At 43.4% G+C, this 121566-nt stretch overlaps 1 protein-coding gene across 5 annotated transcripts; it reads right to left on the bottom strand.

The window, feature by feature from the left end:
• Positions 1-4435: 4435 nt before the first annotated feature.
• On the bottom strand, positions 4436-119571 carry rpap2 (RNA polymerase II associated protein 2). 5 transcript variants are annotated; one of them, XR_005460292.1, is made up of 13 exons: positions 119391-119571; positions 109097-109211; positions 105500-105598; positions 103195-103260; positions 96439-96527; positions 96020-96052; positions 88872-89898; positions 87207-87301; positions 81352-81432; positions 62066-62134; positions 51997-52218; positions 18334-18491; positions 4436-4627 (listed from the first exon to the last, which is right to left on the bottom strand). XR_005460292.1 is itself a non-coding variant. In XM_038793822.1 (12 exons), exons 1-11 carry the CDS (start codon positions 119525-119527, stop codon positions 18344-18346), a joined length of 1959 nt encoding a protein of 652 aa, XP_038649750.1. In that variant the 5' UTR covers positions 119528-119566; the 3' UTR covers positions 4436-4627; positions 18334-18343. The 5 variants fall into 5 exon arrangements, 3 of the variants coding, with proteins under 3 accessions (XP_038649750.1, XP_038649751.1, XP_038649752.1); XR_005460293.1 differs by lacking the exon at positions 51997-52218 and having other exon boundaries at positions 18334-18463; positions 119391-119568; XM_038793822.1 differs by lacking the exon at positions 51997-52218 and having other exon boundaries at positions 119391-119566.
• Between the last annotated feature and the right edge of the window lie 1995 nt (positions 119572-121566).

The raw sequence follows: 121566 nt of genomic DNA, 5'->3' as shown, positions 1-121566 counted from the left end.
AGAATTGGCAAGTCATGTTATGTTCAATTCTGGTCGCCACACTACCAGAAGGATGTAGAGGCTTTAGAGAGGGTGCAGAAGAGATTTACCAGGATGTTTCCTGGTATGGAGGGCATTAGCTATGAGGAGCGGTTGAATAAACTTGGTTTGTTCTCACTGGAACGACGGAGGTTGAGGGGCGACCTGATAGAGGTCTACAAAATTATGAGTGGCATAGACAGAGTGGATAGTCAGAGACTTTTCCCCAGGGTAGAGGGGTCAATTACTAGGGGGCATAGATTTAAGGTGCGAGGGGCAAGGTTTAGAGGAGATGTACGAGGCAAGTATTTTTTACACAGAGGTTAGTGGGCGCCTGGAACTCGTTGCCGGAGGAGGTGGTGGAAGCAGGGACGATAGTGACATTTAAGGGACATCTTGACAAATACATGAATAGGATGGGAATAGAGGGATACGGACCCAGGAAGTGTAGAAGATTTTAGTTTAGACGGGCAGCATGGTTGGCACGGGCTTGGAGGGCCGAAGGGCCTGTTCCTGTGCTGTACATTTCTTTGTTATTTGAGGCTCTTAGTGCAATTGCCAACGGCTCTATAGCTAAAGCGAACAACAGTGGGGAGAGGGGCATTCCTGTCTCATCCCCCGATGTAGCCTAAAATAGTCCGATGTTGTCCTATTCGTCCGTACGCGCGCCACAGGAGCCTGATACGGCAACCTGAGTCAATAAAGCATCGCCCAAATCCGAACCATCCCATTACCTCCCACAGATATTCCTATTCTACTCGATCAAAAGCCTTCTCTGCGTCCATTGCGACCACTACCTCCACCTCCCTACCGTCTGGAGGCATCATGATCGCATTTAGCAACCTTCTTACATTGGCCACCAACTGCCTTCCCTTAACGAACCCCATCTGGTCCTCCCCGGAACACAGTCTTCCATCCTAGAGGACAAAATTTTGGCCAGCAGTTTGGCGTCCACATTCAATAGGGATACCGGCCTGTAGGACCCACACAGCTCTGGATCCTTGTCTCGCTTCAGGATCAGTGAGATCATGGCCTGTGACATCGTCGGGGCCTTAAACGCCTTATTCAACTGTGATGAATGGTATCAGTAGCTGCTGTAACGGTACCTTACCGTTAATGCGTTGGCCCTTTGAGACCGGGCTTGGAACCCTCGGGGACTCCGCCTCTGGCTCCGCCCCCAGGAAACAGTGTATAAGATGAGGCTCACTCGGCAGCATGTGATGGGCAGACTTCTCGGCTGCTGTTCAGTTCTCAGATGATTAAAGCCTTTGAATTACCTATCTTCTCTCCTGTGTCGTAATTGAGGGTATCTCATCAATTCTGCTGAGTCTCCCACCAGGTTCCCGTCTCCATCCTTTACTTTCCCTATCTCCCTGGCTGTCTCCCTCTTTCTAAGCTGCTGTGCAAGCATTCTGCTGGCCTTCTCTCCATGCTCATAAATCGCCCCCCGCGCCTTTCTCAGCTGCTCTACCGCCGTTCCTGTGGTTAACAAGCCCAACTCCGCCTGTAGCCTCCGCCGTTCCCTTAAAAGCCCTGCCTCTGGCGTCTCCGTATACCTCCTGTCGACCTGTAGTATCTCCTTTACCAGTCGGTCCGTCTCTGCCCTGTCTACCTTCTCCCTGTGGGCCCATATCGAGATCAGCTCCCCTCTAGCGCCTTAAACGCCTCCCAGACCACCACTGCCGAAATTTCCCCTGTGTCACTGACCTCCAGGTAGTTCTGAATACATTTCCTCAACCACCGGCACACCTCTTCGTCCGCTAAAAGTCCCACGTCGAATCTCCAGTTCGGGCGCTGGTTACTGTCTTTACTAACCTGTAGGTCAACCCAGTGTGGGGCATGGTCTGAGATTGTGATCGGCAAGTACCCCTGTCCACCAGCCCTGTCGGTGGAGCCCTGCTCAGAATAAAGAAATCAATCCTGGAGTACATTTTATGCATGTGTGAGTAGAAGGAGAACTCCTTCACTCTTGGCTGCACAAATCTCCATGGGTCCACCCCTCCGCCCCCCACCCATGTGCTCCATGAACCCTTTTAGCTCCTTAGCCATTGCTGGCACCCTGCCCGTATTTGAGCTTGACCGGTCTAAACCAGGGTCAATAACTGTGTTGAAGTCCCCTCCCATGACCAACTTATGCGAATCCAGCATTTTCCCCAGCAACCTCTTTATAAACTCCACATTGTCCCAGTTTGGCGCATATACATTTACTAGTACCACCTGCACACCACCCAATTTCCCACTGACCATAATGTACCCGCCTCCCACATCCGAAACTATTCCTCCCGCCGCCTCAAACACCACTCGCTTGTTGATCAGGATCCCGACCCCTCTAGTCTTCGAGTCCAGTCTCGAGAAAAACCTGTCCGACCCAACCTTTCCTTAATTTAATCTCGTCAGCTATTCTAAGGTTCGTCTCCTGCAGCATTACCATGTCTGCCTTCAGTTCTCTCAAATGCGCGAACACGCGTGTCCTCTTGACCGGCCCATTGAGCCCTCTTACATTCCAGGTGATCAGTCTAGTTGGGGGGGGCTCATCGCCCCCCCCCCCTTCGCCGATCAGCCATCCCCTCTCTTGGGCCAGTCACCAGCCCGCGTCCCATGCGTCCACCGGCCCGACCTCAGGCAGCCTCCGCCCACGACCTCCTTTCTGTCCCTAAGCAAAAGTCCCTCCCTCGTCAGCAGAACATTCCCCCCCTCCCCCCAGTAACAGCACAAAATAAATCAACCCCTTTGATAAGCCTAACATCTGCTCACCCCCCACTACGCTTCCGTCAGCTAGCTCTCCCAGCTAGCTTGGTGGCCCTCAGCCCTGGCGCCAGACATTCTCCCACCTACTGTTCCCTCCCCACCCAGCTCATACGTACATATTCAAATGAAAAACAATCCCAACACAATTGCCCAACAGAGGAAAAAAAAAACCCAAGTTGAACAAAGAAACGGTCAAGCAAAAGATCCAGCATCTGAACAAACACACCTCCATGAAATTTGTAATGTTTTATAATCACACATAATTAATACTTGATTTTAAGATTCTCTTAAGGTTAACATGCAGGTTCAGTCGGCAGTTCGGAAGGCAAATGCAATGTTAGCATTCATGTCAAGAGGGCTAGAATACAAGATCAGGGCTGAACTTCTGAGGCTGTATAAGGCTCTGGTCAGACCCCATTTGGAGTATTGAGAGCTGTTTTGGGCCCCGTATCTAAGGAAAGATGTGCCGGCCTTGGAAAGACCCCTGGAATGAACAGCTTGTCGTATGAGGAATGGTTGAGGACTCTGGGTCTGTACTCGTTTAGAAGGATGAGGGGGGATCTTATTGAAATTTACAGGATACTGCGAGGCCTGGATAGAGTGGACCTGGAGGGGATGTTTCTACTAGTTGGAAAAACTAGAACCAGAGGACACAATCTCAGACTAAAGGGACAATCCTTTAAAACAGAGATGAGGAGGAATTTCTTCAGCTAGAGGGTGACGAATCTGTTGAACTCTTTGCCGCAGAAGGTTGTGGAGGCCAAATCACTGCGTGTCTTTAAGACAGAGATAGATAGGTTCTTGATTGATAAGGGGATCAGGGGTTATGGGAAGAAGGCAGGAGAATGGGGATGAGAAAAATATCAGCCATGATTGGATGGCGGAGCAGACGCGATGGGCCAAGTGGCCTAATTCTGCTTCTATATCTTATGGTCTTATTGATTTTAAGTACACTAGTCATAAATCATGAGAATTCCCAGGCAGTTTCGATGGATTCCTGAGATTTGTTTTGGCCTTGACTGAATGAATGGGGCTTTATTCAGGCTGTCCCAATTATTAATCGACAGACAATTAAGTTAACCAACTATGTTCAACACTTAAGCGATCGCTCTCACATTGAGTTTGCCTAAGAGACGCTATTGTCTTAAGGTCAGAACACAAATGGAGCTAGCTCTTATTTCATTATGAGCACTGTTGGGAAGGCCAGCAATTGAAATTGTTGCCTATCCCTAATTGCCCTCGAGAAAGTAGTGGGTGAGCTGCCGCCTTGAACCTCTGCAGTCCATCTGGAGTTAGGGAGTCCCAGGTTTTCCGAGATATGAGGGAAAGTATTGTGATTTACAAATGGGGAGAAAACTTTACATTGCTGAGACATTCAATACATGCATTCTCATGACTGCTAATGTAGCTGGTAACCTTCACTTTACCAGTTGAGATGTGTCTGGTTGGCATTTTGCTCCTTTGAGGTTGAAAACCTATACCAATCCAGAGCTGACAACCCGCATCACAACTGAGACTTGAAGATGGTTGTGTGTTAAGTGGTATAAAATCTTAAAATTTCTGAACTGTCAGATGTTTACCTTACCTACTAGCCTCTTACATTACTGTTGTTACTTTTCCCATCAATAAACAAATTAAATTGGTTAAAATAATCACAAAAAGCAGGTAGTGTGTTCCAACATGATTTAGATTTATGTTGAAAAATGTATCTTAATCATAGCCAGTTTGGTGAAGTTAATCTCTGCATCATAGAAATACATCATATGTTGTTGATTCTTTGCAAGAGACAATTCTTGCTGGTCTATTACAGTGATGGAATCTGGGATCCACTGGATCAAATAGGATCAATCTTCTTGTAAATCTAGGATAAAACCAAGGAGCACAATTAAACTTGAATCACCTGACCAAACATGCTACGAAAATAGCAATTGCCAGTCAAATAATTCTAAACAACATCCAACATTAATGTATTGTATTGCCACAGGAATATTCCAATACTATAACATATATTAGTGTCTTGAATGTAGGGATATAAGGTATTATAGCCAAATTTACAGATGACACCAAAAAAGGTGGGATAGTAAATTACAATGAGGAAATAAAAAATTTACAAATGGATATGGAGTTAGGTGAATGGGCCAAAACTTAGTAGTTAAAGTTCAAGGTGGATAAGTGTGAGGTTATCCATTTTGGTCGGAAAAATGGAAATTCAGCTCATTAGCTAAATGGAGGGAAACTTCAGAATACATCAGTGCAGAGGGATCTGGGTGTCCTGGTTCAAGAATCGCAGAAAACTAGCATGCAGGTACAACAGGTAATAAGGAAGGCAAATGGAATTTTGGCCTTTATAGGAATAAAGAAAGTAGGGAAGTTTTGCTACAACTGTACAAGACATTGGTGAGACCGCCCCTTTCATAGAATCCCTACCATGCAGAAGGAGGCCATTTTGTCCATCGAGTCTGCACCGACCTCCCAAGCTCACACCCTCAACCTATCTCCATAACCCCACCTAACCTTTTTTGGACACTAAGGGGCAATTTATCATGGCTGATTGACCTAACCTGTACATCTTTGGACAGATCGAAACCAGAGCACCCGGAGGAAACCCATGCAGACACGGAGAGAACATACAAACTTCACACAGTCACCCAAGGTCAGGATTGAACCCAGGTCCCTGGCTCCGAGGCAACAGGGCTAACCACTGCACCATCCAAATACTAGGAGTGCTACCTGGAGTACAGTGTACAGTTTTGGTTCCCTTATTTGAGGAGGTATGTAGTTGCATTAGAGGCAGTTCAGTAAAGTTCCTAGATTGATTTCAGAGATGAGGGGTTTGTCTTATTAAGAGAGATTGAGGAGTTTAGACCTATACTCTCGGGTTTAGAAGAATGAGAGGAGATCTATTGAGGTATGCAAAATGATTTAAAAGTATTGACAAAGTAGATGTAGAGCAGATGCTTCCCCTTGTGGGGAAATCTGCAATGAGAGGTCACAGTTTTATGATAAGGGGTGGCAGATGTAAAACAGAGATGAGAAGAAATTACTTCTCTCAAAGGGTTGTGAATCTGTGAAATTCACTACCTGGGATGCAGGGTCATTCAGTAAGTTTAAAGAGGAGATTGACAGAATTTGAATTAGTAATGGGTTGAAGGGTTATGGAGAATGGGCAGGAAAGTGGAGTTGAGGCTGAGAGAGATCAACCGTGATTGTATTGAATGGCAGAGCAGGTTCGAGGGGCTAAATTGCCTATTCCTAGTTCTTACCTTCCGGGAGCAGATGTGGCAGGCTGGGGACATTTCCGGTCCCCAGGGTCAGCATGTGTGCAGGAAGTGTCTCCAGTTACAGCTCCTGGAAGCTCGAGTTTCAGAGCTGGAGCGGCGGCTGGAGACACTGTAGATCATCCGCGAGTCGGAGAGCATTGTGAATAGCACGTATAGAGAGGTGGTCACATTGCAGGCTCAGACTCTACAGGCAGGAAGGGAATGGGTGACCACCAGACAGAGCAAGAGAGTGAGGCAGATAGTGCAGGAATCTCCTGCGGCCATTCCCTGCAGAATAGATATACCACTTTGGACAGTGTTGAGGGGAATGGCCTCTGAGGGGAAAACAGGAACAGCCAAACTCGTGGCACCACGGTTGGTTCTGCTGCAGAGTAGAGGGGTGATAATTGTGACAGTGCAATAGTAAGGGGAATAGACACGCGTTTTTGTGGCTTCAAACGAGACTCCAGGATGGTATGTTGCCTCCCTGGTGCTAGGGCCAAGGATGTCTTGGAGCAGGTATAGGACATTCTGGAGGGGGAGGGTGAACAGCCAGTGGTCGTGGTACACATCAGTACAAACGACATAGGACCTCATCCCTTTTTTTTTTAAACCTAAAAGCAGAATACAGGGAGCGAGGAAGGAAGTTAAGAAATCGGACCTCGAAGGTCGTGAACTCAGGATTACGACCGGTGCCACATGCTAGTCAGAGTAGAAATGACAGGATATATAGGATGAATACGTGGCTGATGGGATGGTGTCAGGGGCAGGGTTTCAGATTCCTGGGGCATTGGGACCGGTTCTGGGGGGGGGGGGGGGGGGGGGGGGGGGGAGGTGGGACCTGTACAAACTGGATGGGTTACACCTGGGCAGGACTGGAACTGATGTCCTAGGTGGGCTATTTGGCAGAGCGGTTGGGGAGTGTTTAAATTAATGTGGCAGGGGGATGGGAACCGATGCAGGAAGTCGGAAGGTAGTAAAACAGAGGCAGAAACAAAAGGCAGTAAGGGGGAACGTGTAAGGCAGAGAAGCCATAATCAAAAATCAAAAAGGGCGACAGTACAAGGTACAGTGACTGAGGGGACCTCAGTGAATAGGCCCAGTAATACTAAAAGGAATAAAACGGGAAGTAAAAACATAAATGGAAAGCGACACGGCAGGTTGTTACATGAAGATTTGGGTTCAACGGCAAGGAAAATTAGGAGAAAAGTTAAGAGGAAAAATAACTTAGGAGAGGTTACTGATCAAGGTGTTAAGATTCAGCACGGTAGCATTGTGGATAGCACAATCGCTTCACAGCTCCAGGGTCCCAGGTTCGATTCCGGCTTGGGTCACTGTCTGTGCGGAGTCTGCACGTTCTCCCCGTGCGTGCGTGGGTTTCCTCCGGGTGCTCCGGTTTCCTCCCACAGTCCGAAGATGTGCAGGTTAGGTGGATTGGCCATGATAAATTGCCCTTAGTGTTGGGTGGGGTTACTGGGTTATGGGGATGGGGTGGAGGTGTTGACCTTGGATAGGGTGCTCTTTCCAAGAGCCGGTGCAGACTCGATGGGCCGAATGGCCTCCTTCTGCACTGTAAAATCTATGAAAAAACAGAGGCTAACATAAGTGTACTTTACCTGAATGTTCGTAGAATTCGGAAAAAGGTAAATGAGTTGATGGATCAAATTATTGTGAATGACTGATTTAGTGGCCATGATAGTGAAACATGGCTAAAGGATAGTCACGACTGGGAGTTAAATATCCAAGGGTATCAAACTATTCGGAAGGACAGAGTGGATGGTAAAAGAGGTGGTGTCGCTCTGTTATTTAAGGATGACATCCGGGCAATAGTAAGGGATGACATTGGTGCTATGGAGGATAAGGTTGAATCCATTTGGGTGGAAACCAGGAATAGTAAGGCGAAAAAGTCACTGATAGGAGTAGTCTATAGGCCACCAAATAGTAACATTGTGGTGGGGCAGGCAATAAACAAAGTAATAACTGATGCATGTAGAAATGGTACAGCAGTTATCATGGGGGATTTTAATCTACATGTCGATTGGTTTAACCAGGTCGGTCAAGGCAGCCTCAAGGAAGAGTTTATAGAATGTATCCGCGCTAGTTTCCAAGAACAGTATGTAATGGAACCTACAAGGGAACAAGCGGTCCTAGATCTGGTTCTGTGTAATGAGACAGGATTGATTAATGATCTCATAGTTAGGGATCCTCTCGGAAGGAGTGATCATAATATGGTGTAATTTAAAATACAGATGGAGGGTGAGAAAGTAAAATCAAACACTAGTGTTTTGTGCTTAAACAAAGGAGATTACAATGGGATGAGAGGAGAGCTAGCTAAGATAGACTGGGAGCAAAGACTTTATGGTGAAACAGTTGAGGAAAAGTGGAGAACCTTCCAAGCGATTTTTCACAGTGCTCAGCAAAGTTTTATACCAACAAAAAGGAAGGACGGTAGAAAGAGGGAAAATCGACTGTGGATATCTAAGGAAATAAGGGAGAGTATCAAATTGAAGGAAAAAGCATACAAAGTGGCAAAGATTAGTGGGATACTAGAGGACTGGGAAATCTTTAGGGGGCAACAGAAAGCTACTAAATAAGCTATAAAGAAGAGTAAGATAGATTATGAGAGTAAACTTGCTCAGAATATAAAACAGATAGTAAAAATTTCTACAAATATATGAAACAAAAAAAAGAGTGGCTAAGGTAAGTATTGGTCCTCTAGAGGATGAGAAGGGAGATTTAATAATGGGAGACGAGGAAATGGCTGAGGTTTTTTGGGTCGTTCTTCACAATGGAAGACACAAATAACATGCCAGTGACTGATGGAAATGAGGCTATGACGGGTGAGGACCTTGAGATGATTGTTATCACTAAGGAAGTAGTGATGGGCAAGCTAATGGGGCTAAAGGTAGACAAGTCTCCTGGCCCTGATGGAATGCCTCCCAGAGTGCTAAAAGAGATGGCTAGGGAAATTGCAAATGCATTAGTGAGAATTTACCAAAATTCACTAGACTCTGTGGTGATCCTGGCGGATTGGAAATTAGCAAACGTGACACCACTGTTAAAAAAGGAGGTAGGCAGAAAGCATGTAATTATAGGCCAGTTAGCTTAACTTCGGTAGTAGGGAAGATGCTGGAATATATCATCAAGGAAGAAATAGAGAGGCATCTGGATGGAAATTGTCCCATTGGGCAGATGCAGCATGGGTTCATAAAGGCAGGTTGTGTCAAACTAATTTAGTGGAATTTTTTGAGGACATTACCAGTGCAGTAGATAACGGGGAGCCAATGGATGTGGTATATCTGGATTTCCAGAACGCTTTTGATAAGGTGCCACACAAAAGGTTGCTGCATCAGATAAAGATGCATGTCATTAAGGGTAAAGTAGTAGCATGGATAGAGGATTGGTTAATTAATAGAAAGCAGAGTGGGGATTGATGGGTGTTTCTCTGGTTGGCAATCAGTAGCTGGTGGTGTCCCTCAGGGATCAGTGTTGGTCCCACAATTGTTCACAATTTACATAGATGATTTGGAGTTGGGGACCAAGTGCAATGTGTCCAAGTTTGCAGACGACACTAAGATGAGTGGTAAAGCAAAAAGTGCAGAGAATACCAGAAGTCTGTAGAGGGATTTGGATAGGTTAAGTGAATGGGCTAGGATCTGGTAGATGGAATACAATGTTGACAAATGTGAGGTTATCCATTTTGGTAGGAATAATAGCAAAAGGGATTATTATTTAAATGATAAAATATTAAAACATGCCACTGTGCAGAGACCTGGGTGTGCTAGTGCATGAGTCGCAAAAAATGGGTTTATAGGTGCAATAGTGATTAAGAAGGCAAATGGAGTTTTGTCCTTCATTGCTAGAGGAATGGAGTTTAAGACTAGGGAGGTTATGCTGCAATTGTATATGGTGTTAGTGAGGCCACACCTGGAGTATTGTGTTCAGTTTTGGTCTCCTTACTTGAGAAAGGACGTACTGGCATTGGAGGTGTGCAGAGGAGATTCACTAGGTTAATCCCAGAGCTGAAGGGGTTGGATTACAAGGACAGGTTGAGTAGACTGGGACTGTACTCGTTGAAATTTAGAAGGATGCGGGGGGATCTTATAGAAACATATAAAATTATGAAGGGAATAGATAGGATAGATGTGGGCAGGTTGTTTTCACTGGCGGGTGAAAGCAGAACTGGGGGGCATAGCCTCAAAATAAGGGCAAGTAGGTTTAGGACTGAGTTTAGGAGGAACTTTTTCACCCAAAGGGTTGTGAATCTATGGAATTCCTTGCCCAGTGAAGCAGTTGAGGCTCCTTCATTAAATGTTTTAAAGATAAAAATAGATAGTTTTTTGAAGAATAAAGGGATTAAGGGTTATGTGTTCGGGCCGGAAAGTGGAGCTGAGTCCAAAAAAGATCAGCCATGATCTCATTGAATGGCGGAGCAGGCTTGAGGGGCCAGATGGCCTACTCCTGCTCCTAGTTCTTATGTTTGCTATATGAAAACATAATAAAATGCAAATTAAATATTATACATAAAGTAACAAGTGAATGAGATAAAGTGTGGTATGCAGACAATCCATTTAACTGAAGAATGATAAATGCTTTATAATAATTTATACCTCGTCCAGAGAATTGTAAGTACAAGATCCTACCTCAAAAGGACAAAAAGTAGGCTGACATCAGTTCATAGCAAATAATTAATTTTCAGTTGAAACAATTCTATCAGTGCCAATTGTACAAAACTCTCCCTCAGATTAAATGAGCATAGCAGTAAATTATACAGTAGCCAGGGGAGAATGCAACAAAAGTTGCACCACAAAGTAGCGCTGTTGATATTAGCTTTACCTAAATGGTGATCGTCCTCACAGTATAAACAAAAGCACCTTAAGAGCTGACCATTACCCATCAATGTAACAGAAAATCTGCCATTTAACTCACAAAACTGGTGAAGTTTTTTCATTGTGCATTCCTCTTGATGAAATTTTGAACTATTCCAGGTAGGAATCTTAAATGAGAACTATCCAAACTAAGTGTGGCTACTGCAAGTAAGGCATGGCTGACCAACCACAGCAGCTGGGGTTCACCAACTCTTCTGGCTCTATCACGTTTCATGCATTTGGCAGTCAAAGATAGGGAGGAATTGTGCAGAATTCCATCCCTTGTTACAACTGAGATCCTATTCCCATATAAAACAATGACTTGTACATGGGAAAACCACAATTGCTATATTCTGGCCAGGATTCTCCGTTTGGGAGACTAAGTATACCCGCTGGGACTGAATAGCAGTGATTTGTGTTTTGTAACCGCTGGAGCTGGAATGACATAGAAACATATGTGGAAAATAGAAGCAGAAGGCCATTTGGCCCTTCGAGCCTGCTCCGCCATTCATTATCCTCCTGGCTGATCATCATGTTCAATACCGAGCCCGCTTTCCCCCCATATCCCTCATCCCTTTAGCCCCAAGAGTTATATCTAATTCCTTCTTGAAATTACACAACGTTTTGGCCTCAACTTTCTGTGGTAGTGAACTCCACAGATTCACCTCTCTCTGGGTGAAGACATTTATCCTCTGCTCAATCCTAAAAGGTTTGCCCCTCATTCCCAAACTACGACCCCTAGTTCTGGACTCCCCCATCATCAGGAACATTCTTTTTGAATCTATCCTGCCCAATCCTGTTTGAATTTTATCAGTTTCTATGAGAACCCCTCTCATTCTTCTAAACGCCTATGAATATTTTAATAATCTTTATTAGTGTCACAAGCAGGCTTACATTAACGCTGTAATGAAGTTACTACGACGCCCGTTTGGGTACACGGAGGGAGAATTCAGAACATCCAGGGAAAATGCTGAAATGCTGGAAGGTCTCAGCAAGTCTGCAGCATCTGTAGGGAGAGAAAAGAGCTAACGTTTTGAGTCAGATGACTCTTTGTCACAGCTTTGACAAAGAGTCATCGGACTCGAAACGTTAGCTCTTTTCTCTCCCTACAGATGCTGCCAGACTTGCTGAGATTTTCCAGCATTTTCCCTTTCGTTTCAGATTCCAGCATCTGCAGTAATTTGCTTTTATTCAGAATGTCCAATTCACCCAACAAGCATGTTTTTGGGGACTTGTGGGAGGAAACCGGAGGAGACCCACATAGACACTGGGAAAACATGCAGACTCCGTACAGACAGTGATCCAAGCCGAAATCAAATCTGGGTCCCTGGTGCTGTGAGGCAACAGTGCAAACCACTGTGCTACCGTGTCACCCATATAATCCTAACCGATTTAGAATCTCCTCATAGGACAGTCCTGCCATCGCAGGAATCAGTCCGGTAATCATAGAATCCCTACAATGCAGAAGGAGACCATTCGACCCATCAGGTCTGCACCGACCCTTCGAAAGACCACCCTACCTAGGCCCAATCCCCCACCCTATTCTTGAAATTTCACCCTAAGGGGCAATTTAGCATGGCCAATCCACCTGACATGCACATTTCTGGACTGTGCATGTGTCCAAATCCATGGGGAAAGTGTAAACGCCACACAGACCCGAGATCGGAATCGAACCAAAGTCCCTGGCGCTCAGAGGCAGCAGTGCTAACCACTGTGCCACCGTCCCTCCCTTTGCTGCACTCCCTCCATAGCAAGAACATCCTTCCTCAGATAAGGACACCAAAACTGCACACAATCCTCCAGATGTGGCTTCACCAATTCCCTATACAATTGCAGTAACACATCCCTATTCCTACACTCAAATCCTTTCACTGTTAAGGCCATCATTTGCCTTCTTTACTGCCTGCTGTACTTGCACACCTACCTTCAGCGATTGATGTCCAAAGACACCAAGGTCTCACTGAGTATCCGCCTCTCTCAATTTGCACCCATTCAAATAATAATCTGCCGTCCTATTTTTGCTACCAATGTGGATAACCTCACATTTATCCACATTATACTGCATCTGCCATGCATATGCCCACTCACTCATCCCGTCCAAATCCTGCTGTAGTTTCTTTGCATCCTCCTCACAGCTCACCCTCCCACCCAACATTGTATAATCTACAAATTTGGAGATAATACATTTAGTTCTCTCGTCCAAATCATTATATATAATGTGAACAGTTGGGGTCCTAGCACAGATCCCTGCGGTATCCCACTGGCTGCCAATCGGAAAAAGATCCATATATTCCAACGTTTTGCTTCCTGTCTGCTAACCAACTTTCATTCCATCAAGACATACCCGCAATCCCATGCACTTTAACTTTACATAGTAATCTGCGGTGTGAAACTTTATCAAAAGCCTTCTGAAAGTCTAAATAAACCACATCCGCCAGTTCTCCCTGGTCAACTCTACTAGTTACATCTTTAAAGAATTTTAGTAGATTTGTCAAGCATGATTTATCTTTCATAAATGCATGCTGACTCTGTCTAATTATACCACTGCTTTCCAATTGCTGTGCTATGAAATCCTTGACAAACTCTTGCAATTTCCCTGCTACCAACGTCAGGCTCACTGGTCGAAAGTTCCCTGTTTTCTCTCTACCTCCCTTTTTGAATAGTGGAGTTATATTAGGTACCCTCTAATCTGGAGGAACCATTCCAGAGGCCAAAGAATTTGGAAAAATGACCAATGGATCTACTATTTCTAGGGCCACTTCCTTAAATACTCTGGGATGAAGATTATTAGGCCCAGGCAATTTGTCTGCCTTCAATCCCATTAATTTCTTCAAAACCATTTCTTTACTAATACTAATTTCTTTCGGCTCCTCACTGAAACTTGTGTTTCTTAGAACTTCCGGTACATTATTCGTGTCTTCCTTTGAAGACGAAAGCAAAGTATGAATTTCGTTCCTCAGCCATTTCTTTATTCCCCGTTATGAATTCCCCTATTTCTGACTGTAAGGGGCCTACATTAGTTTTTAATCAATCTTTTTCTCTTTACATATCTATAGAAACTTTTACATTCAGATTTCTTTTCCCTGTTAGCTTACTTTCATATTATATTTTCCCCTTCTTAATCAATCCTTTGGTTTGCCTTTATTGAATTTTAAACTGTGCTAAACTTTAAACTGCAAGTTAGTGCTAAAGAGCTGGGCAGCTGGAGATGTTTTTAAGTGCTCCACTTACCACATACTCACTGCAGCCACGTAGATGGTTCAGAGAAGACCTGCCCCCCCAAGGTTGCGAGTCAGAGGTGGATCCACTGTTCGATGCCAACAAGGATAGGAAGGATACTCTCTGCCCCAGGGTGGGCCGCAGACTCAAGCCCGCCATCCTGAACTATCCTGGGAGGTGGTGGCAGAGGACGTCAGTGTTGCCAGCATCACCAGGAGGATCACTGGTGATCCTGAGGGGTGGGGATCACTGAGCGGGGCAGAGAAACAGACAGGGATCAAAAGGCCAAGGCCCTTTGGCTGGGGTGAACTCTGCTAATCCTCTGCTGCCTCTGCAGTGGGTCTTTGATTGGGAGGGGTGCCAACACTGGTGCACCACTGACTGAGCTTTGCCATGCCCACCCCTTGATGATAGATCTGGGGTATGAAGGTGCCATACGCTGGGTGAGCTCCCTGATGACCGGAGGCTCTGAGCATTCACAGGACACAATGAGCAGCCAGCAGTGTGAATAGCCAATGGTCTGTAAGTAGCACCAAAGGGATGCGTTTAAATCACATTCTGCAGCAATGTTGGTCTTAGCCAGGCCACCCTGATTCTGAAGGGGACACCCAGTCCACGGACTTGGCACCAATAATTCTTCGCTATTGCCCCTGATTCGGGCAGCCAACCCACCAGAGGGCCAAACAATTTTAGAGGCTTTTTGAGAGTTTTTTTTAGCCTCCTGCTCCCCCTCAGCAGACTTGGCGCCCAGTTCCCCGCTTGTAAATACTTGCGCCAGTTTGCGCCCGTGAGACCTCTGCCTAAGAGAGGCGGAGCATCACAGAGTGGTGGAGCATAAAGTGGAACATGCAAATGGTGGTTTTTTCATGGACTTGGCAGTGCAGGGCACAAACTTTGACAACGCCACCAGCGAGTGATCAGAGCATGGGGTCGGAATCAACACCCGGTGCAAAATGCATTTTTTCCATGCCGCGCGATTCTCTGCGTGATCGGGATTCTCTCTAGCTGGTGTCGCAAAGCGGAGAATTCAGCCCTATATATTCTGTTACAAGTGTTGAGGACTTTTTGGACCACAGCAAATTTTATTAAATAAAGTACTGTCGATGTTGTCATCGAACATCATGGCAACAACTTACTGGTTATGTGCTGTGTGATTGGTTTCCATTGCAAAAAGGAAGCTGTTCTCCTATTAGTGCCCATTCCTTCAATAAGCTGGCTGGCTGACAGAAACCTCAAGATCTTGATAAATAATTTGATTCTATCAACTCAACTGTTAGCTTTATTGATGTACATAATTAGGTATGGACTCAAATTAAACTAGTGACCAATGGTGTCCCACAAAGAACTGTGCTGGACTATGGGACTTTCTGAGAAGGCACGTTCCGACCTTCCCGCTCCTGCCATCATGGGGGATACAGGACAGGGTAGTTTCCAGAACATGGGTGGGAGAGGGGAAAGTATCAGATATCTACAAAGAACTTATGGAGTTGGAGGAAACTCAGATAGAGGAACTAAAGGGCAAGTGGGAAGATGAGCTAGGGGGAGAGATAGAGACGGGCCTGTGGGCGGATATCTTAAGCAGGGTTAACACGTCCTCATCATGTGCCAGGCTTAGCCTGATACAACTTAAGGTAGTTAACCGGGCACACATGACGGTGGCCCGGACGAGCAAGTTCTTTGGGGTAGAGGGCAGGTGTGCGAGGTGAGCGGGGGCCTCAGCAAACTATGTCCATATATTTTGGGCATGTCCGAAGCTTAGAGAGTTTTGGCAGGGTTTTGCTAAGGCAATGTCCACAATACTTGAAACACGGGTGGTGCTGAGTCCAGAGGTAGCGATCTTTGGAGTGCCAGAAGAGCCAGGAGTCCAGGGGTGAGAGAGGCTGGCGTTTTGGCCGTTGCCTCTCTGGTAGCCCAGAGACGGATACTGTTACGGATCCGGTTCCGGGGCTGGTTTAGCACAGCGGGCTAAACAGCTGGCTTGTAATGCAGAACAAGGCAGCAGCGCGGGTTCAATTCCCCTACCGGCCTCCCCGAACAGGCGCCGGAATATGGCGACTAGGTTCTTTTCACAGTAACTTCATTGGAGCCTACTTGAGGCAATAAGCGATTATTGTTATTAATATGGAGGAACTCGAAGCCCTCGAAATTAGAGACCTGGGTTAGTGACATGTCTGGGTTTTTCATTCTCGAGAAAATAAAGTTTGCCCTAAGAGGGTCAACGTTAGGGTTCGTCTGGAGGTGGCAGCCATTCGCCGACTTTCTTGGAGAAAAAGCAGAGGCAGAAATCTGGGGGGGGGGGGGGGGGGCGGTTAGGCTATTGCTTCATTGATTGGGGGTGCGAAGAACGCGATAGGGATGGAAATGTTTTATGTACCATGTTTATGTTGCTGTTATTGTTATTAGTATAAAAACTACAAATACCCTAATAAAATGTTTTTAACAAAAAGATCTGTGCTGGACTTTAATATTCACTATATTATGATTCGTTAACACAATAGCAAGCCATTGATCCAGGTTTGCTGATGATACAAAGATTGTTGGCATAAAAAGTGATGTAGATGGGAGCATAAAATTAGAGATATTGACAGATTGAGTGATCAAAACTGTAGCAGATGGATTTCCACACAAGTGTGTGGCCATATATTTTGGACAAAAACAAAGGATACATCTGAATATCCTTCAAAATGGTGAAAAGCTCACAAAGGTTGAAGTCCAAAGAGATTTAGTGGTCCATGTACATAATCACTAAAATGGAGTGGTTAGGTGCAAAATAGTACCAAGAAGGTGAAATGAATGATCTCGGAAGGAGTGCAGCAAATTGATCAGAATGCAACTAGGTCTCCAAGTTGAGAAACAGTTACCTAAATTAGGTCAAGGGGCTATTTGATTGTGTTTTTGAAAAGAATTTTTGAAGGAATTAAGAAGATAGAAAATTAATAGAAAACCTTTTCAGTTGATGGAGAAGTCCAGGACAAGGAGACATAGCCATTAAATGAGAGCCAAGGGGCTGTTTAGCACAGAGCTAAACCGCTGGCTTTGAAAGCAGACCAAGCAGGCCAGCAGCACGGTTCAATTCCTTTAACAGCCTCCGGAATGTGGCGACTAGGGGCTTTTCACAGTAACTTCATTTGAACCCTACTCGTGACAATAAGCAATTTTCATTTTCAAGTCCTTCCAGAGAATAGTTAGAGACACTTCTTCACAAAAAAGGTGGTAACTGTGCCTGGGCAGCACGGTAGCACAGTGATTAGCACTGTTGCTTCGCAGTGCCAGGGCCCCAGGTTCAAATTCGGCTTGGGCCACTGTCTGTGTGGAGTCTGCACATTCCCTGCGTGTCTGCATGGGTTTCCTCCAGGTGCTCCGGTTTCCTCCCACAAGTCACGAAAGACATGCTATTAGGCAAATTGGACATTCTGAATTCTCCCACTGTGTACCCGAACTGGCGCCGGAGTGTGGCGACTAGTAGATTTTCCACAGTAACTTCATTGCAGTGTTAATGTAAGCCTACTTGTGACACTAATAAAGATTATTCTAAAAGTGTCTAATTCTCCTGTAAAACAGTGGATGCCAGCTCAATTAATACCTTTAAATTTGAGATTGAGCAATTTTTGTTAGTCCAAAGGCATTAAAGGATATGGAGCCAAGGCAAATGAATGGAGCTAGGTGCAAGAAAGAAGCAAGTACCCTTCCAACTATTCAGGTGTTAAAAACTGAATCAAATTTCCCAAAGGAGGACAGTTAATGTAAGTCTACTTGTGACAATAAAATTATTATTATTAACAAAAAAATGAACAGAAAAAGATGCACCATCCCTAGGAAAGGAACTTTTTATTGCACTGGTAAAGAGTCAAATGAGTACTATCCTGATATCAGAAACATGTTGGTGGAACTACATGCATGTTGATTATCTACATTGGTATTTTACACTTACTCCAAAATGAGGATACTAAACCAGGAAAAATAAAGTGTCCTAGAGCTCTTGAAGTGACAAACAGTAAATGCTCATGGTCAAGCAGAAATAGAGTACTCAGAATAGAAATCTCCCTCCTGGTCTTCAAAGTTTAAAATTAAGAACACACTCAAAAGTAACTGCCAGAAATATGAATTTGCATAGTCCAACAATAACCAAAATGACTATGCCATTGCTCATAAGCAATGATTAAACTCTTATTCAAATTATGATGGTCTCATATTTATATTTTAAAACATTAGTTCCTGACCTCATCATTCTCAATTGTTGTCAGGACATTTGAAAATGTTCGTCAAGTTCTCCAGGTCTTCACTCTGGATATTAACTTCTTTCATAATTGTCGATATGAACAGTTCGGAGGTGAGCCTCTGCACAGATTCCTGTAGTAGTGAAATCTTCACAGTTAGCCTGCATTAAAACAGATATTCTGATTGTAAGAAAACATTTAAAAACAGGTTTGAATTTGCTCAATATTCAAACAGTCTCCTTCAAAAAGATTTTACAGAGATTTTTTTAAAATATCAATTTTTACACATCTGATAATAGGTACATAAAATATGAAAAAGTAAAAGCTCTCAACAAAGTAGTTGCTAGCTAATCAGATCAGAACATTTAGGCTATCTATGAATCTGGGACACAAAATTAAGCAATTTCAATCGACAAAGAAGCTTATTCTATACATTATTTTCCAACAGAAATACACCCTCCGTGGTTGCTTGCCTTTTTGTTAAAAAACATATTTTTATTCGACAAATTTTCAACATTTTCACATTACAAAAACCCCAACAATCCCAAACAAACAAACAACCCCCCCCCCACCGAAAGCCTTGCTTCCTCAGCAGTCAACGGTAACCAACTATCGAAAGTGAATGGTGAACAAACCCCAATAATTGTAGAACCCCTCCTTCACCCCCTCAGATCAAACCTCACCTTCTCCAGGGTCAAAAACCCCAGCAGGTCCCGCCACGTCGAGGCACAGAGTGGAGAAGCTGTCCTCCACCCCAACAAGAGCTGCCTATGAGAGATCAGAGAGGCGAAGGCTAAAACACCTGCCCAGGTTTCCCCGTCCGCAGCTCAGGCTGGTCCGACACTCCAAATATGGCTTCCAGGAGACTGGGCTCCACATCCACATGTAAAACCCCTGAGATTGTACTGAACATCGCCCTCCAAAACCTCTCCAGCTTTGGACAGGACCAAAATATATGAACATGGTTCTCGGGGGGGCCCCTCCCACATCACTTACAGACATCCTCCACTCCCTCGAACAGCCGGCTCATCCTTGATTGTGTGACCCTATACGTTACCTTCAGCTGTAACAGCCCCAACCTCGCACATGAGGCCGAGGCGCTCACCTGACGCAGCACCTCACACCACTGTCCCTCTTCCAGCGCCACCCCCAGCTCTTCCTCCCACTTTGCCTTAATTCCCTCTCTCCCAGCTCCTCATCACCCCCCCCCCCCCCCCCCCCCCCCCCCCCCCCCCGGAGCAATTCCTTCATTTCCTTTATCTCTCTCTCGTCGCATCCCTGAAACCTTCATCCATCCTCCTTAGATCAAACCCATGATGCCCCCTAATCGGCATCCCCCCTGACCCACCCTCCAGCTTAAGTGTCTCGAAATCTTCAACGTGATCATCACCACGTGACTCACCAAGTACTTTCTTGGGGCCTTCGGGATCACCACATTTGCCGCTCAATACGAAAACAGCACATTTGGGGTACCGCAGAGATCAGTGCTGGGACCCCAGTTATTCACAATCTATTAATGATTTATCTGAGGGAACTAAATGTGATATCTCTAAATTTGCAGATGACACCAAACTGGATTGGAGGGTGAGCTGTGAGGAGGATGCAGAGATGCTTCAGTGATTTGGACAAGTTGAGCGAATGGGCAAATGCATGGTAGATGCAGTATAATGCGGATAAATATGAGGTTACCCATTTTGGTAGAGTAAACAGGAAGGCAGATTGTCTGAATGGCGATAGATTGAGAGAGGGAAATGTGCATCGAGACCTGGGTGTCCTTGTACACCAGTCACCGAAAGTAAGCATGAAGGGCGCAGACAGTAAAGAAAACAAATGGTATGCTGGCCTTCACAGCAAGGGGATTCGAGTACAGTACAGCAGCAGGGATATCTTACTGCAATCATACATGGTCTTGCAGCAGGGATATCTTACTGCAATCATACAAGGCCTTGGTGAGGCCTCACCTGAATAGTGTGTGCAATTTTAGTCTCCGTATCTGAGGAAGGATGTTCTTGTTCTAGAGGGAGTGCACAAAGGTTTACCACACTGATTTCTGCGATGGCAAGACCGAGGTATGAGGAGAGATTGCGTCGGTGATGATTTTTTTGTTCAGAAGAATGGTTTTGGGAGGAGGGGGGGGGGGGGGGGGGGGGGAGGGAGGAGAGAGAGAAAGAGAGAGACTGATACTCACAGAAACCTATAAAATTTGAACAGGAGTAGATAGGATAACTGCAGGAAGGATGTTCCTGATGGCAGGAAAGTCCAGAACTAGGGGTCACAGTCCAAGGATACGGATTAAACCATTTAGGATTGACATGAGGAGAATTTCTCCACCCAGAGAGTGGTGAGCATGTGGAATTTACCACCACAGGAAGCAGAGGAGGCCAAAACATTGTATGTTTTCAAGAAGCAGTTACATATAGCTGGAGGGGGAAGGGATAAATAGTGGGCAGCACGGTAGCATAGTGGTTTAGCATTATGTCTTCACAGTGCCAGGATCCCAGGTTCGATTCCCGGCTTGGGCCACTGTCTGTGCAGAATCTTCACGTTCTCCCCGTGTCTGCGTGCGTTTCCTCCGGGTGCTCCGGTTTCCTCCCACAAGTTCTGAAAGATGTGCTATTAGGTAATTTGGACATACTGAATTCTCCCACCGTGTACCTGAACAGGCGCCGGAATGTGGCGACTAGGGGCTTTCCACAGTAACTTCATTGCAGTGTTAATGTAAGCCTACATGTGACAATAAAGATTATTATATAGCACTTTTAACACAGTAAAATGTCTTGTGGTGCTTCGCAGAAGTTTCAAACAAAATTTGACAGTGCCATGTGAGGAAATGTTAGGACAAGTTTCAAAAACTTGGTGAAGGAGGCAGGTTTTAAACAGTGACTTAAAGGAGGAGCTATAGAGATGCAAAGAAGTTTTGGGAGAACATTCTAGAATTTAGGGCCTATATAGTTGAAGGCATTTGAAGTTGGAGAGATCAGTCAAGGATCCACAAAAAAACAAACTGGTGGAGTTCACAGCTTATAGGAAGGAGGTAGGAACAGAGCGAGAAGTTTAAGAGATTGGGTGAGGCAAGGCCATGGATGAGTTTGTAAACAAGGAAGGACATTTTAAAATCAAAGCATAGCCAGATTCTTAGCTAACATAGGCCAGCAAGGACAGAGTGGTGAACCAGGACTTGGTGGGAGTTAGGATACAAACACGAGTGCTTTGGATGAGTTTATCGAGGATGGAAAATGGGACAAAATGACCACTATGTTAACTGCCAGTAAACTATTGGGCAGCTACAGAACTGTGAAGCAGACATGCCACTTTTTGTGATACTTTTTTCCAGTTTTAATTTTCTTCATCTTTCATTTCTAGTTTGTATAGTGGAGATAGTCAGTCTTATAAACAGAACAGAGGACTTTTAGCTACACAACCTTAAATTTCTGATATAAACCAACACTGCATTGTGAAAAATGATTTCCATCATTCACTTTATAGATGCATATAAATTTCACAGCAGATGACTTCAGCAAGTTTTGGCTTGATACAATGAACTTTAGAAATCTTGTGCTTCAAACATCCACGCTTGCAAGATGTCACGTTAAACACTATTTACTGACAATCAGTGTTATTATCTGAAATAGTTTGCAACATATGGGGAATGCAGATTTTTTAATCTACCTGCAATTTTCTGTAAACAAGCTGAGGTTATATAAACAGCCATAAATGCACACCTTTTAATAAAAAATTTAACAGGGAGGGTAACCAGAACAGGTAATCAAGTTCCCTCATCTAAATGGAGGGGGGCACGGCTTCACAGCTCCAGGGTCCCAGGTTCGATTCCCGGCTTGGGTCACTGCCTGTAGAGTTTACACTTTCTCCCCGTGTCTGCGTGGGTTTCCTCCGGGTGCTCCGGTTTCCTCCCACAGTTCAAAGACGTGCATGTTAGGTGGATTGGCCTTGCTAAATTGCCCTTAGTGTCCTAAAAGGTTGGTTGGTTTAAGGGGATAGGGTGGGGGTGTGGGCTTAGGTAGGGTGCTCTTTCCAATGGCCTTTGCAGACTCGATGGGCCAAATGGCCTCCTTGTGTACTGTAAATTATATGAAATCATTAAATGTAAACGTCGCCCATTTGCAGAGGATCATAGGCTGCTCTCCCCTTTGAGAGAGAGGTGATTGGTGATGATTTAACCTGAGGGTCATCACACCTCAGGTGAGGGGCGAGGTTGAGAAAGCAATGCCTTCATGAATAACCTCAGCTGGTACAGAAATTGAACACGGACTGTTGCCGTCACTCCGCATCACGAACCAATTGAGCTAACCAACTAATAGTTTGGGTCCTAGATAAAGAGATTCAGAGCTGCAAACACTAGATACAATTCAAGGAATCATGCTATCAAAAATCTACATAAATACTTAATTTTCTCAGAGCAAGCTGAATCAAGCAATACTAAAGATTACATTTTCCAGTCACAAAGGAGTTTATTTTTTTAATAACAAAGCCTTGAACAGGATTTCCCAGCTGTGCATCGTATCAAAGACTACCTGCAACCAATCAACATGTTTTCTTCTTCCAAATTAAAAACCACAGACTTTTCTGAGACAGTATTTGTCTAAACCTTTTAACCAAAACACCTCTGCAACTGCATGATTTCTCCGATTTGCTCCTACAAATTAAAAACTCATATAGAAGACCAATGATTATAGAAACATTTAGTCACCTGATGCTGAGAGAATAGGACTCATTTGACATCTGTTTACAACCAGTGCAACTTAATGGAAAACTTTGAATTATTTAAGCTTAAAAAGAGACAGGAGCTGCAATTATAGACATGAAAATATTATAAACAGCTTTTACTGACTAACTTAAAGACAAAATTGTCAAAGCTTTTTAGTACAAATATGTAAATGCTTCATGTTCCAGAAAAGCTAAAAGCACATAAATGCTTTGGTAGCTTACATAAGAACAAAGAAAAGTACAGCACAGGAACAAGCCTGTGCCGACCATGCTGCCCGTCTAAACTAAAATCTTCTACACTTCCTGGGTCCATCCCTCTATCCCCATCCTATTCATGTATTTGTCAAGATGCCACTTAAACATCACTATCGTCCCTGCTTCCACCACCTCCTCTGCAGCGAGTTCCAGGCCCCCGCTACCCTCTGTGTAAAAAACTTGCCTCGAAAATCTCCTCTAAACCTTGCCCATCGCACCTTAAACATATGCCCCCTAGTAATTGACCCCTCTACCCTGGGGAAAAGCCTCTGACTATCCACTCTGTCTATGCCCATCATAATTTTGTAGATAGAACATTAAAGCGCAGTGCAGGCCCTTCGGCCCTCGATGTTGCGCCGACCTGATGAACCACTCTAAAGCCCATCTCACTATTCCCTTATCGTCCATATGTCTATCCAATGACCATTTGAATGCCCTTAGTGTTGGCGAGTCTACTACTGTTGCAGGCAGGGCATTCCACGCCCTTACTACTCTCTGAGTAAAGAACCTACCTCTGACATCTGTCCTATATCTATCTCCCCTCAATTTAAAGCAATGCCCCGCTCCTCATAGTTAATGCCCTCCTCGTGCCAGACATCACCATCCGAGGAAAAAGGCTCTCGCTGTCCGCCCTATCTAATCCTCTGATCATCTTGTATGCCTCAATTAAGTCACCTCTTAACCTTCTTCTCTCTCATGAAAACAGTCTCAAGTCCCTCAGTCTTCCCTCAAAAGATCTTCCCTCCATACCAGGCAACATTCTGGTAAATCTCCTCTGCACCCTTTCCAATGCTTCCACATCCTTCCTATAATGCGGCGACCAGAATTGCACGCAATACTCCAAATGCGGCCGCACCAGAGTTTTGTACAGGTGCAACATGACCTCATGGCTCCGAAACTCAATCCCTCTACCAATAAAAGCTAACACACCGTGCGCCTTCTTAACAACCCTCTCAACCTGGGTGGCAACTTTCAGGGAATCTATGTACATGGACACCGAGATCTCTCTGCTCATCCACACTACCAAGAATCTTCCCATTAGCCCAGTACTCTGTCTTCCTCAAGTCGCCTCTCAACCTCCGTCGTTCCAGTGAGAACAAACCGAGTTTATTCAACCGCTCCTCATAGCTAATGCCCTCCACACCAGGCAACATCCTGGTAAATCTCTTCCACATCCTTCTGGTAGTGTGGCGAGCAGAATTGAACACTATACTCCAAGTGTGGCCTAACTAAGGTTCTATACAACTGCAACATGACTTGCCAATTCTTATACTCAATGCCCCAGCCAATGAAGGCAAGCATGCCGTATGCCTTCTTGACTACCTCCTCCACCTGTGTTGCCCCTTTCAGTGACCTGTGGACCTGTACACTTAGATCTCTGACTGTCAATACTCTTGAGGGTTCTACCATTCACTGTATATTCCCTACCTGCATTAGACCTTCCAAAATGCATTACCTCACATTTGTTGCACAAACATAATATAAAGTGAATAAATGCAAGATATGAGGACAAGAGTATGTTGGTGATTGGGAACACCTAATTTCTATAAGTGAAACATTTGAAGACCACACGTTCAAACAGATTACACTGTCCTGAAAGCAGTATATAGGCATTTCAAGATGAATCCAAATATCAAAATAAAACAAACGCTAGCATTGCAAACAAATTTTGCCGTGGAAACAAAGTCAGGCGCAATTCGATACAAAAAGTTGGGAAAGGGAGAATGGTCTGAATATTATGTCAATTATTTTTATCACTCCAAAAATCTAAGATTTGATTTAATAAGAAAGAGACTTTGGATTGGAAAATTCAGGGGTTGGGGGATACATTTTATTCTTAAAAATTAGATCATTAATATAAAATTACATTTTCCTTGGTGCAGTTATCTTTAATTGAACATGTTTTGTACAGGCAATTTAATGAACTGGGTGTTTGGTGGATCTTCTCTAACTAATACTATATATAGGTGGCACAGTGTGGTTATACTCAGTTTATGTTGAACTGCAGAGGAATTAACACAAGATCAGTCAGCGTCAGCAAGTGTTCATGAGACAATGAGTATCCTAACAGAAATAATCTTTTAAATAGCTCACCAAAAATAAAAACAAAGAGAACACCATATATTTTTTAAGACTATGTTTTACACCATTATAACTATTTACAAGCGCATAACCAAATCCACCACATTGCAGGAGACTGATCAGTCCAGAGAAGTTGCCAGCAGTAAGTGTGGTATACAGAATATATCTTCAGCTACTTGTGTGTGATTTTAGTGCTGCTGGTTGCCAACAGAGGCCTTGCACAGATAGCAACTATCATAAGCTCAAGTTACCAGTTTTTAAACAATATATTAAAACTGGATATTAGAAAGCCTTTTTAAAGTGGAGAACACCCACTTAGAAAGAAGATAAGGTACTTATATATTTCATTTCACCTTCGCCAAGCCCCGATAGTTCAATAACAAGCTTATATAAAATTTATGCAGTTCAGGATAACTGCTGCACAAAAGGAGTGTCATTTTATATTTGGAAGTCAACCATCGCCGGTATGTGGCGACTAGGGGCTTTTCACAGTAACTTCATTTGAAGCTTATTTGTGACAATAAGCGATTTTCATTTCATTTCATCCTATAGTAATTTGCGAAGCTAGAATGGAAGCTGGTTGCCTTACAGTACTGTACTTCTTCTGTACTACAGAGTGCTGCAGCATGACTATTAGTGGGAGGCTGTAATGACAGACAATTCCCATTATAAATATAGATAGGAATATGCAAAGGAAAGGGTTGATTGAGAAAACGTCCACAGAAACGAGATTACTATAACAATCAATTACTTTTTTTGGAACAGAAATTGTGTTCCAATAAATAACACTGTTTTGGCACCGACATCAGTACTTAGTGTGTGATAATTTGTTGCAACAACAACATGTATGCTAACTAAACAGCCACAGTAGTATGCACATCTGCAGTGTATTGGACTCCACTTTGCAGCCAGTTCACATGGTGATGAAATAACACCAATCTAATCATGATTGAATTTTGCAGTTTGAGGGCGAGAAGAGTGTATTAAATTTAAATAAGGACGGGCAGCATAGTAGTGCAGTGGTTAGCACTGCTGCTTCACCATGGCCCCAGGTTTGATCCTGGCCCTGGGGGGGGGTCACTGTCCGTGTGGAGTTTGCACATTCCCCCCATGTTTGCGTGGGTTTCACCCCCACAACCCAAAGATGTGTAGGGTAGGTGGATTGGCCACGCTAAATTGCCCTTATTTGGAAAAAATGAATTGGGTATTCTAAATTTATAGAATTGTTTTTAAAAATTAAGGGCATTTATAAGGGCATGAAGACAGAGCTGGCTAAAGTGAACTGGGAAATTAGCATAAGGATCTGTCAGTAGAGTATATACCCAACCCGTTCAACCTTTCTTAAGATAAGACCTTCATCCCAGGAATGAGCCAAGTCAGCCTTCTCTGAACTACTCTAATGCAATTATATATTAATTTAAAATAAGGAGACCTAAATTGCACATGGCCCACCAATGTAGTTTTATCAAGGCTCTGTACAACTTCAATAAAACGTCCCCACTTTTGTATTCCATTCTCCTCGCAATAAACCAACATTCTATTTGCCTTCTTAATCACTTGTTATAACTGCATACTGTACTAACTATTTTGTGATTCATGTACCATGGCACTAGAGCCCTCTGCACCACTGAGTTCTGCAATCCCTCTTCATTTAAACAACATAATGCTTTTCTATTCTTCCTACCGAAGTGGACAATTTCAGATTTACCCACATTATATTTCATCTGCCAAATTCTTGCCCACTCAGTTGACTGTCTATTATCCTTTGCAGACTCCTTACCCCCTCTTGACAACTAACAATAATAATATTTATTGTCACAAGTAGGCTTACATTAACACTGCAATGAAGTTACTGTGAAAAGTCCCTGGTCGCCACATTCCAGCGCCTGTTCGGGTATCGAAGGGGGAATTCAGAATATACAAACTACCTAACAGCACATCTTTCGGGACTTGTAGGAGGAAACCGGAACACATGGAGGAAACCCACGCAGACACAGGGAGAACGTGCAGACTCAGCACAGACAGTGACCCAAGCGGGAATCAAAACTGGGACCCTGGCGCCCGTGAAGCAACAGTGCTAACCACTGTGCTACCGTGCCTTGATAACTTTTCTTTCTATAGGGGAAATCCACAGCCAGGACAAAAACGGTCAAATTGTAGGTGAATTGCATAAGTATAGTTTTCTTTAAATTCATCATCACATATTTTCAACAATGGTGCATAAATAGTTGTTCCAGCATTGCCAAATCTTTCCTGTAATACGAGATGAATTCAACATAATAAAATCTGTATGATCTCACATAAAGGGCTGTGAACACAACTTGAGATTTCAGCGAGAGCAACAAATAATCTTTCCATTGGCTAAGTCTACTCTACTTTCTCGGTTCAATGGCCAGAGATGTGGGCAGCACGGTCGCACAGTGGTTAGCACTGTTGCTTCACAGCGCCAGGGTCCCAGGTTTGATTTTTGGCTTCGGTCACTGTCTGTGCGGAGTCTGCACGTTCTCCCTGTGTTTGCGTGGGTTTCCTCCGGGTGCTCCAGTTTCCTCCCACAAGTCCCGAAAGACGTGTTGTTAGGTGAATTGGACATTCTGAATTCTCCCTCTGTGTACCCGAACAGGCACCGGCGTGTGGCTACTAGGGGCTTTCACAGTAACTTAATTGCAGTGTGTTAATGTAAGCCTACATGTGACAACAATAAAGATTATTATTATGTGCACCAATAAACACAATTTAGTTTTGCTCATGATAAAAATTTTCAGATTATTATGTCACATGGTGGGTGATAATAGTGAACTCCATAAAACAAATTCTAAATGAGCTTTGGAATGTTCAGGGGCAATGTTCAAGAATGATCCTTAGTTTAAAGTTGTGCCAGCAATGGCTCAGTTGGTGGTAGAGGAGATTGTGGGTTCAAGTGAAATACTGAGGAAGTGCTGCACTGTCAGGGGGTCAGTACTGAGGGAGTGCTGCGCTGTCAGAGGGTCAGTACTGAGGGAGTGCTGCACTGTCAGAGGGTCAGTACTGAGGGAGTGCTGCACAATCAGGGGGTCAGTACTGAGGGAGTGCTGCACTGTCAGGGGGTCAGTACTGAGGGAGTGCTGCACTGTCAGGGGGTCAGTACTGAGGGAGTGCTGCACTGTCAGTGGGTCAGTACTGAGGGAGTGCTGCACTGTCAGTGGGTCAGTACTGAGGGAGTGCTGCGCTGTCAGAGGTGCTGCCTTTTGGATGAGATTCTAAAAGTGAGGCGTAAAAGACACCATGGCATTATTTTGAAGGAGTAGGGAGGTTCTCCCTAGTGCACTGGTCAATATTTAGGCCTCCAGCAACATCGCAATAACAAATTATCTGGTCATTTTCACATTACTGTTTACAGCAGTTTGTGGTGCACAAATTATCTGCCATGTTTCTGACATTACAACAGTAACTGCACCTCAAAAGTACTTAATTGGCTGGAATGTGCTCTGGGACATACATGCATTGCTTACAAAAGGCACTATATGAGTGCAAGTGTAAGATGGGGCCAGTTTAGTTCAGCTGGCTGGATGGCTGGTTTGTGATGCAGAGGGAGGCCAACAGCACATGGGTTCAATTCCCGTACCGGCTGAGGTTATTCATCAAAGGCCCCGTCTTCTCAACATTGCTCTCGCCTTAGGTTAAATCACCACGTCAGCTCTCCCCTCAAAGGGGAAAGCAACCTATGATCATCTGGGACTACAAGTGCAAGTCTTTCCTTTCTTTAAAGGAGAATCGCAGTCACTTAGAGATGCTTAGAGCTGGGCCCATTTACTCTGAAGAGTGTAAATAGCATTAGTGATAAGAAGCATCCAGGCATCATGTGCGGGGCAGGTTGGGTGGACTTGTTGATATTTCCTTGCCCATCATTTTCAGACGTTTGGATTATATATCCTGTAAAGGAAAGAACAACTGGCAGAAAATCCTATGCCGATAAAACAGGTATTATACTGGAAATAAAAATTAGCCACAAATAATTCAAACCAATTCCTTCTATTATAGAGCAGCCTGGTGTCAAAGATCTTTCATCATTCAAATCATCACATGCTCAGTCCCCTGCTGTATCCAAAATAAAGTGAAGATAGAATCTAGCAAAGAGGCTTTGCTGAATGCAGCCTCCAGGGTAGAGTTTCCATTAGAAGTGATTAATATTTGATGGAAGCTCCCGAAAAGCTAATGCCTATCTGGTGACCAATTTAAACACTTTTGAAGTTCAAAAAAACACTCATGTTTACAAATAAAAATCTCAATTTTATATAGCAAACAGCACCAATTTTTGATTCGTAGTAAATCTGACATGGCAATACTATAAAAGACTTGTTCGATCCTATTACCCCAAATAAACATGAATAATTTACAAAAAACACAATGTATTTGTTGCTCAATTATATCATCTCAGTTCTTGTGAAGTAAGGAGCAAAGTAGGAACAGGAAGCAGTAAGCCATTCAGCCCCTCAAGCCTGGCCAGCCATTTTATGAGATTATGGCTGATTTGTGCCTCAACTCCATTTAACTGCCTTTATCTCATATTCCTTGGCTTATTCACCGGATATATTTTCCAAACAAAACTATCAAACATAGTCTCAATCGACAAATCACCTACATTTCTTTGAAGGGGGGGCAGGAAGAATGTGTAATGTCTTTCTTAATTTCACTCCTGAAAGGTTTCTCTCTAATTTGCTTATCCCACCTCATTCAAGATTCTCCCACCAGAGAAGTTTCTCTTCAATCAACCTGTGAAATTTCTTAATTTAAAAAAATCTTGATTCAACTTTTGAAACTTAAGGAACAAAAAAATGTTTACACGACTTAACCGTTTATCATTCTGGCAAACCTGTGCGGATTCCATCAAAGACGAATATAGATTTCCTGAGGTGCAGTACCCAAGTTTGAAGAAAGCACTCCAGATGAGGGCTGATCAAGGCTCCATCAGGTTAGGTATACCTTCCTCCTCCTTCTACTTTAGCTCCCTCTGCAATAAAGGCTAACATTCTTTTAACTATTATTAAATATTATTACTATTTTTAAAAAAATATAAATTTATAATACCCAATTATTTGTTTATTTTTTCCAATTACAGGGCTGGTTTAGCTCAGTGGGCTAGACAGCTGGTTTGTGATGCAGAACAAGGTCAGCAGCGTGGGTTCAATTCCCGTACCAGCTTACCCGAACAGGCGCCGGAATGTGGCGACTAGGGGCTTTTCACAGTAACTTCATACTTGTGACAATAAAAAGGTTATTATTGCTATTATTATTATTAATTTAGCGTGGCCAATCCACCTTACTGGCACATCTTTGGGTTGTGGGGGTGAAACCCATGCAGACATGGGGACAATGTGCAAACTCTACACGGACAGTGATCCAGGGCCAGGATTCGAACCCGGGTCCTCAGCACTGCAGTCCCAGTGCTAACTACGCCACATGCCACCTCTTTTAACTATTTCTGATTACGTTTTGTGTCAATGCTTTCGCTTTTAGTAATTTATGCACAGGACTATCAAATTGTTTTGTTCCTTTAAAGTTCCTAATTTGTCACTATTAATATTTTGATTGGGCTTTCTTGGGTATCCCAATGAGATGACATCATACACCCTACATTGACTCCATCTGCCAGTTTCCCACTCATAATCTGCATTGTAACTTTCAGCTTCCATCTGCACAATTTACTTTGCCTCCTAATTTAGTGTCATTTGGAAACTTGGACACAACTGTTTCATTATCCAGGTAATTAATAGAATGGTGGAAAACGGAGACCCTAATATAGATCTCCAGGGAACACTCATCACATCCCACCAGAGTACACTCCCTTTACCCAAAAGCAAAATATTGCAAATGCTGGAAATTTGAAATAACAAAAATTGCTGGAAAAACCCAGCAGGTCAGGCAGCATTCTGTGTGGAGAAACAGAAAAGGGTAGAGTTTTCAGGTTGAGTGACCTTTTAGACGAGCACTTGCAACGCCATAGCATACAAGGCTATGGACCAAGTGTTGGAAAATGGGAATAGAATATATGCTTGATGGTTGGTGCAGACACGATTGTCCGATGGGCCTCCTTCTATGCTTATGACCATGATCCTATGACTTCATTGGAACTGAAGATAGATAGAAATGCGTGGCTTATAAACCAGTGGAAGGAGGGAGAGGCAGAAGAACAAAAGGGAAGCTCTGTAATTGGGTGGAGGGCAGCGGAGATTAAATAACAAAATATTTTACAATGCAACAGTCAAAGAGAGTGGTAATTGGTATAGCAAACACACAAGAAGTGTCCAAATGAAGTGTGAATAGCTACTTAAAAATCATTTAAATGCAGCAGGAAGGGATAAAGAAACAAGTAAAGACTCAGCAAAACAAAAAAAGGAAAAGAAAACATTGAACAAAATTAAAACACAGATTATGATCTAAAGTTGCTGAGTCCAGGAAGCTGTCGAGTGCTGTAGAGGGTTAAGGCCCGTAAGGCCAGAACGTTAGACACCAGTTAAGTTTAGTTATAGGGGCTAGGGCACATACATGTATATGAAATGAAATGAAAATCGCTTGTCACAAGTAGGCTTCAAATGAAGTTACTGTGAAAAGCCCCTAGTCGCCACATTCCGGCGCCTGTTCGGGGAGGCTGGTATGGGAATTGAACCGTGCTGCTGGCCTGCCTTGGTCTGCTTTAAAAGCCAGCGATTTAGCCCTGTGCTAAACAGGCCCTAAACAGTATATATTTGTTTACAGTAAGCTGTAGAGTGTTGAGTTGAAAGACATGGTGCTGTTTCTCGATCTTGCATTGAACTTCACTGGAACACTGCAGCAGATGGTGGACAGAAAGATCTCTCAAAATATTTACCCAGATTAATCAGACATGATCTACCTTTTACAAATCCATGCTAATTTTCTTATTATAATTGCAAGCTGATACATACACTCTGCTAGACGAACAAATAAAATTATATTTCATAAGTATATTGGCTTTGTGCAAAAACACGGCATAAAATGAAGTTCCACATCCAATCTATTCTTTAAATATTGTATGTGTTTTATATAATAAAATTACAACAGTAGATTGATTGGAGAAAATAAATATTGTTTAAAATAAGGATGCTTTGTAGTTTGCATGTCACAATATCACAAATCTAGGCAGCAATTCAAAAATGAAAGCAAGCCTCAGTTGGTTTGTATCCTTCAGGTAAAATACAGATGACACATGTGGAAATCAATTCACTGAGTTGTAACTGCATGTGATACACTTACCACAGTGAAACAGGACAAGTTCAAGTATACAATGCTGTAAGGCAAATCTGAAGTACAAATCAGGCATCCTTTATAGAATCAGATGCGTCATCAGTTCAAAAACACTCAGAAGGGCTATAAGCATAAGTTCTTTAAGGCAGCACCAAGAAATCTTGGTGCGATCTCATTTATTCAAATACTGGTTACATATCAGAATGTATCTTTAAACTTTGAATCTAAATATTAAAATCTGACCCAGAAAGTATCTCACGATATTTCACTGAATTTGTTACTTCCTGGACCGAAACAATAATCTTGATTGAAGACTTGCCACGCACTCAAAACATTTTCACAATTTTCCACTGACGAGTTACATGGACTTCGCCACCCCCCCCCCCCCCCCACCCCCCCACCTGACAGAGTACCGAGGCAGGTTGTAACAGCGTTAACAAATATATGCCCTAGCCCCAATAACTAAACTAAACTGGTGTCTAACGTTCTGGCCTTATGGACCCCAACCCTATGTCTAGGTGGGTCCCCAGGTGGTACATCAGGAGTGGAGGTGGCCTGCTGCGATTCCCGCCCTGCGACCTGGGTCCCCGTCGGCAGCTGATGCCGCCCTGTTCTGCTCGCTGCCCACCAGATGCGCCAGGGACCGGGGGGGGGGGGGGGGGGGGGGGGGGGGGGGAGTATCAAGTGCATCCCCCTCTTTCAGGGTGCCCGATGGCCCCATGGCACAGGGAGTGGGCCATCTCCATCTGGGACTGTGCCACATCATGCTGCGACTGTACCACCAACTTCTGGATCTGTGACACATCAGCCCGTGACTGTGCCATCTCCCTCTGAAATTGTGCCACCTCGGTGTCTGTGTCTATTCGGATAGCACCTGAGCAATGCTGCCGACGTTCTCAGTCATGGCCCGCTGCGAATGAGCCACGCTCAGAAGTGCCGCTGCAACGCCTAGGTGGCTCTGGCACATGGCTGCCTGTGAGAGGGCAGTCCTTACCTGGGCCTCAGCCAGAACCTGCACAGAATGCCCCAGTCCTTGCACATGCTGCTCCATAGCCAAAGCTCTCGCCCCAATGCCTCCACCGCGGGCGCTACCTGTGCGAGTTTGGCCTGGGTTGCAAGTATGGTCGGTATCACCTCCTGCTCCTGCACTCGGTTGGACACCTCCAACTGCACCCGCAGGTGCTGGATGCTCACTGAGGTGAGCATCTCGGGTGGAGAGTGTTGGAGACAGCTGTGACAGAAAGTCTGTGTCATCCCCAGATTCGAGCTCCAGGTGTCCTGGGTTTCGGGTCGAGGGCTTCCACCCGTGCTGATAGGCAGATAGTGGGTCTTCAGGTTGTGGCACTGACTTGGGGGCAGTGACACCAGAAGGACCTGCCCCATCACTAGCAGGTCTTGCAAGACACAAAACAAAACAAGATGCATGATTAGAAGGTGGGCCGGGGGGGGGGGGGGGGGGGGGGGGGGGGGGGGGAAGGCGTGGCAAAGACGTGTTACGGGTCTCACTTCCTCGCCCGTGGCCGACCTCCACTCTGGCGACCTCCCTTTCTTCTGGCCCGCCAACCACGTCCAAGGCCCTCTGCTCAGCCACGGTGAGGTGCTGCAGGTCCGGCAGGCCGGCCCCCCCACCCCCAGTTTCCATCCACTCCTGGCGGTTAGGGGTGGCATTGTGTGTGTGTCTGTGTGTGTTTTTTTTGGGGGGGGGGGGGGGGTGGCTGACAATGACAATATTAAACAGTCTATGCATGCAGCCCAGGGGGTGGGTAGTAGCTGGTGGCCTCAGTGGCCAAGGTACCCCACCATGCCGACTGGAATGGGTGCCGGCATGTGGTGCAGGGTCGGGGTTCTGCTGCTCTCCTGGTGGGGGAGTGGTCTAGGGTATGTGGGATGGGGTTTAGTGCCAGGCGCACAGTGCTGCCTACTTACCCTGGCTGTCCCGAGGAGGTTGTGCCGTTTTGTACAGCACTGCATGCCGGTTGGGAAAGTGTTGCTCGTGGCCCGGACGGCCTCTGCCATCTGAGCCCAGGCAGGGCGAATGGCAGCGGCTGGCAGCCTCCTTCCCGGGCTGGGGACAGGATGGCCTGCCTCTCCTCCACCTTGTCCAGGAGGGTCTCCAGCACGGTGTCCGTGAACCTTGGTGCCGCGCGTCTTCCTATCATCTTGTTGGCTGGGATGGTGTGTGGGGAGTGAAGTGTGTATATGCGGCTGCAGCTTGTCAGCCTCTTGAGTGTCAATCGCGAATCCGGCATCATTTCTCAGTGGAATCGATTGTATTTTACGTGGCGCTGGTGCTAGCCCCTTAACAGTCGCTGAATCGGTCCAGGAGCGGCACCAGTTTTGCTGTTGTGGAAGTCCATGAATCCTGCCCTGGCATCAACACTTAGTCTCAGGAATGGAGAATCCAGCCAATTTGTACACTGCAACATATTGTGCTTGAGCACCCAGGATTCAAATTTACTACACTTCAATCTGACAACATCACGATTGGAAAGGTCAACTTCATTCCTCCCAAATTCAGGGATTCCAAGGTCTAGAGAAGCTTGTGATTGTTGCCCAAGATGAAACAAACATAAATTTGGTGGGTGGTTCTAAAACCTATGTTCGGCTCAAAACCGCACTAGATATTTCAATTACTGACTATGCTATCAGGGAACTTGCTTTTTCAGAAGCCGAAACGTTTCTGGAGGGTGTTTCTCATTTGTCGCTTCCTTCCCAAGGTGGATACTCCTTGCAGATGTTGAGGTTATTGTACAATTCACCCAAATAGACATCCACTATGTGAGAGGTTACCACTGATAGGCTATTTGTATCAAGCATTGATCCGACCCTGGTCTCATTTACAAAAGCTAATTTCCCAAACTTTGACGTCTTGATGCGAACAGATCGATTACAGTCTTCCTTCCCTGCTCTCCCAGTATAACATTTATCCTCATATCCTCAAATCAGTGGTCACGATGCAAGTGGCTCACACAACAAGCTGGGATATCAATCAATCATCAGATCTGGAGCATATCAAACTCTATTGTGCTTCATTTTCCTCAGACAAAACTGCATATTATTCCAAGATCATAAGCTTCTCTTATCCACACCAGCTATAATCTCAAACTGCTAGATTCCTTCATTGCTACAACCAGGTTACCATACAGTTACCTCTGCTTTCTCCGCTTCCCCTCCACCTTCTTCCAACCACCTCAGTCCTAAATTGAAATCATTTTGCAGTTTCTCTCCTGTCAGTTTCCTAACTCTTTCTATCATCATATCTTTAAACAGACCAGTCGCCTGTTTACTCCCTAGAGCCTATGCCCATTCCAATTACTCAACCAACCATCCTGCCTCCAGAGCAACACTGTTGACAATTCATTTTCCTCTGGCAATTTTGTTCTTCGCTTAAAAATCAACATTATCATCCTAGATTTTAAAAATCTCTTTCCCCATAACTTCCTTGACATATGGCTGAATTCCACAGTGTCCATATCTGCTGCAACCTCCTGCTCAAATTCTTCGGCCTGGTTTCCACTCATCTCACAGCACCTAAACATCTTGAGCTGTGGTTGAATTAATCAAAATCATCCTCTCTATGGCATTTGCCTGTTGATAATGCCATCTTCCTCTACGGGTTCTCCTCCATTACACAGCAGCATTTCTACCTGGCAGCAAGAATCCATGCATGTTCAGGGGTGGCTTTTCTTCCCTCCCCATAACTTTCATTTTCAGAGTCCATCAAGGATCTCTCAGTTGGACCCTGCTCTTACGTCACATGCAATGCCTTGGTGACATAGTTTGCAGCTTCCATATGTAAACTGATGACAGCGATCTTTATCTTTCCATCACATCTTAACTTCACGACCACAACAGTGCTGCTACGTTGCCTCTCCAAACAAGCTTTGGATGACACAAATCACAATTCACATGTACAACAGTAAGACTTAAGCCAGAGTTTCCAGTGCCTGGCTTACTACAGCCCCATGCAACTTCTACCACTCTCATTGTTACTTTCTTAAACTCAACTAGAAACTACAAAATGCAACCCTGACAATCTTTCCCATCACCATGTCTGCTTATTTCCACCTCTACAAATCACCCGTATTCATCGTAGCACAGCAGATTCTGTTGATAACATCTGTATTTAATGCTCTCCTGCTGGCTTGTCATTATCTATCCTCCATAAAGTGCAATCTATCTGTTTTTCCAACTTAACTTCTCATCTATATTGATTTCAGATTGCAACTCCTACCCTCTGCCACCCCACCAGCCACCACAAACCTGAAGCACCGCCTCTAACCTCCTCGGCTCTACAATAATGTTCAGTGCCACCTGACATTATCCCTTCAACTTCTCATTTTTAAAACAATTTCCAATTCAGGGGCAATTTAGAGTGGCCAATCTACCTACTTTGCCCATCTTTGGGTTGTGGGGGTGAGGCCCACACAGACACGGGGAGAATGTGCAAACTCCACATGGACAGTGACCCAGGGCCGGGATCAAATCTGGGTCCTCGGCGCCATGAGGCAGCAGTGCTAACCACTCTACCACCACGTTGCCCTATCTCAACTGTTCATCATGCCCATACTCACTAACCTTCTCTACACACTGACTACTCCCACTGCAAATGTGCACTTCCACAATGAATTCTTACTCTGCCTGATATACCGTCTATAATACTTACTCATTACCCTATCAAATTCCTTTCACTATGCAGTGAACTTACTTCAATTATCATTCAAACCCCAAATCCTCAATTCTATACTATACTTACTATTCCCAAACTGTTCACACACATCATACATTTCACTTCCTCAATCCTACAACCTTCTCTTACACCATTCCCAAATTGTCACAAACCAACTCTTCTGAAATATTATATCCTCATACTTACTGTCACAACTACCACAGCATGCCCACTTCCTTATAAAATAATATTTCCTTCAACTTCCTATTGGCAATACAGGAGATCTATAGTAAAATACTATGTAGAGCAAAACAAAAGTTACCATAGTCCCAGAGGACCATAGGCTGCTCTCCCTTTTGAGAGAGAGTTGACTGGCGGTGATTTAACCTGAGGGTCACCACACCTCAGGCGAGGGACAAAGTTGAGAACTCAGGGCCTTTATGGTAACCTCAGCCAGTGAGGAAATTGAACCCGTGCTGTAGAGTGCACCGTTTGTGGTTACAGGAAAATATTAAACTACTCTCATTACAACTGTGTTTGCTTAATGTTCTACATTATACATACTTGCCATTATACTTAGCTTTGGTCTCCTGAAGTTAGGTGCCACTGCAATATTCTGCACATCATGGAAGGTGATTGAACTTCAAAGGGACCTGGGTGTCCTAGTTCATGAATCACGGAGGAAGGAAAAGTGTGCTTATGACAGGTGTCGGGGAGAAAATACAGTTGAGAATCATGAGCAATACAGAAAGTTCAGAGGAGAGGTGAAAATGCACATTAGAGAAGTGAAGAGGGATTATAAGACTGGAAGCCAACATAAATCTTCTACAGGCATATAATTAATAAAAGGATGGTAATAGAAATAGGACCGAATAGGGAATCTAAAGTGTAATTTACACATGGAGGCTAGGGGTATGGCTGAGGTATTAAATTAATTCTATGCATCCGTCTTTACCAAGGAGAAAGATGCTACTCAAAGACATGGTGACAGACAAGGAAATGTTGTCCCTAGAAGGGTTCAAGATTGATAAGAAAGAAGTGTTGAATAGACTGTAAGTACTGAAATTTGACAAAGCACAGGGACCGGATGAGATGCATCCAAGGATATTGAAGGAAGTGAGAATGGGAATTGCAGGGGCGCTGGTCATATTGTCATAAAGCACGCTGATGTTATTTGCAATAGTATCCCAACTCGGAACACTGGATTGTAGGGGTGTATAGCTTTATTTTGCTTTTCTGTGAAACCCCAGTGAGAATAAGCAGCCCAACTGCAACAATTATTGTTGAAGACTATTTATTAAAGTAAAGATAAATACACACAAACAAGACTATACTCTCACGTAATTAAGTTGCATGAAATACTAAACACACCGTTTATATAGAAAGTGCCCCTTGTTACGAAATGTATCTATGATACCGGAACTCTGCAAGACTGCTCTTGTTCCCCAAACAACATCCAACTGAATAACCAGCTATAGTTACCACACAATACAGGGATGATACTCAAATCTGGGAACCGTTTTTTCCAGGTGCAGCAAAGATAATTTAAAACTGCTGTCATGAAGGTTTTCTGCCCTGGCTTGGGTCGAAGACTTGGAAATGGCTTGGCTCTAAGACTTAGAAATGTGTATGCTGTAAACTTGGCCTTCAGGCTTGGTGACTGGAAACTGGCCAATCAGTTCTTTGAGCTCCCTCCGTCATTCAATGAGATCATTGTTGATCTTCTACTTCAACACAATTTTCCTGCACTATCCCCGAATTGCTTTACGTTTTTCCTACTTAAAAATCTATCAAAGAACAAAGAAAATTACATCACAGGAACAGGCCCTTCGGCCCTCCCAGCCTGCGCCAATCCAGATCCTTTATCTAAACCTGTCTCCTATTTTCCAAGGTCTACTTCCCTCTGTTCCCGCCCGTTCATATACCTGTCCAGATGCATCTTAAATGATGCTATTGTGCCCGCCTCTACCACCTCCACTAGTAAAGCGTTCCACTCAATGACTGAGCCTCCACAACCCTCTGGGTAGAGCACTCCAAAAGATTCACCACTCTGAGTTAAGAAACTCCTCTTCATCTCAGTCCTAAACGCCTGCCTCTTATTCTGAGACTTCTGGGGGTTCCAGAACTCCCACAGCCAAGGAAACATCCTTCCTGTTGAGCCCTCTCTCAATCTCTTTCCAGAACGTGCTAAACTACATTTGTTTTAATAATGGTGATGGTGTATCACAGTGTGTTTACTGCACAACTACTATGTTAAAAAAAGCTAATCCAAAATGTACATTTTATCAAAATATAAATTTTAACTCGGACACCAAATATTCAATATTTCAATAATGATTCAAGTACACTTTGATTAACAGTGAATTGGATTTGAGATTTACATTCTGAACAAGTGTGTTTTCCAAGAGGAGTTGAACCTCAGTGTCAATTGGACAATTACTCCCACTACTGGTGGTTCAAAAACATTCATCTTAAGTGCAAGTTCCCAAGTGTGATTATGCTGTACTGCAAAAGTACAATGCAAAACTACTCCATCAAAAGCTAGAGTGGCAGTAAACGCTGCCTGTCATGGTACACGTGTCTAAATACAATAAGAGAACTTGTTTAAATTTCTAAAAAAGAAAAATATTTTTTTGGCCGAGTACTTATTACAGGTTACCTTTCAATATTTGGTTTTATTACTTAAAAGAAAGCTATTCAGAGCATTTAAACAAAAATCTGACTATTAGAATTAATAAAAAATATAACTTTGATATACTACATTCAATGCCAGAAGTTAAGTGAACTCGAGCTCTAAAGAGAGGTTGCTGGTTACATAGAACATAGAACAGTACAGCACAGAACAGGCCCTTCGGCACTCGATGTTGTGCCGAGCTTTGTCCGAAACAAAGATCAAGCTATCCCACTCCCTGTCATTCTGGTGTGCTCCATGTGCCTATCCAATAACCGCTTGAAAGTTCCTAAAGTGTCTGACTCCACTATCACAGCAGGCAGTCCATTCCACACTCTAACCACGCTCTGAGTAAAGAACCTACAACGGACATCCCTCCTATATCTCCCACCCCGAACCTTATAGTTATGCCCCTTGAAACAGCTACATCCACCCAAGGAAATTGTAATGAACTCCAATTGGCTTTATTGGTTGGCCAATTGGAGTATGAGCTCCCTCAATGATAGCTCATTAAGGGGGCCCATATAATCACCTGTGTAGGCTTTGTGAGCCAGTCTTAAGTTGACTGGACTGCTAGCAGCACTGTTTGTAGCTGCTCCTGTAATATCGTTATTGTAAATAAATATTGGTGTGGTGACAGAACTCCTGCCTCCCGTGGATTACTACAGAAATAGTCTCTGAACATCCACTCTATCTATCCCCTTCATCATGTTATAAACCTCTATTAAGTCGCCTCTCATCCTCCTTCGCTCCAATGAGAAAAGCCCTAGCTCCCTCAACCTTTCCTCATAAGACCTACCCTCCAATCCAGGCAGCATCCTGGTAAATCTCCTCTGCACCCTTTCCAATGCTTCCACGTCCTTCCTATAATGAGGTGACCAGAATTGCACACAATACTCCAAATGTGGTCGCACCAGGATCCTGTACAGTTGCAGCATAACCCCACGGCTCTTAAACTCAAGCCTCCGGTTAATAAACGCTCACACTATAGGCCTTCTTTACGGCTCTATCCACTTGATGGCAACCTTCAGAGATAGCACTGCAGTGTCTCGGCGCCAAGGTCCCAGGTTTGATCCCGGCTCTGGGTCACTGTCCGTGTGGAGTTTGCACATTCTCCCCGTGTTTGCATGGGTTTCGCCCCCAATACACAAAGATATGCAAGGTAGGTGAATTGAACACGCCAAACCGCCCCTCAATTGGACAAAATGAATTGGGTACTCTAAATTTTAAAAAAGAGAGGTTACTTTGAAAAAATAAGTTGGTCAAACCAGTCAGCATCCCCACCCCAAACTTTTCCTCCGAACTGTCTCCAAATTTCCCCCTTGCACCTCCTCATCATAGCACTGATTTATTAAAAATGGCATCAGCTTCCATACGTATGCTACTAACAGCTACCGTTACCTCTTTGTCACCATCACCAGCATCATGGCCGTTGAGCTGTCAGACATGGATGACAGCTTTCTCCAGTTTGAAATTAAAATGGTAAAGTGCCCTAATCAACTGATATAATTACAAATATTTAAGTTTACTTGACTCCCTACTTGCTGATTTGGGCTGAACCCAAGGGTGAACAACATTCTTATTTTTAAATTTAGAGTGCCCAATTATTTTTTTCCCCAATTAAGTGGCAATTTAGCGTGGCCAATCCACCTAACCTGCATATCTTTTGAGTTGTGGGGGTGAAACCCATGCAGATATGGGGAGAACGTGCAAACTCCACATGGACAGTGACCCAGGGCTGGGATTCAAACTCGGGTCCTCAGCTCCGCAGTCCCAGTGGTAACCACTGCGCCACAATTTTCACGTGAACAATTTTCTTGCTCTGAGCGAACTGCAGCCCAGTTTCAGATCCCCATATTCCACCTACCACCACAACTGTCAATTTTCATCTCATATCACTAAAACTGCGCACTGAGGTGCAATTGGTAGCTAGGGAACAGTGTTTGGAGCAGGGACTAAAATAATGGCTTCAGTGTTCACAATTCTTTTGGAGAAAATGTCTGCTCATCCATGCTGGATGAGGATAAACTGTGTGATAATTTAACAACTGTGGTGCAATCTGTAGTTTGCAAGAAAAGAGGAGTCAAACACTGTTTTGAGAAGTGGGATGATGACAATAGATTTAAAGGAGAGGAGACAATGCCTGAACAGAGAACCATTTACAACACAAGCTAACATATGGGCAAGGGAGTGAAGTAGGATGGTCAACAGTTTAGTGGAAACAGGATCGAAGGAATAAGAGGTGTGCTTCACAGACAGGATTAGCTCAGAGGGCAGGAGGAGAGATAGGAGCGAAACCAGAGAACGATGAGTTCACAGCGAGAGCAAGGAGGTGTGTTAAAGCAGGTTTGGCCAGGTGGGTTAGTGGAAGGATGGACACATGGCAAAAGCAGCTGTTTGATTTTCTCAATCTCGGTGACAAAGAAGCATTAGCTCCTTGCACTTGTCCCATCCAGAAGATAGAAAGGAAAAAATATATATCTACGTCAACCTGGTTACTTTATAAAATTATCAATTAATGTTTAAAATGGACAAAAGCCGACATGCCTGAACCAGCCATGGCTCATACCAGAGGAATTTCAAACCATTAGAAGCCAGCAGGGATCTTGTTACATTTAAAGAGGTGCAAATGCCCCAGGTGACTGCAGAAAGTCACTGAAAGAAATGCACGGACACCCTTTACATTTCTAGGGCAGCGCTCTGACTACAGAGACTCTGTCTGCAAGGACAAAACAGGCCTGACTCCTATATTAAACATCTCAAGATTCCAGATCCTGAAAAATCCATAATTTGTCCAAAACCCAGGAGAAGTGGTGGGATGTAGGTCATAGAATTTACAGTGCAGAAGGAGGCCATTCGGCCCATCGAGTCTGCACCGGCTCTTGGAAAGAGCACCCTACCCAAGGTCAATATCTCCACCCTATCCCCATAACCCAGTAACCCCACCCAACACTAAGGACAATTTTAGACACTAAGGGCAATTTATCATGGCCAATCCACCTAACCTGCACATCTTTGGACTGTGGGAGGAAACCGGAGCACCCGGAGGAAACCCACGCACACACTGGGAGGATGTGCAGACTCCGCACAGACCCAAGCCGGAATTGAACCTGGGACCCTGGAGCTGTGAAGCAATTGTGCTATCCACAATGCTACCGTGCTGCCCCAAGCTGTTTGAACCTGCAAGATTGCCGGGTAGAAAGAAATCAGGCAGTCTACCAATTTACCATCAAACAGGTAGCAGCAGAAAGCTCTGTCCAGGTAAATTGCCTGGCCCTCATCTACACTGTGTGGAGATGCCGGCATTGGACTGGGGTGAGCACAGTAAGAAGTCTTACAACACCAGGTTAAAGTCCAACAGGTTTGTTTCGAATCACTAACTTTCAGAGCACTGCTCCGATTCACCTGAGGAAGGAGCTGTGCTCTGAGAGCTAGTGATTCGAAACAAACCTGTTGGACTTTAACCTGGTGTTGTAAGACTTTTTACTGTGCTCATTTACACTGAACGACTGGAAACACTAGAACTCCTGCATCAGTGCCTAGAAGAACAATTGATGCGTGTGTGCCTTCTCCCATTGTGGAAGTCTTTGCTTTTGGAAAGACAGATCACCCAGCAACAGTTTCAGCCTGCTACCCGAGGGATTTTTATTCTGGACTCTCGCATGAACCCATAACTCTGATTTTTATTTGGGGGGGGGGGGGGGGGGGGGGGGTGCATTATTGTAGTGTTTATTCTGTAACTTTATAGTGTGTTAATTTGCGTTGTTGTTAAAATGCTGGGTTGTTCATGGGGATGGGGCGAATGTATATGATTGTTAATATAATTGTTATTTTCGGTATTTTACTAAGGTGCGTCAATGTTGTATAAAATCAAAATTTCTCTTGCCCTGTATCCCTTTCTTTCCAAGATCCCTCTTTTACCGTGCGAGTGCAAACCTCCCTCCTGCATTTTGTGTGTTAAATAAACCAATCCTCTTCATTTTCCCTTATTTCAAATTTGTTACAGGGTCATTAACAAAGGATTGGATCATTCCAAAGAGTGGGGAAAACAGGCCACCACGTATAAAATAGGGAAATCAAAAATCAAAAACACCTTTCTGCTTACAGATAGGTAATGAGATGATAAATTAGAGTTGTTTAATTTAATCCCCCTCCTGTTGTAACACACTTCCTGTTAGAAGTGAGGCTGCAGGGGTCACCTCTGTGCCAAAATTATGAAATGAAAATAGCTTATTGTCACGGGTAGGCTTCAATGAAGTTACTGTGAAAAGCCCCTAGTCGCCACATTCCGGCGCCTGTTCGGGGAGGCTGTTACGGGAATCAAACCGTGCTGCTGGCCTGCTTTCAAAGCCAGCGATTTAGCCCTGTGCTATTCTGACCATCAGACGAACATTATCTAGTTTGTGGATGACTACAGTGTGATATAGTACCAGATTTGCAAATTACCTTCGATCTCTTCAATTCTGGAAATAAAAACCTTGGCCTGTTCTTGAATGTTGCCAAAACAAAACTCACATCTGGTCAGCTAAATATTCCATGTCCCATACTTGTTGAAGGGGACACTTTGGGATACATTCAGTGCTTACCATACCTTGGCAACCACCACTCTCAAAAAGCCCCATTGATGCAACACTCGATCAGCTGCAGAAGCTCAGCCTTCTACAATAGCACACGTTTGGCAGCAAATACCTCCACAAGTCATCACATTCCTGCATTGCAGTGAGTCCAACAGCAATGCATAGCAGCACTACAGAAATTCCACCCGTAATAGAATGGCCGATGTACCTCTGCCACATCTTCTGAATTTAATGGGAGGACATTTGAACAAACGTTAGCAACCACCTTGAAGGTAGCTCATTCAGGTAAAACTCCTAGAATATCAACTATGCTGGACTAGACACTGTCAAGATGGTTAAAAGGCATCTCTCCTCACCATGTCCTGGTTTCTCAACTTCCAAATGGCCAATGTTTCATGGGAAGACAGAGAAAACACTTTAACGATACTCGGAAGTTTTCCTTTAAGTGCAGAAACATTGACATTAATGACTGGGAGAAGACTGCTGCCAACTGTTCAAAATTGTGACAAACGTCCATCAAGCTGCATCATGCTTTAAGTGATACCATCTTAACACTGTTAAGTTGTTAAGTGGGAAGGATGGACACATCGCAAAAGCAGCTGTGTGGGGGCAGAGAAGGAAAGGAAACAAATCCTGTTTTCTGGATCCCACTAACTCGTGAGACATGTGCCCAAAGATAACAGGAAACCCATGGCAGAAATTATCCTGAGTAGACATCATCCTTGAATCGGCAAACAGCCGATGACAAAGGGCACAGGGGAGAAGTGTTTAAGATGATGGTCTGCAGTTGGGAAAAAAATCCGGGGATGATCCTGGAATAGTGAATGGTTTTAGTAGGCGAGAGTAGAACTAGCCAACTGAAATAGCCTCGCCGAATCGAAAATGCTGAAGTGTCGAGGAACCCAGAACAATGGTAGTTTCAGCATCTCACATGTAATAACACCATGAAGCAGTAATAAACAAAAAAACACCAAAATTGTGTTTTTGCGCAAACTGAGTTTTACAGTCTTTTGCGCTAATTTACAAAACTTCTCACTGGAAAGTATCTACGCCCACAAAACTTGTCATGCACACATACCAAATGAGTTACCATAGTGAGTTTCTACTAATTGTGCTCAACTGTGTGCCTTCAAAGTGGCTCTTAATTCTTTTAATCAATCTAGGGTATCTGCTTTTTTTCCAATTAAGGGGCAATTTTAGTGTGGCCAATCCACCTAACCGGCACATCTGAGCGGCACGGTGACACAGTGGTTAGAACTACTGCCTTGGGGGCAGCACGGTGGCACAGTTGTTAGCGTTGCTGCCTACGGCGCTGAGGACCTGGGTTCGAATCCCGGCCCCGAGTCACTGTCCCTGTGGAGTTTGCATGTTCTCCCCGTGTCCACGTGGGTTTCACCCCCACAACCCAAAGATGTGCAGGATAGGCGGATTGGCCATGCTAAATTGCCCCTTAATTGGAAAAAATAATTGGGTACTCAAAATTTATTTTTTAAAAAGAACTGCTGGCTCAAAGCTCCAGGATTCTGGGGTTAATTCCATCCTCGGGTGACTGTGTGGAATTTGCACTTTCTCCCCATGTCTGCGTGGGTTTCATCTGGGTACCTCCCATATTCCAAAGATGTGCAGGTTAGGTGGATTGGCCATGCCAAGTTGCCCCTTAGTGTCCAAAAGGTTAGGTGGGGTTACGGGGATAGGGTGGAGGCGTGGACGTAAGTAGGGTGCTCTTTCCAGAGGCCAGTGCAGACTCGATGGGCCAAATGGCCTCCTTCTGCACTTTAAATTCTAGGGTTCTATGACCTTTGGGTTGTGGGAGTAAAACCCATGCAAACGCGAGGAGAATTTGCAAACTCTACACAGATTGAAATAAGTTAGATTGAACTCTGACCCAGGGCCAGGATCGAACCCGGCTCCTCAGCGCCGTAGGCAACAGGGCTAACCACTGCGCCACCTTGCCGCCCTAAGTGGCTCTTAAAATTAAGCAATCTGCGCATAAAGACACAAATAGCTCTTACATGCTTTATAAAAAATTACTAAGAAACTGACTTCTATCGATCAATGCAAATAAATAGTTCTGTATAATTATTTTAACAAAAGCTAATTTAAAATCATGTTACCCAAAGATGGTGGAATCGACACCTAGTGGAATTACTTGCTTTATTGATACACCCAGTTTCAAACACCAGAATGCCACTCTTAAAATAAAGTATGGAATTCCTTCAACCCAATTAAAAAGAAATACCTGATCACATTGGTTCACAGAAGATTTTACTTTCTGTGCTCTGCAATGAGTTTCCACAAAACCCTTTGAGTAACAAATTAATTTTGCAATACTAGCGCAATTTGTGCCTGGCCCGTTTAGACATTCAAGTGTCCATTACGTATCATAAACATAGTTTCAATCATTCGGTTTACAATTTAACACAAAATGTTGAATTTTGAAGATGTTGAACATGTGCTGTAATTACATCAAAACAAAAGTGTTTTTTTTAAAGAAAGGAATATATTTACCTCAAACACTTCATGAGACCAAACTTTTCAAACCTTTGTACTGATGAATTCTCCATAATACTATGTGTAAATAAGTTAGATTTATTATGGTCAAGCGAAGGTACAAAATCTGATTATAGCCCGACCATGAGGAACTTTCTCAGCAGCTGGCTCTGCCTTCCCAATTAATAAATGTTTTATTTCTGACTGTCAGCTGCCAACCATCATCATAGATAAGGAAGTGCAAATAATCTGTAGACATAGCATTGTAGAACTCACTAATAACTACGGGATATAAAAAAGGTCAACATAAGAAAATTCACAAACTTAAAAGCAAGGGATTCAATATTTCTACTATTAATGGTTTAAGTTGCATTGCATGTTTTTTTTAAGTATTTACTTTTCAAACCCTAACTTTTAAAACCCTAATCAACAGAAAAATTGCAACCAAGAAAAAATTGGAAAGAAAATAATACTAATTTAGCTTTGTACAACTGTTATATTAATCCATTGAAAATGAGACAAGCACAGCAGGTAGAAATTTCTAAAATATAAATTTAACTTTCACAAAAACTTTAATATTTTAAAGAACAGAAGCTCTCAAGAATCACACTTAAGAAAGTGCAATACACATCCATTTTTCTGCAGAACCCTAGCCAAGATTAAAAGTAATTTTAAAACTGCAGCTTATGAACCATGGTTACCTCTGATTAGGTAACTTCCTAAATTTTATTGCAGAGCTGATGAGCAGAGTCTCATGAGAAATCATGCAATTTTTCAACCATGATTTTCAAATACTGATAGCATATTCACATGGTGAGTACATGATTTGGTGGCAGGATTTCAGCTTTTTTCCTCTCCAGTTCTGCAGCAAGAGATAATTTGATCAGAAAGCAGCATGTCCACCTGTCCTGCCTTTCTTAATCTTCCATTAGGTTTTCAGCATTATACAAGAATTAGTAGTCCCGATAGGCATTCAGGTAATACTTTTTAAAATGTGTCATTGGGATGTGATTCAACTAAATGGGAACAAAGTCACATAGCGAGCACCGAGAAAAACCAATGGCTATAAAACAGCACTTGCTGTTTAAGCGGGGAACGCACGGCCGAGGCCGCACAAAGCTCCGTTTTGTGCTCTTGAGGATGTCCGCTCGCCGGAACTCCTCAGTGCAGCGAGAGATCAGAAAGCCATTTTTAAATAGCGTCCCAATTTCCAAGGTCTCGACGCGACCCCCAATCACCTCCCAAGTCCAACTATAGGAGGATCTCCGAGGTGCAGGGGACAGATCCCAATGCCTTGGGTACCTGCACATTAAAGTGAGACTAGCTGTCTTACTCTAATATTCAGATTTGCTAAAACGTCATTCTGCCCACAATGGACGGGATTTACATCGCAACGTCTCGTGAGCCGGGTAGATCCCGGGAGCGGGTTCTATCGGCCACGCTGCACGCGACAAGCTATTTTCGGCCGCTGTGTGGCCGTTAGATCGCGCCCATAGTATTACATTTGACAGAAGAATTTTCCCGGATCCAAATTCCACAAAAAACATAAAGATCTCTATCAAGTCACCTCTTACTCAACCTCTCGGGTGAGACCTCTTAAGCTCAGAGAACAGCAATGCAGTTGTCCTCTGGACTCCTTACAGTAATTCTATGCATTTTCTGTAAAGGACGAAAAACTAAACAATACTCAAGGTGTGGTCTCAATAGGGTCTTATACAATTTCAGTATCACCACTGACCTATAAACCATCTATAGCCGTACATCCGAACACTTTGTTTGCTTTCTTGAGCATCCGCAAATATTGAACTGAGATTTTAATGGCCTAATTGCCGAAACCTTTCAAGATTTATGTCTGTTTCATAGGTATTTTTATCTTTGGTTCATTTCTGCAATGAGACATTTGCTACAAAAAACGCCACTGGGAAACCCCCCTTCTTTTATTGAAAACCTCTTCAAGTCAGATATTGGTCAACTCAGGCTTTAAGTCCAAATCTAATAAGAGTAAAATCTTAGAACTTCTTCAGCTTCCTGTATTCTTAGATCTATTTCTATTCCAGGTTATTAACATATAAAATAATGTACTCTATCTTCCATGGCAATTTTTTTTTTGATAAGCGTTTCATTGAGGTATTTCTTTGGCATTTTAACAGCAACAAAATCAACAACATACATAACAAGGAAAATATAAACATAATGCAAATTCCACCTCCCTCTCCCATTACTTACCCCCCTAGCCTATGCTAACCTAGCCCCCTCCCCGCCCTTTCTGCTGACGATCAGTTCCCTGCGAGGAAGTCGACGAATGGTTACCACCTCCGGGCGAACCCCAGCAGAGACCCTCTCATGACGAACTTAATTTTATCCAGGCAGAGGAAGCCTGCCATGTCCGAAAGCCAGGTCTCCGATTTCAGGGGCTTTGAGTCCCTCCGTGCCAGCAATATGCGCCTCTGGGCTACCAGGGAAGCAAAGGCCAGAACGTCCGCCTCTTTCTCCTCCTGGATTCCCGGGTCCTGCGATACCCAAAAATCGCCACCTCCGGACTCATTGCCACCCTCATATTTAATACTGTGGACATGGCGTCAGCATACCCCTGCCAAAATCCCCTCCGTTTTGGACATGCCCAGAACATATGGACATGGTTCGCTGGTCCCCCCCCCCGCATACTTCGCACACCTATCCTCCACCCCAAAGAATCTGCCACTGCCATGTGAGCCCGATGAACAACCTTAAATTGGATCAGGCTGAGCCTGGCACATGTTGCGGTCGCCTTGATCCTACCCAGCACATCCGCCCAGAGGCCCTCCTCTATCTCTCCCCTCCAGCTCCTCCTCCCACTTTTGCTTCAGCTCCTCAGTCAGCATCTCCTCCGAACCCATAAGCTCTTTATATATGTCCGAGGTGCTCCCCTCTAATATCCATCCTTTAGAGACCACCCTATCCTGAATCCCCCTTAGCGGCAGGAGTGGGAAGGTTGGTACTTGCTTCTGCAGAAAGTCCCTTACCTGTAAATATCGGAATTAATTTCCCCCAGCCAATGCAAACTTCTCCACCAGCACCCTCGTACTCGCGAAGCTTCCTTCCAAGAACAAGTCCCCAATCCTCTCATCGCTCTCCGCCAAATTCAGAACCCCCCGTCCATCCTCCCTGGGGCAAACCGATGGTTATCGCAGATTGGGGACCACACCGATGCCCCCTCTGCTCCCACATGTCTCCTCCAATGCCCCCAGACTCTCAGGGCCGCCACCACCACCACTGGGCTGGTGGAGTACCGCGCCGGCGGGAACTGCAGGGGCGCCGTTACCAATGCCCCCAAACTTTTGCCCTTACAAGAAGCCGCCTCCATGCGCACCCATGCCGGCTCACCCCCCACCAGCCACCTCTTCACCATGACTATATTAGCCGCCTAGTAATAATTGCTGAAATTTGGCAGCATCAGCCCTCCATCCCCCCCCGACTCCGCTCGAGCATAGCCCTCTTCACCAGTGGGGGCGTGCCCCCCAACAGAAAGCCCGCGATAATCTTATTGATCCGCTTAAAAAAGGACCACGGGATGAAGATGGGAAGGCACTGGAAAACAAATAGAAACCTCGAGAGGCATGGCATTGTTTTATACAGATCGATTGCCTGTATTTTAAAAATAGAAATGGCCCAAGTAAACTTGAAATTTTATCCTTTTGTGAACAGTGGCATTGCAGCCTGGAATTGAATTTTTCTTAAATTTGTTCCATTTTTGAAGAAAATACCAAAATAAAAGTACAGAAAAAATATATATCTCAGAAATGAATGAAAAGTCAAAACCAATTATTAATAAAGTTTGCATATTTATGGTAAGTTTGTCAAGCACAAAGAAATAAGTGACCTAAATTTCTTCGTTCACTACCGATGTCAAAGTTGATAAATGGCAAATGAACATTGTTGTGGGCAGCGACTTTGAAATATGCATTTTCAGAGCTGACTACTGTACACTGACAGGTGAGAATCAAGTGCAGTAAATGATAACTCTATCAAGTTTCACCTGTGAAAAAATACTCACCTGTACAAACTGCACAAGATAATGTTCATAAAATTGATTATAGTTTTAATACTTTCTCTCGCAATAATCAAATGAACAATATTTAGCTACATAAACACATGCAGTTTCTCTCAGCAGCTGGATTAAGGCTGACCCTTGAAACTAACAAACTGAACAGGCAGATAAGTGGATAATAGATCTGGCTATGACAGTACAAAATTGTAATAGGAGCTATTATTGTTTGATAACACACACACACACACACATCTTCACTGCTGAGAGCGCCCACTTTAAAAAATGCTATAAATGATAAACAATATTTTATTGCTGTTTAAGCTCCATTTATTGTCACTATGTTTCACTGTATCAGCAGTTTGAATAGTTCTTAAAAAACAAGCAAACTGCTTCAAGCTGGGACCAATGTACCATTCTCCCCATACATTTGTGTCCTTCTAATACCCATGTTGTACATCAGCTTTCAAATCCTCTTTCACTCCAAATATGCACCCATCATCCACTCTAGGTTAAATATATTTGCTGCCTATCTATGTTCACTAGAAGATCATAAAAATTGTAATTTGAATTTAAAATGCATAACTAACTAATCTAGGGACAAGGAGTCAAAGACAATGGAGAAGGCCCTCAAGACTGTTCCTGATTGATTTGTTACCTAACTTCATACACACATCTTTTGCCCTATATTTTTTCATACCTATTAGCTAACAAAAATCGATCACTCAGATTTAAAATTAGTAATTGATTTGCATTAAATTGCCATTTGTGGAGGAAATTTCCAAACTTCTACCACCCTTCGTGTATAGGAAGTGTTTCTAACTATTTACAAAGGCTAGGCTTTAACCTATAGTCCGAGATTCTCGGATAAGCAAAAATAGTTTCTCTTTCCTAACAATTCCCCTTAATACCTTGAAAGCTTTGATCAACTCACCCCTTAACCATGTAAATTCCAGGAAATGCAATCCTGTAATGTGATGTAGTTCATATAATCCCATTTTGCAATTTAACCCTCAAGAGTCCAGGTATCATTCCTGTAAATCTATGCCGCACTCCTTCCAAGGGCAATATATGCTTCGTAAGATGTGGTACACACATACAGTACTCCAGGTGTGATCTAATCAGGGTTTTGTACAAACTTCCATCTCCTTGTCGTCTAGGATATAAAGGTTAACATTCCATCAGCCATTTTATTCCGTACCTGTTCATGACATTTCCATGATTCATATACATGGACCTTCGAGTCTCTTTGGGTCTCTATAATTTATGGCTTGTCACCATTTAGAAAGTACTTTGATCATTCATGAAATCAAAACTGAAAATGCTGGAAAAACTCAGCAAGTCTGGCAGCATCTATAGAGAGAGAAACAGAGTGAACTTTTCGAGTTTGACTTTTCTTCAGAGATGAAATTGAGTCCCCAAAAGGCTTTGCAGCCTAACCGGTGCCAGGGTTAAGAACATCTTCTCCGAGCTGGAAAGCAACTTAGTGTTGGAAGGGAATAACCAGGGGAAAACGCTCTGAAGAGTCATTTGGACTAGAAACGTTAACTCAGTTTTTCTCTAAACCGATGCTGCCAGCTGATTGAGCTGTTCCAGCATTTTCGGTTTTTATTTCAGATTTCCGGTATCTGCAGTGTTTTACTTTTATTTATTGATCTATCCTGATTAAGTCCATAGTAGATGACCTCACACTTGCCTATGATGAAATCTATTTGCAATGGTTTTGCCCAGGCACTAATTTACCAATATTTCTGTCATTCTATGCTTTCATGTACAATGCCACCTATATTTGTGTCAGCAACAAGTTTGGCTATGTGGCTCTTTATCTAATCACCGAAGTGATATTAAGAAATACAGTGAATTATTGAAGACCCAACACAGACTCTTGCAGGACACCACTAGTCACATCCTGCTAATCAAGAATGCCTGCCAATTATCGCTATTCTCTAACTCATGGCATTCTGCCAATTTCCGAACCAAATCAATAATTTGGTTTCAATTCCATGTGTTTCAACTTTAGCTAGCTAGGGTGCTCAGGATTGTTGCCTTGCTTTTTGCACTGATGTGCTGGTTAATGATGGGGAAATTTGTGGAGCCTCCTCCTCCAGTCAGTTGTTTAATTGTTCACTACCATTCATGATTGGATGTGACAGATCTGATCAGAGCTTAGATTTGATTTGTTGGTTGTGAAATCACATAAATCTGTTTATTGCAAGCTGCTATTGCTGTTTGGCACTAAGTTGTTCTGTGTTGTAGCTCCACCGAGTTGACATCTCATTTTTAGGTATGCCTGGTGCTGCTCCTGCTCCTGCATGCCCTCCTGCACTCTTCACTGAACCAGGGTTGGTCCCCTGGTTTAATGGTAATAATAGAGTGGAGGACATGCTGGGCCATGAGGTTCCGAATTATGGCGATACAGAATTCTGCTGCTGATAGTCCACAGTGCCTCATGGATGCCCAGTTCGAAGTTGCTGAATCTGTTTAGAATCAATCCCATTTAGTACAAAGGTAGTGCCACGTAACATGATGGAGGGCCTCCTCAATGTAAAGGCAGGATATTGTCTCTGCAAGAACTGTGCAGTGGTCACTCCTACTAATAATGTCACGGACAGACATAGGCGACAAGTAGATCGCTGAAAATAAGGCCATGACAATACTGCACAAATATCAGGCTTTAGAGATACACTATTTACAGTTCGCACTGCCATCTTTAGAAGAAAGCAGAAGACCTGTGACAAAAACGACATACAATAACCATTATTGGCCAGATTTTGCCATGAAACTAATACATACACTATCTTAATAGGGACAAAGAGTACAAGAGTAAAGAGGTTATGTTAAACTTGCAAAAAAACACTTACTTGGCATCAACTGGAGCACTCTGTCAATTTCTGAGCCTTCAGGAAAGATGTGAAGGCATTAGAGAAAGATCAGAAAAAAAATCAAAATAAGGAACTTCAGTTACGAAGATAGATCAGAGAAGTTGGGGTGATCTTTCTGGAGAAGAGTTTGAGAGGGGATTTGATAAGAGGTGTTTCTTGGACAGAGTAATGGGGATAAACTGTTCCCATTGGTGGAAGGATCACGAATAAGACTGCACAGAAGCAATAGGGACATGAGAAACTGTAACCACAACTTGCTTCAGTTCTAATGTTTTTGGATTAATTAATTGTGAAAATTAAAATTCTTTTGAAGATTCCTGTCGCTACTTCTAGTGGCTAACCGCTGCTCATCACACTGCATCAACCCAAAATACCACCACACTCCCTATCCCCCAAACAAATTTGAAATACTTCATATTGAATGCATTCATTAAATTGCTGGAAAAATTTCCTTGCCACTTCCAAAGTATGACCACACCCACTCAAGCATATTCAAATTAGAAATTCAGGAATTTATGGAATAAGTTAACAGTGAGATTGGATGGCAAAGTTTAGTGTCAGTCACAGATCTGATTGTTCCTGGAAAACCTGGTTCAATGCATCAGATGATCTGCCAGTATATAAAAAAAGAACACAGCTTTTAAAAAAATATCTAATGAGGATAAGTATTTAATTTTCTTTAAACCAAAACAGTAGTTAAGCTTTCCTTCTACTTAAATTGTTCAAGTTTTATCTTACATGCTATACAGAAAATGATGTTAAATGAAGAACATACTGGAACTGAGACCACTTGGAATCTATTCTGAAGCTGTGAATGAAGGCTAAATATAGCCTCTTGTGTATATCTCTCAACAGCAGAGTTAACTGAAATGACTGATGGCTTTTGTCCTGTGATCCACATCAGTTGAAGTATGTTTAAATGGTATGTCCCAAAGCTAACACTCTACTCCCAGAACAGCAAAACTACGCTCAAGCTTTTAGGTGAAACTCTTGGAGGATTAAACCCAAGGTCTGTTGGCAAAATAGACCACAATTCAGTGCCATCAACCAGTTCAGACAAAACATTAGCCAAGGCATTTTCCAAACAGAAGCACTGAAAGCTTTCCATTAGCTTTCACCCAGGGTATATCATTCATATGTAGTAAGAGTCCCAGTAATGCTGAGCAACTGAAAAAAAAAATCAAGCATGCATTTCATGCTACCAACATATTTAAAGATGTGTTTATCTGCACCATTTGGTATCATATCTTGCTCGGCCATTTTAAACATGAGTGCAAATTCCAAAGGGATTTTGGAGTCTAAACCATACTGACTCAGATAATTGAGAATTACCCAGCATAACAGGTAAGTTCATAGTTAAAGTTTGTAGACACTAAGTAGGTAACATTATAATAATCAGTTTTGAAAAGTACAAGGAACTATATATTTTAGACGTTTGAGGTTTTAAAATTATTTTGTAACTAACCCATGGCTGAAATCCCAGCAGTGAACAAGACAAACACCAATGTGACCAGACCTCTTATTTTAGATGTGTTATAAAATCTATACAAGGTGTATAAAGACATTCAATATCAAAATGCATTGAAATTAAAATATCACGAGTCAATTGCAATAAATGGTTACCTCTGAAGCCTGCGAGATTTATGCCAGGAAACTTTCTAAAAAATTCATAAGATCTGTTTCACAAAGTAGTCGTTCACCCATATGAGTAAGTAGTAGGAATGACAAAAGATTTGCTCTTACAGTTGATTAAAAATTTATATCATAGCATTCAAGTAAAGTTACTTTCTATGTTCTGATTTAATGAAACATTTGAGCACTAGCTGACTTTATGACGCAGGCGTAAGACTCACTGAAGCTTTCATTAATACTTGCTTATATACACTTCCTTGGGACAGTAAAGCTGAAACAATGTGTCAGACTGAAGCAATATCAAGATAAGGGAACATAATGCTGAGGATGCTATGAAGTTAGCCTGTGGCATATTTGACCTGCAAATGTCTAATAAGTACTTCTCAGCCCCAGAGGTCCCACTGACCTGGTAGGCCGAAAGATATGCATTGTGCAGCTGAACAGCTTGCAGTAAGATTTCTAAAAGATGACAATTGAAACTGAAACACACAACTAGGTGATGGCTTCAATCCTGATGGAAAGTACTCTGACGTTACATTAAACCACTAGTGATTTTCTCTAAAAGGCAAAGATTTCAAATTAAATGCTTCATGTAGTACTTAGATTTAAAGTTGAAAATTTGCTTTAAAATGACATATGCAGAATTTTCCTTCGAATAGATGGCCGGTAAATAGCATTGCTAAAACTTGAAACTGTGAAATAATAGTCTAAAGACTGCATATATACTGCTATTGTCATTTTAACATTTCTGGTGGACAAGTAAAATGCATTAGAAAGCACGCCAATGTTGCTTGTGTACTCTGAACTTTAAAAAAGATGCACCATGAGACTGGAGCTGTGTACATATATTTTAGATGCTTAGAGAGCGCTCTCTAATGAGAATGTGATCAGTGGTCTAAAATATAATTCAGATGTTGCTGGTGGCAGTTTGTGTTGTTTTATCAAAGGGGCTTGTGATTCATGCTCACTTATACTGTCTTCTGTAGAATGTGAGTTTCTAAAATTGCTCCTCATGGTTCATTCTCTTTGCACCTGGGTTCAATCTTGCAAATCCTCCCCCAAGTCACCTGTAATATATGCATCGTTATATGGTGCAGTGATCAAAACAACATACTCCATGTGATCTAATCAGTTCACACATGTCATCGTGGTGTATAAATTGGGCTGAATGTTGCTGGACTGGGACATCTCCACATATGCCATTATTTAGACATTTTCTGCATCCTTCAGCATCAACATTTTTGTGCCATAATTTAGTGGAACTGCATGCTGATGATGAGGTGACAAGGACATCAGGGAATCTGGTAATTTGGTTTACAGCAGAACCATGGCCCGTAACTTCCCCAGTGTCAGATTTGTGGGGTACGCCAAAGATGCACTGGGGAAACCATGATTAAGTGATTCTATCTATGAACTTGGTTAACATATATAAATAGACATATATAAAAATAAACAGCAAGAATTTTTATCAATTACAAACAAAGATACCCCACAGCTACAGTAATCTGTGTATAACACTAAATGAACCCCCCCTTGACTGCTCCAATTCAAAAACAAAATTCCATAAACCAAAACCTCTTTTCAAGGGCATGGCCCAGCACTCTGCATTCTCACTTGAATAAGACTGGCTTTCCACAAGAGTCTGACCCTGTCTCACCAGCAGGTTTAAGCCCTTCCGGAAAGCAAACTATATTTTTTTAAGTTACTAAAGCAGGTAGCTATAATCAATGTTATTTTCCCTGGAACAATTCTTTAAAATGAAAAGAGAGGGAAACAGGCCAAAACACTCCTGTTCTCTGTCCACAGCAGCAAAATGTGAAAGCAAAACCAGACAGCTCCCAGAGCCACGGCCCAGCTCCACCCACACAATTACATCACTGAAGCCATGTGATAAGACAAAAACCTTTCTTAAAGGGACACTCCCATGACAATAAGGGCATACCCAGCAATTGCTCAGATGTGCTAACTGCCCCTGGATAACTCCACTGTGTTGGGACCATCTGACAAAGCAATTTAAATTGCTAACTTAAGATAGTTCAGCTAGTTTTACACTCAGTTACTCTGAAAATGTTAGAATAAAAGCACTTCTAACTTCAGTATAACTATTTTGAAGACCAAGAGTGAGCCCCGCACAGGACCTCCCCAACAAAGCACCTTCCCACAGTATTCCCCATCAGCATGGGATTCACTAGGCCCCCTCTCAACACCCGACTTGACATATCGCTCCCCCCCCACACACACTGACCTGCATCGCCCCTCTCCCACACCACGCCCCACATCCCATTCACTTACTGGAGGCAATTTGCTTCTCCCTGAACTGTTATTTTCAATGGGACTTTTCAACTTGCCTGCTTTATGGCAGCTAGTGCAGTAAAAAAAAAGGACGTGTCTTCCTCTCTGCTTCCTTTACGCTTTGCCGCTGGAGCCACACACATGCTTCACTGTCTGAATCTCACCCAGCTTGCGTCAAGAAAGTCAGGCGAAACAGGCAGAGTTTAAGTGCAAGTAAGTCGGCACAGAGTGGCAATCTGCCACTGATTGCCAATCAGCAGATGTTATGGGCCCATATTTGTATCTCTTTAACCAGGATTGAGAAAGATACAGGGACAAGAGGGATTGTGGGTGAATTAAACTCAAATCAGACATTGTAAAAGAGAAATAAAGAGCAGGTATAATGATATTTGATGAATATTAATTATGGGCAATTTCTCAATCCACCTCATAACATATTTGATCGTACTTAAATGTTTAAACATTTGGCTATAATGAATCTCAAAGCCTTTGCTCATAGCCAAATATCTGGCTTTGAAATGTATTCCATTTTAATTCAGCTTTTCCCCCCACTGGATTTACATTTATCTAGTTATAATTTAAACATATAAGTTATCAAGAACTAAATGGCAACAAAATTTAATGATGTAAATAGATCACTCTTAAGTGAATGTTAAAAGAAAAACTGTGTTTATTGATAGAATTATATCTGCAGCATCCTAAGTAGGGAAAATTTATTCTGCAAGGAGGTATTAATTTTGTATCAATACAAATTAAAATTGGTTTGCTGCAACAAAAATGATCGTCTGCTCCGCCTCCGTATTTTCAAAGTCACAATGCAATATTAAATTAAACATTATCATACAAAACAATAGAACAAATTGCCAGACCAGGATCAGGAATGTCAAGGAGAGGGACAAGAAAATAGGAGAGCACCAGTTTGCTCGAGGGTCTAGAAGCAAGAACATCAAAAGCACTTAACAACCGGGTCTGTCAGCTCACTCCTCCCTTAGCTTAGCTGCCAGGCTTCTCAAGCTTGGGAAATCCAGTAGTTCAGGAAACTGGTTAAAGTTAAATGGCTGGCAAATTATGAAAAACACAACTATATTAGCATTTTAAAAATCACTGACCCACCTCTTTAGAGAGGGTTACTGGCTGACCCCAAACCCACCACAGTTAAACCAGAACTCAACTGTCATGGTGAGCTGGGATCAGATACCACATTTAAAAAAAAATCAATTTAGCCCCAATCATGCTTTTCCTGTAAAAGGGAGCACACACTATATCAAATCCGAAAGAGAAAATGTACAAGACAAAAGGAGGTGTGGTGGTATGATTAGCATAGCTGCCTGCCATTGGTGCAGAATACCGGCTTGCCATTGGCCCTGGTCGGTCATGTGCCTCTCGACTGGTTGGTTGAGACCAGTCATGTGACGGCTCCCCGATTGGTCGAGAGGCTGAGTTAACCCCGCCTTCAGGGCGGGGTATAAATACCCAGTACTCCCGGCGGTCGTCCTTATACTGTAATCGACCGCAGGGCTAACATCTAGCTGATTAAAGTCATACCTTTGTCCAGCAACTCGTCTCGCGTTCAATTGATGGTACATCAGGAGGCCCATTTTTTAAAAAATACTTTCTCAGTTACAAAGCCAGAGCTCGAGTGTGTGGACAGAGACAAACCCCTAATCCAGCTCCTTGCCTGCTCCAAAAACCATTCAAATTGAACCCAATTCATGGTCCTCACAAGAGAGATATACCAGATCCAGGCAGTTTCCAAGTTCAATCCCTACAATCCTATGATGAAAACATTTCTCAACTCTCCTTGAATTCTTCTGCCAATTACTTCAAATGCAAGCATCCTAGTTATTCAGCTCTCTGATAAAAGATATAGATCCTTCCTATCCACTCCATCTAGGCCCCTCAATTTTATACCTCTCAATTGAACCTTCCCTCAGCCAACTTTCTCCAAAGCTAAAGTTTTCCGTTCCTGGTAACATCCTTGTAAATCTCCTCTGTATCCTCTCTAGAGTGGCCATACCCTTCTTGTAATCTGGTTTAGCTCAGTGAGCTAGACAGCTGGTTTGTGATGCAGAACAAGGCAAGCAGCGCGGGTTCAATTCCCGTACCAGCTGAGAATTCTGAATTCTCCCTCTGTGTACCCGAAGAGGCGCCAGAATGTGGTGACTAGGGGCTTTTCACAGTAACTTCATTGCAGTGTAATGTAAGCCTACTTGTGACAATAAAGATTATTTATTTATCTGGTGGTGACCTAAACTGCACACAATACTCGAGTTCTGGCCTAACTAGTGTTGTATAGAGTTCTAGCATAATTACACTGCTGTTGTATTCTATGCCTAGGCTAACTAAGAAATGTAGCCTGTATGTCATCTAAATCACTTTATTAATCTGTCCTGGTACTTTCAGGCATCTCAGCACTTCAAGGTCCCTTTGTACCTTTATTCTTCTCTGAATCATGTCACTTATAGGTATTCCTGGTTCGTCCTTCCCAAAAGCACTACCTCACTTTTATTGCCACTTTTCTGTCCATATGACCACTTTATTTATATCTTCCCACAGCTTTTTCCTTGCCCTCAATCACACAACCAAATTTTGTGTCATCTAAAAGTGTCATAATCATGTCCCCCACATTTAAAAAAAATAAATTTAGAGTCCCCAATTCTTTTTTTCAAAGTAAGGGGCAATTTAGCACCGCCAATCCACCTACCCTGCACATCTTTTGGGTTGTGGGGATGAGACCCATGCAGACACAGGGAGAATGTGCAAACTCCACACAGGAAATGACCCAGGGCTGGGATCGAACCTGGGTGCTCAGCGCCGAGAGGCAGCAGTACTAACCACTGCACCACCCTACGTCCCCCACATTTAAGTCTAAATCACAGATATTTACCACATAAAGAAAGAGGCCGAGGAGAGAGTCTTGCAGAACCTCTCTGCAAACAATCTTCCAGAACCAATCAAACTTGCAACTTACCCTTGGCCAATGACCAATCTGCCATCTAAAATCTGGTTAAAATTCAGAAAACCTGCTACCTCATTATTCTTCCTCATAATCAGACATGACTTTCACATAACAAATTCAAGCTGATTTCCCCTGATTAATCCATGCCTTTCTAATTGATGATTTAAAGTCTCCTTCAGAATTTTTCACAACAATTTGTTCATCAACAAGGTTAGGCATATTGGGGTAATGTTAGATGAGTACAATGTCAGGCTTGGCTGCATTGTCCTTGATTAAATACTCTGATGATAATTCATATTAGCACTATATTGCTGCCTCACAAGAAAAATCCAGAATTTCAGGAGAGGTGATCAAGGAGAAAATGTGAGGCAAGGAGTTGAAGGAAGAGAGAGCAGAACAGATACAGTCTAGTATTAAGCATTACTGAAAAATATATATTGTAAAACTGTCTACTGTAGAAGTATTTTGCATTTAAGCATTTTTCATAGAATCATAGAATTTACAGTGCATTTGGCCCATCGAGTCTGCACCGGCCCTTGGGAGGAGCACCCCACTCAAGCACACACCTCCTCCATCCCATCCCCCTGAACCCAGTAACCCCAATTAACCTTTTTGGATACTAAGGGCAATTTAGCATAGCCAGTCCACCTAACCCGCACATCTTTGGACTGGCTATGCTAAATTGCCAGTCCAACCTGACATTTTCCTAAGTACATGTTGTTTCTTCTAAATTCCAACTGTGTTGAGCTCAAGGCTCATTCCTCTTTCCCAGGACCTCAAACAATTACCTTTTTCAATCTCCTTATGGGCAGCATGGTAGCACAGTGGTTAGCACTATTGCTTCACAGCACCAGGGACCCGGTTCGATTCACGGCTTGGGCCACTGTCTGTGCCGAGTCTGCTTGTTCTCCCAGTGCCTGTGTGGGTTTCCTCCGGGTGCTCCGGATTCCTCCCACAAGTCCCGAAAGATGTGCTTGTTAGGTGAATTGGACATTCTGAATTCTCCCTCCCTCAGTGTACCTGAACGGGCGCCGTAGTGTGCGACTAGGGGATTTTCACAGTAACTTCATTGCAGTGTTAATGTCAGTTTACTTGTGACACTAATAAAGATTATTTTTATTTTTCATGTCATTGTCCATTTTTTAAGCAAATGTTTTGACTTATTAATCATAGCCTCTTGATTTACCCAGTATTGTTTGCTTTCACCTCTGAACAAAAATAAAAGTTATAATACTTACACTGAAAGCAGCACGATTGCAATCAAGGTCCATTCTGGAGTTTTATAAATGATATTTGTGTTAGTTAGCCTGAAATACATAATTGGAGAGAGCAAATAATTAGCTAGAAATGGTGAAGTTCAAAGGCGCCACGCTCTCTTATTTTTAAGCTTCCATTGTCCACGAAACACTAAGATTTTAATTCCACAATTTCTTTGAGGTTATTTACACCATGTGATCCCTGATCAAGACTAAGCAGAAGCATTTGGTTCTAGAGAAATAACACTCCCTGCCTACACTGTCCTCTAACTGGCTACTTTACAGATGCATGAGAGCATCTTATGGCAGACTTTCTCCTTAACTTTCCCAGTTTAATAAGAAGTTGATCTCGGCCACATTATGATTTGGAACATAACAGCTATAAAGTGACATCCTACCATTTGATACCTTAGTGTAATGTTTTGCCAAAACACTGCCCAAGTGTCATCGCATCAACAATAAAAAAGTAAAAGTAATCAATAGTGCCAGGAACCACAGACCAGAATAGGTGCCTAAGAAAACTATTGCCATATTTTATTCCATTATCAAAAATACCACATTGGGAAGCGGAAATACATCATGTCAAAAATAAAGCCCCAAGGTAGTTTCATTATCCATTACAGCAGGGCGGCACGGTAGCACAGTGGTTAGCACTGTTGCTTCATGGCACTAGGGTCCCAGATTCGATTCCCGGCTTGGGTCACTGTTTGTGTGGAATCTGCACGTTCTACCTGTGTTTGCATGGATTTCCTCCGGGTGCTCTGGTTTCCTCCCATAAGTCCCAAAAGACGTGCTGTTAAGTGAATTGGACATTCTGAAATCTTCTTCCATGTACCCGAAAAGGCTCGGGAATGTGGCGACTAGAGGCTTTTCACAGTAACTTCATTGCAGTGTTAATGTAAGCCTACTTGTGACAATAAAGATTATTATAATAATCGAGCAGGTTAGGTGGAATGGCCATTATAAATTGCCCTTAGTGACCAAAAAAGGTTAGGAGGGATTATTGGGTTACGGGGATAGGGAGGAAGTGAGGGTTTATGTGGGTCAGACTCGAAGGGCCGAATGACCTCCTTCTGCAGTATATGTTCTACGTTCTAATAAAAAGGACCTTGTTTTGGACTTCCGGTGACGCGGGAGGGAGGCAGCCGCTCAACGGAGGGCTCCCGTTCGGGAACGGCATTTTCGGGGCTTTAAGCCCAGTCCCAGGGTCCACGGAAGCATCAAAGGCAGGGAGAAGGCACAGCAGAAGATGATGTCCAGGATCAGCAAGAAAACAGCTGGTTAAAAAAAACAGCTGAGGGCCCGTCGGGGAGTGGAGAGGTCACCAAGGAAAAAGGAGGCTGGAGCACCAGGGGAGGCCGCATTGCTTACGGCTGAAGAAATAACCAAGGTGATGGCTGCAGAATTCGAAAGGCAGTTTACAAAACACTTGGAGGCGATGAGGGAGGAGATGAGGGAGGTTTTGAGTGTGCTGATGGAGGAGGCGATTTCCCCGGTGCCGATGGCGGGTGCAGTGGCGGAGGTGCGGGCGCAAGGGGAGGCGCTGAAGGAAATGGAGGAGACGTTGTTGCAGCACAGTGATCAACTTGCCTCGATGGGGAAGGAGATGCGGAAGGTGATGGAGGTTAACAAGGATCTGCGAGGAAAAATGGAAGACCTGGAAAACAGATCCAGGCGACAGAATTTGAGGTTTGTGGGGCTGCCCGAAGGAGTTGAAGCCGAGGCCGACGAAGTATTTTGCCGCTATGCTGGCAAAACTATTGGGGGAGGGGGAGAATCCCTCCCGATATGAACTGAATTGGGCTCATCGGTCGTGGAGGCCTGTACCAGTGAGCCGCCAAGGGTAGTGACTCTGTGCTTCTGTAGATACAGTGTGAAGGAGAAGGTCCTGTGCTGGGCCAAGCAGAAGCGGGTGGTGCAGTGGGCTGGAGCTGGTATACGTGTATACCAGGACTTTACGGTGGGGCTGGCGAGGAGGCGGGCTGTTTTCAACCGGGTGAAGAGGGCACTGTACATTAGCAAGGTGCAGTGCGGCATTGTATATCCAGCGAAGCGGAGGGTGACTTCTGAGCTCAAGGACTTTTATTTTGGAACGGCGGAAGCAGCGGAGGAGTTTGCGAAGGCAGAAGGACTGTGGCAGAACTGTGAAATTGAGAAATGGCCATGTGCCGATGTAACCTCAGGACTGTATTTTCTTCTTTTTCGTTTCACTGCGTGCAGGTGTATGGGCTAAAGGAGCCAATGTTGTATATATTTGGACAAGGGAAGTGATGGGACTTGCACTCGAAGTGAGGGCTCTTTGGGGTGTAGGTGGATATGCGGGGTGTGTGTGCTAAAAGGGGATTTCTGGGCTTTCCTAGAGCCGGGGCCTCCGCGCTGGCCGGTTTAAACCGGTCAGTGAACGGGAGAGGGGGGGGGGGGGGGGGGGGGGGAAAGAGTGGGTGGGAGAAAGAGGGGCTGCGGCCATCGGAGCCTGGGAGAACAGGGCCGAGTGGTCCAGCCGGGGTGGAAAGGTGGGGGGAAGGAACCGAGGTTGGGGGGAGGAGTTTTACAAGAGGCAGTGAACGGGAGGAGTTGGAGGGGGGGGAGGGGGTTTACAACTCTTGGGTAATCAGCTACCGACAGTCTACATTTAAATTTCCCATACAGCACATTATATGACTTATCAGATTACCAAACCATGGTCAGCTCTCATACCAACTAACAAACCTGACTACAGCTATGAGAAGGAGAATGATTTCCATCCAATGGAAGTCTCTTCTATGCTTTAATAATTTAATAAATTAGCGTAGAAAGCAATGAGTGTTAGCCTCTGGTTACTGTTGAGTAAAGAGTCAAGAGATCTGCTCCTTTTCCCAAACACCTTTATTTTTCTTTAAACACACTCAGCACCAAACTCTATCATCACATCACATGCTCCAAAGGCCACCTGTAGCCTCTTTACATATCAGAGCCAATTACTGAATCAATGAGACATCTAATTGGAATGTTTCTTTAAAAAAAATTTTGAGTGCCCAATTCATTTTTCCAATTAAGGGGCAATTTAGCATGGCCAATCCATCTACCCTGTACATCTTTGGGTTGTGGGGGCAAAACCCACGCAAATATGGGGAGAATGTGCAAACTCCACACAGACAGTGACCCAGAGCCCGGACCGAACCTGGGACCTCGGCGCCATGACGCTGCAGTGCTACTCACTGCGCCACCGAGCTGCCCTCAATGGAATGCTTCTTAACTCATTCCTTAACAGTCTCCCCTTCCTTGGAGAAAACAAATAATTTGGTGAAAACAAATAATTTGGTGAAAACAAAATTTCATGAAACTCAAAAACTCGCGCAATTTCCCCCCCTCTTTTTTTTTTGAAAGGAAAAAAAACCAAACAGGCGCCCTTCATTAACAATATCCAAAAGTTTCTGTGAACTAGCCTCTCTTTTTGTTAAACAGTCGGACAATTGATAGCTACTTTCGACCAATTAAATTTTTTGCTATCTCCCCTCTGTCCAACATCTGCTTCAAACTTGCGATGTCTATCCTTAGCCTTTTCTCATTGACACTTTTTGTAGAGTGCATATTTTCCCACAGGGATTTATTATCAATGTGACACTCAATGGGTATGTTACCCAAATCCCCTAATCCCAAAATGTCTGTCAATATCTGAGATATACAAAAGGCCATATCCACCGCTTCTACAAGGCTTAAAGTCTCAGCAGCCAAAGTGCTTTTGACCAATCTCCTTATTTTCTTTGTTTACCACACAAGACGGCAACATTTGGGGCAGCACGGTAGCATTGTGGATAGCACAATTGCTTCACAGCTCCAGGGTCCCAGGTTCGATTCCGGCTTGGGTCACTGTCTGTGCGGAGTCTGCACATCCTCCCCGTGTATGCGTGGGTTTCCTCCGGGTGCTCCGGTTTCCTCCCACAGTCCAAAGATGTGCAGGTGAGGTGGATTGGCCATGATAAATTGCCCTTAGTGTCCAAAATTGCCCTTAGTGTTGGGTGGGGTTACTGGGTTATGGGGATAGGGTGGAGGTGTCGACCTTGGGCAGGGTGCTCTTTCCAAGAGCTGGTGCAGACTCGATGGGCCAAATGGCCTCCTTCTGCACTGTAAATTCTATGATAATTTGCCATTGTTCCCCAAAAGGAAAATTATAAAACGTCCTGCGCTTGACACCCCGTCACAAAAACTTGCATAGGACGCATCACTATAAACTATGAGTTTCAAGTGCCTAAGATCACCCAAAACCGGAAACCTCAAAACACACTCCTGCATTTTTAGTTTGACCAACGCTTTATTTGTTCTGATTATGTCTTCCACTTTAGGATCATTCATTTTTGTACTCAACTCTAAGACATCAAAACTAACGTCTGGTCTAATCTATCTACCTAACCAATTCAGTTGCCCAATTAAACTTTGCAGTTGCTCTTTTTCCATCTTTGAAACCACTGCGTCTTTTTGTGAAACCCGACTACGACTAATTGCTATTGGACTGATGCTCTCCAAATAAGATTGTTGACATAAAGTTGCCCCTAACTTAGTCTGTCCGATTTCCAGTCCAATACATTTAAATGCACTGGAAGTCTGACTTCCAACCCTGAATTCTTTCCTCAACCCAGAGATTACAATAGCTTCGAAATCACTAGTCCCACCCCACAAAAAATCATCGACATGCATCATAAAGATGCCAGAATGATTTCCCTTTTGATGCTAGTAAAACATTGCCGGATCTGCTTTCAACTGGCAACAGCCTAACTTTAACAAAAGTGACCATAACAGAAAATACCAGACTCTAGACGCATCATTTAATCCATATACACATTTGTTCAACTTCCAGATTACCCCTTCTGTGTTAGCTGCCTCTTTAGGAGGATGTAGAAAAATGTCTCTCTGAAGCTGACGCCCCTGAAAAAGGCAGCTTTTGTATCTATAGTTTTGCATTCCCATGCCTTTGTGGCTAATAGAGCCAAGATGATCTTTAAAATAACCTTTCCTGCAGTAGGTGAATCTACACTTAAATCCTGATCTTCTAAGTTTCCGTCAAATCCTCTTGCCACAAGCCTGGCCTTTGCTTTATAAGTTCCATCCGGAAGAACCTTTTCCATGCAAATCCATCTGTGGGATAGAGCTCTTTCTCCCTTATACGGTACTTCCGTGTATACCCCAAATTCACTCCAGCTATGCAGTTCTTGCTGTTTGGTATCTTTGATAACTTTTTCATCTAATTTATTGGAGGCCACCAAAATCTCATGTGCATGTGAGCTTCTACTCCTAGTAGCATTCACAGTCTTACCCATGTTCTGAGACCTTGACAAACTACATCCCCTATTCGCCTGGTATCTTGTTCTGTACTGCTTGATCTTTCCCTTCTGCTGTGGGATGTCTTTCCAATAGTTCTCGACCTTTTCCTGTGAACCTGTTCACTATCCGGTGTACTATCTAAACTGGCACTGCATTTCAGTGCCCTCCATTTTTGAACTTTTGTTCCCAATGCATTGTCTTGGCAGCCTCCCATGTATGCTGTGCATTCAACCAGTGTTTATACTTTCCAATGGCCTTCCCTGCTCTACTAATAACAGTTGCATCCTTCCATTGACTAGACCCTTCAGGCAAGTATGTCACTTGTACCAACTTTGGCAGTTGTCCTTTCGGGAAAATAGTCTGTTCCAATTCATCAGAAGTTTTTTTTAATAAATATTTTTTATTGGGTTTGTGAACAAAGTATATTTGCCATTATGTACACAGGATAAGATATATATATATATATATATATATATATATATATATATATATATATATATATATATACACATACATACAACACACACACACACATATATAGATAGAAGAGAAGGGCACACCCAAACATACCAAAGAAAAGAAAATAGTAAATAATTTAAAAAATACAATAAAAAATAAAATAGAATAACTGGTAGGGTATTGGGCACCAGCTCAACAGCAGCAACTCTGTACACCTGGCAATATTATGTACAACACATGAGTGGGCGACTGTTGGTGGTGGTGGTGGGGAGGGGAGAGAGGGTAGAGACTGGGGAGGAGATAGACCAGTGGGGGGTACGGGGGGCAACAGCTAAACCAAAGAGGAAAGAAAGGCGAATCACAGGAGGGGGGTGGAGGGGGGAGGAGAGGGAAGAGACAGGGAACAAGAGAGGAGAATCAGGAAGGTGGTGGTGGGGGGGGGGGGGGGGGGGAAGAGAGAAGGGGGAAGGCAGGGAAATGAGAGCCGGAAGGAAGGCACGGGTAACAATAACGAACATGGCATCTCCAGGAGCAGGGAACGAGGAGAATAAAGACAAAAGACTGGAGGAACGGCATGAGCGGAGGTGGGCGCCAGACGGCAGCGAGATCCGTCCAGGAGAAGCAAGCGACAACAACACCAAACCCATTCGACCCACTGTACTTGTTTCGCCGGCACCCAAATGTATTCATCAGAAGTATTGTGTTCCCTGTCTATATCAGTTAACAGGTCCTCATAGTTCTGTAACAGGTGCGTACAAGATGACCCTGGTCCCTCATCATGTTTGTCTGCTCTGTCTAAACTTGAAAATTTGTAATCTGTACCCATTATCCTTGATGAATGTACCCCAACAGTCTGATTGCCATGTTCCAAAATATCTTCCCTGGGCCTTTCCATTCATTAAAATTGTCTCTTATAGTATACTATGTCTCTTGCTGAAAAACGGTATTTGATGCCGTACATTATGCCTTAAAGCTCTGTGAATTCTTTCAGAGACTTCTGCTATGTATGCATTTACTACTGCTATGTAATGCATTCAAATGCTCTCAAAGGCAGAGCTAATTGTAGCCCCTTCCCAAGCTGGAGGCTGGTCATCCACAACGGATGGAATTTTAGGATTTCTACCAAACACTAATTGATAGGGACGATAGTCCCCAACCATCTGCAACTAATTCTTCGCAAGTACCGCCCATGCCAAGGCTGAATTTAACTTGCAATTTGGTCTATCTTCCAAAATTTTCCGGAGCATGTCATCTATTACTGCATGGTTTCTTTCACACACACCATTACTAAATGGGCTTTCCGCAGCCATATTCATAACTGTGATATTTATGTTTTCACACATATCCCTAAACTCACCATTAGCAAATTCTCCCCCGTTATCTGTAAGGAATTTTGCCAGTGGGCCCATTCCTGTCCCTTTCCATTTTTCCACGATCTGATCCAGGGTTACTCTCTTTTTTTTACTTTATACAATGGTTGATTGACTAAATCTGGTTGCTAAAGATACAAAATAAATATATTGTTAGCTTTATCCCAGATCTTAAGGTCCATGGCCATAATGTCGATAAAATCCCTGGCCAAAGGTAGGGTTACTATTGGTCGTGATGGCGTCCTTCTGTACTTCCTACAAACCTCACAGTGATCACTAACCTGTTCTATCAGCTTAGTATAGTCTTCATCCCTTACCCCTGCATCCTTTAATAAGTTTTTCAGCCTCCGAGGAGACGGATGCGCAAATTGCCTATGCAGTTTTAATACAACAAGCTTTTTATCAGCTAAAGTCCCATTTACAGCTGCCAACTCTTAACAACTGCACCTGAAATATTATTAGTTAGTAATGGAATACAATAGTGTCCCGACTGTGTGAATTGCAAGTCCACCGTCTTTCCAAAAACTGTTGCCATAACCTGTTCCATATCCAGTTTCATGTGTGCTTTCTTCATCACCGGTCTGCTCAGAAGCAAAGGTATCTACTTGATACAACATCCGTGCTAATGAAATGATTCACTTCTGCAATATTGCATGGGATCACTCTTTTCAGCGACTTCAGAGTATTATCATCCCCAAACCTGAAACTTTTGGAACTTTCAAATTCCTTAACCTTGTTACGATTTTCAACAGTCAAAGAGTCCAGGTAACATTTTAACCAGTCAATTCCACACACAGTAGATGTTCAACCACTGTCCAAAACAGCACAATTGAAGGATTCTGCAACCAACACCCTCATTACCGGAGTAGGACTGCTTGTTAATAGGACAATGCCTTCTTTCTGGTCATTATCTTTTTCCTTTTCTGACTCTTCCCTGTCATGGATACCCTCAAACACTATTATAACGTGTTGGACAGTTGAAAGCATAATGGTATTGAAAGTCACACCGAAAACATCGATTTATCATACCCCGGGCATTTCTGGGGTTCATTTTCCTATTTCCATTCTCCATGTCCCTCCTCCTATTAAATGAGTTTCTGTCCTCATAATTTCTGGGTCCCGATCTCCTTTCTTATTCTCATAACCTGTTCGTAGCTGTACAATCTCGCCATCCTGTCAGTAGCGTACCTTCCATAGTCTGCTTTATTGCTGACTGACCCATTTGTGACATAACAGCCATAGAAATTGAATGTTTCCCCAGGGACTTCTTTAAGGTGTCTATCATCTGATTGTATAAGGTATCATTATCCTGCATTTGCTATTCCTGGTATGTAAACTTAACTCCTGTTAAAACCAGGGGCCTATCCATATTGGATGCTCTAGCACAATCCATTAAATTAAATGCCAACACAGATGGTGGAAATTCCAGGCGGTGTTTGTGCAGCCTTCTGTATAATCTGCTAAATTCCAGCATGTAGTCCTCAATAGAGATCTCCTCTGTTTTCTGGAATCTATCGAAGTCTGACCAGGCTTCATGCACACTTAACAAGTCATCCTTTTGATAAATCTTATCCATAAAATGTAATAGAGTCTCCAGACCTTCTTCTGAGTCTAATTGTTCCAATTCCAGTTGCTTCAGATTTTACTCTCATAAGGTAAAGAAAGAGCCAATTCCATACCTTGTTTCCTCTTTCCCAAGGCAGTTACCTTAGTCCCCATCTGCTACTTTTCCCAAACACCTTAATTTTTCTTTGAACACACTCAGCACCAAACGTTATCATCACATCACCTGCTCCAAAGGCCACCTGTAGCCTGTTTACATATCAGTGCCAATTATTGAATCAATGAGACATCTAATTGGAATGTTTCTTAACCCATTTCTTAACAATGAGGACTTGGGATTCAATAAGAAAAACAGAAATCTGAGGTTTAAAAGGATGTCATATGGGGTTGGGGTAGAGCCGGGAGTGCAGGAGGCGAAAGAGGCCGGTGTGCTGGCCTTTGCGTCCCTAGTAGCCCGGCGAAGGATTTTGCTACAGTGGAAGGACGCGAGGCCCCCAAGCGTGGAGACCTGGATCAATGACATGGCGGGCTTTATTAAGCTTGAGAAGGTTAAATTCGCCCTGAGAGGATCGGTGCAAGGGTTCTTTAAACGGTGGCAACCTTTCCTCGACTTTCTGGCTCAACGATAGGGTACTGGGACAGTAGCAGCAGCAACCCGGGGGGGGGGGGGGGGGGGGGGCGTTGATTATGTTAGCTTATTTTATTTAAATTTGATTTATCTAATTTTAATTTATGGTTAAGTTCTCTTGTTTGGGGGGGGGGTGGGGGAATGTGATACATGTGATGTTACGGTATGGGGGGAATTGTGGGTGTTATGGGGCTGTTAGTTGCATATTACTGCTTTTTGCTATACTTTTTGTTATATTTTCTGCAAAAAATTCCAATAAAAAAAAAAAAAAAAAAAAAAAAAAAAAAAAAAAAAAAAAATAAAAGGATGTCATAAACATTACGAGTGAAGGTGATCCAAGGTATAATCTCCCGCCCAAATATTTTCTTTAAAAACCACAAAACATAGGGAGTAGTTCATTCAGTTTTGTGTCTCTTTGATTACATTGCCTCAGTGTGGATGCTAAGTATTATGGGTGCAGGAAACCAACACAGAATTATAAATTATTCTGGAGTAAATGACTGGTGGATTACAAAGCAAAGAAAAAGCTAACAGAAAATAAACAGGGGCAGCGTATAATTTAGGAGATACAAGCAGCTAGAAATCAATATACAACATTAAGGTCTAGTCAGGAAACAGGAGACATGTCCATATTTTGCATTGGAGGTGTGGCCTTATTACGCTAATATAATACTAACTTTCACAAAGCATAATTCATAGTTTTTCTCATGATTAATTAGGTGCAGGTGTACTATCCCATGAAAAATTTAAAACATACACACTTGTGCAACTCCTCTCTTCCTTTTTGTAACAGCTCATATTCCACCGCCTTAGACGTAACAATGAGAATCCAGGAATAGCAAATGCAGAATGCACAGTAATTGTAAGTTTAAATCTTCCTGGCTTGAGTAACACTGAATTTCACGCTATTTCCATGACATTTGGGGTGTTTTTGTCTGAAATGTCTAATCAAAATGAGCAGTTGGTCCCCAGCCTATGCGGAAGCTCCACTGGAAAACATCCAGCTACACGGATGATGGAATCATCTTGACAGGCTGTTCAAATGTAACATCCTAGCTAAGTTGCCATGTGATACAATGGAAAAGACAGCTTAAATTCACCTGGGGTAACTATGCAAAATACTCGTCAAAGCATCTTCATTCCTGTATTCTACAAGGATCCTTTGTTGATCACAGTTTCAGGAAGCCTCATAACAAAGGGATGCAGATATCCATCTAAATTAACGGAACCTCTCTTTATATTAACTGGCAGCAACCTAACACCCAATACATCACGATCAAGCTGCAGTGTACAAATCAAGTAGTGTGAAGAGGTGGTTGACTTGTTCAAGTACATTCATATAGGTCTCTTGGTGCATTAATATCACCAGGTTGCTCAATGGCTATGCAGTCAAGCTTCTCCAAACAAAAACCTTTGCTCAGCCACCAGTCCCAAAGCAACCGCCTGTCACAGTGCAATCATCTTATTGTGACCATATTAAAAGGAGGGCTAAAAGCATACAACCTATAGGTGTGGCACATTTATGTACACAGGAGCAGACAAAGGCCAATCACTTTGAAAGCAAGCTGCACCTCAGGGCCAGATCCTCGGATGAACAAAGCTTTCAGTGCAGGGACAAGCACAAAGTCATGGGTAAAAGGGGGTCCATTAATTCTAGTCTTCAGCTATGGTTAACAATTATAGTATTAAAGTTGTCACCGGAAGAAAAGTCCAACATTCTGGCAGGAAAGTGAAGGCCAACAAGAGACACTTGCATGACTTTTAATGGGATGATACTAGCACGAGTGACATGTATTAAGAATGCCATCACAAAATTCCATTACGTATCACTTCAAGTGTCTGGTTAAGATATCAGTGCAATATGGAGGAGACCTCAATAATCTAAAATAAAATCTCTGAATTCAAACAGACTCAAAACGTTAACTCTGTTTTCCTCTCCACAGATGCTACCAGAGCTGCAGATTATTTCCAGCATTTTCTGTTTTTATCTCAATAATCTAAAATCGCTTTCATCAGTTAGCTTTTCATAAATGTTTGGAAACTCATGACGTGAATGCAAAATCTTCAGAAAAATTACAACATACAAAGAATGATACAGCAGCCCCATCATGCTTCCTTCCTGCTAGTCCCAGCAGTATCCAATTAGCCACACTCCCCTGCTAGTCTCATAACACATTTTTTTGCCATCCTGTATTTTATAATTCTCTTTTGAAAGTAATTGTGGAATTGGCTTGTAACAATACGTATTGTTAGCAGATCTCTCATGGTAATGCTCTTGGCAAATCGGATGATGTTTGTAAGGATTTAATCTATTGCACATTACATGGTAGGACACTTATCCTTTTGGTAAGGCTGGCTGTGTCCTTTAAGAAATCTAATTGTGAAGTAATTGTTCAGGTGATTCAGAGGTTGACTGTTGTTTGCTTAAGAATCAGCTCCAGACTGCAGCGGCTTAGTAGTTGTAGGACTGTTTCACATCTGTAACAAGTGATATATCTGTCTGTACATACATGGGCATACCGTTTTTAACATGGCCAAATTACCCATGATATTCTTCATGTTAAGACAGCTAATACATCCTTTATGACCAATTATACCAAATAATGCAATAGTCCTCACTGAAAGTTGTGGTTATGTTCCTGAAAAATCACAACTATAAGTGAAATGACTTGAAGCAAATCATAGGTTCCCACAGGAATCAATATATTAAAGCCTTAAATCTTAAAGGTTCCTTCAGATATTTCCCACCAAGAAAAAACTATGCCCAAGTTGGAACATTGTACCATACATTTACAGCACTGTGCATTCCTAGTTGAAATAACTTGAAAAATAAAGTACATCACTAAATATAAAACAAATATAATATCCGATTGTTTTTAGAAATTGCACCCTTCCCCAGGACAATAGATTAACCTGTCTCCATCTAGTGGCAAGTAGCAACTGCAGTCCCAGGGTTATCTGCACTGACTATTTTCTGCCAGCAGATGGGAACCCAGGACTTCAGAGCGAGTTCAAAATGAAAGCCAGGGGCCAGGTGAGGAGCGACTGAAGAACAGATCTCAGGGACTAAGGTAAGAACAGAGACCGGGAGCTGGCAAGGGCAAGAACGGAAGCACTTTGAGAAAGGTCACGTGATTGGGGAGGTCACATAAGAAGTAGTTTGTAGCAAAGGATGTTAAAGTGAAATAGCAAAGTTAAATGGATATAATGGTAGCCATGATGTGGAGATGTTGGCGTTGGACTGGGGTGAGCACAGTAAGAAGTCTTACAACACCAGGTTAAAGTCCAACATGTTTGTTTCAAACACTAGCTTTCAGGGCACTGCTCCTTCCTCGGGTGAATTCACCTGAGGAATTAATTGCTTGTCCAGTTGTAGGTTGCAACCCTATGAACATAACAACAGAAGCCCCTCAGCATGCCCACCATTCAAAAAGGATCATGGCTGATCTTCAACTCAACTCCACTTTTCTCCCAATCTCTCAGGATCCAAAAATGTAATGATCTAAGCTCTAAATACACTCACAGCTCTCTGGGATAATGAGTTCCAACGATTCACAACCCTCTGAGTGAAAAACTTTCTCCTCATCTCTGTCCTAAATTGCTGACTCCTGATGTTGAGACTATGATCCCTAGATCTGCACTCTCAAATGAGAAGAAACATCCTCTCTGCCAGACGTCTCATAATGTTGATGAAATGTGTTTCATTGCATTCTTCTAAACTCCCAAGCACAATCATTCTACATAAATTTTCCCCTCAGGATAATCCTCTCCCTAGAAATTAATCGAGTGAACCTTTGTTGAGTTGAGCACATCTTTCCTTGGGTACAGAGGCCAAAACTGCAAACGGTGGGTGGTTTCTACTCTGCGATGTACAATTCAGCAAGACTTTCTCACTCTTCCATTCCAACAGCATTCCAAAGTCAAGGCCAACATATATTTGCCGTCTTACCAGCATGTTAACTTCCTGTATTTTGTGCACAAGGATATTCAAATTGCTCTGAAGCCCACCATTTAATATTCCTTGCTATTTAAAGAAAACTTATTTTATGTTCTTCATACCAAAGTGAATAATGTCACATTTCCCCACATTATCCATCTATCATCTTTGTGTACTCTCTTTGCAGCACCTTGAGCCCCCCTCATAGGTTACTTTCTATCTAGCTTTATATAGTCCGCAAACTTGGAAATATTACATGTAGAGCCTTCTTCTGGCAAATAATAGATCGCAAATACCCAGTGCCAAGCATTGACCCATACAGCTGCACTAGCAACAGCCTACCAACCTGAAAAAAAATGAACTAACATAAAATGATGGGGTTCAGAGCAACTTGAATGTTGTTCAAAAAAAGGGAATTGTTAACGCATTAGTTTTGAGGTTATCTGTATATAAACTAGAGATTGATAGAAGCTAAAAAATACATTAATGTACACAACTGATTGACATGGCTGCCTAAAACTAAATCCAGTCAATTCATTGAACTTTCTTACAGTAAAATAGCTCTCGTCCCCGATGGGGCATAGGCAACAAACCATGTGTTGGTCCATGGCAATGCTTGGCAAGTATGACAGTAGTTTGCTGTTGCTTTCTGCAGGTTCTGGCTGACCAGGACACTCTCCTCCACTTACCGCCTGCCACAAAATATTGAAAGGATTTGCAAATTGGCAATCAACCTGTTTGGCCGCATTATAAACACACCTTCAAGGGCATCAAGTCCTGGAGTGGGACCTGAACCCAGAGATTCTGGCTCAAATGTAGGGACACTTCCATTGCGCTACTAAACATCCGTAGAACAAACTGCACACTCTATTTTCCTGATTCAAAAGAAAATAAACTGGGTATAAATAATGTTTCACATAGACATCAATCAACACTTGAGAAGAGTCAATGTGGTTTTGTGAAAGAGAAATTATGTTTGACTAATTTAGTGGAGCTCTTTGAGAAAGTAACAAGCAATGTGGATAAAGGGGAACAGTGGATGTGCTGTATTTCGATTTCCAGAAGGGATTTGACAAGGTGCCACATCCAAGATTACTCGCAAAATAAGAGCCCATGGTTTGGGGGGTTACATATCAGCATGGATAGAGGATTGGTTAGCTAACAGGAAATAGAGACTAGGTATAAATGGGTCATTTCCAAGTTGGCAACGAGTTCAATGCAAATGCCCCAATTATTTACAATTTTTATCAATGACTTAGATCACGGGACCAAATGTATGGCTGCTAAATTTACTGATCACATGAAGATGGGTTGGGAAGTAAGTTGTGAAGAGGACATAAGGAGTCTGAAAAGAGAAACGGATAGGTTAAGCGAGTGGGCAAAAATTTGGTAGATGGAGTATAATGTGAAAAAATATGAACCCGTTCACTTTGGCAGGAAGAATAGAAAAGCAACACATTATTTAAATAGAGACGGATTACAGAACACTGAGGTATAGAGGGATCTAGGTGTCCTGGTACACGAATCACAAAAAGTTAATATCTAGGCACGCAAATGATTTGAAAGGTAAATGGAATGTTGCCCCTTATTACAAGGGGAATGAAATGTAAAAGCAGGGTTGTTTTGCTCCTGTTGTACAGCGGATTAGGGAGACCACATTCAGAGTACTGTGTACAGTTTTTGTCTCCTTATTTATGAAGGAATATAAATGCATTATAAGCAGTTCAAAGAAGGTTCACTCAACTGATAACTGCTCCTGCTCCTAATTCATATGAAATGGACATGCTAGAAGACCAGTGGAGGCAACCACTGATATATTTAAGAAACAATTAAGATGCTGCAATGAGGGCAGAGATCTCTCCCCAAGTGCTTTGTGTTGGAAGAACTAGTATGGGGCCAAATGATTTTCCTAATCTTCAATTATCTTGTGATCACTTCATGAATGCATGAATCCATGTGTCCTGGACATACAGAGATATGTAAAGACACAGGGACGCACACAAACACAATTTGTACATTTGTTACTCCATTTTATAATTTTTCATAATTAATCCAGGACATTGGTCATTAGTCCAATGAAATGCACAGAATAATTTTGCAACGCAAATAGACATGGTAACAGTTTCTATTTTGGAGATAGAAATTGCTTCCAAGTGTTACTTAGTGTAATACTTTGGTAATTCTTACACCCTGGAAATCTCCAAGAAACCTCCGAGATTAACTCCTACAACAAGGTGGTCAATCATCTCAAATCCAGGACATCACTCATAGTAATGCCCGAGGCCCAACCATCTTCAATTGCTTCATCCATCATAAAGGTCAGATGTGGGGATGTTTGCGAATGACTACACAATGTTCAGCACCGTTTGTGACTCCTCAGATAATGAAGCTGTCCATGTCCAAATGCAGCAAGATATGCATTATCCAGGCTCGGGCTGACAAGTGGCAAGTTACATTCGTGCCAGACAATGACCATCTCCTACAAGAGAGGATCTAACCACCGCTCCTTGACATTCAATGGCATTACCATCGCTGAATCCCCCACAAATCAACATCCTGGGGATTACCATTGATCAAAAGCTGAACTGGACTAGCTATATTAATACTGTGACTACCAGGGCAGGTCAAAGGCGAGGAATCCTACGCCAAGTAACTCGCCTCTTGACCCTCAAAGCCTGTCCACCATCTATAAGGCAGAAGACAGGAGTGTAATGGAATACTCTCCACTTGCCTGGATGAGTGCAGCTCCAACAAGACTCAAGAAGCTCAACACCATCCAGGAAAAAGCAGCCAGGTTGATTGCTCCCCCTTCCACAAACATTCAAACCCTCCACCACTGATGAACAGTGGCAGCCATGTGTACCATCTACAAGGTGCACTGCAGTAACTCACCAAGGTTCCTTAGACAACATCTTCCAAACACACGACCACTACTATCTGGAAGGACAGGAACAGCAGATACTCGGGAACTCCACCACGTGGAGGTTCCCCTCCAAGTTACTCACCACCTGGACTGGAAATATATCGCCGCTCCTTCACTGTCACTGGGGCAACATCCTGGAACTCCCTAACAGCACAGTGGGAATATCTACACCTCAAGGACTGTAGTGGTTCAAGAACTCAACTCAACCCACCTTCTGAAGGGCAACTAGGGATGGGCAATAAATGCTGGCCTAACCAGCGACAGCCACATCCCATAAATTAATTTTTTTTTAAACAAAATAGTATCTTCAGTGTGGAAAAGAAATCCCAAGGTGCTTCACAGAAGCATAATCAGGCAAAAATAGACAGCCAAAAAGATGGGTGACCAAAAGCTTGGTCTGTGGTCGGGGATCCAAGCTGCATTTTAAAATGCACAGAGATAGAGAAACAGAAAACTTTGGGAAAGAAATCTGGTTTATTTTGGGAAGCACCGGTGGTGCAGTGGTTAGCACAGCTGCCTCACAGCGCCGAGGACCCGGGTTTGATCCCGGCCCCAGGTCACTGTCCGTGTGGAGTTTGCACATTCTCCCCGTGTCTGCGTGGGTCACACCCCCACAACCCAAAAAGATGTGCAGGGTAGGTGAATTAACCATGCCAAATTGCCCCTTCATTGGAAAAAAAAAATTGGGTACTCTAAATTTATCTTAAAAAAAAAGAAATATGGTTTAGTTGGCAGTAGAAATTGTCACCAATGATGGGAGAAAGGGCTAGAGGGAAATGCAGAAGAGACTCGAGTTTAAAAAAAATATATGTTTATTCAACTTTTATCATTTTATACAAATCATAGTAACACATATAATAATAGAAAAGCAATAACAAAACAAAAAAAAAGAATCTTACCCCCAACTGGAACTACATCGCCCACTGCCCCAACAGCGAACAGTGACCAGATCCTTTAAGTGCAATATGAACGGCTGTCATCTACAATCAATCGACCCCTTGATGGTGAACCTGACCATCTCAAGGTACAAGAACTCTTATCAAATCACCCAGCCATACTATGGCACTAGGCGGTGTCGCCCGCCTCCAAATCAGTAAAATCCGCCACCAGGCCAGCATTGAGGCGAATGCCACACCATCCGCCCCCATCCTCAGCACGGCAGGTCCAACATCCCAAATACAGCTACTAACGGGCATGGCTCCAGATCCACATTCAGGATTGTCACTCAAAAAAACCACCAGCTTAGAGCAGGATCAGAACATGTGCGGTGGTGAGCAGGCCCTCTCGAGCACAGCTCACATTTATCCTTGGCCTCTTCGAAAAATCGACACATCCTGGCACTAGTGAGGTACGCCCTAAATACCACCTTTAGCTGAATCAAATTCAACTTAACATAAGATGACGTTGCATTCACACTACGAAGGGACTCACTTCACACCACCTCCCCCAAAATGGGCCCCAGCTCCTCCTCCCACCTGGCCTTCACTTCCTCTATCGAAACCTATTCTTCCCCATGACCGCCCATATATCCCGGATATTCCGCCTCCTCCAACCTCGCATACGAGAATATCCTTTCCAGCAAGGTAGACGGTGGTGCCTCCAGGAATGTCGGAACTGCCACTGAACAAAATCTTGCACCTGAAAAAATTTGAATGCATCCAACCCACAAGCCCTGTTTTCTCCCTCAACTCTTCCCAGCTGGCAAAACCACCCCTCCAGAAACAAGTTCCTCACCCTCTCCAGCCCTTTGCCTTTCCACCCACCAAATGTAGCATCCAATTTTGCCGGCTCAAACAGATGGCTCTATCAGATGGGGGCCCACCTTGACACCACCCTCAAACTAAAATGCTGGCGGAGTTGTGGCCATATTTTTAACGTGAAGACTACCACCAGGTTCAAAGAGTATTTTGCTGGAGCAAACGGCAGGGATGCCGTCACTGGTGCCTCCAAGCCCCTTGAAGGACCCTGACTCCTTCCCGCACTCAAATAACTTCCTGATCCCCAAACAACACCAACATCTTCTCAGCATTGGCCGCCCAATAATAATACATCAAATTCGGAAGCAGAAGAGACTAGAGTTGAAGGAACACAGGAATGGTTCAGAATGGAGAAGAGTACAGATGTAGAGACAGAGGTGATGGTATGATGGGATTTGTACATGAGAATAAATATTTCAAATTCAAGACAGTGGGCAGCCAGGACATGGAGGGGGAGGTATGATATGGACAGCATAAACCTTTCAGAGCTCAGTTTACGGGCAGTGGAGGATTGAAACCTAGCTGGGAGAATATTGTCAGTGGAGTCTGGAGGATACAAAATGCACGGATAGCATTTTGAAGCAGATATGGCGGCACGGTAGCACGGTGGGTAGCACTGTTGCTTCACAGCGCCAGGGTCCCAGGTTTGATTCCCGGCTTGGGTCACTGATGTGCGGAGTCTGCATGTTCTCCCTGTGTCTGCGCGAGTTTCCTCTGGGTGCTCCGGTTTCCTCCCACAAGTTCCGAAAGAACTGTTAGGTAATTTGGACATTCTGAAGTCTCCCTCTGTGTACCCGAAAGTGGTGACTGGGGGCTTTGCATAGTAACTACATTGCAGTGTTAATGTAAACCTACTTGTGACAATAGAGATTATTGTATCATATATGCAAGACATGGATGGATGGGCAATGCAAGGAGGTGGAATTAGGCGATCACTGTGATTGAGAGGGCTTGGGGTAGGAAACAGCTTGATGCCAAATAGAACACTGGTTGCAAACCATGTGGTTTCAGCCAGTGGCCATGGGGAGGTGGGGAATGGAATTGAAAGGAGTAAGGAGTCTGTGGCAGGAGTCAGAGACAACTGTTTTGGTCTTTGTCTTAGTGAGATAAAAGCCCATAAATTTGTTTCATTATTTTTAGAGGCTAGGAATCAAAGGAGAAACTGGTAGTGAAGGTGGGGGCTTTCCATAATGATTCTGGAGTAGTGGCTTATTCTGACAGAGAAGAGAAAGCCCCTTGCTTGCTGTGATTGAATCAGGTCTGACAATGGCTGGGAAGACAGAACATATACATCATACATACACAATTATAATTTGGGCGTGTAATCACTTACCTGAATGTTTTTACAAGACTACTTAGTTCAGAAGATATATCAGACATCCCAAGGTGAAGAGGTCCCAATAATTCAGGTAAACTGGGAATGAAAAACATATTAAACTTTTAGAATTTCTATCAAATATTTTGACCATTTTCTTTGGATGGTCCAGGTGAATGAAGCTGATTTTAATGTAATACATATGGGGGAAAAAACTTAGCATCTTTAGAGAGAGAAACAGAATTAATGTTTCATGTCCAATCAATATGACTCTTCTTTGGAACTGAAGACATTACTTCTGCTTTGGGAACAATACCCACAATTGTGTCCATGCATAGTTTTCCTTAAAAAGTTGCATCTAATTTTAACCTGGCCTGTTAAGAAGGAGATACAGAGCTTCCTGGTGGCGCCAGCCTCCACACTGTTGGAGGATGCACTGACGACAGGGGGAATGGAGAAGGGGGTTGGGTCGGCGATTTATGGGCCGATTCTGAGAGAAGAGAAGGCACCGCTGGAGAGGATTAAGACAAAGTGGGAGGAGGAGTTGGGAGAGAGCATAATAATAATAACCTTTTATGGAGTGGTTGTGGTGTGAGGTGCTCCGGAATGTGAATGCCTCAAATTCGTGTGCGAGGTTGGGGCTGATACAACTGAAGGTGGAGTATAGGGCGCACCTCACAAAGGCGAGGATGAGCCTACTCTTTGAGGGGGTCGAGGATGTTTGTGAGCATTGCAGGGGGTGCCCCACAAACCACATTCATATGTTTTGGTCCTGTCCAAAGCTGGAAGGGTATTGGAGGGAGGTTTTCAGGGCAATTTCGAAGGCGGTACATGTGAGGCTCGAGCCGGGTTCTCTGGAGGCCATATTCGGGGTATCGCATCGGATGGCGTTGGAATGTGGTGCGGAGGCAGATAATGTAGCCTTCGCCTCGCTGATCGCCCGAAGGCGGATCCTGTCGGGGTGGAGGTCAGTTTCTCCACTCTAGGCCCTGGCGTGGCGGGGGGAATCTGTTGGAGTTTTTAACATTTGAGAAGGTGACGTTTGAGTTGGGGGGAAGGATGGAAGGGTTCTACAATTCATGGGCTTTGTTCATTATGCACTTTCAAGAATTGTATGACATCGAACATTGGGGGGGGGGGGGGTTGCAGTTGGGGGGGGGGGCGTTATACCGTGTATATTATTGATAACTATGTATGGGTGGATGGTGGATTCCTTTTCTTTGATGTTTGTATTTAAAATGTAGGGGACTGATGGGAGTTGGTGGGAGGAGTGGATTGTTGACCAGGCATTCAACATTGTATTTGTTATTGCTGATTGTTTGCTGGTGGGTTTAAATTTTGAAAGTGTGAAAAAGGAGGCAAATAAAAATATTTTTTAAAAAATTAATTCTTGGGATGTGGGCATCGCTGGCTAAGGAATTTATTGCCCATCCTCAATTGCTCTTCAGAAGGTGGCGGGAAGATGCCTTTTGAACTGATGCTGTCCATGTGGTGTGGGTACACCAAATGGCGTGTTAAGAAAGGAGATCCAGGATTTCAACCCCGAGACAGTAAAGGAATGGCAATATATTCCCAAGACAGGATGATGGGTGGCTCAGAGGGAAACATCCAGGTAATGGTCTTCCCATGTCCCTGCTGCCTTTGTCCTTCTTGATAGCAGTGGTCATGGGTTTGGAAGGTGCCATCTGAGGAGGCTTGGTGAGTTTCTGCAATGCATCTTGTACCAATGCATGGTACACATTGCTACCTAACCCTAACCAAATTAGGTGGAGGGAATGAATGTTTGTGAATGGGATGCCAATCAAGCAGGTTGCTTTGTCCTGGGCGGTGTCAAGTTTCTTGAGTGCTTTTGGAGCTACATTCATCCAGGCAAGTGGAGAACATTCCATCGCACACCTGATTTGTGCCTGCAGATGGTGGACAGGCTTTAGGGAGTCAAGTGGTGAGTTACTAGTCACAGGGTGCCTAGCCTCTGCCTGCTTTTGTGGCCATGGTATTTATATGACTAGTCCAGGATGATGATAGTAGGGGATTCAGTGATGGCAATACCATTGAATGTCAAGGAGTGAAGGTTAGGTTCTCTCTCATTGGAGATAGTGACTACCTGGACTTGCGAATGTTATTTGCCATTTGTCAGTTCAAGTAGTCAGAATAGGTGGTCATGAACACCTACAGAAAAATCCACGTGACCTAGTTGTCATGGGAATAGAGGCCCAGGTCAATATTTATTAAAGTAAGGTGCAAGTCTTAATACCTGGACATAAAGGAGGCAGCTAGTCTTTCTACGCAAAGACTCTTAGACTCTCAAAGTCAGCCAGGCAGAGAGATTTGGGAAAGAAAAACAAAAAGAGGTGCTTCTATGCCAAGGAAAGGAAAAGGCCTGTTTCTGTGTTAACTACCAAACATAGTGCTGGGAAGGATGGATTCCCTGTTTGAACAGTCCAAGGAGTTTCCAGAGTTTCTTGCTACTGGACATCCATATAATTATCTCAGAATGTTGAGTGAAGGGACTTTGTTTTAAATGGATTCTGGAAGACCAGTGTAGCCACCTGGGGTGGCCACTGCCCAACACAAAATGGAAGATTGCAAGGAATGCAGGGAAAATGGACATGTTGGAAAGCAAGCAGCTTGCAAGGCGATTGTATATTGGGACGACTGCAGAAACCAGTTTTGACTGTTGCAGAAACCAGACAGCACTGTGAAAAGAAACCAGTTAACATACTAATGAGGCGATACCGGGCGATCCCCAGATACAATGGAAACAAGTTAAAACACAGATCGATACATTCTATGGAAGGCCAGACCCTGTGGTGCCAGAGAAGCCCAAAACAATAAGTCCCAAGAACCGCCCCAGCGACCAAGGAACTGCCCCATGATTGGGGGGTTCAAACATAATCGATTGGGAAGAGACCCAATCGATTCCAAGCAGGTAAGGGAGTCCGCCCAAAGAGGCGCGGATCCCCTGGGACCTATAAAAGGCAGGTCCCACACAAGGTTCAGTCTCCTGTCTCCTGATCCAGCCTTCGGACAGCAGCCACCAACAAGTAAGTGCCTCCCAACGACCGCTACCAGAGATAGGCACTCCTGACTCCCTTTTTAACTGATACCAACCTGAAGTCTGCAGACCAGAGCACAGCAAGAGGCCTTGTTCCCTGACCCAGCAGTTCCTTCGAGATAAGTATTAGTTGTTTAGCGATAGGAGTAAATTTAATCCTTTTAGCGTGTGCATGGGTAGTTATTATAATTGTATTATAATAAACTCTAGTTGTTTGGACTTACTAGTTGGTGTACGGTTTTATTGCTTTGAACTTCACCTTGAAGCTTGTGGCGGTGTCTTAACGGCACCTGGCGACTCCAGAGCTTAGAACAAGAAACAGAGCCAAATTGAGTGTTAAGCACACTCACCCAGAACGAGTAACACCTTTTATGATGGGGCAGGAAGAGAGTTTGTTCAACTGCTGGGAGGACTTTGAGACAAAGCTACATATCTGCTGAGAGTATGAAGTAACATATAAATGTGGTGTAGGGTTTTGGGTTGCATTAATAAAACTTTTTTTTTTAAATTTAGAGTACCCAATTCTTTTTTTGTTCCATTAAGGGGCAATTTAGCGTAGCCATTCCACCTATTCTGCACATCTTTCTGGGTTGTGGTGGTGAGACCTACGCAGACACGGGGAGAATGTGCAAACCCTGCATGGAAAGTGACCCGGGGCCGGGATCGAACCCGGGTCCTCAGCGCTGAGGCATCAGTGCTAACCATTGTGCCACTATGCCGCCCTATTAATAAATCAATGGAAAAATATATTTTCTGTAGCTTGGTGTTTAACTAGTGTCTTCTAAATAATGTTTCACTGATGTTGATTTTAGCTTGTTTGTAGGAGTAAAAGTCTTAAAACGTAAAATCTGATTTCCATTGCTCTCTTGGAAATTCATGTCTCATTTTACAAGTTATCGGTTTCTATGGAGGATGTGTTATTGGATCTGTGCTCTGTTCAAGCTTGCACCCATTTCCTGGAAACTATTCCGGTAAGTAAATTGGAACTTTCCAAAGTCTCCAATTCTAGTTCAGATTCAGAGACATTGCCCATCAGAAGTTTAAATTTCCCTGACAATTCCCACATAGATCAGCGTGTCAGGATTTTCACCCCAAAGTACATCTCTGGTTGTATGAACAGCCTCTGATCCAAAGACTGAAAGATTTTAGACAGTTTCACATTTTGCACAATTGGTAAATCAGGCAGACTGTGAGCAATATTTCACCCATTTTGAAAAGTGTGCTCTCCAGGATTGCTGGTCAAACCAATTGCATATCTCCAAATGCAAAATTTGCCAACAGCCAACACAAATCAGAAAACATGTTAAAACTTAATTTGTTTTTAAATTTGCTATTAAAAATCAGTGATATATTTTAAGGATGGTAACTAGGTACATGGTTAATTCAGCTGAAAATTAGGTTATGAAGAAGAAATAAGCATTTTTAATCAGTTTGAATGCAAGTAACACAATTTTAAATGACCAGAATGTCTAAAAATATATAGAACAAATACTGGGTAGTGTAGTTAGTTTTAATAAATTCAAAAAAAATTACATCCAGAAGCTTTTGCAAGTGTCTATTAGTGGTCTTGCGCCCCAAAAGCTTAGTTTAGTTTTTAGACTTTTAGAGCATCCTCAGAGGCCTGCAAATAATTAATGGAAACTCTCGATGGAGATTCATTCATCCTGGGGTGTGGCCAGGGCTTGCATCTATTACAATGTTTTTTTTAATATAAACTAGCTCAAAAGATTGTGGAAACATGAATCACATTGAACATAACTTGCCTAGAAAATAGTGCTTAAAGATTTCATGATCTTTCACATCAGTCACACCAACTTCTGTCTAATTACGCTGAAAAACAGCACCAAAAAGAAGCAACTCCAGGCTATTGCCCCTTTCATAGATTTCATAAAATTTACAGTGCAGAAGGAGGCAATTCAGCCCATTGAGTCTTCACCGGCCCTTGGAAATAACACCCTACTTAAGCCCACATCTCCACCATATCCCCTTAACCCAGTAACCCCAGCCAACATTTTTGGACACTAAGAGGTAATTTAGCATGGCCAATCCACCTAACCTGCACATCTCTGGACTGTGGGAGGAAACCGCCCGGCACCCGGAGGAAACCCATGCAGACACGGGGAAATGAAATGAAATGAAATGAAAATTACTTATTGTCACGAGTCGGCTTCAAGTGAAGTTACTGTGAAAAACCCCTAGTCGCCACATTCCGGCGCGTGTTCGGGAAGGCTGTTACGGGAATCGAACCGTGCTGCTGGCCTGCTTGCAAAACCAGCGATTTAGCCGAGTGCATGCAGACTCCGCACAGACAGTGATCCAGCCGGGATTCGAACCTGGGACTCTGGAGTTGTGAAGCAACAGTGCTACCCATTGTAGGAAAACCATTAATTTCAGAAAGAAAAGAGTTCAGACAAAAAAAAACTTACAAGTTGGGACCTGTTACAGGAAGGATCTAAGATTTAGTGTAAACCTTTGTTAAATGGCATATTTATGCATATTATTTATATTGATACATATAAAAAGTGCAAAATTGTATGATGTTCCTGTGAAAACGCCAGTCAAATTATGCAATAGCATCTTGAAAAATTAAACGTAGCGAACCAAATAGAAAACTCAAGTGACACAAATATTTAAAAATGTCATTCACATGCATTCTGTTGTTTTCCCCCAAAAAGTAATTCTTCAAGAATGAGATTAGAATGTTAACTTGCAAGTAATTCATAGTCGTTCTTCTATATTAATGTAATTACTGAGAAGTGAAGAGATCATGGAATCTAGGTGGGTGTTGATAAAAATGTACCAATAGTATTGTACTTACACTTTATTAAGTCTATCCAGCACAATCCCTTTGCGGATTTGGTGCTGCGCGGCAAAATCTAACAATGGAAGAACTGGATTCTCCTCTTCATTTCCCTAAATTCCAAACAAAAATACCACTTAGTTTAATTTTATTGTTGAAGTTTTGGCAATACAGTGAGTCAACACACACCCTTTCACTTTTGGAATCAGATTTCAAATCCAGACTAGATAAATTGAATGAGTTTTTAAAAACCATAAACACAACTTTGATATAAATGCAACTCAAACAAACAAATAAATTATGGTTAAAAGCTAACCTACGTTTAATTTCAAGAGCATAGTGTAAGAAACGTGAACACTGAACAATGATGGCCCATTTCTGAACCTCCCGGTACAGCCAGGGAGTCAAATCGCTAACTCAACAGAAGCAGCTAACATTCTAGGAAACAGAACGGAAAACCTCCATTGGAGACATAATTTTTAATATGTATTGCAGAATCAAAAAGAGTTGTGGTGAAGGTAAAATAATTGCTTTGTATTTCTGTTTGACACCATTCAAAGCATGCCACACTGTCATACAGGTGAGCTGTGAAGGTAGACGGTTATTTCATTCATCAAGGCGTTTCTCACAGAAAGCAGTTGCAGCTTTGGTTTGATGTAGACAGCATCTCATTGGATATAGAACCAACAGGAGATCAACAGGTTAATCAGGTCTGCATTTCAGCAGAGAAAATACTAACTTTATTATTTGCTGCATGGAATGTGGGTGAGGCTCCAGCTCATTTTGTATTTTGTGAGGCAAAAAGCAGCTGCAAGATTTGCCTGGTTTGCAGCTCGAGAAAGGTGCCTACAGTGGTTCGCACTGAGCCTTGCGGCACAAAGGAATCAACAGAGTTAGCTTGGAAGGCATTTGGGTACCTGCTGGCAACCAGAACAAGGAGCTGAGGCTTCCATAGCAATGGGGTCTTAAGGGAAAAGTTGGAGGGTTGTTTAGCCAAAATGCTGATAGAAATACCCCCCATAAAATCTTACCCCAGAAAGGGAAATAAAAGTGAATTCCGGATGATTGTGGCATACTTTTGGGTTTGTCCCTACAGAAGTGAATGAAGCGACAAGATTCTTGTAATGTACAAGGGGATCCTTGGGGCCTTGGGGGGGTGGGGGTAAAAAAAAAATCAGAACTAAGTTCATAGCATAAGTATTTATAAACTGTAGTGTTAAATTAATAGTGCTTGCTTTGTTTGATTCTTGAATACAATAAAGCATGTTTATATTGAATTTATTTAAAAATGAAATAATGTGGCGTTGTTCTCTCAGTGAATTATACAGGGTGTTCATATTTATTTTTAAACATCAATAGTCCCTCATATGATCAATATATAGTGAAGAGAAATGTTTGATTTAATCGACTTCTGGCTGCAAGTAGTTATCAGATTTATCATTTCTAGTCATCCTATTCAACTCTTCAGATTGTAATGCAAAATTCTTTCCAATCATGAAATTAAAAAGTACAAAAAACTTCAACAAGCCAGTCAAGTTCCAGAATATGGCAAACCTTTCAAAGTTGGTTATTAAAATTCACTCCCTGATAGAACATAGAACATAGAAACTGAGGATAATTTTAGGATATGTCATTTTATGACTTTACTAAAAAATATTACAATGTTCAGAGTGTATGACTTACCGGTACATAATTCATGGATCGAGAATTTTCATCACAATTACTTTCAGTATCCTCAGGCAAAACATACTGTCCCTTATAAAACTCTCTGACCTTCAAATGAAGAAAGTCAGATTCCTGTTTTATTTCTTCAAAATTTGGTAATGGTCTTGCAGTGGCCTCTGTTCTGCCAACTTGAACACCTTTGGGCAAGACATTTTCATTGTTTCCAGCATTTTCATTAGAGTTGGTGATTTCAACCACTTCCAGATTGTCCAGGTCATCTTCATCAAGTTCTTCTTGCTCAGTTGTGCAAGATGTTCGACTTGGCCAATTAGTTGGTATTTTTGTGCATTTTAAATTGGAACCATAAAGAAATCTTAATGTCTCTTCTGTATTCCATTCACTTAGTGTTTGTCTTAATAAGTCCAGTGCATTACTTCTAACATCAGACAGTTCAGCTGCTGAAACACATCTACCCGAATTAGAATGGCCTGATTGTTTTGTTTTTTCTATCAGCATCTTCAGTGCTGCAGCACCCTTCTTGCTTAGACCTCGAGTTGTAAAGCTTTTATCTGCCACAATCTTTTCATTATCTTTTATTTCTGTCAAAGTAGTCACAGGGGAGAGGTTTTTCTCTGATGTCACAGAGCACTTTTCTTCTAGCACAAGGGTCAGTTGTTCAGTTTCTACACTTTGGGACAATCTGGGACTTGATATCTCACTTATATTACCATGGTATTTTTTCAATTGTTGTGCAGTATTTTCTACTTCGTAATCCATTTCTAAATGTTTTGATGCAGGTACCATTTTCTTCGGTTTTGTAGCTAGATCTCGTTGCTGTTTTTTGGACAGTTTCTGCTTTGTGGTTTTTAAATTGCACTTTTCACCAAAAAGGATGGTGGAAACAAACTCTTGATCAGAGTCACTGCTATTGCTTTCATTTGAGGGGGAGGTAGACGCATGCTGACCTTCCATAAAGGGTAGATTATCAACATCTGAAACCTGGAAGCTTGAACTTTGAAATCTCACTTCTTCTCCAGCACTACCTCTACAAGAGGAGGATAAATTATTGTAAATAATAACAGTAAAACAAGTTTCAATCTGACAGCCATAGAAAAGATTTTCTAGTCATACGTTGTGAGTCGGATCTCATAACACTATAAATTTAACGTTAACATCTGCTTTAAGTAAGCAGGACAGACTGTTCTGAGTATAAATGTTGTCATGATTTTATCCTTCATTCCAGTTCCCAACTGAATCTCCACACTTTTCTTCAGGTCTCTGAAGCGGTCTGTAAATCCTACCCAACCTTTGTTAGAGATCTTGCAACAACTCCTTACTCAATCCTATTGGTGGTTTACATATTTTGGAGGCTTTAGCTGGTGATTGTATATCTGGGTCAGTTGCTTCCCTTAAGATGTGGAGGAATTCTGAACAGACAATACCACCCCAATCACACACATGGTCATAGGCCCACCGGCCCAACGGGAGAAGAAAGTTGCTTGCATCTGCCATAGTTGTACTTTCTAGGCCTCTGTCCAAAAGCAGTTGCCAGAGGTCTCCAAAAAAAAAAACGTATATCTATTTAGTGCTGTTTATGTGGGCAGCATGGTGGCACAGTGGTGAGCATTGCTGCCTCACTGCTCCAGAGACCCGGGTTCAATTCACAGCTTTGGGTGATTGTCTGTGTGAAGTTTGCACTTTCTCCCAGTGTCTGCAGGGATTTCCTCCGGGTGCTCCGGTTTCCTCACACAGTCCAAAGATGTGCAGGTTAGGTGGAATGGCCATGCTAAATTACCCCTTAGTGTCCAAAAGGTCAAGTAGGGTTACTGGGATAGCATAGAGGTGTGGGCTTAAATAGGGTGTTCTTTCCAAGGGCTGGTGCAGACTCGATGGGCTGAACGGCCTCCTTCTGCACTGTAGGGATTCTATGATTCTATCTGGTAAAACATCACAAGGTGATTCACAGGAGTATTGTCAAACAAAATGCAACTCTGAGCACCTTAACTCAGAAGATGAAAGGCTAGTTCACAGAAGAAGGCTCTTACAGAACATCTCAAAAGGAGGGAAAGGGAGTGAATTCCACAGCTTAGGACCTCGGCAGAAGACATTGCTACTCATGGTGAAATAATTACAATTGTGAATGCAGATGAGGCCAAAATTGGAGGGTACAAATGTCCCACGGAGTTGGATGAGATTAAAAGATTTGGAAATAATGATATGAATTCAAAATTTCACCTGTGAAAGAGTCTTCTTGCCTGTTGCAGCATTCTACAAGTCTCTACAAGAGTCATGAAACATCGGTCCAATGTCGACTCTCCTCAATTTTTAGAAACACTACTTTAGATAACCTCAATGAATCATTCAAGGCTACTGCCGTTTTTACATTCTCCTTTCGATGTCTTATTCGTTAGTGATACTACAGCGAGACTGATGTAGAACCTGAACAAATAGCTCTGGGGTAAAACCCAAGAGGAGGGAAAGCAAGGGGAGGGAGGTTCATATTGGCTGCCATTTATCCCTACTTTACAACAGTGACTACCAGCATACATGTTGTTTAAAGCACTGTGGATATCCTGGCCTCATGAAAAGATTTATTTATAAAAAAATATATTTTTATTCTCCTCCTTTTTCACATTTACATCAAATTTACTCCCACCAACAAATATAAACACCAAAGAAATAGAATCAGGAATCCACCATCACCCCATACATAATCACCAACAACATATACACTCCAACACCATCCCCCCTCAATGTTTGATGTCATCCAATTCTTGAAAATGCATAATAAACAAAGCCCATGAATTGTAGAACGTTTCCATCCTGCCCCTTAACTCGAACTTCACTTGCTCGAGTGTTGAGAACTCCAGCAGATCCCCCTGCCACGTCAGGGCATAGGGTGGAGAAGCTGACCTCCACCCCAACAAGACCCCCCTTCGGGCGATCAACGAGGCGAAGGCTAAGAAATCTGCCTCTGCACCTGCTTCCAACCCCGGCCGATCCGATACCCCGACTATGGCTTCAAGGGGATCTGGTTTGAGTTTCCCATGTGCCACCTTTGAGGTTACCCTGAAGACCTCCCTCAAATACACCTCCAGTTTTTGACAGGACTAAAACATATTAATGTGATTTGCGGGGGGGCCCCCAACAGCCTTCACAAACATCCTCTGCCTCCTCAAAGAGTCAGCTCATCCTCGTCTTTGTGAGGTGTGCCCTATGCACCACCTTCAGCTGTATCAACCCCAACCTCGTGCACAAGGTTGAAGCACTTACCCTCTGGAGCACCTCACACTACAACCCCTCCTCCACGACTTCCTCCCACTTAATCTTAATCCCCTCCAGCGATGCCTTATCTCCTCCCAGAATCACCCATAAATCACCGATTCCACCCTCTCCACTCCCCCTGTCGTCAGCACCTCGTCCAACAGTGTGGGGGCCGGCATCACCGGAAAGCTCTGTATCTCCTTGCTGGCAAAATCTTGGAGTTGCATATACCTAAACATCTGCCCCTGCCCCAACTCATATTTCGCCCCCAGCTCCTCCAGTTCCACAAAACCGGCCCCCAAAAACAAATTCTTTAGTGCCCTAACTCCCCTCTCCTCTCATCTACAAACAAAGAACAAACATCAAAGAAAAGTACAGCACAGGAACAGGCCCTTAGGGCCTCCAAGCCTGTGCCGACCATGCTGCCCGTCTAAACTAAAATCTTCTCCACTTCCGGGGTCCATATCCCTCTATTTCCATCCTATTCATGCATTTGTCAAGATGCCCCTTAAACGTCATTATCGTCCCTGCTTCCACCACCTCCACCGGCAGAGAGTTCCAGGCACCCACTACCCTCTTGTGTAAAAGACTTGCCTCATACATCTCCTCTAAACCTTGCCCCTCACACCTTAAACCTATGCCCCCTAGTAATTGACCCCTCTACCCTGGGAAAAAGTCTCTGACTATCCAGTCTGTCTATGCCCCTCATAATTCTGTAGACCTCTATCAGGTCGCCCCTCAACCTCCGTCGTTCCAGTGAGAACAAACCGAGTTTATTCAACCGCTCTAAAGTCTACACATCCTTCTGGTAGTGTGGCGACCAGAATTGAACACTATACTCCAAGTAAACTCCCATCCTACTTCCTTAGCTCAAATCTATGATTCCTCCGAATCGGCATTTCCCTTGGCCCGCCCCAGCCTAAAGTGCTGGCGCAATCACCTCCAGATTTTCAATGTCGCTACTACCACCGGACACCTTGAACATTTCCCCGGGGCCAATGGGAGCGGCGCTGTTGCCAACGCCCTCAGCCCAACCCGCTGCACAAACTCTCCTCCATTCTAACCCACTGGGAGTCCCCCCTCTAACTGAACTCCTCACCTTCTCCGCATTCGCCACCCAGTAGTAATACAGCAAGTTTGGGAGACCCAATCCCCCTGACTGCCGTCCTCTCTGCAACAGTACCTTCCTAATCCTGGCCACCCATATAAATACGGTAATCATCTTTTCAACTTCCTTAAAAAATGTTTTTGGCAGGAAGATCGGCAGGCACTGAAAAATAAACAAAAACCGCAGCAACACATTCATCTTACTTGCCTGTAACCGACCTGCCAGCGACAGAGGAAGACCATCCCACCGTGCCAAATCCACTCCCACCATACTAGTTGTTTTATACTAGTTATATTATTACCCCCCCAATCCTATGCCACCTGCACCCCCAGATATCTAAAGTGGGTCACCACCCTATGGAATGGTAGCCGCCCCCACCATTGCCCCCACCCGAGACACCACAAAATATTCACTTTTATCTAAATTTAGATTATGCTCCGAAAAAAAGCGCAAACACCCGAAGCAGCTCCAATATACCAACCATCGACACGCTTGGTTCCCGATACATACAATAGCAAGTCGTCCACATACAAAGAAACCCTATGCTCCACCCCCACACTAACGCCCTCCACACCTGCGAACTCCTCGGGGACATAGGGCATCCCTACTTGGTGCCTTGGTGCAGAGCAAAATATCCCAAATTCACGTTACTCGTGCAGTCACTTACTCGGCTCCCTGTATAGCAGTCTTACCCACTCCACAAATCGTGGCACAGTCCCAAACCACTCCAGAACCGCCATCAAACACCCCACTCTACCCGGTCAAACCCCTTCTCGGCGTCCAACGCCACTATCGGTCTCCCTCCCCTCTTTCGGTGCCATAACCACATTCAATACCCTCCTAATGTTCGAAAAGAGCTGCCTTTTAAAAAAAATTTAAAGTAGCCAATTCATTTTTTTCAATTAAGGGGCAATTTAGCGTGGCCAATCCACCGACACTGCGCATCTTGGGTTGTGGGACGAAACCCACACAAACATGGGGAGAACATGCAAACTCCACACGGACAGTGACCCAGAGCCGGGATCGAACCTGGGACCTTGGCGGCGTGAGGATGCAGTGCTAACCACCGAAATGCACCCCCTTGCTGTCCCGAAAACAGCTGCCTCCTCTTCACAAACTCATCTGATCTTCCCCTATCACCTTCGGGAGACACTCCTCCAACCTCCCGCCAATACCTTCGCCAGTACCTTTGCATCCACATTCAAGAGTGATATGGGCCAATACGACCCACACTCTGTCGGATCCTTATCCTTCTTGAGCAACAGGGAAATCAATGCCTGCCCCAAAGTCAGTGGCAACACCCCGTTCCCCATCACCTCCTGAAACATCCTTACCATCAGCAGCGCCAACCTATCTCTAAATTTCTTGTAGTACTCCACCAGAAACCCATCCGGCCCTGCTACCTTTGCCGACTGCATCCTCCCAATAACATCCTTTATCTCCTGCTCCACTATCGCCCCCTCCAATGTGGCCCTATCCTCCTCCCCTAACCTCAGGTATTCTAGGAATTCCTGCATCTCCCAATCCTCCCCGGTGGCTTCGACCTATACAACCTCTCATAAAACTCGTCAAACACCCTATGAATCTGGTCCGGAGCCACCACCAACTTCCCTGTCCTATCCGGCACCTGAACAATTTCCCTTGCCGCTGTATCCCTCCGAAGTTGGCCTTCTCTCCATACTCGTAGACTGCTCCCCATGCCCGTCTCAGTTGGCGCACTGCCTTCCTTGTGGACAGCCAATCAAAGCTAGTCAGCAACTCCTTTCTATTTTCCAACAGTGCTGGATCCCTGCCTTCTGCATACCTCTGTCTACCTCCAACATCTCATCTATTACCTTTGTCACTTCACCCTCTTCATGAAAAGATTTATATAGCGCTCAAGTTATTTTTAAAAATAATATTCCAGAGTCAATTGTTATTTTAGGTGAGAACACTTTTACAAAGTTGAAATATTAAACAAATTACCAATAACACTAACCCTACTTATTACCAGAAAGCACTGATTGCAACAGTCTTGATTGGGTATCAACTTCCTTCCTCCATTTAAGTCAAGTTTATCTTTAGCTAAATATACAATAGACAAATGCGCCATCTTCTGGTCAATCTTTGTAAAGAACAGCGTTAAAAATCTCAAATATCTCTCACCACTTCTCTCTTTCTTAATAAATTTAGAGTACACAAATATTTTTTTCCAATTAAGGTGCAATTTAAGTATGGCCAATCCACCTAACCTGCACATCTTTGGGTTGTGAAGGTGAAACCCACGCAGACACGGGGAGAACGTGCAAACTCCACATGGACAGTGATCTGGGGCTGGGTTCAAACCTGGTCCTCAGCGCCACCGTGCCACCCCACTTTTCTACAAAATTAATGCACATAAATTCATTTTTTGTTTTATCTCTCACTTTTCATGCATAAAAGGAACAAAGGCAGGAAGTACAAGATCAATGCCTAAATCTCTTAAACAAATGGCAGCACAATTAATTAGCAATGATCAACCTTAAAAGATAGATAACAAAGACAAAGTATTGAGTACAGATAAATGAAAACATCACAACAGTGAGCAAAGTATAAACAAATTGTATCACTTGCACTATCAACACAGCTCAATCACGGATTGAATTTTGACATGGTTTCCGAATTCTCTAGTCAAACCATTTTAAGAGAGCATTGTGTGAAGTGTAGCAGATCAGGTGCAAAGGTTTTCCTGAAATTGCTCATTTATGATATTAAATGCAAAACATAAAGAAACTTCCATTGCATTCCACAAAACCTTAATTAAACCATTGCATACCTCTGTTCCTTTAATAACCGGCATGTTGAAGATCTAGAAACAAAAGACAACCATTTTCATACATTAAAATAAATATTCTCAGATATTTTCCGATTTCTTACACCAGCCACACTTGAGCCTCTCCACTAACAGCAGTGCCCAAACTCACCAGAGAAGATCATAATTTCCTTGATTAAGGCTGGATTTCAACCAGTATAGGGCAAAGAGGCAATTCACGGCCTCATCTCGTCACCCGTGGTTTCTCTTTGTATTGTCCAGGCACGATATGTTACACTCACAATTTTATTTTAAATGGTAAATTTAAAATGCAGATTAGCTACATTTCCATTATTACACTTTCTAAAAGCTAGTACAAAAAGTTCAAATGAAAAAATATATAGTTAGTAAATACAAATCATAAATTTAGAACAAATATTTACCTTTCTTGCTCTCGTGACCATAATGGATTCTTTGGAATCTGAGCTTCTAAATATTTGGAAGCTTTGTAACAAGAATTGCTGCAAAAACACTGTTAAAACAGAAGATGATTTTAAATTGTGTTCATATTTACAGAAATCGCCTTTTATAGAACAAGGAACATAGAACGATACAGCGCAGTACAGGCCCTTCGGCCCACGATGTTGCACCAACATGGGAAGTCAAAAACTAAAGGCCATCTAACCTACACTATGCCATTATTATCCATATGCTTATCCATATGATGAAGTACTACAGACGTCATCAGCAAATGTGTGGACGACTGCGTGCCAAAGAAAGCAGTACGTACGTTCCCCAACCGGAAACCATGGCTCAACCGCGAGATTGACTCCCTACTGAAGGACAGAGCTGAAGCGTTCAAGGCAGACGACCCTGTCCTATACAAGAAATCCAGGTACGACCTCCGCAAAGCCATCCGAGATGCCAAGAGAGAATATCAAACTAAGCTAGAGTCACAGACAGACTCTCGGCGGTTGTGGCAAGGACTAAGCAACATAACGGGCTACAAAGCGAAGCCGAGCAGTATCTCTGGCAGCAGTGCACCCCTCCCCGATGAACTTAACGCATTCTATGCTCGGTTTGAGCAGGTAACCAACAACCCGCTATCGAGTGCCCCAGCAACCCATAATTCACCCATACCCACCATCACAGTTTCCGAAGTCAGATCGGCCTTCCTGAAAGTGAACCCACGGAAGGCGATGGGCCCGGACGGGATCCCTGGTCGTGCACTCAGAACCTGCGCGGACCAGCTGGCAGAGGTTTTCACAGACATCTTTAACCTATCCCTACTCCACTCCGAGGTCCCCACCTGCTTCAAGAAGACCACCATCATACCGGTACCAAAGAAGAACCAGGCAACGTGCCTCAATGACTACCGCCCGGTGGCCCTGACGTCAGTTGTAATGAAGTGCTTTGAGAGGCTGATCATGAAGCGCATCACCTCCATACTCCCGGAATGCCTTGATCCACTTCAATTCGCATACCGTCGCAACCGGTCCACATCAGATGCCATTTCCCTGGCCTTACACTCATCCCTAGAGCATCTCGAAAACAAGGACTCCTACATCAGACTGCTATTTATTGACTACAGCTCCGCCTTCAACACCATAATCCCAGCCAAGCTCATATCAAAGCTCCAAAACTTAGGACTTGGCTCTCCACTCTGCAACTGGATCCTTGACTTTCTGACCAACAGACCACAGTCAGTAAGAATGAACACCAACACCTCCTCCACAATAGTCCTCAACACCGGTGCCCCGCAAGGCTGCGTACTTAGCCCCCTACTCTACTCCCTGTACACACACGACTGCATGGCAAAACTTGGTTCCAACTCCATCTACAAGTTTGCTGACGATACGACCATAGTGGGCCGGATCTCGAACAACGACGAGTCTGAATACAGGAGGGAGATAGAGAACCTAGTGGAGTGGTGCAATGACAACAATCTCTCCCTTAATGCCAGCAAAACTAAAGAGCTGGTCATCGACTTCAGGAAGCAAAGTACTGTACACACCCCTGTCAGCATCAACGGAGCTGAGGTAGAGATGGTGAGCAGCTTCAAATTCCTAGGGGTGCACATCACCAAAAATCTATCCTGGTCCACTCATGTCGACGCTATCACCAAGAAAGCACAACAGCGCCTTTACTTCCTCAGGAAACTAAGGAAATTTGGCATGTCCACATTAACCCTTACCAACTTTTACAGATGCACTATAGAGAGCATCCTCTCGGGCTGCATCACAGCCTGGTATGGCAACTGCTCGGCCCAGGACCGCAAGGAACTTCAGAGAGTCGTGAATACCGCCCAGTCCATCACACGAATCTGCCTCCCATCCATCGATTCCATCTACACCTCCCGCTGCCGGGGGAAAGCAGGCAGCATAATCAAGGATCCCTCCCACCCGGCTTACTCACTTTTCCAACTTCTTCCATCGGGCAGGAGATACAGAAGTCTGAGAACACGGACGAACAGACTCAAAAACAGCTTCTTCCCCACTGTCACCAGACTCCTAAACGACCCTTTTATGGACTGTCCTCATTAATACTACACCCTGTCTGCTTCATCCGATGCCAATGCTTATGTAGTTACATTGTATATATTGTGTAGCCCTATTATGTATTCTCATGTACTTTCTTGAATTCTGTTCAATTCCCTTTCTTCCAATGTACTGAATGATCTGTTGAGCTGCTTGCAGAAAAATACTTTTCACTGTACCTCGGTACACGTGACAATAAACAAATCCAATCCAATCCAATCCAATCCAATAAACTTTTAAATGCCCTCAATGTTGGCGAGTGCACTACTGTTGCAGGTAGGGCATTCCACGGCCTCACCACTCTTTGCGTAAAAAAACCTACCTCTGACCTATATCTATTACCCCTCAATTTAAGGCTATGTCCCCTTGTGCTAGCCACCTCCATCCATGGGAGAAGGCTCTCACTGTCCACCCTATCTAACCCTCTGATCATTTTGTATACCTCCAACTTATTCAACTTAAACATTGAACAGTAAGCCTTTTCTAAATTGTATAACTTTTTCCTTAAATTTGTGCCCCTTCCCTGGTTCATGATTGTAACTTGCAATTTAATATGATTTTACAGGCACCAACTTTCAGCTTGTGCCTTGTCCAAGCATGAGTAAGTTATTGGACTACTGAGAGCTGCAGAGCCAAAACAGAACCTTTTTAGCTCGAGTCAGTGAATGGTAAACAATCGACCAAACTGTCCCACTCTACTGTTTTCAAATTTTAAAGTTATTCAATAGGATTTGTCATCCTTTATTTCCTCACTCCAGAATTTCCCAGTGGTTATAAACAGTGAACTTGTTTGGTCGAGGAGTTTGACCATAATTAATAGGTTATGAATTGTAGAATGTTGGGACTTCTTTCTCTAGAATATTTAACTCTGCTGTCAGATCCATGTCTTGTGGACTCATTGGAAGACGCCATAGAGCAGAGGTTAAAAACAATGGCCGTTGCGATTCACTTTTCCCGCCAGTAGCGCACCCCTGCTCACGGGTTTCCTGGCGGCATGGGTTGGCTTCAAATGGGAAATCCCATTTACAAGCGGTTTGAAGATAGAATCCTGCCGCCAGCGAACAGTGCGCCACAGAGAACCACACATCTGGGGGACCAGAGAATCCAGCCCAACAACCATCAACTTAAACAAAAATTAGACTTCTGGTGACGGCGACGGGAAGCAGCCGCACACTGGAGGGCTCCCGCTCAGGAATAGAAATTTTGGGGTTTTAACGCCCGGTCCCAAGGGCAACGGAGGCTGAAAAAGCTGTAAGAAGGCACAGGGAGGAGAAATGTCCAAGCTTGGGAAAACAATGGCTGTGAAAAAGGGGGTTAATGAAAGTCCGCCGGTGAGTGGAAAAGTCAGAGCAGGAACTGTAAGGAAAACGGAGGCTGGAGCACCAGGGGAGGCTGCATCGCTCACAGCAGAAGAAATTACCAAAGTGATGGTTGTGGAACTTGAAAAACAGTTCACAAAGCACATGGAAACGATGAAGGAGGAGATGGGGGCAGTGTTGAAAGTGCTGGTGGGGGAGGCAATTGCCCCGGTGAGGGCAGCGGTATCAAGCGCAGCGGCGGAGGTGCGGGAGCAAGGTGAGACACTGAAGGAAGTGGAGAGGTATTATCGGAGCACAGTGATCAACTCACCTCGATGGGGAAGGAGTTACAGAAGGTGACAGAGACCAACAAGGGTCTGCGAGCCAAAATGGAAGACCTGGAAAACAGATCCAGACGGCAGAATCTGAGGATCGTGGGTCTGCCCGAAGGGGTGGAAGGCCCGAGGTCGACGGAGTATTTTGCCACAATGTTGGCGGAGCTATTGGGGGAGGGGGACGAGCCCTCTCGATACGAACTTGATCGGACTCATCAGTCGTGGAGGCCTATACCAAAGGCGAGTGAGCCGCCAAGAGTAGTAACTGTGTGTTTCCATAGGTGCAGCGTGAAGGAGAAGGTCCTGTGCTGGGCAAAGCAGAAGCGGGTGGTGCAGTGGGCTGGAGCTGATATACGCATACACCAGGACGTTACGGTGCAGCTGGCGAGGAGGCGGGATGCCTTCAGCTGGGCGAAGAAGGCACTGTACATCAGCAAGGTGCAGTGCGGTATAGTGTATCCAGCTAAGTTGAGGGTGACCTACAAATCCAAGGACTTTTATTTTGGGACGGCGGAAGAGTTTGCGAAGGCAGGACTCTGGCAGAATTGAGAAATGGGACTGAAAGCGAGTCGTGTACCGATGTAGCCTCATGTAACTTTCTATTTTCACTGCGTGTTGGTGTATGTACTAAATGAGTCGACGCTGTATATTTGGACAAGGGAAGAGTTGGGACTTTCATTTGCAATGATGGTTCTATGGGGCTTGGGTGTGTTAGCTGGGGTTGTGTGCTAAAGGGGATTTCTTGGTTTTTCTTGGACCGGGCAAAGGGGAAGGAGACCTGGGCGGGGACCTCCATGCTGGCCGGTTTAAGCTGACCTGTGAACGGGACTAAGTTGGAGGAGGGGCTGCGGCCATCGGAGTCTAGCAGGGGTGAAAAGTTGGGGGAAGGAACCGAGGTTGGGGGAGGAGTTTACAAGAGGAAGTGGAGGGGAGGAGTCTGGGATGGGGGGAGGGGGGGTTGTCTACAATTCATGGGTGCCATTCACGGTACTCTTTCAGGGATTGGATGGCATTGAATATTAGGGGGGGTGGACTATATGTGTCAACGGTGACCAGGGGCAATTCCTGATTCCTTTTTTTTCCTCCTTGGGAGGTTTAGTTTTATTTGATGCTTATATTGTCAGGTGGTGGGAGGATGGGATCATTGCTGTTGGTAGGGGGATTGACATTGTATTCGTTATAGTTGACTGTTGGTGGTGTGTAAATTCTGAAGAAAATGTGAAAATGGAGTATAAATATATATTTTTTTTAAACTTAAACAAGAATTAGAAGACTTAAACAAAAGCTATTACAAATACTGCAGTTCATTGGCTGGGCCAATTCTGCAACAGGCAAATAGTATAGAATGAAGAATTTCAATGCATGGAAACATCTAAATGTGGACTAACGTCTAATGTGTACGGATAGTCTCAAGACTTGCAGGTTAGGTGGACTGGCCATGCTGAATTGGCCCTTAATGTCCAAAGATGTGTAAGTCAGGTTATGGGGTTGCAAGAGGGTGGGGGGGCTAGGTAGGGTGCCCTTCGGAGGGTCGGTGCAGACTCAAAGGGCTGAATATCCTCTTTCTGCACTGTGGGAATTCTATGATTCTATGACTGCCCACATCAAAAATGAATACCTTTATCTGTGCTTTTTAAGAATGTCAATCACAAATTGAATCTGCTTCTCAAGGAAAACATAACTTGAGTAGTTGTGGATCAGCTTTATTTCCTATTAGCAAATTCAAATTCAAATTCTCAAACTCCCATGATGGTCTGAGCACATTTCTTGTGAATAATTAGCCAAATGTCTGGATTACTACCCCAGTAGCAGCAGGAATGTTTATTTAATGATAGAAGCATTCATGTGTGCGATTTGTGATAATATGATTGATTATTGATTTATTCAGGTGCTAATTGAATGCGCAGCTAAAGAGTGAAATTATTAAAAGTGTTTTGACTGTGAGAATATAGTCATTGTTTCAGATAATGAATTAACTATTCAACTCTTGTGGGCCACTGTCCGTGTGGAGTTTGCAAATTCGCCCCATGTCTGCGTGGGTTTCACCCCCACAACCCAAAGATGTGAAGGGTAGGTGGATTGGCCAAACTAAATTGTCTCTTAATTGGAAAAAATTAATTGGGTACTCTAATATTAGTTTAAAAAACTATTGAACTGTGGAAATTTAGACATTGTTTCAGTGAATGTTTCATATAATGAATTGACTATTGTATTTCAGTGCATTAAGCAATAAGAATGTATCAATTAATTAGTTACAGCAAGGTCTACGGCCAGTGGTGATGTGAGGAACCTATTTTCATGAGACTGTGCATGTGACGCTGAGCTAGCTTTGATGGACACCAGTCAATCTTAAGTAATGGTCAATGTTTGATTCATAAATCATCCTCTAAGTAACAGACATCCATTTGAACAAACCAGGATGTCTCAGCTGAGAATTAGAAACCAATGAGAGTAAATGAGGTGTTAGACCAGAGATAAGAATTCCCTTAAAGTAGAACCTCGTGGTCGAGGTCTTTGTTCCTGAATTCTTGAATCATCTATCTGCTCATTTGTGGGTTTAAAGTGATTTCATTATGCTTTTATGTTTAATGCTTTGTTATTGCCATGTGCTTGACCCTTTTGATATTGTTTGATATTTTGTTTCTAAATATTGATTCAGTTCTTATTCAAGTGTATTCAAGTCAATATTTAGCAATAAAGTTGTATTTTTGACACCTCCAATCAACCGGACTAGCGGCTCTCATTAGAAGGCAAAACAAGAGTCCCAACACGATATCAGTAATATTTATTACAATTAACTTTCTTAGGACTGCAAACATGTTTCTTTTTAGGGGCTCTGAGTATATACGTTACTTCCACTTTGGTGTAGTTGAAACAATGCTGGAAAAAAATTCATCCAGTGCTCAATCCATGTAAGGTGCAAACCCAACTTTCATGCATAGAATTCGGGGTGTGTAAAAAAAAAACATTCCTCTACACAAATATTAAATTCTTGAAACAAACAAAATTAATTTTTGAAAAATTCTTGCCTTTCTTTCAGTAATGTCATAAACCCGATTGGTACTGGTAGATATTTTGTATTGCTGTTTAGGTACCTAAAGGAGTAAATATATTTCTTTAAATTCATGGGTTACATCAATATCTACAATAGTTCTGCCAAATGGCTTAGTTTATACAAATAATAGCCATGTTATATAGAGTGAGGTCTCAAATTCAATCAAACCTTAGGTGGTGCTGCAAATGTCCATAAAGCCCCTCAACGAGGAGATGGTGGGCAGCCAAAGTTCTTGCTCTTGATTGCTAACGAAAAATCTCAATTGGAGCAGACAGATGTAGGGTAATGGCAGGATTCATTCCACTGTTGTGTCTTTACAGTCAAATGGTCTAATCACGATAACCTTATATGTTCCAGACATACTAACATGGCTGATTTAGCAGAATATACTTACTGCTCTTAGACCTATAACACAGCAAGGAGTTGATGCCTTCAAGAGAAAAGTCCAGGGGCGGGTGAGGCGGAGAGAGAGAGAGAGAGAGAGAGAGAGAGAGAGAGAGATGGCAAGGTTGTTGGGGAAACAAGACAAAGAAAACAACTTGGACACTTATTTTTAAGATAGTGCTCTTTCCATCTGCAGGGGGGGGGATGTATAAATACATATCTTGTTAGACAGGACCACAACATGCCAGTCACCTAATGTCACCACCTCACCTACATCAGTGAAGTCTGTTACATTCCATGACTCTTACAGCATTTCTATTCACTTCAATGGGGCCAATACCATGGAGTGGCCTCAGAAGCAATGTGAATTGAATGGGCATTGGGAAGATTTCCACTCAAATGTGTAAAACAACATTGTCTATTGTCCCTCTGGTGATCAAGTTACATCCGATCTGCTTTCAAGTGACTCAAAAGAGGTTAAGAATTGGATGGAGGTGCTCAAAGATACACAAAGACCCTCAATGTAACAGATTTGGGCAGCACGGTAGCATTGTGGATAGCACAATTGCTTCACAGCTCCAGGGACTCAGGTTCGATTCCGTCTTGGGTCATTGTCTGTGTGGAGTCTGTACATCCTCCCCGTGTCTGCGTGGGTTTCCTCCGGGTGCTCCGGTTTCCTCCCACAGTCCAAAGATGTGCAGATTAGGTGGATTGGCCATGATAAATTGCCCTTAGTGTCCAAAATTGCCCTTAGTGTTGGGTGGGATTACTGGGTTATGGGGATAGGGTGGAGGTGTTGACCTTGAGTAGGGTGGAGCCGGTGCAGACTCGATGGGCCGAATGGCCTCCTTCTACACTGTAAATTCTATGACAATCATGAGAAATTAAAGAAAATAAATTCTTCAAGAGATGGGGAAAAGAGAAAGGAAAAAAAGTACTTAGACAAAAGAATGGTACAGGCATGAGCAATCTCTGTTTAAGGAGAAAAATTACAGATTTTCTAGTGTCCCCACTAAAAGAGAACGTTAAGGAGAGGCAGATTAGAGCAGTTTAAATTCTGAAGGATTTTATAGGTTAAGTAAAGAGAAAACATTTGGAATCAGTAACTAGAGGGGAGATGGGAATTTTTTGTTTAAAAATTGCAAAGTTGTTAAGGATACACTGCCTAAAAGTTGCTGTGGAAGTAGATTCAACAGCAACTTTCACAAGGCAATTGGATATATACACTGGGGAAAATGCACTATTAATAGGGCAAAGGGAAAAGAGCATAATGGGACGAATTCTGATAGCTCCTATATGATGGACCATGCAGCTACCTCCTTCTGTGTTGCCCAATTATGAGTGTTCTAATTAAGGTGAAGTAGTCCATACCTTTTTAACCAGAGCAAATTATTCCAAACTAGCATTATGCACATCTAGAATAATTAACAATTACAACTTTTTTAAAATATTCTTGGTCAGCCCAAAAGGGTTCACACTTTCTTTTTTAAACCCCTCTAGTCTTGCAAACTATTCCCCAAATTGTGCCATCAGTTCCAATCAGGATCTCGGAACCTCGAGCCACAATTTTGTCAAAAAAGCAGGAGCTCTATGTAGAGTTTATTCATCTTTTGATAAGATCATGTGGGTGCGGGGGGAGGCCATTTGGCTTCTCATGGTTGATCAGATTGTGGCCAGAAGTCCACTTTCTTGTCCGTTCCTCATAATTCTTAACTCCCTTATCAATCGAAAGAATCCGTCAAACACAGCTTTGAAAATAATCAATAACATAATTTAGTTTGTTTTCAGCGCAGTAACAAAGAATCAAGATACACTATTTACTAACATTTATTTTCCCTCCAAGAGCAAAACAAACAGCTCCCTGAATTAATTCAAAATAAATACAACAGACTCACATTCTCAAGTTTATTTTGACAAATAGGATAGCCACAATGCTTGATGATGGAACGCTCTTCCACAATATCCTGATAATGGACTGGAGTAATAAACTTAACCTTAATTGGAACAGAAACAGGGACAAATTACACAAACATTTCCGAAAATGTATTCGGAAGTGCATTATATTCCGAACACAGAATCATTTTTTAAAATTACTAAATTTCAGTTTGCAGCTAGCCCTGGAGGAAGTTAAGATCTCAAATTATAAAAGGACAACATTTACATCTGCCACTTAATTCAAATAACAAATATTTCACTTAGACAATTGACCCAATAAACATTTTGCTGTGCAAACCCAGAGTTTTAGTAAAGTTAATGCACTCCTTCAGTGCATACTTTGACACCTGGTTTTGGGTAATAAAATGGATCAAGAAAACCACAAAGATGGGGAACACTTAGGAAATGATGACTGCAAAATAATTGTGTGATGTAAGTCTGCTAAAGCTGTGATTAAGGTGTTGTAAAAGTGAAGTAATCCTTGATTTTACGGGGGGGGGGGGGGGGGGTGTCTGCTAATAGATTTAAGAAGCATTTACTTTTTTACAGATATCTGGTTAATGGATTTTGTTTTGGTTTGGAGGTCCCTGGGGTGTAGATAATTTATGAGCGACATTCTGCAGGATTCTCCGTTGGCGGAATCCTCCGCTTCACCAACAGTGCACCCACACCCATGGGTTTCAACGATGGCCACAATGCGAAACCCCACTGGCTGGCTGCCGGAATGGAGGTTTCCGCTGCCAGCGGGGGCGCGACGTGCTGGAAAACGGGGCTGGCTGGATGAAGAATCCCATCCATTGTATTTGGTCCTGGTTAAGCAGATCCTGGGATTTATTGCGGGAGGAGACAGAAGAATGCCTTGTGTACAGATGATGTATTAAGGGGGAGGAGCCAGGTCTGTCTGTAGTTGCAGTTTGCCATAGGATTTCAGTCGGAGAAGAATTATCTTTCAGTATGTTCCTGAAAGGTTCTCTCCAAGATCTCTGGACAGAGAAACACAAGTGAAACCTGATTGGCTGTTAACTTTACTTACAAGTGGTATTTGAACTATATTGGTTTGCTTAACTGGAATATTTAGTGGCAGATTAAGGAAGTAAGTTGAGTTTCTTATTTTATTTAAGAACTGTTAACTGTAAAGCTATTTCTTTGTTGTTAATGTGGTTAATTCTGTGTTTAAATTGAAGTTTGTTTTAATATAAAAGATACCTATTGGTCAGCGTTATCATTCCTGTGGTGCAGTCACCTTTACTTAGTTTTACAAATAGTTGGATTCTCGTCCAGGACCCTAGCATACTTCTATGTAATAATAGAAACGGTCACAAGGGTATTTGAGGAAGGAAGAAGCAAATTATAGTGATAAAATGGGCCATTAAAATTAAACCAAAGATAAACAATAGTAAGAAAGAGTAGTAAAGAAAAAGACTAAAAAGGACAATCTTCTTGTGGAGGCAGATTGCATCGCTGTGGCACTTGAATGAGTATTTTGCATCCATCATTAAAGAAGAAGGTGCTGCTAATGTCCCAGTTACGGAAGGTGTAGTAGAAAAATTGGATAGAAACTAGATAAAGAGGACCTACTTATATGTCACCTGGTCTGAATGGTTCACATCTTTTAATAACTCGTGGGATGAGAGCCTTGCTGGCAAGGCCAGTGTTTATTACCCATCCCTAATTGCCCTTGAGGAGGTACTGGTGAGCCCCCTTCTTGAGCTGCTAAGGGTGAAAGTATAGGTTGAGAAGGCTGTTAAAGAAGCCTAGGGGATACTTGGCTGTATAAACAAGGCACAGAATATAAAAGCAGGAAAGTTATGCAAACTCTTCATAAATCACTTGTTAGGCCATTTGCTGGTGGATTGTTTCTAATTCTACAAACCACATTTTAGGTAGGATGTCAAAGTTTTATAGCATGGATTCCCAAACTGGGGCTTGCAGGTGGAGATTTGGGAATTATGAGCTCAGAGGCAGCAATGACTGATGAAGAGCTTGAACTGAGTCTGATAACTGCAAAGCCCCTTTTTCCTCCTGTCAGTGGGTAGGGGTCAATAGTTTACTCTCTGGAGTCTGATTGTTTCTGCAACCAAATACTGTATAAAAGGTAGGTCTTTGCTTTTTTTCAGAGAAAACTCAGCAGCTTTAAACCTCGCTGGTAAACCACGCACCTTGCCCCTCAACAACCTACCACCCCCTCACTTCCCCCTCCCCAGATTTTCACTCTGGGGGTCACACAAGGCCTGACATTAAAATAGTGTCATATTGTGAAAATGTTTGAGAAGCACAGCCTTACAGGGAATGCAGAAGACATTTAATAGAATGATACTAGGGATCGAGACTTCAGTTATGTGGATCAACTAGAGCAGCTGGGAATGACCACCTTAGAGCAAAAGCTAAAGGGAGATTTAATAGAGGTGCTCAAAATTATCAAGGGTTTTGATAGTAATAAGGAGCAACTGTTTCCAGCGGCAGGAGAGTCAGTTTCCAGAAGACACAGAGTTAAGGTAATTGGCATAAGAACCAAAGGAGATTTTGTTTTAATGAAGTGTACTATGATAATCTAGAATGCACTTCCTAAATGGAAGCTCATTCAATAACTTTCAATGGGGACTAAATACTTAGGTAAAAACCAATTGCACGGAACTATGGGATGGGGAGTAAAACTAATTAGATGGCTCTTTACAAGACCAAGGATGTACTTCTGAAGCTGCATAAGGCTCTGGTCAGACCCTATTTGGAGTATTGTGAGCAGTTTCGGGCCCTGTTTCCAAGGAAAGATGTGCTGGCCTTGGAAAGGGTCCAGAGGAGGTTCACAAGAATGATCCCTGGAATGAAATGAAATGAAATGAACAGCTTGTCGTATGAGGAACGGTTGAGGACTCTGGGTCTGTACTTGAAGTTTAGAAGGATGAGGAGGGATCTTATTGAAACTTACAGGATACTGCGAGGCCTGTATAGAGTGGACGTGGAGAGGATGTTTCCACTTGTAGGAAAAACTAGAAGCAGAGGACACATTCTCAGACTAAAGGGATGATCCTTTAAAACGGAGATGAGGAGGAATATCTTGAGTCAGAGGGTAGTGAATCTGTGAAACTCTTTGCCGCAGAAGGCTGTGGAGGCCAAATCACTGAGTGTCTTTAAGACAGAGATAGATAGGGGGATCAGGGGTTATGGGGAGAAGGCAGGAGAATGAGCATGAGAAAAATATCAGCCATGATTGAATGGCGGAGCAGACTCGATGGGTCGAGTGGCCTAATTCTGCTTCTATATCTTATGGTCTTCATAAAACTGGCACAGGCACAATTGGATCAACAGCCTCCTTCCGTACTCTCACACAACAATACTATTTAATTGACATTTGTACACTATGTACAGAAAATGTGCAGTTACTTTTGCTTCCATAACAACAGTGGCTACACTGGCTATGAAATACTTTGGAACATTATGTGCATAATATAGTGACTATATAAATCTTAAGTTCTAAGTACAACCCAGTAACTGAAGGAAGATGTTAAGAGCAAAACTCCATCAGCTATATTATAGTCTCAAAAAAAAAACTCACTTACACAATCCAACAGAAATTCTTCTGTTACATTTATTTCAAGCAGTTGTTCAACTATGTGAAGAGCCTTTGTCTCACATTCACGATTCTTCCTCAAAGCCACCTGCAATGCAGCTTTTCTACAGATGGTACATTTAGACAAAGGAAAAATCATGTTAGGACAAGTCAAATGATTTATTTCAGGATCATGTTTATTTATTTCCTGCCATGTGCATTTGACCTGAGGATGGCACACAGCTTTACTTTTCCTCTCCAGTGTCCTGTACATCTCTATTCTTCACCAAATGTAGGTCAGATTTGTAACCAATGAACAGCAATCACTTGACGTTTAGAAAGAGCTGTGACTGGTGAGATGGGTATTGGAGGTGAGCAGGTCAGAGACATCTGCTTTGGCATCACCAGGACATCAACCCTCCGACAATACTCCTATCCTCACAGAGGCCCCAATGAAATTATTGAGTATCTCTGAAGTTTCCTCACAGTATTTACGATGATTGGTAGGGGGTGGTGAGAAATGATAGCTGCACAGTAATACTTGGAGAAAAACCATTGGTTCACCGAGCCTATTCTTTCAAACCTCCCATTTGTTCCTGATGCCATTCAGAATGAACAAACAAAGAACAGAGTGCAGCACAGGAACAAGCCCTTCGGCCCTTCAAGCCTGCGCCGACCATGCTGCCCGTCGAAACTAAAATCTTCTACACTTTCGGGTACCGTATCCCTCTATTCCCATCCCATTCACGTATTTGTCAAGATGCCCCTTAAACATCACTATCGTCCCTGCTTCCACCACCTGCTCTGGTAGCACCCACAACCCTCTGTGTAAAAAAACTTGCCTCGTACATCTCATCTAAACCTTCCCCCTTGCACCTTAAACCTATGCCCCCTAGTAATTGATCCCTCTACCCTGGGAAAAAGTCTCTGGCCATCCACTCTGTCTATGCCCCTCATAATTTTGTAGACCTCTATCAGGTCGCCCCTCAACCTCCATCGTTCCAGTGAGAACAAACCAAGTTTATTCAACCTCTCCTCATAGCTAATGCCCGCCATACCAAGCAACATCCTGATAAATCTCTTCTGAACTCTCTCTAAAGCCTCCACATCCTTCTGGTGGTGTGGCGACCAGAAATGAACATTATACTCCAAGTTTGGCCTAACTAAGGTTCGATATAGCTGCAACATGATCTACCAACTTTTATACTCAATGCCCCAGCCAATGAAGGCAAGCATGCCGTATGCCTTCTTGACTACCTTCTCCACCTGTGTTGCCCCTTTCAGTGACCTGTGAACCTGTACACTTAGATTTCTCTGACTGTCAATACTTTTGAGGGTTCTACCATTCATTGTATATTCCCTACCTGTATTAGACCTTCCAAAATGCATTACCTCACATTTCTCCGGATTAAACTCCATCTGCCATCACTCCACCCAGTCTCCAAACAATCTAAATCCTGTTGTATCCTCTGACAGTCGTCATTGCTATCCGCAATTCCACCAAACTTTGTGTTGTCCGCAAACTTACTAAACAGACCAGTTACATTTTCCTCCAAATCATTTATATATACTACGAACAGCAAAGGTCCCAGCACTGATCCCTGCGGAACACCACTAGTCACGGCCCTCAATCAGAAAAGCACCCTTCCATTGCCACTCTCTGCCTCCGGTGACCTAGCCAGTTCTGTATCCATCTTGCCAGCTCACCCCTGATCCCGTGTGACTTCACCTTTTGTATCAGTCTGCCATGAGGGACCTTGTCAAAAGCCTTACTGAAGTCCATATAGACAACATCCACTGCCCTACCTGCATCAACCATCTTTGTGACCTCCTCGAAAAACTCTATCAAGTTAGTGAGACACAACCTCCCCTTCACAAAACCGTGCTGCCTCTCACTAATACGTCCACTTGCTTCCAAATTGGAGTAGATCCTGTCTCAAAGAATTCTCTCCAGTAATTTCCCTACCACTGACGTAGTTCCCTGGATTATCCTTGCTAACCTTCTTAAACAAAGGAACAACATTGGCTATTCTCCAGTCCTCCGGGACATCACCTGAAGACAGTGAGGATCCAAAGATTTCTGTCAAGGCCTCAGCAATTTCCTCTCTTGCCTCCTTCAGTAATCTGGTCCTGGGGACTTATCCACCGTAATATTTTTCAAGACGGCCAACACCTTGTCTTTTTGGATCTCAGTGTGACCCAGACTATCTACACACCCCTCTCCAGACTCAACATCCACCAATTCCTTCTCTTTGGTGAATACTGATTCAAAGTATTAATTTAGTAACTCACCCATTTTGGCTGGCTCCACACATAGATTCCCTTCCTTGTCTTTAGTGGTCCAACCCTTTCCCTGGCTCCCCTCTTGCTTTTTATGTACGTGTAAAAAGCCATGGGATTTTCTTTAACCCTATTTGCCAATGACTTTTCGTGACCCCTTTTAGCCCTCCTGACTCCTTGCTTAAATATCTTCCTACTTTCCTTATATTCCACACAGGCTTCATCTGTTCCCAGCCTTCTAGCCCTGACAAATGCCTGCTTTTTCTTTTTGACGAGACCTACAATATCTTTCGTTATCCAAGGTTCCCGGGATTTGCCATATTTATCCTTCTTCCGGACAGAAACATGCCAGTCCTGAATTCCTTTCAACTGACATTTGAAAAGCTCCCACATGTCAGATGTTGATTTACCCTCAGACATCCGCCCCAATCTAGGTTCTTCAGTTCCCGCCTAATATTGTTATAATTAACCTTCCCCCAATTTAGCACATTCACCCTAAGTCCACTCTTATCCTTGTCCACCAGCACTTTAAAACTTACTGAATTGTGGTCACTGTTCCCGGAATGCTCCCCAACTGAAACTTCTACCATCTGGCCGGGCTCATTCCCCAATATAGCATAGCCCCTTCCCTCGTTGGACTATCTACATGTTGTTTTAAGAAGCCCTCCTGGATGCTCCTTACAAACTCTGCACCGTCTAAGCCCCTGGCATTAAGTGAGTCCCAGTCAATATTGGGGAAGTTAAAGTCTCCCATCACAACAATCCTGTTGCTTTTACTCCTTTCCAAAATCTGTCTACCTATCTGCTCCTCTATCTCCCGCTGGCTGTTGGGTGGCCTGCAGTAAACCCCCAATATTGTGACTGCACCCTTCTTATTCCTGATCTCTACCCATATAGCCTCGCTGCCCTCTGAGGTGTCCTTCCGGAGTACAGCTGTGGTGCTCTCCCTAACCAGTAGCGCAATTCATCCACCCCTTTTACCTCCCCCTCTATCCCACGTGAAACATCTAAATCCTGGAATGTTTAGCTGCCAATACTGTCCTTCCCTCAATCAGGTCTCTATAATGCCAACACCATCATAGTTCCAAGTACTAATCCAAGCTGTAAGTTCATCTGCCTTACCTGTTTTTCTTCCATCATTAAAACATATGCACTTCAGGCCACCAGTCCCGCTGTTTTCAGCAACATCTCACTGTCTGCTCTTCCTCAGAGCCATACTAGCCCCATTCCCTCGTTCTCCTTCAATGTTTTCACCTTCTGACCTATTGCTCCGGTGCCCACCCCCCTGCCATACTAGTTTACACCCTCCCTACTAGTTTAAATCCTCCCCTCCTTTAATGAATAACCCTGCAACCTTTCCTAATCAGGAATTCATCCAGTCCACTTTAAAACACTGAACTGGTTTCTGTTTCACTTTCACTTCACAATTTGCGCCATAATTGTATTGCTATCTTTGAAAACATTTAAATTGCTTGTATTTCCTGTTTTTTGAGAAAATTGGCATTAAACTGTGCCTCTTGTTCCTTCAATTGTGTCCAATAGAAGACATTTAATTCATCTCAGGGTACTTTATCGAATAGTTCAGAACTCTAAACTCAGGACTCAACCTCACCTGGACTCTCCAATAATCATGCATTTCCATGTAACATGCAAACCATAAGGAACACAGCATTCTAAATGTGGCCAAGGGTCCAGATGCATTTTCAACAGCCCCTCTTCATATTTTTATCTCAGACCTTGAACTATCATTTATACTTAAGAGTACTCTGTTGTAACATTCCTTCTTTTAAGATAATGAAACATTAACACTTCCTATCCTCACAGCAGACATGAACCATCGAGACTAAATGTCAAACAACAGTGAAAGGGGGAGAAAATATATGCGAACGATTAGGATAGATAGAGAGAGAGATAGAGAGAGAGAGAGAGAGATCATGATAGAGAGAGAGCGAGAAAAATATATGAATATTGCCTTTGCAATAAACAACACTCCATTTGCCTTCCTAATCACTTGCTGTACCGACACACAAACCTTTGATGATTCATGCACCAGGACATCCAAATTACTCTTACACTTCTGAATTCTACAATTTCTCCGTTTAAATAACATGATGCTTTTCTATTCTTTTTGCCAAAATGGACAAGTTTACATTTTCCCACATTGAAAGCCATCTGCCAAATTTCTGCCCACTCACTTAACCCATCAATGTCTCTTTGCAGACTCCTCATGTCCTCGTTACAATTTACTTTCCTATTTATCCTTGTTTCATCAGCTAATTTAGCAACCATATTATTTGGTCCCTTCACCAAGTCATTGACATAAATTGTAAATAGTTGATGCCCGGCACTGATGTGTGGTAGTACACTCGTCACATCTTATCAACCTGAAAATTATCCATTTATGCCTACTCTGTCCTGTTAGTTAACCAATCCTCTGCACATACTAATATGTTATCCCCAAAAGCCTGGGCTCTTATTTTGAGAAGTATTGTCACCCAGTCAAATGTTTTCTGGAAATCTAAATACAGCACCTACACAATTCCTCTTTATGTTGCTTGTTACTTCTTCAAATAACTTTAATAAATTAGTCAAACATGATTTCCTTTTCCCAAAACCCATGTTGACTCTGCCTCGTTGCATTGTGATTTCTTTGGTGCCCTGCTATAACCTCCTTTTGTTTCAAAAAGTGTTTTTATTCAAATATTTAGCATTTTACAAAACAAAAACACCCCAAATACAATAAACCCTGCACCAAAACCCCTCCCTGCACCTCCCCCCCCCCCCCCCCCCCCCCTCCCACCACCTCCTCCCCCCCGCCAACACTTTTGCCTGTATTCTGGCATCTGCCTGTATGATCCACACCCCACCGGATCCTTATCCTTTTTAAGCACCAATGAAATGGAGGCCTGACTCTATTTCTGGCAAGCCCCCCCCCAATATCCATTGCGTCCTCAAAACATTTCAACCAACAGCGGCTCCAACTTCTCCTTAAACTGTTTCGAAAATTCCATGGCAAAACCATCAGGCCCTGGTGCCTTACCCGTTTGCATCTTCCCTATCACTACCTGCACTTCTTGCACCCCCACTGGTTCCTCCAACCCTGCCCTCAATTACCTCCGGCATCCAACTGCCCCAAAAACTCCCTCATATCTGAAGCATCTTCCGAGGGCTCTGACCGATACACGTCCTTATAAAACTTTTCAAGAACCTTGTTCACCTGCTCCAACATCACCACCAGCTCACTGGCCCATCTCTGACATAAGAACTAGGAGCAGGAGTAGGCCATCTGGCCTTCAAGCCTGCTCGCCATTCAGTGACATCATGGCTGATCTTTTGTGGACTCAGCACCACTTTCCCGCCTGAACACCATTACCCTTTATTCTTCAAAAAACTATCTATCTTTATCTTGAAACCTGACCTGACCTCTTTTCCTCGCAGCTGTTTGCCTGCGGAGGTGGCCCACCAACATGCGGCTGGACGTTTCTCCATATGCTCATAAACGACCCCAACTCGGCCTTCTCAGCTGCCAAACCGCCTTCTCTGTAGACAGAAGATCGAATCTTGCCTGCAACTCCCTTCTCTTCACCAGAAGACCCAGATCCTCCAAATACTTCCCATCTACTTCCAAAATCTCTTCTCTCAATTGTTGCCAGTCCTCCCTCGCCTCCCTATCAACCTGCGCCTTAAACAAAATAACCTCACCCCTCTGCTATAACCTCCTTACTAATAGATTCCAGCAATTTCCCTTCAATAGATGTTAAGCTAACTGACCTGTAGTTTCCTGCTTTCTGACTCCCACTTTTCTTGAATAACGGTGTCACATTCATTATTTTCCAATCTGATAGGACCTTTGCAGAATTCAGGGAATTGTGGAAAATTAAAACCAACGCATCTACTATTTCATCGGCCACTTCCTTTAAGACTCAAGGATGAATACCACCAGGACCTGCAACTTGTCAGCTTTTAGCTTTTCTAAGTACCCTTGCCCTCGTGATTCTAGTTGATTTAAGTTGCTCCCTCCTTTTCACCTCCTGATTCACAATCATTTCTGGGAAGTTGTTTGTACCCTCTACACCGAAGACAGATGCAAATATCTGTTCAATTAATCCACCATTTCCTTATTTTCCATTATTAATTCCCCTCTCGCTAGAGGGCCAACAATCACTTTGCGTACTCTTCCTTTCTAAATACCTGTAGAAACTCTGTTTTTTTATTTCTAGGTAGTTTCTCTCATACTCCAATTTCTCCTGGCTGATTAATCTTTTAGTTATTTCTGCTGTTTTTTATATTCCCTCCAATCTTCTGGCCGGCTACCCATCTTTGCTTTTTATTTCAATTTTATACTATTTTATAACTTCCATAAGCATCCTTTCATTAGTGTCTTTTTTTCTCACTGGAATGTATCTTTTCAGAATATTCTGCCACTGCGTCACACTTACCTCACACTGAACCTAATTTTCCAGATAAATCTGTCTTCATGCCCTCATATTATCCTTATATTAAGTTAAGAATTTTGATCCACTCTTCTCACTCAAACTTAATGTGAAATGTAATCATTATGATGATGCTGGTTGACAATAATAATAATCTTTATTGTCACAAGTAGGCTTACACTACACTGCAATGAAGGTACTGTGAAAATCACCTAGTCGCCACATTCCGTTGCCTGTTTGGGTACAGGAAGGGAGAATTCAGAATGTCTAAATTACCTAACAGCATGTCTTTCGGGACTTGTGGGAGGAAACCGGAGCACCCGGAGGAAACCCAGGCAGACACAGGGAGAATGTGCAGACTCCACACAGACAATGACCCAAGCCAGGAATCGAACCTGGAACCCTGGAGCTGTGAAGCAACAATGCTACCTACTGTGCTGCCTTGCCGCCCACAATCAGAACTTGCGTATTGCTGGAAAAAAAACATTTTTGTCTAAGCTTTTCGTCTTGCACTCGATCAGGATACTTCGCAAGAGTACCAATCTAAGGGAAAACAGGGCAGAACAACGAAGTACAGCTGAAGGACCACTCAGTTCAAGGGCAATTAGGGATGGGCAATAAATGTTGGACCAGCCAGCAACCCCGACATCTCTGAACAAAACAAATTGAGATCCACTGAGGAAATAGTCCCATAGATGGCAAATTGACTTTCAACTCAACAAATTGTCAGGCCGTGCATGCAAGGTGCAGACATCTTTGGACTTTCACATGCAGGATGATGAGAATTCACTTTACACTGACATGCAGAGCTTGTATGTTGCTGTCCTCATATCAAAGTGACATTGTGCAAAATTAAAGTGCATGGGATTGGGGGAAGTGTATTGAGGTGGATAGAAAACTGGTTGGCAGAGAGGAAACAAAGAGTAGGAATTAATGGGTCCTTTTCAAATTGGCAGGCAGTAACTAGTGGGGTGCCACAAGGTTGGCTGCTGGGACCCCAGCTCTTCACAATATATATTAATGATTTGAATGAGGGAACAAAATGTAACATAGAACAGTACAGAACAGGCCCTTCGGCCCTCGATGTTGTGCCGAGCAATGATCACCCTACTCAAACCCACGTATCCACCCTATACCCGTAACCCAACAACCCCCCCTTGAACCTTACTTTTTAGGACACTACGGGCAATTTAGCATGGCCAATCCACCTAACCCGCACATCTTTGGACTGTGGGAGGAAACTGGAGCACCCGGAGGAAACCCACGCACACACGGGGAGGACGTGCAGACTCCACACAGACAGTGACCCAGCCGGGAATCGAACCTGGGACCCTGGAGCTGTGAAGCATTTATGCTAACCACCATGCTACCGTGCTGCCCCTGATTTGGGCAACAAGTTGAGTAACATCTCAAGTTAGGTGGGAGGGTGAATTGTGACGAGGATGCAGGGATCCTACAGCATGATCTGGACAGCTTGGGCGAGTGGGCAAATCAATGCTAGATTCAGTATAATTTGAATAAGTGAGAAGTTATTCACTTTGGAAGCAAAAACAAGGCAGATTACTACCTGAACGGCTGTAAATTGGGAGGGGAGTGTGCAGCGTGACCCTGGTGTCCTTGTGCACCATTCGCTGAAGGTAAACATGCAGGTGCAGGAGGCGGTAAAAAAGGCTAATGGTATGTTGGCCTTCATTGCAAGAGGTTTCGAGTACAGAAGCAGGGATGTGTTGCTGCAATTATACAAGGCCTTGGTGAGGCCACACCTAGAGTATTGTGTACAGTTTTGGTCTCCTTTTCTGAGGAAGGATGTTCTTGCTCGAGGGAATGCAGCGAAGGTTTACCAGACTGATTCCGGGGATGGCGGGACTGTCACATGAGGAGAGATTGACTAGGTTAGGATTGTTCTCACTGGAGTTCAGAAGGATGAGGGGGGGGATCTCATAGAGACTTATAAATTTCTAACAGGACTAGACAGGGTAGATGCAGGGAAGATGTTCCCAATGATGGGTGTGTCCAGAACCAGAGGTCACAGTCTGAGGATTCAGGGTAAACCATTTCGGACTGTGATGAGGAGACATTTCTTCACCAAAGAGTGGTGAGCCTGTGGAATTCATTACCACAGGTATTAGTTGATGCTAAAACATTGAATATATTCAAGAGGCGGCTAGATAAAGCACTTGGGGAGAATCGGATTAAAGGCTATGGGGAGAAAGCAGGATTAGGCTATTAAGTTGGATGATCAGCCATGATCGCGATGAATGGCGGAGCAGGCTCGAAGGGCCAAAAGGCCTCCTCCTGCTCCTATCTATCTCGTAATCGATACCATAAATGCACCCCCCCAAAAAAATCCCGGGATTTAGAAGGAGAAATCTAACCAAATGTGACAGAATGGCCAAGATTGCTGTACACAAAGTTTGCTGTGTCCCAAACTGGAGTATGCAGCAAGAGTCTGGGACCCCCACCCTTGTGAACAAATTGGAAATGGTTTAGAGCAGTGTTCTTCAAAGTTGGGGGCGCGACCCACGGGTGGGTGTCAGGAGGGTCACGGAGCCGTTGTCCGCGGCGCCCCCAATCGTGCAAATCCCTGCGCAGCAGCCAGCTTTTCATAACGCCGGCTGCAAGCGGCCGCGAACATGGTTTAAAAAAAAATTCAGCCGCATTGTGCATGATGATCGGCATGCACGTGCAGTAGCGTATGCACGCCGATAATCGGGCACGTGTGCGCAGTGCGGCCGCTATTTTTTTAAAACGGTTACAGCTTTTTGTTTTACAAGTTCTGTAGTGGTTTTTAATCATTTATTTATTTATTTTATTCATTTAATTTTTATTTTTTTCATTTATTTTGTTCATTTGATTTTCTTTTTACAAGTTCGGGGGGGGGGGGGGGGGGGGTTTTGATAAAATTTTACAGGAAAAAAATTCAGAACCTTGGACAGATGGAGACTCCATACTTTCCGACACCGGAAGGCTTCACCTTCATCCAACAGGTTCCATTGGAGGCGCCTGTACGAGGGCCAAAGGGACCCAAAACGATTTCCTCCATTTTTGTCAGCAGCAAACAAGGTAAGAGGACATGGTGGGTCGCGCAGGTCGGCTGGCGTGGGTCGCAAAGGGTGGCCGGTTGGTAAAAATGGGTCCCCGGAAAAAAAGTTTGAAGAACACTGGTTTAGAGAGGTACAGCTACAGTTAATCTCGACGACGGTGCCAGAACATCCGGTTTCCCTGTAGTAAGTACACAGCAACAACTGAGACAGTCAGGTGAGTGAATAACATTGTCCTGTGAAGCAGAGTATGAAGTTGTGATTGATATTCCGCCATATGTCCACTGTAGGAGGGGGAAAACACCAACAGGCTTGTTGCGCCTCTGTAATGTCACACACACACACATAATTATAGGTGAACAGCTTCATACCAAAACAGCAATAACCTCCCTCCAGAAGTAATTAACCCAACCATTAAATAAATAAAGCCATCACATCGCCACCTTCCTTCAGCTCCGAAGAAGAGTTAGCTCACACCCCGAGCCCCGGCCGCTCCCTGGCGGAACGTTGCTGCTGTAAAGGCCGGGCGGGCTCGAACGCCCACACTCACCGTTCCAGGGCCCTTGCGGAGTCCGCCGCCCGGTTCTTGCCGCTGGCCGTTGGCGGACAAACGGTCACGCTCGCGCCCTCCCGCCGCCGCCTTCGGCCCTGCGGCCGCCTTGCGCCGCGCTCTGGCTCCGCCGCCATGACGGGCGCCGCTGACCTCCGTACGGCAGCCGCCAGGTCCAAAGCGCGCGCACGCCTGGCCCGGGTGGAGCTGTTGCTCTTCCGAATATTCACTCCAGCGGGCCACCCGCCTTCAGCTCACTTTGGGGACGTTTTGAATTTTCGTTGGCTGAAGAAGAGGCATTACGCCTTAACAAATGCTGGGAACTAAGCGAAACGTCAAGCGGCGCCTGGAAGAGAGAAGACAGGTTAATGTGATAAATAATAATCTTTATTATTGTCACCAGTAGGCTTACATTAACACTGCAATTAAGTTACAGTGAAGAGCCCCTAGTCGCCACATTTCGGCACCTGTTTGGGTATACTGAGGGAGAATTCAGAATGTCCAAATTATCTAACAGCACGTCTTTCGGGATTTGTGGGAGGAAACCGGAGCACCCGGAGGAAACCCACACAGACACGGGGAGAACATGCGGACTCCGCACAGACAGTGACCCAAGCAGGAATCGAACCTGGGACTCTGGCTCTGTGAAGCAAGTGTTAACCACCGTCTGTTTGCTGTGGAATTTTTCATCGACATTTTTTCTGTTTTTGCCAGTGTGCCAACCTGAAACAACATAAGACATAGGAGCAGAATTAGACTACTTGGCCCATTGAATCTGCTCCGCCGATCAATCATGGCTGATATTTTTCTCGTCCCCATTCTCCTGCCTTCTCTCCACAACCCCATATCCCTTAATTCCCCTAAAAGCTCCAAAACAGCTCTGCCTCAGTGATGGGCAACATGGGCAGGAGGCCCTCATTCATCTCAGTGAGCCGCAAGATCGAAATCAGGCTTGACCCCTGATGAGATCTACCATGTGGAATTAGTGAGGTCTTGCAACAGTAAAACTCAGTAGAAATTTGAGTTAAACCTCTCGGATGCAAACAAGAATTTTTATTGCCTCTATTTGATTACAATTAGGAGAAACTTAAATCTATTCTCAATAAAGTCCGGCTAGCAAAAGGACTTAAAGAGAAGTAACTTGTACACAATTTAACTTTTAAATAATACAGAAATGGTTTCTTGCAAACGGCAAAACAGCTTGCATTTACTTCAAGAGTTAGAGTGGAAAAGTGGAAATATGACAATAGAGATAGTGAATAGTTTAGATCAAAGTATAGGATGATCCCGGAATAAAGATGGCGATACGGACCATTATGTTTATAGGAAATCTTATCTGTCTTGAACCATCTATCTAGACCTCTATGTTGTCCTAATTGGTTTGGGTTAGAATCAAATGTATTTGATTCGATGGTTAGCTGTCAATCCTTAATGTGCAACATAAGTTCTTAATGTTTCATGTTTGAATATTTGTGTTAGTTATGGAATGCGATTCTGTGCTATTATCAAGACTAGTTTCTACTGGTTTTCTGCTGACTTCGCTTTATCCACATTATGAACAATAGTGCCTTCATGTTGTTATGGTGCCTGCTTCGTCCTTGATCAGATTACTGGTACAGCTCATGTATTAATGTCAAACTGTCTTTGAAAATATGTTTGTTAGAACAATAGCTTTTTCATCTTTGCTTAGTAAAAATGTTGTTTTAATCTCCAATGAGTTTATGCATGTGTCAGACTTATTGTGTCTCTGTTGAAGCTGTGTGTTTTATCATGACCTGAGGTTATGAGTGCTGAAATCCTCAATTTAAAATGGGTATTAAAACTGGGGCTTAATATTTTCACTAAATAGCCTTCTTTTACCTATCAGATCTATCAGGAAATAGTCGATTCCTATCAAGCCCCTTGAAAAAGATTCAATTCATTTAATACATGCTGAATATTCCATCATGAGTTCTAGAAAATGTTTGATCAGGTATATATTAATGGAACTACCATCAACTTCAAATGCTTAAAATAAACTTTGTGACGTCAGCACGCACCTCACTTCACTTGTCCCTGCTTTACATGCGTCTCTCTTCAGTTACACTGGTAGGAAAAGATTGACATGGACGGAAGTCAGTAGAATGTGGCAACCATGCGCGTGGGCAACGGTCAACAAAATGTCTTGTGGGCCGCC

The sequence above is a fragment of the Scyliorhinus canicula genome, chromosome 4 (genome assembly GCF_902713615.1).
Source record: "Scyliorhinus canicula chromosome 4, sScyCan1.1, whole genome shotgun sequence".
Classification (NCBI taxonomy): domain Eukaryota; kingdom Metazoa; phylum Chordata; class Chondrichthyes; order Carcharhiniformes; family Scyliorhinidae; genus Scyliorhinus; species Scyliorhinus canicula.
The sequence above is the reverse complement of the archived record's forward strand: the minus strand, read 5'-3'. Positions and strand labels throughout refer to the sequence as shown.

What these genes read in the sequence shown, in the direction of transcription:
- rpap2 (XM_038793822.1), bottom strand. Translation starts at nt 119,527, where the DNA reads ATGGCGGCGGAGCCAGAGCGCGGCGCAAGGCGGCCGCAGGGCCGAAGG. An exon ending in CGGTTATTAAAGGAACAGAG is followed by an intron (nt 89,899 to 96,019) that starts GTATGCAATGGT and finishes CTCCTCTTGTAG; the next exon opens with AGGTAGTGCTGGAGAAGAAG. An exon ending in GCAATCGTGCTGCTTTCAGT is followed by an intron (nt 18,492 to 62,065) that starts GTAAGTATTATA and finishes GTTTTAATGCAG; the next exon opens with GCTAACTGTGAAGATTTCAC.